We start from the raw sequence: 135,418 nt of genomic DNA on the forward strand, positions 1-135,418 counted from the left end.
GTATTTAACACATATCTCAGGGGAGATGCCTGAAATGACGTAATCTGTTTGTCTCACAACTCTGCCCGCTAATCTCAGCGTCCATCAGGAGCAGCCAACAGTTGCTTGCGACTGTTTTTCACGTGGGTAGAAACGAGGCCGATTTTCCCTCGTTTCTACTGCGTCTGCCGGCCGGCGAGTTCCTGCAAGGGCCGCCCGCTCCCCGCGCGCACTTCTCCTGTCCCTGCATCGCTCGGGCTCATGGGTGTCACGTTCCGGAAGGCGTAGCAACGGCAGTGTCGTCCGCTGTGCGGCGACCCTGTGCCAGCTCCGGCCCCGCCGGGCCCCTCCCCGCGGGCTCCCGGGCTCTCCGCCCCACTCGAGCCTGCAATCGGCACGTCCACGTCCGTCCGTCAGCGACCCGAGGACACGAGCGGGCCGCCCAGCGCCCGCCCGGGCTCGGCGAGGAGGGGCCGCGCGGCGACGGGGGGGCGGGGCGCCCCGGGACGCATTTGGGCGCAGGCGCCGCGCGCACGCGCAGGGCGGGGCGGGGCCTGGGGGCCTGGCCGGCGGACGGAGCGCAGCCGCGCGGCGCGACTCCCTCGGGCCGTCCGGCCTCGCCGCGAACCCCGGGGCGGCGCCTCACGCCCCTCGCGCCGGCGCCGCCGGGCGTCTTCTGCGCATGCCCGCCAGAGCCGCGCCGGCGCCCCGATTGGCAGAGCTCGGGTCACGTGGCCGCGCCCGAGCCGCAAGGGCGGCTGGGAAGCGGCGGCCGTTTCCTGGAAGTGGACGCGCCTCGGCCCCTGGCCACGGACGCTTCGGGCGGCGGCTGGGCGAAGACGTAGAGGCCGTGCTGGAGCGCGGTCGCCGGAAGGGGGCGGAGCCAGCCGAAGACAGGTGCCGGCGACGCTCCCGAGGGCACTGGTCAGTGCTCGCACAGTCACACTCTTCTATGCCCGTAGGAGGGCGTCCGTCCAACGTACGGAGAGAGGCCAGACACTGCGACATGCTGGCAAGAAGGGAGCAGCCGGGGCAGGGACCTCTGGCCGGCTCAGCCAAAGGAGGCATGGCCTGCAGGGAGCCCCAGGAGACCTATAAGCGCCTGTGGGAGTCCCCAGCGGCCGGAGCAGGTGTGCGTCATTTCAGGACACCAAGGGGCACTGGGGCATCAGGACTGTGGAGAGAAGTGAGCTGTGGACTCAGATTCAGAAACACTCACTGTGCTGTCTGTAATAAGATAGAATTTTCTCCTGTAGAAAGCTTATACTCCAAATTAGCAATTCCTAATCTTGGTTTAGCCATCAGATGTCAGGAACGGTTTCAAGTTGTCTGTGAAATGTTCGCAGGACTTCCTGACATTGTTTCACGAATTAGAGAAAGAGATCCAGGCTAAAGCACTTTGACGAGAGGTGTTAGTTGCTGGAGCTGACATTCTACCACTAAGAGCAACGTCACTTCCCAAGGGCAGGTGGCATCTTCCCAGGAGGGTCATTTGCGGCAGCTTGTTCACCTGCCAGTCTTGGTCATCTACAGCTGTGTACGCAGCGAGATCGATGTGTGTACTTACATTAAGCCCCAAACACCTCCTGCATGGTCACAGACCCCAAAATGATCCTGACAGTGAAAATCTCAACTCAGATGCCTGTCATTAGGGGACCGAATAGAGGCTGCTGTCATGCACCAAACCCAGTCCCCCTACACGAGTTCAGAAGGCTACTGTTCTCTCCCCAGTTTACACTCGCTCTCGTCATCACCTCCTTTCCTCTCAATCTTAGCCAAAACTTCAGCCTCAGCATTTTGAAGAATGGAGATGTAAAGAAACTAACAAAGTCCGAGAGTATAAAAGTGTCAGCAGAGGCTTAGCAGGGTCGGACCAGGTTAGTACTTGGATGGGAGACCAGCTAGGAAGACCAGGTGCTGTAGGCATTAAAAAAAAAAAAAAAAAAAAAAGCCAGCAGTTAGTCCAGGAAGAGAACACCTAGACTTCTAAATAGATTCTTTCGTCTACGATTACCATCTGTAGTCAGCCAGCAACACACACTGCCTTGTCTCTTCAAATTACACTTTTCAAGAGATTAAGAAAACCTTCCTGCGTTGGCGAGGATGTAAAGAATCCCCGTGCACTGTTAGTGGACTGCAAATTGGTGCAAACGTTGAAAAACAGTATGGAGGGTCCTCAAAAAATTAAAAATGGATATACCATATGACCCAGCCATTCCCCTTCTGGGCATTTATCCGAAGAAAACAAAAACACTAATTTGAAAAGACACATGCACCCCTATGGTCATCGTAGCATTATTTACACTAGCCAAGATACGGAAGCAGTGCAGGTGTTCATCAGATGACTGGATGAAGAAGAGCTGGTACAAATTTGCAGTGGAGTATTACTCAGATGTAAAAAAGAATGAAGTCCCGCCATTCGTGACAAAACGGATGGACCTAGAGTGTATCGTGCTAAGTGAAATAAGTCAGAGAAAGATAAATATACGATTTTGCTTATATGTGGAATCTAAAAAAACAAATGAATAAACAGGAACAGATCGTACAGAGAATGAGACAATGGTTGTCAAAGGGGAAGGGGCTGGGGAATGGGATAAAACAAAAAATTTATCTTGGGGGGAAAACCCCATAATATCCCTTTCCTGATAAAACTTATATTCTCGTGAAGTGAGAAAGTTCATAATAAAGAGGGAAAATGAAAAACTACGCAACACTGTGTATTAGAATAGGGCGAGCGCTACAGAGAGGGAGGGCTGAGGAGAGCGAGGAGCCTGGGCTGCGATACCAACCAGGGTGTGGTATCACCCGGGTGGGGTTTAACCAGGGTGCTTCCTGCAGGCTCAGGGAGGCAACTCGTTGGGTGAAAGGCAGGAGCCATGTGGATATGGGAGGCGGAAAGCACAACCAAAGAGAAAGGCCAAGTGAAAGAAGCAAGACGAGAATATTTTATAGGAATCTACAGATAATTCTAAAAAATGCCCAACCATCGTATAGTGACCCGGGCAGGCTGGTGTTGCCTGGGGGTGGGCGGGGCGGGCAGCAGAGTGCCCTGGCAGTGATGGGGGGCTCGCTGTCGTGTGGTTGTGGTTTCATGGGTGTAAACGCTCAAAACTTAGCAAATTGCCCACTTTCAACATGCGCAGTTAATTGTAGATCAAGGGCACTTCAAGACAGCAGTTAAAGTAGCAATAAATCGGTCTATCGGAGACGACGCCTACAGATCGAATGTGACCTCGGGATTCTGCTCCAAGGTGTCTGCCTAAGAGCGATGGGACATGCCCACGGATTTCACAGACGCCACAGCAGTTTATTCATAATAGCTGCCAACCGCACAGCCCAAGTGCCCATTGACAGGTGAACATGACAGTGATGTATTTGCGGCAGGGACTGTAGGGCCCTTCACAGAAAGCCCGCTGGCCCCGACCCAGCACATGGATGAACCGCCTTGGAAACTGCTGAGAGGAAAAAGCCACACTAGACACGTGGCTCCCTTTACATGGAAAATGGGGGACAGACAAAACTGGAGACAGAATCGGGTCACTGGTTGGCTGGAGCTGGGGACCAGGGTGGGGCCTGACTGCAAACGGGCTTGAGGGAATGCTTTAGGGTGACATGTGTTCCCAAATTGGGTGGTGGTGATGGGTGCACAGCTCTGTAAATATGCTAAAGCTCACCCAACTGCACATTCAGCATGTCTGAGTGTCACGGTGTGTAAATGCTACCTCGATAATGCTGTCACCCTCAAGGACCGCCTCCTGTCACCTAGAGGTTAGGCCGCATTGTTTGTTGGTCGAATCAAGTGAATAACATGAGTTTCAGAGAACTAAGTGCGGAAGGACGCGACGCGCTGGGGAGTTTAGGTCACTGAGCCTCTGCCGTCCGAGCGCGGTCCTTCTCCGCACACACACAGCTGCTGACACCGTGCCCGGCGTCCTGAGCCACGGTGACGCTCCTCTATCGCCCCGACAGACGAACGTGACAGACGCGCGTGAGTGCTCCGCCCGTGGACGCCAGCACCCGCCCCACGCGGGCTTGTTGAGGAGTGTCGTCCCCTCGGCCCAGCTCTCTGGCGGTTACTGCCGGTTCCTGTGGCACCTGAGGGCTGACCGAACACGGGAGATGGGCTCCGGCGGGACGTGAACATTCACGGTGCTCAGGGGGGCGGGCCCCACACTTCGGGGCATCACGGTCCCCCGGAGGGCTCAGTGGGCAGGCGTGGGCTGTGGCCAACGGCTGGCAGTTTTAACAGGTTTCAGGTGACGCTGAGGAGGGAACAGGCAGAGGGTACCGAGGGCGAAGGGCAGTTCGGGAACTATTGTGTGAGCAAGACCACACCTGAGGGTCTGCCTGTGCCCGCCGATCAGACTCAGGGCTCAGGAGCCTGACCTCAGGGTGATGGCAGTGCAGCGGGGGGATGTGGCCCTGGGGACCTGGGCAGCAGCGACCCCACTGTCTGGTGCCAGAGAGCTCTCCCCAACCCCACGGAGGCCTGGCCTGCGCCCTGGTGACCCTCTGTGCAGAGCTCCTGCCACCTGGTGGCCAGAGAGGGCACTGCAACGAGCTCAGGCCCACACTGCAGAGCCCACAGCATGCTGGAGGCTGGGTTCACCTTGGGGTTAAATCTTAGGAAAAAATGAGCAATTTCTAAAAGTGTCAATTATCAAAACACACAAAAACTGGCATGTGAAATAATAATAATAAATATTTTTAATTAATCTCAAATAGCAAAGCATAAATGTTAATATTTGATTGTTGAAAAATACATACAGCATTTCCCCTTATGTTAACATATGGAAATAATAACCACTTGAAAACTTTTAGGCACTTGGGTGTAGAAAGTTCTGGAGAATAAAATACAATTTTACTTCACTGCTACTTGTAAGATAACCAAAATTATATCTGATTAAATATTCTATTTTCAACTCTTAGCATTACTGACCTAAGAAAAAATACTGTGACCGACTGCAGCCATGTGACATTTTAAGTTCTAGTGTGTTTTAAATGGGAAAAATTTCACTGATGACCGTTCTTAAGATTTCAAACTCTTCTTCGTCTGTTCACTGAGACACTGAGTGTCCGTGGACAGAATCCAAAGAAAGAATGCAATTCCTTTCTAATCGCTTTGGCTTTTTTAGAAAGATGGTCGAGCACATTCTTGGGGGGCACCTGGAGCGTGAGTGGCCTGGCCGCCAGTGTGCATGGCGGATGTTCAGTTTTAATTTAAAGTAGCTGCAGATTTTTGGCAGACCTCCCGATGAACCGCATAGAAGGCCATAAGCATATAGAGCCACTTGGCGACTGTTACTTCAGAAACTGCTGGGTTTGAAACACCGCCCCTGGAGAACAGGGCATTTTTCTTGGGAAATACACCCTTGTGACTGTCAGAGTCTCCTTGTGCGCGCTCTAGGCCGCCGATGCAAAGGCGCCCGTTGTGACGTTGAGGGCCACAGCCACGGCGGGGAGCGGGGGGAGGGCCTGGTGTCCGCTCCCCCTCCGGCTGCAGCACCGAGGCCTCTGCTCCCGGCCCCGTCACTGAGCAGGCAGCGCGGCCCGCACGTGCTGCAGGAGCTGCTCGCAGTAGGCGGGGGAGCGATGCTTGTGGATGACAGCCTCCGTCTCCCTCAGCAGGGCGTCAGGGAACAGGGCGCTGCCTGCTTTGAGCACTCCTGCAAAACAGCAAGCGCCAGAAATGAACGTTCAACCCAAACAAGGTCACAGCAATCAAAGCGCACGGGGCTGGCCTCAGGACAGACACACGGAGAGCCCAGAAGCACACGCAGCCCGTGCAGCCGTTTCGTCTGCGACGAAGGAGCCAAGAGCACGCGACAGGGGAAGACGGCCTGGCCCAGAACTGTGCTGGGGAAACTGGGCAGACGCAGGCAAAACACCGGAACGGGGCCTTCTTGCATCGTAAGAATAAAGTACAAACGGACTGGACTTAGACGTGAGACCTGAAAGCATAAAACGCCCGGAAGAAATCGAGGGCGGTACACTTCTGGCATCGGTCTCGGCAGCACCTTTCTGGATGTCTCCTCGGGCGAAGGCGACAGAAGGAAAAAATGAGCAAGTGGGACTACCCCGAACGAGAAAGCTTTGCACAGTGAGGGAAACAAAACGAAAAGACAAGAAGATATTCACCAATGATACACCCGCTACGACCCGGCACCGAAAGCACAAACAAGCCAAAAAACGGGCCACGGGCCTGAACAGGCGTTTCTCCAGAGGACACGGAGATGGCCAAGGGACATGTGGAAAGATGCTCAAGGTCACTAATCATCAGAGAAATGCAAATTAAAACCACAAGGATGTCACCTCGCACCGGGCAGAACGGCCGTCGCGGATAAACCGTAAGACAAGTGCTGGCGAGGACGTGGGGACCTCGCGCACCGCCGCCGGGAACGCAAGTTCGTGCGGCCGCCACGGAAAGCAGCGTGGAGGCGCCTCAGAAAATCGATTCCGCTCTGGGCAGGTATCCACAGAAATCCGAAACACTCATTCAAAAAGATACACTCGCCCCCCGGTTCACGGCAGCGTATTCCCAGTAGCCGAGACATGGACGCAACGTAAGTGCCCGGCAGCCGACGGCTGGATCTAAGGGCTGTGACACACGTGTACAACGGAGTGTTACTCAGCCACAAAAACAGACGGAAACGTGCAATTTGCAACAACGGAGGTGGACCTAGAGGGTGTTAGACTAAGTGCAGTAAGTCAGGCGGAGAAAGACAAACGTCATATGATTTCACTTATGCGTGGAATCCAAAGAACAAAATAAGTAAGATGAAAACGGGTTTCCAAAGAGAACGAACTGGCGACTGCCGGCGGGGAGGGGGCTGGGGGCGAAAGGCGACGGGGTCCAGAAGGGCACAGTGGCAGGTACGGCACAGTCACGGGTGTGGAGTCCGGGGCAGGGAACGTGGTCGGTGAGGTGTGATAACTAGCTATGGCGCCAGGTGGGAACTGGGCTAACTGAGTCACGTAAACATCCATCCGCTCTGCTGCACGCCTGCCGCTAACGTAAATGGTGCTCGATGCCAACTGTAACTGAAACAAATCCACCACTCACCGGGCTGCTGCCAGCCGGACCTGTTTCTACCCTCCCTTCCTCCTTTCCTCTGGGTCATTTGAGTATTTTTAATATCCCACGCTCATCAAAAGCTGCTTATTGGCATTTCGTTGTGGCTCCTTGCATCACGCTTGCGGGGCCGCTGCAGGGACCGGTGGACGCCCCGGCCTCTCGGCGTCTCCTGAAGGACCTGACCCCATGTGGGGACGGGACGTAGGGCCTCGGGCGGCGGCGGAGCCAGCAGCTGCCCGGAAGCGCCACGTCTACTGGGGGGCACGACCACTGACCGGCGCCTGACAGACGTGGGTGCTCAGACTTGGGGACCAGGCCGGGCATTTTCTCGATAATAGGTGAAGCGACAGTATTTGTGGCCACTGAGAGAATTTAAGCTTTTAAGCAGAAATTACTATTACAGAAATTGTGTTTCTGCCACCACGGGCATGACAGGGTCCGGAAGCTTTTCCTCCCAAGACTCTCCTGAGCCTGAGGCTAACGCACGCGCCACACCAACATGCAGCAGACGCGCGATTCGGCGGTGTCCCGTTCCAAGTGGCCAGGCCGCGGCGTCCCCGACGCGCACCGCTGACGTGCGGGATGGACCGACGGGCCCGAGCGTCCCCAGCACGGGGACAGCTGGCACGGGTCTGCCTTCCAAGCAACGCTCAGACGACGGCCACGCGGCCGGTTCAGGTGCAGGGCCGGTGAAGGCCGGGCGCACCCGCAATGGCCGTAAAGCGCCCTCTCCCACCCGCACGTCTGCGTGAGGCGAGAGGTCGTCCTGTGTTCTGACCAGACCACTGGGACAACCGCCCAGCGCGGAAGGAGGTGAGGAAACCTAGTTCCCTTCTACCAAGCTAGACAGTAAAGAGAGCTGCAAACATGTAAAACGATGACACCCTTCTTGCTCATTATTTTGTTTTGGAGAATACGTCTCTCAAAAATACATCTCATTCATGTTACTACGGGATGGGCCTCTGTTAAACAAATTAATAAACGTCTTAGAATCTGCTCCACTTGAATTTCCACTACGGTAACTATCATGGGCCATAACCCAGGGAGACCATGGCCTTTGGGGTGCCGGGACTGGGCCCCAGGGGACCGCCACCCCCTGCTGGGAGGACTGTGCTAGCGCCCCCGAAACAGGGAAGGGAGTCAGGGACGGGTCTCCGCGACGCTCACCCAGGACGGCATCCTGCACGGTGCCCTCCGGGTCGTCCAGGTGCAGCAGGAGCTCCCTGTACAGGAACTGGACGTCGCTCTGGTAGAGAGTCTTCTCGTCCCTCCTCACACACTCCAGCCAGGTGGCCAAGGCGGAGGCGGCTGCGAGCCTCACGTCATTGGAAATGTCGTTGAGGCGCTTCAGGAGTTCTGGAAGAGGGGTGGAGGGGTTGGGGGTGGGGCGGGTGGCAAGGGCACCCCCCCCCTAAGGCTGATCGCGGCCCTTTAGCTCAGAACTCGGCCTCCCCACGCCCGGTCCAGTCCACCCAGTGCAACTGTCCTTCATTTCCAGGAATTTTCAAAACTATCTTCTGAAAATTACTAAATGTCTGTGGCAAACGGCACAGACGACGATGAAAACTCGTTTAAGAAAGCGAAACCACAGCCCCGCACCCCAACCTCTGACCTCTGTCCCGGGGGGGGGGCAGCTCCTGGGGTGGCGCAGCGGATTCCTGGGGACTCCTTTTCATGCGACCTGCTCTGCATTCCCACCTGCCTTTGGGATTCCCAACTTGCCTTTCCATGGATGTTACTTTTAGCTTTCTGTGGATGTTTAACACAATCTAGGAAGGGAGCTGAGGTGGCTGCGAGTCCCGGGGCTCTAGGGCGGGGGGTCTGCTGCGCCCCCCAGGTCTCAGGAGCCTGTCTGCAGGCCTCTGTGCTCACCACTCGCTCGCGGCTGCTTTGGTCTGGGGTTCGTCTGGGGCTCGGGGTCCAGAGGCAGTGGCACGGGGGTTTCAAGGGCGGTGGGCAAGCCACGCAGAGGCTGGCCGCAGCTCCTGCTCCGAGGGCGCCCCTGGCTGCCGCGGGAACCCACGTTTCTGCCCTGTGTTTGCTGGGTCCCCTGCACCCCACTCCTGGTCTACAGACGTGTCTTGTCCCTTGCGTTGTTAGCTGTTCACTGACATTTTACCTCTTAGGGCACCGACGTGACCATAGTCAAAGCAGCATTTTCTATTTTTCCTATCAAAGCAGCAGCTGTCAAACACACACACACACACACACACACGCTTTGGAAAAGAAAAATGTCCTACCAGGATAAATCTTGACGAATTTATCTGGGTCAATCACACCACCAGAGGTTTTCAAAAACACGTTAATGATCCGGCAGGAAGTTAGTCGAGTCATCTGAGAATCTTCTTCCAGGGTGCTCAGCACTTGGGGCATCAGTGTGTCCTGCAAGTCTAGGATCTGCGACAGTACAGACAGGAGACGGGCGCGCTCACTGCGCCTGCGCGGCACCCCGGCCCTGGTGCTGACGCACACACGACCGGGTCTGGGACGCGACCCTGGAATCTCTAGGCAAGAAGTGGACTTGAAGCTCGATTTTAAAACGTACATAATTTGAACAGTTTCTAACGTGGTCACTTGATTTTTAAAATCCGTTATTCGCAAAGTCTCGCCGTGGCACAAACCCTACACAGCCTGCTACTCACTAGCGTGACCGCGTGCCGTGCCCAAGGACACACCGGGGCATCTTTCCTTCGGCCGCCGGCCCGCCCAGCAGCGGCGGGGCGTCCCACGGCGCGGAGGCGCGAACACGGCACGAGCGCGTGCCTGCGAGTGAGTTCTTTGTCTTGAGAGTAACGTTTGATGTGCAAACCTAAAAAACCTCCCAGGTGACCGAAGGACACAAAACGCTTCCCAGCGAGGCCAGGGAGCCGCGGGCGGCCTCGCCCGCCTGCAGCGGCCCCGGACACGAGCCCCACCTGTGCGGCAGACAGCGCCTCGCAGCCGACCAGCGCCCAGACGCAGGACACGGCCGCCGTGCGGATGGCCGTGGCCGTCCTCCCCGCGTGCCACTGCAGATTGGGGGCCAAGATGTCCTTCACCACGGTGTCAAGGTAGCTGTGAAGCTGCCTGCAGGAGACAGGAGAAGGCGGTGAGGAGGGGGCAGACTCCGTGAGGAAGCGCCTGGGTTTGGGAAGGAACCCGGCAGAGAGGACAAGGCCAAACAGAAAAGCAGAAACGAAACGGGAAGTGGACCCCCCGCGAGAGCCCTCGGCTTCCCACAGCGGGTGGCCGGCGGGGGCCAGGCTGCAGCCCCCGGGGCTCCCGTGGGCCTCTCCTGGGACCAGCTATGGGTCTCGAGCTCCAGAGAACCCTCGGGGTACTTCCAGCCTCCGTCCCACCTTGCTGCGGAGGGGCTCACCTGTCCCCCAGCTCTGAGGAGGCGGTGGCGGGGCTACCCCTGAGCACACGTCTCCAGGAGCATCGACCAGGCCAGCAGAGCCGGGCTGATGCGTCGTCATGACAGAAAGAAACCAAACACAGCGGGACCCCGGCCTGCCACCCTGGTGGGTGGCTCAGTACTGCAGGGCCCCGTGGCGGGCACCCCACCAGCCCGAGACAAGCCCCAGCACTGCCGCCAGGTCCTACTGCACTCACAGACCTCTGCCCTCAGATCGACGTGTGTGGCTGAATGAGTAAGTCATTAATTTATTTCCCAGAGTAATTGCAAAGTGCATTCTGAAGGCATGTTCCCTGTCGCAAACTGCAGCTGCTTCAGAAGGCGGCCGGGGCGGGGGGCGTGGGCACCGGCGTTCTCCGCTGCTTCCAGCAGGGGGCACTCCAGAGCCAGCCAGGACGCTACGGGCACAGTGCACTGGCGCTCGGGGTTCCTGCGACTCAGTCGGTTCGACCAGGTTTTCAACGAGCTTTAATTCTTAAGCAGAGTGGCTTACAAGAGGACCCGCTGGAAGGACTTCACCCTGCCTGCCGTCCTCCGAGGTGGCGGGGAGAGCCTGAGGGCCACGCACAGTGTCTGGCTGCAGTCTGGACCGCCCTCCGAGGCGTCGGCTCGCCGGGGAGTAAGAGCGCACGGCTCGAACGTGCATGGGGGGACGCAGCCCATGCGGGGAGGCCCCCAGAGGAGGGAGGCCGTGCACATCCGGCGGCCAGGCCTGCTCCCGTGGGCTCGCGCCCGCGGTGCGAGCTGGACAAGTGTGCCTGCACGGAGCAACCGCAGAAGACGGGCCAGGTGGCCTCCAGGGCGGCCCTCACAGCAAGACAAGAGCCCTTGGAGACACCGCCTCATTCTGGGGCGCTCTGTGCAGAAGCACCCCGTTCACAAAGGGAACCGCTCTCCAACCTAAGGGGCGGTCCTCCAGAAGGGGGTGTCCTCCAACTAGGACCCCAATGTCCCTGCCTTTCCCTCAGAACTTCTGTCACACATTAACGAGGCTCATGGAAGCCTTTTCGACCGGTGTGTCCCAGGCAGAACGTCCTGGTGCCAGAAGCCAGCCTCTCCCCAGGCGCCTGCCCTCTGTCCACCCTCAGAGCAGGACCCACGAGCCACACGGGTGCCCGAAAATGCTGATCCGACGAGCGGACGCTCTGACGGGTGAGTCTGACGGTGTCAGCAGAGTCATTGTTTCTGCCCTACCACTCCACGATCCTAAAGGTCAGAACCAGATACTTGTCACCTTCCCTGTTTGTAAAGCTGCTAATGCTTCACCTAAATAAATGCAAACCGAGCACCTTTCTTCTCCCAGCCCTGCTTTCCTCCCATGAGGTCTTCTAGCAGTTTCTTTCGAGAGCGTGGTCCAAACTCGGAGGCGGTACTCTGCGGGTTAAGTGCCCGCAGGGCCACGGCCAGGTGCAGCTTCCGAGGGGATGGGCCTGGACGGTGTGCACGGGGCCTCGCAGGTCACCCGGGTGAAGATCTGTCCACTGACGGGACGGCTGCCAGCGCTCCACGCAATGGCTACATGGTCCCTCCTAAGCCTTGACGCTTTTGCAGACAAGCAGGAAATCAAATTTCCTGCAGCAGGGTGTCTGGCTGGAGGCCCGACAGAGAGACCAGAGTGGCAGGCACTTGGCGACGTCTCACTGGCCCGGCCATTTCCATGGGGAATGATCGCTGTGCGTCAGCAGCAAAGCAGGCCTCTGGGTAGATCTGCTCTCTCTCGGGGACGGCCACCCCCAGACGCCTCGTAGCATCTTGCCCAAGAACAAGGCCCGTGAGCCCGCACGCCCCACCGACCCACCCAGCTCTGCCGATTTAACGAAGGGGACCCACGGGGCCCACAGCGAGGCCTGTGTCCTATCTGGGTGTCCCGGGGACCTGGGCGGCGCTGCCCCAGGCCGCCTGGACCCGTGAGTCCCTCCTCTGGCTGCCTACTCCTCCTCCTTCACTTCGAAGCCATAGTCGGAATGCAGCCTAGAGGGCCAATCCCTCCACGCTTAACCATCGGCAGCGATTCGATCAATTTTCTAAGGTTGGAAAGGCACTGGCGTCTTTTAAAACTGAGAACAGCTAACACATGAGCCATTAATAGTTAACGTTCCCTAAAACCTTCTCGTTCAATGGCATTTTAACGGCCGCACTACAGCGACTTTGACTTAGCATCTCTGTGGTGTGCTCACACCGTGACCTAGTGCATCCGGGGCACACGAGCCGCAGGCGGCAGGGACCACTCCGTCTCCCACCCGAGAGCTCCGTCAGGGCCGTGGGGGGTCCCGGCGCAGAGCGGGGTGGGGTGCGGCAGCGTGGGCGGGGCACCTACCCTCGCGAGTCCACGGTCCCCCTCGCGCCCAGCAGCAGCCGGGACAGGGCGGAGAGCAGCTTCAGGCGCATCTGCGGGTCTCTGGCTGGCTGGAGGCAGCTCCGGAGCAGGGGCACGAGGCGCGGCAGGGCCTCCCCGAGGGCCGGGCCTGCAACACAGAGCGGCTGGTGGGGCTGGGCCCCCCACCCTGCCCCCGACTCCCCGCAGCGCAGGCGCAGCCCTGGGCGCCCGCCCTCACCCCCGGGTCCCCGGACGTGCTCGTTGTGAAAAGTCGCCGAAACACGCAACCCCCACGTCACTCTAATTGTTCAGTACGTGAACTTCCTATTTTCTTGTTTTTCCAAATTCTTAAAAAAAATTAGTCGAGCAACGAAGGGTCAGGCGAAACCAGCTCCTCGGAACAGCGGAGTTGTTTGCTGTCCGCCCCTGAACCGGTGGCAGAGCCCCGTCTCCAGCCCGGCCGCTCGATGGGGGACGACGCGCTTCTCCCGCCATGGAGGCTTCGAGCTCGGCCAGCGGTGCGCGGCCTGGACACACGCCGCGTCGGGGCTGGGGGCGCCCCGCCAGGCCGTGCCCACAGCTGGGGCTGCACTCTCCACACCGGGCCGGTCACTCTGAGCCCACCTGGGACACAGCACAGTGGCTGGTTTGCAGGAGCCCGGAGCAGGCAGACCGGCCTCCAGCCGGAGCCCTGGCCGCGGGGCAGGCCGGAGGGAGCCAGCTCGTCCACCCGGAGCTTCTGGGGGCCTGCGGAGGGAGGGGCCACGGCCTGGTGGGACACCGCCCCCCGGGATGGCGGATGGCGGGCGAGCAGGACACGGCCAGGCGGGAGCGCCCGCGTGCGCTCAGACCTCTGTGGCTTCTCTTCCACGCTGCGCCGGGGATGAGACCCCGGTTCAGTGAGCACCTGGTCCCCTCCCGCGCCGGGCTGACTTCCGCAGGCTGCCAGCCCTCTCCCGACCGGCGCCGAGCACACCGTCCGACACCCCTGTCTGTCAGACGCTCCCGGGAGCCGTCAGAAGCCTCCGCACGGCCGTGGGGCATTTGTCAACACCTGCGGTACGGGGAGGGGCATCGAGTGTACAGCACGTGCACACGACACCAAGCGCCGGGCAAGGGTTCCAGTCCTCGGTGCAGCCGAGCAGGTGCCGAGCGCAGCGGGTCCGATGGCCGCGTGGGCCCCGGCAACAGTGCCCGGTGGGCAGACCGAAGGCCCGCGGTGCGTGCGACGGGCGCATCACGAGAAGGCTCCGCCTGCCACCCTCCCACGATGGCCCTCGCGGGCTCCTGCAGTGGGCCTCTTGGTGTTCCGGAAGCTAAAAGCACCAAAACCGCAAACTGACTCTTGATTGCACGGTGCTTCCCAGTGCTAACCGTCCACGTGCCGTAGGGTGGCTGCCGGGCCCTTCTGTGCAACACGCTTACGCGGTGACTTCCCGTGAGCAGCCAGGCCACTTCCAGCTTCTGCCGAGTTCTGCCCACTGATCGTCTGGTGTGCCTGGCTCTCTGCGACGAGCGCCGGGCCCTGAGGACAAGGCCACTGGTGTGCCCGCCGGACGAGGGGTCCGAGCACGGTGAGGGCTCCGGAGGCACAGACGCAGGCTGCTCCCCATGCTGCCTGTGCCCTGGGGGTTCGGATCGCCAGCTGTGTGGCCCTGGGCCAGCCACTGACGCTGTGCCCTCAGCTTCTCCTCTGTGAAACGGGGGTGACGGCTCCTCCGACAGGGCGGCAGCGAGGACGCGATGGGCCGGGGTCGTGAAGCCGTCACACGGCGTCTGCTGGGGGGTGACAGCTCCCCCGACAGGGCGGCAGCGAGGACCCGACGGGCCGGGGTCGTGAGGTCGTCACACGGCGTCTGCTGGGGGGTGACAGCTCCCCCGACAGGGCGGCAGCGAGGACGCGACGGGCCGGGGTCGTGAAGCCGTCACATGGCGTCTGCTGGTGGCCAGCGGGGTTTTTTTCTTCTCAGGTGTGGAAACGTGGCTTTGCAAACAACTTCCGGCTTTCCAGGTGTCATGACACTGGGGTCCTGACAGCGGCGAACTCTCCAGGGACAATGACCAATCGCGGTGACACAGTCAGACGCAGCAGGGACCCTGCGGATCCAGGGCCGTCACGGAGCCTCCCGGCCCGGGAGACGAGGGGCAGGGCGCCAGGAGACAGCATGTGCCGGTCCCTGTGCCGGGCCGCGGCTCGCAGGAAGTGGGCCTGTCGCCAGCCATCAGTGCGGGAAAGGAGCCCACCGCCCCGGGAAGCACAGGCATGAATGGGGTCGCCGTGGTTTCCCAGATGAAGACAGTTAAAGTGCCCAAGTCTGCGCCCTACAACACAACACCGTCCGCCTCGGGGAGCGGCTGATTTAGGACAGAGACCGGGAGCCAAGCTGGTCTCGGGAGGTGGGCGAAGTGCTCCTGTGGCCGTGTGGGGCCACACGCGCCCTGAGGACGTGCAGGCCGAAGCCGCGTGGCAGCCTCCAGCACAGCCCCCTGCGCCCTAAAAGGCAGACTGCTCCTTAAGGTGCTGCGCTCCTTAAGCCGCACAGCTCAGTCTGCGGCACCCTGGCTCACGCCGAAAACCTCTGCACGTCGGGGGGCTGGGGGGTCCAAACCCGGCTGGGGCGTGTTTCGGGGGACTCACCTGCGTGGGTGACCAGCACGTTAAATTGCTGGAGCTCTGCAGAGTGGACGGTCCAGTCGTGCTGGGATGCGGCCAGCCGCTCTAGCAGAGGGCCCGTGTGATCTCGGTAGAGGTCCTGGCTGTCGCCCCCGCTGTCCACCGCGGCCAGCGCGTCCATGGTCTGCTGAACCTGAAAGGCCAGTCGCGGGCTGGGGCGGCCTCACGCTGGGCCCCCGGGGACCCTGAGGGGCTCAGGCGCATGGCCTGCTGGGACACGCGGGCTGCGGGCCGCCCCCGGTGAGGGAGGGACAGGGCGGGGGCCCTCGGCGGCGCGCACGGGGCCAGGAGCAGGTGCTGGCGCGGCGACTTCCGTTCGTGCCCTGCCAGCGTCCACTGCGCCACAGGCCAAAAAGCAGCCCACGTGCGTCCTGGCGGAAGCGCCGTCCCAGCCCCCGGAGGGCGCTCCCCGTGGCCTCGCGCCCTGCAGCGGGGAGCTGGGGCGCCGGCAGCTCGGCCCACAGGGAGACCAAACTGGGCAGACCAGCTCTGTCCACGGAGACCCTCCCGCGCCCCCTCTGCTCAGCTCTCACTTTGACCAGACCTGCAGGTGACAGCCACACGTGGCTCTGGGGACTGAGGGGGGAGGGGAAGACAAGACCCGCCTGTGCTTCCCCGCAGGGCCCGCCTGGCCCGCAGCGCTGTGTGCCGGTGGCGGCCGCTCGGGTATCGGCCCCGCCAGCGAGCGCCGCCTGCTGAGACACGGCTCTCGGAAGGGAGGCCTTCGAAGAGAGGCCGGGAGGGCAGGTGGGGTGCTGAGACGCCTCCTGCCCCGCAGGCCTGGCCTCAGGAGGACACGTGGGCCCGTGGGGGTGCGCGCCGCAGGGCGCTGGCGGGTGGGACCGGTGCCACGTCTTCTGTCCAGACCCCGGGCACACGTGTGCGCCCTTCCACATTCAGCCGCTCAGGGCTGAGCGAGGATGCCTCACGCCCCGGGCCCCTCTGCAGCGGACCAAGTCGCCGTCTTCACTCTGGGGCACCGTAACACACTGGCGGCTGGGGGGACCAAGGTGTGTGCGGCGAGGGCCGGCCTCGCCAGGCAGCCCGAGGCCTGGGGAGCCAGAGCAGAGCTGCAGAGACGGGCGCCATCGCCCACGCCCACCAGGCTCACCTTGTCGCCCAGGTTCGTGGCTCCCGCGAGGGCCATGACGGTCACCAGCACTTCCATGAGCGGTAGGCCGGCCGCCCTGCAGTCCTCACGGCACACTGCCACCAGGGCCTGCACGCACAGCAGCAAGCTCTCGCCGTACAGGTGCTGGGGACGGAGCAGCCATGTCAGCCACGCTCCAGGGCTGCCGCCCACTGCCCACCCTGGCCCAGGGCCAGCCTGAGGCCACCGCCACTGCCGCCACCCTGGACAGCCACAGAGCCTGGTTCGAACGCGTCAGCCATCGGGCACTTTTTCAGACATCGGGGAGCTGAACACGGACTGGGAGCTCAGGGATGTGTGTAAATTCTGTTAACTGCTTACTGGTCCTTTAGCTACGTTTCAAGAAGCCGTTACGTGTTAGCAACACTAACTAGTAATGTAGAATTTACAAGTGAAATGACTGCATGTCTTAGACTTGTTTCAAACACCCAGCTCTCCCCACCCCACAAGGGCACAAGGCAAGGGCGGGAACCTGCGCAGCCCGGTGACGGGCACGCCGAACCCGCCTGCCTTCCCCCTGCCATGGTGCACCGCCAACATTCCTGCGCTGCTCACGTTTAACGACAAATGAAATCCCATGGTTCAAAAGTGCTTCCTGATGGGCAAGGGACAAACCGACCGCTCCCCTCCGGGTTCAGCTGGGCCATGTATAAAACGGGGCCGGGGTGGGCGGGGCCAGACCGAACCCTTCTTGGCGTCACCGGAGAAGCCCCTGCATGTCCGTGCCTCGTGTCCTCCGTAAAGGACGGGACGGGGTCACGAACGTAACTTACAGACACGATTCGTGAGCAAACGAGTGCGGCCCATGAAGGGTGAATGCTCACGCTTTTACTAGACGGGGCGTACAGAAAGGTTTCCTGGTCACTTGGCTAGAGAGCAGACGGGTTCCACGCCCCGAATGGGCTCCGGAACCCCCGAGAACCCCCCGACGCATCCACGAGAGCTCTGCCCGGCACTGCTGTGCACGGCGCCCCGGCCACGCGGGGCACCAGGCCCGCGGCCCGCGTGGCTGGAGAGCGCATCCTCATGCTGGTGGCCTCCGTGCTGGACGAGGCGGAACGAGACGGGGGCGAGGGGGCCCCAAGCAGGACGGGGTCAGCGCGGCAGCCGGGCCCCAGGCTGCATTCACTAGTAATGGCGCCTGGCCGGGAGCACCCCCGCCGTCCAGCGTGACGCATCCTCTGCCTCGCACCCGCCCCCACGCACTCACGCTCTCAGACCCTTGACGGACGTGGGCGTGGGCCAGCTCCGTGGCGATGGCGTTCACGTGGGGCTGGAGGGCTTCCCTCGGGCAGCCCCGGATGATGGCAGCGAGGACCAGGAGGCCGGCGGGGGAAGGAGACTTCTTCAGCATCGGCCAGATCAACCTCAGAAACACGTCCGGGCTGACGAAGGCCCCGATCAGCTCCGCGGACCTCGTGCACTGCGGGGGAGGGGGAGGGACAGCTGGGGGCGCCGCCTGGGCCAGCGCTGCCGCTCGGCAGGCAGTCCTGTGCCGTGAACACGGGGGACCGGAGGCCCCCGGAGCCTCCCTGGGAGAGGCTGGCGGGAGGGCCGCGTCCGGGCGGGTTGCCCAGCCCCGTCTCTCAGCTCCCCGCGGCCGACACTCGGTGCAGGGCGCTCGGTGCTGAGGTGGGGCTGTGGACGCGCCACTGGGTGGGCCTCGGCCGTCAGGGCGCATGGAAGCACCCACCCCCAGGGACCCAGTTCCACGTGTACACCACCCTCAAGGTGACAGGTTACGGGGCCAAGAGCAGACTGCGGGTGGCAGGGGCTGGGCGTGGGGCGGGTGTCCTTGGGGTGACGGAAGCACTGCGGGCCTCAGCGTGGAGGTGGCCCCACGCAGCTCGGGGTTGTCGGGACCCGCAGGCCCGGGAAGGGCGACTCACGCTGCTGACCACGGCCGCCTCCTCGTCGGCACAGGCCCGGAGCAGCGTCCGCAGCAGGACCTCGAGGTGCTGCGTGATGTGGTCCTCGGCGTGGAGCAGCAGCACCGCCAGCAGCTGCGCGGACTTCACCCGGGTCCCCGCCACCCAGTCGGTGATGTCGTGACAGATGGCGGGAAGCACCTTGGAGAGGTTTCTGAAGACCAGCTCCCGACAGCCCAGGGCTGGGCGGCTCTCTGCACGGGGAAGACGAGGGGCGAACCGTGCCGCTCACAACCCGCCCGGCGACGCCGCGGCACGTGTCGTGGACACTCCCCGTCCCCGGCGCACCCGCCAGCCCCGCGCTGAGGTCTGAAAGTTCAAGCCGCTCTCAAGCCAGGAGCGGGGACAGCATCACGGCTCCCACCGCCACGCGGTGCGGAGGTGCCCGCGACACACGACGGACGCACACGCGGCGCACGCACCTGGCCACGCTCTGGCACCCGGACCCTCCTGCGGCCACCCCCGCGGTCGGAGCCGGCGCGCCCATCGCCCCGAAGTCCCCCGCGCCCGGGTGCCGCCCCCACCCGGCGACCGCGGGTCTGCTTCCCGTCACGGCGGACGAACCGTGTTCTAGAATTTCCCGTAGGTGGAGCTGCACAGCATATGCTTTTTGTCTGGCTTCTTTCACTCTGCGAGGTCGTCTGTGACCCCGGCCCCGCGAGCTGCTGCGCACTGAGCCCTCGCTGCTGGGCGGTGTCCCGGGGCGGGCAGAGCGAGGGGGCCGGCCACCCGCTGACGCCGCCGAGCTGCCTGCGGCGCCGACGGCGCGGCGAGCGTGCGTGCACGCGCCGGGTGGACGCTGCTTCCACGTCCGGGCCGGCTCCCAGCAGCGCCGCCTGGGCCGCGGGCGGGCGCACGTCGCACGCGCCGCCCCGGCTCTCCAGACCCGCACGCCTCGCGCCCCCGGGAGCCGGCCAGAGCTCGGGGTGGCCGGCCACACGGCCCGGGGCGGGGGCACGGCGGCCTCCCTGTGTGGCTCCCACGCCCGTCCTCGCGGACGACGAGCACATCTTCCCATGGGCTCGTCTGCCCGCTGTGCCTCTTCTTTACTGGTCTCTCTTCGCCTTCTTTCTGCCTGTTAAAAAGCTAGATTGTTTTCCCTCGTCGTTTTTAATGTCCTTTCTGCAGCCTGAGCACGAGATCCTACATATACACGATTTGGAAACACCTTCGCAGGCCCATGGTGTTTTTGCTCGCTTCACGTCTTTGCGAGAGCAGCACTTTGATTTTGACAGGTCCGATCAGCCGATCCGCCCCTTCCCAGGTGTGCTTCTGACCAGAGCCTGAGCCTGTGAGCGCTTTGCCCAGCCCGGGGCACAAAGGCCTTGTCCTGGAGGGTGCAGGTGTGCGTCTTCCCTGAGTCCGTGACATGTCTGGGGTAAATGCTTGTGCAGCGTGTGAGGGACGGGTCCAGGTTCGCTCTCTGCAGATGCAACCATTCCATCCCCGCTGCTGAAGACCGGCCCTCTCGCCGCACGGTCTCTGAACCCTCTCAGCAATCAGCTGCCCACACGATGGCCCGCCCGCCCCCGCCCCTCCCGCCCCACATGAGCTGAAACCACACGGAGCGTTCCCGGTCTTCCAGGCACGGCCCCAGCTGGCAGGAAGTCCGGCCGGAGGGCACGTGCATTTTCCTTATTGGCACTCGGTGCTTTCAACCATTATTTGCCCAATGGGAGCCCCGCACCCGCCCGGGGACGGCGGGTCGGCTTTCTGTGCCTCCAGCTGTCTTTTCTGGACGTCTCCCGCAAACGAGCATGGCGTCTGAGGTTCGCCCACGCTGCGGCCTCCTTGCTATGGCTGAATTACATTCCACTGCCTGGACGTACCGCAGCCTGTCCATCCCGTCCCCAGCTGAGGGATGCCTGGGCTGTCCCCATGTGGGGCTGGCGTGCACGTGCGCACGCCCCCGGCCTGGGTGTGGCTGGGTCGCATGGGGGGTGCGTGTTCCACTCTCGAGGGCTGCCCAGAGGGCCCCGCAGCAGCCACACCACGCCGGGTGTCCAAACCCCTCTGCAGGACAGCACAGGGTCCCGGTCACGCACGGGGGCAGCAGGGGAGTCCGGGAACACCCTGAGGTCGGGACGACAATGTCCTAGGTGCAGTCCGGGAACACCCTGAGGTCGGGACGACAATGTCCTAGGTGCAGAGAGCAGCTCAGCCACCACTCACGAGAATGTAATTACAGCACGTTCACCAGCGAGAAGCTTTTACAAACCTGAGTGGACAAGCCGGCCAAGGGTGGACGGACGACTCGCCGCTGGCCTCGCCTCCCCAGAACACGGGCGACGGCGGCAGCTGCGGGACGAGGTACAGGGCTCCGTAAGGCCCGTTTGCTTCGCAGTGAACACGACAGCCTCGCACCTCACCACGCGGTCTGCCTCACTCCGTGCCTCGCCGCCCCCTCTGTCCTTGCCGGCAGGCCCCGGCCTGTCACTCCAAAGGCATGTGACCCACTACGACCGGAAGACACTCGGTCCCCACGCGAGAAAGTGGTTTCTGGGACAGGAACACGAGGGTGTGCGGCTGCGGGCTCAGCCCCGACGCGGGCGCTGGGAGGCGTGGGGCCGCGAACACGCCCCGGCACGCATGTGCACATGGCAGGGACCGTGACGAGCGGGAGGACGGCGAAGCGGGGACCAGCACGGGCGTCTGAGCACGGGAGTCACGCCCCACGGGGCTCACGCCTTCCCCGGACCCTGTGTTTGCTTCTTCAGGGGATGCTTACAGAAGAGATTGTTTTTGTAGCACGACAAAGCTCTGCCCGTCTCTGAAATCTCTGCCACCAGCAGCCTGCGCCCTGTGCCACGGCCCGCACACGCGGCCTCCCGGGGCAGGTTCCCGGGTCACTCACACACCCGCAGAAGCCATCCCGCTTGCACCAGCGCTGGCCCCACCCAGGACGGAGGGGGCCCCCCCCGCACCCCCCGCGGTGCCGCCCTCCGTGGCAGGCTGGCTCACCTGGAGCGGGGTGGTGGGCGGGAGGCGGCTGGGCGAAGTCGAGCTTGTCCTTGAGGTCGTCCTCGTTCTCCTGCTGCCACTGCAGGCCGGCCCTCTCCCAGAGCCCGGCAGCCGTGCACCTGAGGACAGAGACGCGGGTGGGGAGGGGACCCACGGGTAGCGGGCGGCCCTGTGGCTCTGCTGACTGGTTTCCAGGCCCCAAGTGTTAAAAAGGCAAAATTATATTTTAAATGCCACAGAGACGCTTCTGGGCCACAACCTCCCAGCACAGGCGGACGGGCGGGCACAGGGCGGGCTTCTGCGGCAGACCCTGAAGCAGAGGGAACAGCCGCTCCTGCCAACGACGTCCGGAAGGCCAGGGCGGCCGCGCTGCTGCGGGCGGGCTGTGGGGGAGGCCGCCGGGGCACTTACACGATCTCTGGCATCTCGTCGCTCAGGCTGCTGAGCAGCAGTGGGATGAGCTTGGGGAAGAAGGAGTAGCGGTCCCGCAGGTCCAGCAGCCAGCCCCCCACCACGCACGTCACCGCCCGGCGGACCTGTGTGCGAAGGGGGCACAGTGGGTGTGTGGGCAGCGCTGGCGCCCGGGGGGCGTGTCACAGGAGCGCTCTGGCCCGGGGTCAGCCACTCTGCCCTGGCCCCAGGCCAGCTCTGGGTGCTGGGCTCGGCCGCCCGCACCTCAGGCCTGCGGCCTCCAGCCCGGCAAGCCTCAGGCACGAGGCTGCATGGCGTGTGTGCGACGTCCTGTGTGGGGACCCCCGCCAGGCTGGGCGATGGCAGCGTGCTGGGGCCACACCACCCCGGGGCACCCCTGCTGCGGGCTGCCTGAGAAGGTGATGCCCACAGCTCTGTCCACCACAGGGAAGGAACGCGCTCTGAACACTCCAAGCGCCTGACGTCCAGCCCTGGGGTACAGCCTGAGACTGGACCCTGGACGATGGATGGAGGGACGGGTGCTGAGGGGGAGGGCTGGAGCCGGGCAGAGGCGTGGCCTGGCTCAAGCCCCACCCCACCTGACCCCTCAGCGGATCCAGAGGGGGATGGCCCCACAGGGCTGTCCCACCAAGGAAGGCGCCAGTGGCTGTGCGTCTGACGCTGGCCGGGGTGTCAGTGGGAGGCACTGGACGTTTCGGGCGAGGTGGCCCCAGCTGCCACAGGCCCTCACACCACCACTGCTCACGGGGCTGAATGCCCCAGCAGCACCCACGAGGATTCGGGGTGGGCTGCTCGGCCATGGGCCCCACAAAGCTTAGAAACCAGAGGAGCCCACCTGGCCTGGCCCTGAGGCTCTGGGACCCGGGGCCAGAGGCCCAGCCTCTCTGAAGCTCACCCTCCCACCGGGGGAAGAGAGGGAACAAACGTCAGGACACACGTCGCCTGCTTCTTCCTGCTTCTTCGGTGACAGAGCAGGAACGGCTCAGCTGCTCCAGGCTCGCACCCCCCACTCAGGGAAACAGGGGAAGGGCCCATGCTGGGCCACTGTTGCAATTAGCAACAACATTAGGTACTGAGCTACTATAACAAGCTACAATGTTAAAAACGGGATGGTTGTTAACGCCAGTTAACATGTTATTGACAGCCAAAGACACAAATAGACCCCTGCGGAGAGACAGCTCCACAACAGTGTGAAAACGCGCAGGATTAGAGTCCAAGTGCCTACACGACAATCTCAGAAGTCCAGTCAGCCCCGCACTGCCTCCACCACGGGGACAGTCAGACAGACTGATGTCACCTTTATGCAGAGCATTAAGGGCCTCGGGGGCTGCCGAGTTTAGCGTTGCTAAAAGGCCTCCATGTAGGGTCACAGTTGTCACGAAACAGTGGTAAGAGGCAAACTCGAAGTGCAGCCAATACCATGAGCTGGGGACACTCGGAAACTGGCTAGCAGGGGCCACATACTAGAGAGGCCCACGCTTCAGGGCCTGGGAGAGGCAACGCACGGGCGTCCTGCTGTGGCTGGACATGCCGGCCGCAGCTCAGGGGGCGTGGGCTTCTGCAAGGCCCTACACCCCGCGCTCAGGTGTCCCCGCAGATCGGGGCTCTTGTAGGAGACCTCAGGCTTCTCACCTCGTGAGCAAACCTCTCAAGGGGTGGCCCTGGGCCGCCCCCAGTCCCTGACTGGCCTCTCCCACCAGCTCAAGCCGGTGCCACTAGACACCTGCAAGCTCCCGTCAGCACGAGACCAACCAGCCTCTTCTCTCGGTTCAGAAACAGCACTGGACAGGGCTGCCAAGTGACAGATTAAACGGGAACATTCAATTAAAAACAGCCAACAATGCCACTTGAGTCAGACTCCTCCGGAGTCAGGTTGCGGGCCCAGGGTGCTGGGCTGGGACCTGCCTGCACCAGGCTAAGTCGGGGGACCCACAGTCCAACGGAGCGAGTTACCCCAGCACGGCCCCTTGCCCCCAACCATCGCGGCTTGCCCTGAAGTCGGCCTCGATGGGGGGGTGGCGGGCACACTGGAGACGCTTCTGCCAGTGGTGACGGCACACAGCACTGACATTTCTCCTGTGAGGAAACGGTCCCCCTCCACAGTCCTCGGAACTGAGAATGACAGGTGTCCTGAGACAACGCAGCGCACCCCAGCTTCTCAGGGTGAAACAGGGACACCTGTGACTGGGACTGACGGCGGGCCGTTCAGTGTGACACACCAGCACGCGTCTGGCTGGGAATAGGCACTGCCTGGAGGGCCCCCGCTACCTGGGGGACGTCGTCGAAGAGCCGCTGAGCAAAGTGCGGAAGCACGTTGTCCACGGGCTTCCCGCTGCCGAACTGGACCACGGTGCCCGTGGCCTCGATGACGGCCACCCGGACCTTCCAGTGCTGGTGGGAGATGGTCTGCATCAGTGGCCCGATGAGAGACTCCGACTGCATGTGGAAGTGGTCTGTGGGGCGGAAAGCCAGCGGTTCCCACGGCTGCTCCTGCTGTGCCCGGCCCCGCCCGGGCCCTCCTCCCCACCGAGGTCCCTGCCGCAGGCGGGCGCGTGGCCCAGGCCTACCAAGCACCCGGCACCGGGAGAGGTGCAGAGACAGGAGTGTGACCCAAAGGGTGGCTCTACAACTCAGCCCTGGGGGGCCGAAGAGACTGGGGCCTGGAGCCCATCTCCACTGGAGACGGGGCCATGAGTGGGGAGCCTGGGGGCTGCTGACCAAAAGGCAACCGAGCCAAGAGGACACTGTCCCAGTGCCACGTCCAGCTGTGCCTGGGGCCAGATGCCACTGCAGGGAGCTGGACCAGCACCGCTCGCTCTCAGCAAGGCCACTGCACTCCCCGTCTGTGAAGTCCCCACAGAGCCAGAACCAGAGGGACTTCAGGACAACCAGGCTGACCCCCTGGTTCTGGCGTCCTGGCCTCGGCTCTGCCGCTGGCTAGTGCAGCGACAGTTCGGGCGAGTTCTTGATCTGCTGCTGCCTGTGTGGCGGGATCCTGTGAGGGATCCAGGGGACAGCCCCTCACCCAGCATGGGCGGGGCAGTGAGGAACCGGGGAGCTACTTCAAGCAGAGGAAACAGTCCTTCACTCTGCGGTCACGGAGCACCGCCTCCTGGCAGGCACCGTGCTATGTGCCGGGGACACACGGAGGCACAGCCCTGCCCTCCAGGAACTGACAATGCAGTGAGGACAGCCAGGAAGCATGAGAAGCTGTCCACCCGCCGGGGCACAGGCCAGGGAGAGGCGGCTGAGGGCCGGCGAGAACATCGTCAACAGCTTCTAACTCCCAACGGCCATCTCCGGCCCAAGCTCTTCCCCAGCTCCACTAGAAAGCTGCGCAATTTGAATCCAAACTTTGCATGACCCGGAACGGAAACGCTGGCATGGCCTTAGGCCCTGTTCCTCCGTGGTCTCCTGTCCACTCACCTCCTTCTCTGTCACCCCCACCAAATTCAACAGGAAACCCTGCTAGCTGTACCTCCAGCACATCCCGACCGTTTTCCTCCATCTCTACTGGCAGAGTGCCCCGCCCAAGTCCTAGTCAGTGGCATCTAACTGTGGCTTAATTATGGCCCCCCACCAGCTTCCTCATCTCCTCTACAGTGATGGCCGCAAGCCATTCTCCAGAATCTTTTACATACCGGACTCTCGGCCTATCAGGCCCCTTCGCACCCTCGCTGGGCTCCCCACTAAATACTAGACTCAGACCCCCACCGCGCCCTTCCTAGCTTCTCCTTCCCTCCAGTCGCCTTGGCCTGCTGTCTGCTCCTCAGATCTGCCGAGCTTATTCCTCAAGGCTTGCTCTCTCCTGACCACCCATCACCTTCAGCTTCTCCAGAAAGCCTTCCTGGTGGGACTCACTAGGCCACTCCAGCCCGAGACAGAAAGGAGAGGTAAGGGGGCAAGATGCTGCGGACAGGGCTACTCAGCCGAAGGGAATGTCCTCCCTGATCAGACTGGCGTTTCCAATAATGAAGAACAGATCAAAGGGAAGCAAGACGGAAGCACCCCTCCACCCCCCGCACCGCGGACAGCGAAACCCAGGGAGAAGACAGGTGGACTCCGTGAAGCGAAAGCCGGGAGTGGTGTTTCTTAAAGTGTTCCCGGAACGAGCTGGGTAGCAGTCGCTCCGGCGAGGGGCAGCTATCAGAACGCGCCCCATCCCACACCCGGCACATTTTGGCGGTGGTTTCCAGGAAGCCATTTTGAGAGCTGCGGGATGGAAAAGGGTCCGAGGCGACCCCGGCTCGGGGCAGGTGTGGGAGCGGGGACGCGCCTCTCCCCTCTCACCCCCCGCCGGGCGCCCCCAGCTCGGCACCTGGCGTGGCGCGTGCCAAGGCCGCGGCGCACTCGCAGCTCTCGCGGCGCACGGCGGCGAAGGGGTCGAGCAGCGTGCAGCGCAGCGTGCGCACCGCGTCGTCCAGGTGCGGCGCGAGCGCAGCGCCGCCCAGGTCCACGGCCAGGCGCAGCAGCTGCACGAGCGCCAGGCGCAGCTCCTCGCACGCCTCGGGCGGCGGGCGGCGCGCGGGCTCCGGGCCGGCCAGGCGCGCGCAGAGCGCGGGCAGCAGGTGCGGCAGGGCGTCGCGGGGCCGCGCGGCGCGCCGCAGGCCCAGGTCCAGCAGGTGTGCGGCCAGCGCGCGGCAGCGCTCGGCCGGGTCGGCCAGGCAGCGCAGCAGGCGCGGCAGCAGCAGACGCGCCCAGGGGCCCTGGAAGGCGGCGGCCGCGGCGGCGGGGTCGGCGGCCAGCGCCTCGGGCCGCGCCGCCTCCAGCGCGCGCTCCAGCGCCTCCAGCGCGCGCCGCCGGCCCAGCTTGCTGTCCGCCTCCAGCCCGGGCAGCAGGCGGCTCAGCGCGCGGCTCAGCTCCGCCGTCTCCGCTGTCTCGGCCGCCTCGGCCAGGCCCCGGGGCGCTGCGGCCTCCGCCGCCACCAGCGCCGCCATCTTCCCCGCGTTGCCCGTCTCCAGGGGAGACCGGCACTTTTACGACGGCCGCGGCGCGGATTACGGCTCGTTTTCCGGTCGGCCCCGAACGCACGTTGATTGGCGGCTGAGCGCGGCGGGGCGGGGCCTGTGACCCTGCGCGCGGGGCCCCGGGGCAGCGCGGCTTCCTGGGCGCTGCATCTGTGCCGGCGCCGTCCGCCTGGCGCGGGCGGTTGTCGCCGTCGCACGGCTGGGCGTCCCCGCGCTCCGCAGCCGCACGTCCCGAGCCCTGGGAAGTCTGTCGGAGAAGGGCGGTCCAGCTGGTGCTGCGGTTTGGGGCGCCCGGTGGCCGCAGGACGGGCGGCGTCCGGGACTCCGGGGGTCGGGGCGCCGCAGCCCTGCCCTCCAGCTGAGCCCAGGCGTCGGAACGCGCGGCGAACAACCTGGACGAAGTCGCGCACCGGTGGGTAGGTTGGAACGCGCACCTGACAGCCCGCTGCGGCCGGCGATCCCGCATCCGGTCAGCCAGGCAGCTCCCGTCTGACAGCGCGCTTAATGAGGTTCCAGAGAGCGAAAGGCCCTTACTTTTAAGAACCAAATTTTATTTTGAACTTGATCCCTCTTTTTGTTGTTGACACCTGTTTGGTAAAGTGGCGATGTTTGAAGACAGTTCTGCCTTTTAAATGTCAGGTGGCGTTCGGAAGCCCTCAATCAGTCTTTCCACCCGTAGGCATGTGTTGGGCCACTGTGTCTGGGGCACCTGGGGTGTGATGATACACAAACGCCACACGGTCCCTGCCGTCACAGGTCTTACAGGCTACTGGCAGGGAATGGTCTCATTAGCGTAGAATGATGGAAGGAGTGGCCAGGGAATTTGAGCTCGGCTAGTGAGGCTCTCTGGGGGTGGGGGAGGGGGTGGGGAGCGGTAAGACAGGAATGGTGAGGAAGAGCTGACCAGGCAAAGGCGGTGGGCGGGGAGAGGTCCCTCTCTGGAGGGATGTCCACCTCATGGACGAGCCTGTGGTGGGAGGGGCGTGTGCCGAATTGTGTTCGCATATTGGAGTCTTAGCTCCCAGGACCTCAGAGGTGACCTCGTTTAGAGACAGGGCCTTTACGGAGATGGCGAAGTAAAAATGAGGTCACCAGGGTGGCCCCTGCCCCAGGAGGACTGGTGTCCCGGGAGGGGGAAGTTTGGAGGTAGACGCAGCACACGGGTGAGCATGTGGGGTGGACGTGTATAGTGACCGAGATGACTCTGGGTTTCTGTCTTAACTGTAGACTGTGACATCTCTCCGTGTGAACCAGAAGGTGACGAGCTGTCAAACGTACTCCCAGGGGTGGAGGAAGGATTTCCTCTGCTGAATAAGTGTAAGCCAGAGAGAGGTATGGAAAGAGTGACTTCTCAGTCTATTCCGGGTTCATTGTTCCGTGTCCCGGTGATCTGGAGTATGAAGTGTGTCATCTAAACAGCAATAAACCAATTTTAGCAAATAACACTCCATCGACTCATTCATTCATTAATTCGTCCAGCAAACATCCCCAGGACTTGAGGCGTTTCCGGACACTGTCCGCGGTGCTGGAACACCGCGGTGCGTCAAAGCAAACACGGTTCCTTCTGGGACTGAGGTGCGGGCGGGGCAGCTAATCAGGTGTCGAGCAAACAGATGCAGTTGTGGCATGAGTGACCCCCGAGCTGAGGGCCGGCTTCTCGGGGCTCCGAGGACTGAGGTCCTGGGAGCGGGTTGTGGCCGTGAGGGGAGGAGGCGGGGTGTGCGCAGGTTGCAAGACAGGCAGGTTGCAAGACAGGCAGGTTGCAAAGGCAAGTGACCCAAGAGTGAGAAAGGTGGGCAAACAGTGTCACCGTTTCAGACCAGTCTGAAAAAGCATGCCTTTCACTCCCTCCACGGGCGTCACGTGCCCACCCCGGGGACCAAGGAGACGGGCGCCAGCGTGGGAAAGGAAGCCGTCCCTGCGCCTGGCCGTGGGTGAGCTGCTCAGGCAGACAGGCTCTGCAGAGGGGCGCGTACCCTGGGGGGAGGACGGGGGTTGCGGAGGGTCCCCAGGTGGGGGTGAGGGGCTCGGTGCAGCGTCTGGTGTGCACACCTCCCCCGCGTACCTGTTTCCAGTGTGGCTCCCCCGCCCCTAGCCTGTCCCCCAGTCCGGAGAATGGCTCACTCTGAAGAGAACCAGTGACCCTGAGGCATGAAACCTCCCCGCCCCGTTCGCTCTCATTTCCGGGATATCTGGAGGGTTCTGGTAGGACACGGACGCCCCCCTCCGCCAGCTTGCAGTCCAGCCTCCACCGTTCGGTCTCCGTGACAGTCCGTCCGTGTTCAGGCCTGCACACTCCTTAGGGTCTTCTCCGGGACTCCCTGTCCTCGGGGTTTCGGCCTTTAAAAACATAATCCCTTTATTGTGGTTTCAGTGTGATTCAGGGAGAGACGGAAAATAATGAGTGTTTTGAATTCTCCATCTTCATTAGGAAGATTTAAAAATTCTACGTAAAGCGGTTATTTTCGAATAGGTGATCGACGCATAAGGAATGCAGAGGCGCCCAGGGACCCCGTCGGTGGCCGGTCTCCCGCGCTCCCTCCCCCTCCCTCAGACAGGCAGCTCCCTCCCAGAGGCACCCTAGTCACTGGTGTCTTCCGGAGGGCGTCCACGCCACGCCGTAAGGGACACACACTGACATGTGATCGGGGCTCTTACTTGGCGCCCGCCATGCCAGGTTCGCGCCAGGAGTTTTCCCACGTAGCGTACGTGGAGATCACTCACGGTTAGTTCACGAAGAGCTGCCAAGTCCTCTCAGCTGCACAATAGGCCATCACCTGGATGTGCCGTTAAATATTTCATCGGACCCCTGTCGATGGATATTTGGTCCCCTCTAATCTTTTATCATGCATTTTTGTGCACTTTAATATTTTTTTTTTTGTGCAGAGAAACGCATGAATAAGAATGGTCACTGCAGTATTATCAAATTATTGACAAACACAGCCACACCCAATTGTTAGAATAGATGTATGTGTTTAAAGGTTGGAGTTTTTCCAAACTGGTCCCCACAGAGGCCAGGGTACCCCCCGCCCCAGCACACGAGGGAGCCCATTTCCCACGCCCCTACAAAAACCGCCTCATGTTGCAGACTCTGGACTTTTTGCTAATCGGCTAGGGGGAAAATAGTATTTCTGTGTAGTTTTTTTCCGCATTGTTTTTATTTTGAGTGACGTTGGGTCTCCTCATGCTAAGGAAGTTAGCCCTTTGTATGTGTGTTATAAATATGTTTGTTTTGTTTGTCTTTTGAATTTTTTAATGCAAAAATTTTCATTTTTACATAGTCGAATGTATCGATTTTTATATTTATTGCTCTTGGGTTTTTGTGTTATGCGTAGAAAGGTGGCCTCTGCCCCAAGATTGTAGCATAGTTTTTTCCTTCTATTTTATAGTTTCAATTTTTGTGTTAACATCTTTGATGCACTTCACATTTATCTGTGTAAAGAGTAACATAGAGGTCCAGCTTAACTTCTCTCCTGGTTGGCTTTTCAGTTCTTTCCAAACTATTGAATTATTGGTTTTTTTCCTCTTTTATCACAAAATCCCTACGAGTATCTGGGTGTACCTGTGGACGCCTCGTTCTGATCCCTTAGTGTTTGTTCGTTCCGTGCCAGGTTCGTAACCGTTTTTTTATCCTTATGATGATGGCGTTTCGTGTAGGTGCCGCTCGATGCCACCTGCTTCCCGCTGCTGTAGTTTGCTCGGGGCTGCTGCAGCGGAATTACTCAGACAGACGGCGGACGGTTATCGCTCACGGTCTAGAGGCCGGACGCGCAGGACGAAGGCCGCGGCCGGTCTGGCGTCCGACGTGGCCCCTTCCCGGCCCAGAGCTGGCATCTCCGTGCTGTGTTACCCCGTGGCGGGGTGGGGCGGGGGACGAGAGGGCTCCCTGGGGTCTCTTTTATGAGGACGCAGACCTCATGAGGGCCCCACCCCACGACCTAAGCACCCCCCAAATCCCCGCCTCCCAGAGCCATCGTGCCATTTCCATGTGGGAGTTTGGGGGGCACCCACCAGCCTGTAGCACCCCTGAAGCTAGCCCCCTAACTTGCACCAAGCCAGACGTAAAGGCGGGCCTCTTTTCCTTGATTCCCCGGGATTTATTGTCAGCGGCTGCCACGGGAGCCACCACAGACGTAGTGGTTTGAGACCCCGTGCACCAGCCGTCTCCCCGTGTGCACGGGTCGGGGGTCCAGTCGCGGCTCGTCAGCTGCTGAAGGGGGCTCTCCGGGCCCTGCCGCGCCCTCACCTGCAGCTGGGCTGGGAGCATCTGCTTCCAAGTGCCTGTGAGCGCCCTGATTTCTTGCAGGCTGCCGCTGGGGCACACCCCAAAACCATACCGCGGAATGCCTAAATCAAACTTCAACACCTGCGGCTAAATCCATGTGAACTTCGCACCCCGGCCCTGCGCTGCGAAGATCTGGGACTCTGAGCCGCCTGCAGAGAGCGCAGCTTTTAGAGTCCTTGGGTGGGCTTCTCACAGGTGCCGCTTCCCTGAGCACCCCTCTCTCTCTTCTCCTCCCCCGTGGCCTCACCTGCTGCCTCCTGCAGGCAGCTGACGGGCCCTGCGGACACACACAAGGGCGCCCAGGCTGCCCAGAGGTGCCTGGCCTCATCCGGAGGCGTGCATGCCCTGGGGAACTCCCTGCAGGGTGACATTCACGTGCTTCTTGGCTGGTGAATTGGAGTTGAGGAAAGAGTGTGAATTGGAAGTGGGATCCTTGCAAGATTTGGTCACCCAGGTTCCAGGGGTAAAGTGAGGACGCCCACAACCGGGAAAGTGAACCCCTTCTGTCAGGCAGGGGACGGGGCGGAGCGCCGTCCTGCGCCTGGTGTTTAGGCTGTTCTGGGGCCCCCCCACTGCCTGACGTGACGTTTCTGCCACCACGTTGGCGGGAACATGAGAACAATCCCCTTCTCCACCAGCCCTCGCCAAGAGAAGGGCGTCGGCTCACGTGTCCTGGGCTGGCCTGGGCGGCCTCTGGCCCTGAGCTGGAGGTGGCCCCTGCAGGATGGGTGCCCTGTGCCGTGCACACCTGGAGATGGGGTGCCCCAGGTGTGAACGGTTGGCCCTGGCTGTAGCCTTCAGGCCCCATGGGCTGCCACCAGCCAGGTGGGCCACCTCAGGGCCCGGGGGAGGGGCGTGCGGGGTGGTGGTCCCCGCCCTGCAGAGGTATCTGTGGGCCTGTCCTCCAACACCAGCCTGTCCAGGCTCCTAGTGTGTCCCCTGAATGCCAAGAAGAACATGGGGGGATGGGCGTCAGCAAGGAGGCTGGGGCGGGGGAGGGGAACACGGGCAGGCTAGGGGTGCCCGGAAACCTGGGGGAGGGGGGAGAAGCCGGTTCTTGGGGAGACGTGGGGGGAGCCGAGTGAGAGGCGGAGGGGTCGGGGCTGGAGGGGGGGGCAAGGGTCGCCGCGGGGGCCGGCGCGGGAAGCCGCGGGCGCGGGGGCGGGTGGAGGGCGGCGCCGCTGCAGTGCGGGCCGCTCGCTCGCGTCGCCCTGTCCCTGCGTCCCCGCGTCCGGCGCAGCTGCCTCCGGCCTGGGGCACCGCGCAGCCAGGTACGGGGCTGGGGCGGGGTCTGCGCCGAGCCCCCGGGGCTGCCCCTCTGCCGGCGGGGGGAGCCCCGGAGCCCGCGGCTGCACGCGCCGGGGCCCCGCGTGCGGTGGCCGGCTGCGGTGCGCGCCGGTGCGCGGCGGGCGCCCACGGCGGGTTCTCGGCCTGCCATTGTGACGGGGCTGGAAGCGGGGGCTGAGGACACGGCCTGCCATTGTTCTCCGGGTTCTCTCCTTCCAGAAGACCCCCCGGGGGGTGGTTCAGTTCTTCTTTTCCCCTTTCCCAGAGACGCGGCCCCGCCCCCACCCCGCCCCCACCTTGCACCGGCCGGGACCTGTCCATCCCCGGTCCCCTGAGACCTCCCAGCGCCCTCCCGCTGGGCCGGTGGCGGGACGGCGTTCACCTTTCAGGGGGTCATCCTTCCCCGGGAGGGATGGGCACAGGGGGGGCCATGTAGCCCGCGGCTGCTCAGGGCCCACCCCACTGGTGCGGCTGCTCCCTCAGAGACAAGGGGGCTCTCAAACTCGAGCACCATGCTGGGTCCCCAGCTGTACCCACGACAGCCTGTCAGAGGTGAGGCTTTTGCTGTCGCCCTTAACTCAGCCGCGTCTTTGGCGAGGAGTGTGGGATATCGCCCCACACCACGTAGCTCTGTCACGGAGGCCACCGGCTGGGTCACAGCCATACGCCTCGGGGCCGGGAAGGGGGTGTTCCCAGACGCGGGCTCCCCCCGGGCTCCCCCCCACAGCCAGGCTGAGGCCCTGCGGTTTGTGTTCCCTGCAGGGAGCCGGAAGCTGGTCGCCATGGCCGCGCCCTCCCACCTGGACGACGCCGAGGGCCTGAAGGGCTGTGAGCTGTACGTCCAGAAGCACGGTGTCCAGCGGGTGCTCAAGGACTGCGTGGTGCACCTGTGCGTGGCCAAGCCCGAGCGCCCCATGCGGTTCCTGCGGGAGCACTTCGAGAGGCTGGAGAAGGTCAGTGCTCCGCCTGGCTCCCCCCTCGACCCCCCACGCCCCGCAAGTGCCCTGGGCGGGGCTCCCATCACACTGTCGCACGGCCACCGCCTGCTGCTCCGGAGCGCATTGGGTGTCCCCAAGAGTGACATCCTGTGGCTTTTTCCCGGTCGGGCAGGGGAGCTGGGGACTGTCCTGGGCCACAGAAGCCCCCACTTCTTCCCTGGTTGGGTCAGTATTCTGAGGCCTCATGGGCTGTGACGATCACTTGTAGGACTCACTGGTGGCTTTCACCTCTAGGACAGAGGTGGGAGAGGTCCCAGGCGTTTGGGGCAAAAGAGGATAGCAGAGCTATGTGGTGGGGGGTGTTCGACTTTGGACCCCGCGCCCTGGGACACGGAGGCCCCCTGTGGTGGCAGTGACCCCTCCTCCGTGGGCGGCCTCTCTCAGCGCCCCCCCACCCCCGGCTGCACCTCTGCAGGACGGGCTGGAGAGCGGGGCTGGGACCTGAGCTGCTGGTCATCCGTCCCAGAGTGGCTCCCCCCTCCCACACTCAGGCTCGCCAGCCTGCGCCCTCTCTGGGAGCTGCCGTTCCTCCCCTCGGCCCTTCGTCGTGACGTAGCTGTCCCTGTCCCAGTCTCTCATGGGGACTGAATGGGCCCCGTTTAGGCTCAGCCTGGTTTTCAGCCCTGTTGACAAGGATCCCTAACCTAGCTGGAGGAAGTTGGTCCTTCTCTTTAAAGCAGTTCATTCAAAAACATTTTAAACTAACGCGTGCTTTTTAAAGAAAATTTGGAAAGTTCTGAAATAGAAAAAAATAAAAATCATTTGGGAAGGAGCAGGGTTGGGTGGAAGAATTAAGAGCCTGCTTTGTTCACGCAGGTCTCAGCCATCAGGGCGGCTGTGCGTGGGGGGCTTGGGGCCAGGCCGGGCGAGGACCGCGGTTTGGGAAGCTGATCCATCCTCCTTGCCCTGGGAGGGGGCTCGTCATCTGCCTGTGGCAGGTCAGGACCGAGGTCCAGGAGAGGCGGTGGCCCGTGCCCAGCCCGGGGAGGCGGGGGGCCCCGGGTTCAGCCTGGGTGCTGAATCGCGCACTTCCTGTCACCTAACGATACGGGAGTGACACGTGCTGAAAGGGCCCCGAAAGGCAACGGGAACCCGTCGTCTCCGGTCGGAGGCCGACGTCCAGGTCCCGCGTCATCGCAGGGCTGCGCCTCCCGGGGGCTCGGGGAGGGGCTGGCCCCGCCGGTCCCCTCGCCGCTGTGCCCTGTGCGCCCCGGGCTGGTCGACACGTCGCCCACCTCTGCCTCCGTCACGCGGCCTTCGCCTTTCTGTAAGGACACGGCCGTACTGGATTGGGGCCACCCCGCGGACCTCACCTTAGCGCGACGCGGTCGTCTGCGGACTCCCTCCTGACGCAGCCGCGTGCCGGGGCGCGGGGGCCTGGGACTTGTTTTGGGGACACAGCTCAGCCCACGCAGGGCCTTCCTGGGCGAGGGCAGGGGCTGTGCTCAGACCTGCGTGGACCGCAGCTGCCGCTTGCGGTTGCGTGACGTGTCTGGGCACGGACGGAAGCCCGCGGCCGGGGCAGGCGGCTCTGATGCTCCTTTTCGTAATAGCCAATACACACAGGCTTCGGGGTGAGTGCGCAAATTCTCCGAAACCGCACGCACGCTTCTGTCGGTGGGCGCGTTTTATGGGGAGGAAAATCCTCAGTTTGCGGTGGGTTCTCGGACGGCTTGAGATCCCCAAATGCGAGGAGCCCGAGTCCTACAACCCCATGTCCGTCTTGTCCCCACCACGATTGCCTGACCAGTGGCCGGCGTGCCGCGTGTGTTATCAGGGCCAGTCCATGCTGTTTCCTGTGGGAGGCCGGAGCAGGGGCTCGGCCCAGTGCACGGGTGGGGAGCCGCGGGCGGAAGCCTGTGTCGCAGGCAGGAAGCGCGTCCGGAGGCCTTGCTGGCCACCGGCAGGGCGAGGCGGGGCTGCCGTGCAGACCGGCGGGATGGCCAGCTCTCGGGGTGCTGCCCGGGCCTGGGTGAGTGAGTGAGTCCTGCGTCCTGGGCCGTCCAAGCAGGTCCAGCTCCTCCGGGTGGAGACTTAGGGGTGAGCGCTCCTCTCGGCACTGGGGCTGCCGTGGGACGCCGCCGTGACAGAGCCGTCCCCCTTCATCGGCGAATGTTAGATGCCCGAGGGAAGGCCACTGGTGGACATACACCGTCCCCCCCCCCGGTCCCCGCCCTACATGTCGCTGAGGGCTTGTCTCGCTTTGCAACATACGCACACGGTGTGGGTGTGCGTGATTGTAGCCTATGTTCGTTTTTTGTTTGGTTTTTCTTTTTAGCGGCCGTATTTCATTGTGGTAGATATACATAACCTGAAACTTACCGTTTTGACCATTTTTAAGTGTCTATTTCAGCAGCATTAGTGGATCACGTCACTTGGCATCCTTTCAGCAGCTTTTTAATAAGATCCGGTGGCCATGAAATGCTCCGTCCCGTGCATGTGCCATAGTTGTTACTTTGTATCCGATGGCTTTGTATCTGATGGCTTTCAGCCTCTTTTCTCTCAGAAAACGCCTTTCTGGCGAGGGGAGGATTTAAAAGGAAAGAGGCTAGACGCGCCGTACCCTCGTGCGCGTGGATGCAAGCTCCTCGTCCCCGGAGCACGTCCTCTCGTTCCCGGATGGTGCCCGTCACGTGGCGGAAGGTTACTTCTAAGTTCCGCTTCGTGAGACGTTTTCATGAGACTGTGCTTTTGCGTTTAAGATGGCACGTAGGAACTGCCTGCTGGACTGGGAGTGTGCCTCTGCCGTATGAGCTGGCCGCACGTCTGCGGGTCCGTCTGGACGCCCGCGCTGGTCGGCGCAGGTCCGCGTGTGGCGGCCGCCGGCCGTGTGCACTGCTGTGACCCGTAGTAACTGTTGGAGTCGGGGGCGTGCCTTCCGACTGCATCCTTGTTCAAAACTGTTCTGTCTACTCTAGTTCCTTTGAATTTCCAGGGATAGTTTAGTCCGATCCTGGTGACATTGGCCAAAAAATTCTCTAGGGATTTCATTTATTTATTGTTTGTTTGTTTGTTTGTTTAGGCGAGGCAACTCTTGGATGACCTCACAGATGGCAAGGACCTTGTCAGCTTACAATCCCTTATTTTTTATTTTTTACGCCTACAGCCCCTGGTCTCCCCAGGCGGTCTCCCATCCAAGTACTAACCAGGCCCGACCCTGCCGAGCTTCCGAGATCAGCCGGCACCGGGCTCGTTCGGGGTGGCGCGGCCGCAGACCCTCCTGGGATTTTGACTGGGCTGACGCTGAAGACGTAGGTCGATCTGTAGAGCAGATTCCGTGACACGGACTCCTCCGATCCGGGAATCAGGACGCGTCTCCGTTCCGTCCGGGCCCGCGGTTCCCTTCGTCGGTGAAAGAAGAACGTCTATCGTTTCCGCTCCCAGCTCCTCCGCGTGCGTTGTCGGTATACTCCCGTTTCGCTCTTTATTCTATTCCGTGTTTTTAAAGTCGGTCGCCCCTACTTGTTAGAGCAGTTCCAGGAGGACAGAGACAGAGAGAGGGGGCGTGAGGCGGAGCGAGGCCCCGTAAGCGCCTGTCCTCCCGCGCGGTGGCCCCGGCGCGCCTTGGTGTTACCGTGGCGCAGTTGCCGCGGCCGCCGCCGCCGCGTCTCCGTCCCCTGGAGGCTGCCGTTTGCGTCAGGGCCCTCGAGTCCCGCGCTTCCCCGGGTTTCGGCACTTACGGGGTGTCACGCACCTGTCGTTCGGGGTCGCGCGGGTCGGTTCTGCTGCCCCGGCAGCCCCCTGCGCTCCGCCTGCCCGTCCCCTCCGCTCCTCCCACGTCCTGGCACCCCGGTCTTCCTCTGACCCCGAGTTTCGCCTCTCCCAGAATGCCGGATGCAGTATGCGTAGCCTTTAAGGTCGGCGTCCTTCGCTTAGGAACCTGCGTTTAAAGTTCTTTCGTGTTTCTTTATGGCTCGCTAGATCACTTTTGAAAAGTCCCCGCGTGCCGTTCCGTCGCATGGATGGGCAGACTGTCTGCGGGCTTGCTGGCCCGCGGGCGGGGTGGCGGCTAGGGCGGGGTGGGGCGTCCCCTTGGCACAGGGCTCCGGCCACACGGGCCTGCTGGCAGGCTCACGGTGCCCTTCACACCACTGCGTCTCCTGCCGCCTCCCCCGGGACCCCCGCCGTCCCCTGACGCCCGGGACCGGCCGGACTGTGCCCGGGTCTCTGCGCGGGGCCCCCACTGCCGGCCCCTTCTCAGGCAGAGCGGTGCCGCCAGCGCCAAGGCCACCAGGCACTTCCAGGACAGGGGCCTGTCGACTTTCCTACGTTTGTGTTTATCGCCAGAATGATTTTCTAACCAGTGTCAATAACGGAGAGTAGTGTGAAGCAGCCCCCGCCCGCCGGGCGCCGTGCAGATCCGCGGTCCTCCCCTCCCCCGCCCGCCGTGCTCGGGAGTTCCGCGTGAGCTCGGACCCGCGTCCCCTCCCGCCCGACACCGCACACGCGGCCGCCGTCTGCGCAGAGGGGTCAGAGTGGCGGCCCACGCCGTGTCCTGCAGCTGCCGCCCAGCGGTCCAGCGGCCGTCCCCGGCTCGGCGCTCAGCCTGTCCCCGCTCACTCAGCGACGCGGCAGGTGTCTTTGTGCTGAGCGCAGCTGCGCGGATCTGTCCAGACCCGCGTCTCCGGCTCAAAGCCACAGAAAGGGCAGCTGTTCCTACGTTTGATGGAAGCGTTTTAATGCCGTGAGACGCGGCTGGCAGAAGGGGATGGAGAGCGATTAAAGCGTTTTTCGAAAAGGGGCTTAGAGCTTTCAGGAGTCACCGCATAACGGGCAGAAGGACGGATCCCACAAAACCATGGAGAATAAAAGTACAGAAAAGGGTAAAGAAACGAGCCGCCTCCAGTCTCCCGTGACCTTCCGCGTCTGGCATGTCCCTGGAGCCGTGTTTCGGTGGCCCCCCCCGCCCCGTCCCACACCCGCGATGCAGTTTCTGACCCTCCGTGTGTGCTTTTCGGCGCGGCTGGCTGTTTTTCCGAGAGGTCGTAGGTCTGCAGAATACCCGAGCAGCCGTGCGTAGGTGTGGGACATCGCTCAAGCCAACAGACACACCTGCCACGTCACCGTCACCTAAAGTCCACAGCGTCCCTGAGGTCCCCCTGTGCCTTTTCAGGGCTCGATGGCTCACCTCTCTTGATCACTAATAGTCTGTCATCGGGATGGACCACGGCTTAGCCTCCCGAAGGGCAGTCACCCACCGCACGAAGGGCGTCTTGGCTGCCTCCGCGTTCTGGCGACCGTGAACAAAGCCGACAGGACAGCCGTGTGCAGGTTTTTGTGTGGACGGGAGTTCGCGCATCTTCGGGGTAAAACACCAAGGAACGTGGTTACCGGGTCGTGTGGCAAGACTAAGTTTGGTTTTGTAAGAAGCCGCCGAGCCGCCTTCCACCGTGGCCGCACCGCGCTGCGCCCCCACCCATCTCCCCAGCGCCGGGTGCCGTCGGGGCCCGGGTCTCGGCCGTCCGGAGGGGTCCGTACTGGTGCCTCGTCGTCGTGGTTTGCACTGTCCTGATGGCGCACGACGCGGAGCGTGTTTCGCGCGCTCATTTGCCATCTTATTCGTGTCTCTTCTTCGGAGAGGGGTCTGTTCAGGCTCCCGCCTGTCTTCCTGCTGGATCCGTCTCCGTCCTGGCGAGTTTGGGGGCGCCGCGCATTTCGCAACAGGCCTTTCATCGCCACCTTTCGCAAACGTTTTCTCCCCATCTGCAGCTTGTCTTTTCATTTTCTTCACTACGTATGATTCTGAATCCTGCTTTTCGTTATTGTTATCGTTATTTTTTGATTTATAGACAACAGAAATTTGTTCATCACAGTTGTGATGGCGGGAAGTTTGAGAATGAGGCACGGACAGGTTCACTGGTGAATTTTTGCTTCCGGTTCATGGACAGCTGTCCTCTCGCTGTGCCCTCGCGGGGCTGAGGACAGGACAAGGGTGCTTCCAGGGGCATTGAAAAAAATTTTTTTTTAAATATTGTAATATGTTTAGTATATGTTTAATGATTAAATACGTTTTTTAAGTCTAATAGTGGGCAGTCTACATTTATTTTTCCTGGAGAACGTCATCCCGAACATCCTGCTAGTTCGGGCATTTATCTCTTTACGGCGACCCTGGCGACTCCGGAGTTCCAGCCAGACACTGCAGCGGCCGGACACGTGTGTGTTCCACTGTGCTCACCTCCCCTTCGGGTTCTTAAGCCCGACTTTCTGGGTCATTCGCGTGGCGCGGGGGCTATCGGAGACGTGGCTTCCCGGCGCAGGGGCGTTTCCTTCCAGACAGAGATGTTTCCAAGTCGATCGATGTGCTCTCTTATCATTGCCGGCTGGATTAAAAACAGACGTTTAAACTCCGCGGAGAACGTTCTGGCACAGGTGTGTTCGGACACCTGTCATTCCCTCCGGGGATGTGTTTCATGGGGCTCAGAGGCGTCCATTGATACGCAACACCGGTGGCCCGCCAAAAGCCTCCATTCATGCAACCCTTCAGTGAACAGGAATGGGACACCTACTACGCGCCGGGCGCTGTCCCAGGTGCTGAGCAGTGAGCACCCTGGGAGGCGGGTGTTCCAGCCGCACCCCCTGGGGCACAGCAGGGCTGTCGCTGGTGAGGGCCTGGGGTGGGGACACCCCTCTGTCCCACGTCGTTGCTGAGCTCGGTTTCCTTTTTTGGTCCCTTCGAGTGTGATCAGGGAACACAGGAAACCGTGGAAGGTGTGCGAATCCAGATTTTAGAATTTTAGAATCGAGCGTATGCAGTGGGACCCGTGTAAACGGGACCCAGAATGGGTCAAAACCTTTTTCTTTCTCAGGAACCACGTTCTTTCAATGCAGTGTTCAAGTAGCATGTGACCGAATGGCACGCTTGAAACCTACGTAATTTTATTAACCGATGTCATCTCGATAAACTTAACAAAAAACCCACCTTCTTTGACTATAATTCAGGAACGTTAAAAATCATTAATTAAAAAAGAGAGAGAGAGAGAGCGCGCGCGCCAGGCCCTCCATGTGTGGACACCAGCAGTGAGCGTGTGCATTACTTACCAGCTAAAGATCGTCGCAGGAAAAAATTATTAGATGTTTAGACTTGAGTGACAGTGAAAGCATTCCATGCCAAATCTGTGGGATGCAGCACAGCTGGTAGTTAGACAGCGAGGTGGGGGACGAACACGGTGTCCTGGGGCGCCGTGGCAAACCACACGGATCGGAGGGCTTACGACAACAGAAACGTGGCGTCTCCCGAGGCCCCAGGCCGGGGCCGTGTCGGGCGGCCCCTTCTGCAGCTCCAGCAGAGGACGGGCGTCTGGGCGGTGGCTGCGTCGCCCCGACTTCCCCTCCGCCGTCACGCGGCGTCCCGCCCGTGTGTCTGTCCTCATCCTCCTCCTCTCACGAGGACGGCAGTCTCCGGCGTAGCCCCGGACGCCCCCGGCACCGCCGCTGCCCCGGCCGGCATCCCACCCCCCGGTGTTCGGCCCCCTCCGGTGTGCAGCCCGAGAAGCCAGAGACGGGAATGGAGCCTGGAGAGCAAAAACGAGAAAGAGTCGTGAGGATCCAAGCGGCAGTTAATGAAACAAAAGTTTAAAAGAGAGCGGCACACGCCCAAACCTGAGAGACGAACGGGATAGGCGAGCATCTGGGGAGAGAGGCCGCGGACGCACCCCGCCCCGGGTCAGGGAGGAGGGGGCTTTTCTGAGCACCGGGTGCTGGGGTGGTGGCGAGGAGTCCCCCGGGTCCACCTCTTCCCATCTGTTGGCTCAGAAGACACCTCCTCCAGGAGGCCCTCCTCGACTCTTCCCTCCCACGGCTGGCCCAGGAGCCCCCCTTGCTTGCACAGCGCCTCGTACCCAGATCGGTGCTCACCCCAGCCTCTCCCACGGTCTGTCTCTGCTGTAAGAGCGAAGCCCCCTTCGTGAGAGAACCAAGCCCTTTTCTCTGCTGCGTCCTCTGCACGAGGCCTGGTCTGCAGGAGGCGCTCAAAGCCACTGGAGCTGTTTCTCTCCCCGCCCCGCCGCCCGCCGCCCGCCGCGTGGTGGCTGTGCCCTGGGCAGGCCCGTTGCCCTTCCCGCCCCGGTCCCCGCCTCAGAGGCGGGGCTGACCGCCCTGCCTTCCTCTCAGAGATGCTGCAGAGGAGGCCTGAGGCTCCTGGCCAGGGCTGGCGACTGTCCACCCCTCTGGAGGCCCCAGGTCCTCGCCTCCCACAGCTCCCCCTGGACCGAGAAGTTCGTGGAGGGGCCGCCAGCAGCAAGCGGTCCTCGGCGGTGCAGACTCCCCCTCCTGGGGTCCTTGCCACACCGCGGCCCTGGGCCGCCTCCCGCCCGCAGGGTGAGCCGCTGCCGGCCCGGACCGCTGCGTCTCGACCGGTGGCACGGGTGACGGTTTCCGTAAGAAAGTGTCTCTCAGTGACGGACCCCCACCGTCGGACGAAGTTAACGCACAGACGCCCACGTTCCCAGCGCGAGGCGCCCCGTCTCTCGCCCAGCGCTGGGGACGGAGATGAAAGGGTGACGCCTGGCAGCAGGGGGACGGCCGTGCCTTTCGGAGCTTGCGGGGCGACCCGTTGTCATGGCAACGGAAGAGTGGGCAGGTGGAGGGAAGTCCTGGACCAACCCGCTGGGTCTGGTGTCTGCGAGCGGGTCGGCAGGGACGCCCCTCCCGCCTCCCGCCCCCGCCCCCGCCGCCACGGCCACCGCTGTCACCGCCGCCACCGTTGCCGCCGCCCGCAGACGCCCGTCGGGCTCCCCGAACCTCCACAGAGACGCTCAGTCTCTGGTGGTCCCGGCCGAGGGCCAAGGGCCAGGTGCCGGCGGGGGCTTCGGGCTGCTCCGTGGCGTCCTGCAGTGGAGGGGCATGAGGGGTGGACCGGCCGGTGCGGGGACTGTCCTGGACCAGGTGGCCGTGGCCTTGGCTTCCTCCGGGCAGGGACGCGCTCCTGGCCCAGGACGCCCCGCCCGGCACGCCGCCCGGAGGAGGGTGTCTGCTGTCGGAGCTCCCGGTCCACACCCGCCTCGGCCAGGCCCCGTGTGCACGTCCACCGCCCCGGGCGAGGCCTGTTTCCACTTACCGGAGCCGGATGGCCGGGCCCCGCAGGTCGGGTTCGCCGGGCCGGGCGGAGGGCCGTCGGCGAGGCTGTGGTGGACAGTGCACGTCCCCGTCTGGGCGTCGACGGCCCTCGTTGTGCGCGATCGTGGCGTCTCCTGTCTGGTCTTCCCGGCCACACCGATTTTCAGAGTTACAATATTTTTTTTAATTGCGGAAAGGGTATTCATCCATTTAATGAGAACCCGTGAGCGCTGAGCACGGGGCGGGGGGTGGGGCTGTCCGAGGCGCCGGGGCCAGCGGAGAGGCTCCCGTGTGCCAGGGAGGGACGCGGACAGCGACCCCGATAGACCCGCGGGGCGCGAGGACCGTGGGGGCGGGAGCAGGGGCGGCGAGGCCGGCTCGCGGGCGGCGCCTCCTCCACACCGAGGTGGTGACGTTTTCTTCCTCCCATTTCGGGGGACGGTTCACACTGTCTTGCATTAGTTTCAGGTGAGACGCTCGTACACCCCGCGAGGCGATTCCCCGGCCCACTACCCACCTGGCCCCGTACGTGCCTGTCGCAGTGTTACCGACTGTCTTCCCCGGGCTGTACTTCACGTCCTGTGACTCGTTTCCTCACTTCTTCGTGTGAGATGGTGGCCCTTGGACAGAGGCCGGAGGCCGCGAGGGAGCGGTCCCGGCAGAGGCGACGGCGGGGGCTGGTGCCGCATTCAGGGCTGTGGCCTCGGCCGCCGATGAAAGGCGCCTGCTTCAGCTGGGGCCGGAGGCCACCGAGGGCCGTGGGCAGCGACGTGGCGGTCCGTTTCGTGGGGCCAGCACCGTGCGGCCACCATTTCCGATTCCTCTGCATCTTAGACGTCCTAACTCCTCAGTTTACGAGTCTGACTCTAGCCGCGGCCCGCGACGCCCCACTGTGCCAGGTGCAGGTCGGGCGCGGCTGCCCGGTCGGCGTCCTCGCCAGACCCCTTCTGCACATGGACGGTTCTTTAAAAGCAGAAATGAAAATGGAGGAGAGAAAACAAAGCGGTTTGCTCGCCGCTCACGCAGCCTCCCGGCGCACCCCGTGTGTCGGCCCCGAGCGGGGGACGAACGGGCAGGGGGACCGAGGGCTCTAGAGGGTGCACCTAGGGGTGCCGCCCAGAGTGTGGCCGAACGGACGCATCCGCGCCCGGCTCTGTGGCCCGCGGTGTCCGGCAGTGTCCGCGCAGGCGGCCGCTGGCCTCACCCCCCGCCCCCCGCTGTCGCCCGCAGGAGGAGAGCCGGCAGCTCTCGGCTCAGAAGTCGGCCTCCCAGGCTGACTCTCGCGATGAGGAGGTATCGCCCACGCTGCCGAACCCCATGGTGACGGCCCGCAGCCGCCGCGGAGGCGTCAGCGCCGAGGTCTACACGGAGGAGGACGCCGTGTCCTACGTCAGGAAGGTGGGCCCGGCGGGCGGCTCTGGGCGGCCGAGCGAGCAGCGGGGACCCCCGCTCAGGGTCTTGCGGAGGGAGCATGGCGTTGGAGAGGCTCGTAGTTTGAGGCGCGAGTTCTTTCCATCATTCTGTGGTGGACGCGGTGGACATGCATGAGACCGCGCACCAGGCCGCCCCGCGTGGGCGCCAGCCTGGCCAGCGGACGTCCCCGGCCGGCGGCCCAGCCCCGCGATGGCCTCGCGCAGCGGTCCCCAGCCTCGCGGTCCCCTCCACGGGGGGCGGCACAGCTCTGAGGGTGGCCCAGGTGCAGTCCAGTTGCCTTTTTCTTGTTTAGTTCTCTAATATTTAAACACGTATTTATTACCTTAAGAACAAATAGTGAAATAAAGAAATCAGCAAAGACGTAATAATCCAAGGGACGAGGGGTCTCCTGGAACCTCGTAGCGTCTCCCAGGAGGCTCCGAGCACGTCAGCCGGGCCACCGAGACCCCACTTCTTGGGTCACCCTGGGTTTCTCACTTTTTTTTCTTTATTTTTTAATTAAAAAAAAAAAATAATGACGCACGTGACATTGCAGGGCGCCCGCAGCGTCTCCTGGTCGCAGGGTCCAGCAGCTTGGTCCGGAGCCTCAGGCAGCTGCCCGGAGAGGCTGGCTCTCGCACCAGCCCCCCTCTGCCTGCTGGGGACCCCCGCAGGTCTCACTTTGTTTGGCTTCTCCTGCAGGTCATCCCCAAGGACTACAAGACCATGACGGCGCTGGCCAGAGCCATCTCCAAGAACGTGCTGTTTGCTCACCTGGACGACAACGAGAGAAGGTAGGAAGCGGGGGTTGGGGGCCGGGCGGGTCGGGCCCCCACCCCCAGACCTGCCGCAGGAGGACGCCTGTGGCCTCCTCGGCCAGGGTCACCGTGGGCCTAAGTTTCCAGCATCTTCTACGCGCCCAGATGCCCCTTGTCTGCACCGAGGTCACTGCCTCGTGGGGCCGGGGCTGGATGCTTGTCCAGCTGCCCCCGGTGAGCTCAGCGTCCTGGGGAAGGGTGACTGAGCCCACAGGTGACAGTCACGTGGTCTAGAAGGGCTTCTTCTAGAAGTGGGCCTGGGACGAAGGCTCTTGCTGGGCAGGGCCCGTGTGCTGTGAAGGGGCGCGGAGGCCGCGCTCGGGGACGGTGGTCACACATGTAATTGGAGAAACTGGAAAATTTTCCTCAACTGAAAGCACAACTGCCGCCGGCCGCGTCCCAGATGGCCGTGGGGTGTCCCGGGCCAGAGTGCTCGTGGGCTCACGTCACGTGCGTGCCCTGACCTGCCGTCACAGGCGGGGGGACGTCGTACGGCTCCGTCAGGCCGACGGGGGTGCGAGCATCTCCTGGCCGGAGAAGCCGCTCGGGGGGTTCGTGGTTGCTGCTTCTGCGGTGATGCTGCTCGTCTCGGTGTTTTCAAATGGCCAGCGGTGCCTCGGGGACGCCGCCGTCCTGCCCGCTTGTCTCCGAGGCCATGTTTCTTCCGTCAAGACGAATTCCTGGTGTGGGTCGCGGGGCGTGTTGCATTTAAAAAGGTTCTCTCTCCACTTTTGGGACGTTGTACTTCTCCGTTAGGTTAACCGAGCGCGTTGTGGTAACGTGCGTCACGAAAGCCGCGAGGCGGACGTTCGGAGTCGGAGCAGCAGGTCTCTGTGTCCTCGTCCCCGGGAGACGGGCGCCAGCCCGGTCCTGTGCCCTTGGCGCCCGGTTTCCAGCCCCCCGGCGCCCTCCGCCTCGTCTGGGTCTGCGGGCTGGTGGACAAGAAGTGGGGGAGCGGGTGGCCGGATGGAACTCCGCTCTGCGAGGCGTGCGGGGCGCGTCTGCATTTCGGGTCTTTTGTTTCGTACGCAGGAAAAGTCACTCTCCACCTCGAAGCCCGGACAGGTCCCTCGGTGGGGGCCGACGGTGGGGGGGCCGGGTGCTGCAGGGCGCGGGCCCCTCGCAGACCGTCTCCCCTGGGCGGCGCCCGGCTTCCCCCGGCCGCTGGGCTGAGTGGCCGCGTCCCGACCGGCCGTGGTTTGGCCAGTGCAGCGCCCGGGCGCACCTGGAATCGGGGGGGGGGCTTCCCCCCACCCCCCGCCCCCCGCCAGGCTCTCTCTTCGCAAATGAATCCGCTCGTGGGCCGTGTGGACCTTTCTGCTGAACTCAGGCTTAGCACAAATAACTGTCGTCGGAGGCCGGGCGGTTTGCCCTGGTCGGTTTGTGGAGGTGTCGTTTCCTTCGGGGTGTTTCCGGTTTGTGTGGAGAGACGGCAAAGTCCTTCTCCTCGGCACGAGGTGCTGCGGCAGAGCCGTGGCGCCCACCGCCCCTCCGGACGCCGTGTGCTCCCTCCCAGCACCACGCGGCTGTGAGGCCAGCCTCGCGCGACCTTGACGGGACGGACGGCGGGAGCGTGGGTCATCCAGGACTCGTGGAGGGGCGTGGCGGGCCCGGCTGTCCTGGGACAGTGGGGACTGGCTCCGGCTCGCTGGGTCTTGGGGACGAGAGGACCAGGAGAACCCTGAACACACAGCGTCAGGCCAGGGCAACCTTCAACACGCGCGCACACACGCACACGCACACACACGCACGCACACGCACTCACACGCATGCACTCGCACTCATGCACACGCACCCACACGCATGCACACGCACTCACACACTTGTGCACACATGCACGTGCACGCACACTCTCACCACAGAACTCAAGGCGTGTTAAAATGTCTTTTGGAAAGAGCCGGTCACATGATGTTATTTATTGGTTGTATAATGATGTTCCCTGGGCCTCAGTTTCCTCAAGTGTCAAGTGAGAATAATAAAACCTACTTTAAGAATTGCTGTAAGGATGGAATGCAGTAACACTCATGGCTGTATCAGCACCACCACCACCGCCACCACCACCACCACCACCACCACCATCATCACCACCATCACCATCATCACCATCACCACCATCAGCATCACCACCATCATCACCATCATCACCATCATCGCCATCATCACCATCATCACCATCACCATCATCATCATCACCACCATCATCGTCACCATCACCGTCATCTTGGCTGTCTGGAGGGCAGGCTGAGTCAGTGGGCTTCTCCCTTGAAGCTGCTGCTCCCTCTGACGCTGCCCCGACCTCCCCAAGCACCCAGTGGCCAAGCCTCCATGCTCAGTCTGAGGAAGGGGCTGGCGTGGGGCTGAGGCCTCTCTACAGAGTCATTTTCTGCTCCCGCCTGGGCCCGAGGGAGGTCAGCGAGCTGCTCTGGGCCCCTGGCACCGCAGCAAAGACTCCGGGTGCAGGCGCGTCCTGCCGCCGTGTGCAGAGGAGGCTCCGCGGGCCCAGCGAAGGGAGCCCCTTGGCCCCTGGCCGCAGGCGAGGCAGCACGCGCCCCCGCTGGGGCCGGCATGGGTGTCCTCATGCCCAGGCTGGTGCCCCTCCCCCCACACCGCTCTGCAAAGCCGGGCCCAACAGGTGAGGGCCTGGGAGGCTGCAGGTGCAGTGAGCAAAGCAGACCCTGTGTCCTTCCCGAGACGCGGGTCCGTTACTCTCCTGCTGGGGGCCGGAGGAGGTGGCTCTGGGACTGGCGGGTCCTGGCCTGGCCCCAGGGGTGCGTCCGGGCCTGGGCGAGGAGGTGGGGGGCCCGAGGCGCGTGGTCATTAGGAGGTGCTGCGTGTGGAGCCGGCACTCCCGGCAGCCGCACTGTGCGTGGGGCCCTCAGCCGGGGCCGCGATCGGGAGCCGCCAGACGGCGGGCGGGCGGGCGAGGGCACCTCCCCCGTCCCGGGGCGGCCTCCCTGGCAGCGGCTCCCGCGCTCTGCAGCTCTAATTAACGCAGGCCCCTGGCTGGAGCGCCCGCCGGCCGCACAGCTGCGTCCTGTTATCTGTCGCTCCCTCTTCCTCCACCCGCGTCTTCTGAAGTCTGTTTTTCCACACACTGGCTCGGGTCCCCAGGTGATGGGGAAAACACACAGACTCAGGCCGCCTCGGGGCCCTCCAGGCTTCCTCCCGCCCCCCCCAGAGCCTGGCTCTAGCTCAGGACCTGCCGCTTCCCCTTTGGGCAGCACTGAAAAACAAAATTAGCATCTTGGAAAACGCAGGGCCTCGTCCGAATCCGAAGAGATACTTAATGGCTGGAACATGCAAAGAATTCGTTTTTCATTTTGCACAAAGCCAGGCTCCTCTGGGCAGAGACCTCGCGTTGAGCAAATTGCGGCCACGTGAACCCAGCAGGATTCAGACGCCGCCCGCCGTGGGAGGCTGGGGTCTGGGCCTCTGTGGCGTGGATCGCGCGGTGTGTTCCGAGCCAGGGCCGGCCTCACGCGCATCCCGGGGGCACGGCGCAGGCTGGCGTGCCAGATGGGGCACGGGGGCATGGAGAGGCTGCCGAGCGAGGGCAGGACCGAGCCCCGGCTCGGGCAAGGCTGCTGTGCGGGGCTGGCCGGCGTTCCGCCTTGGTTACTGTGCCCAGGGAAAGGCCACGACCTTCTAAAGAGAATAAAAATTTACCACGTGCCCAGAATTTTCCAGTTAATAAAACGTCCCAAGGTGCCTGGTGGAGTCTGTTTGAGAGAGCCTCCAGGACTCACGTCACACAGGCTTGTGTCACAGGCCACTCATGGCCATCCGACTGTGGCTTCAGGAGGAGAACCTGCCCCCCCCCCCGGGCGGCCATCTGCCGCTCCCTCTGACACTGGCCCTGACTTCCACATGGGGCTGGGCCACCTGGGCTTGGGCCTGGCCTTGCTGCTGGTTGGCCGTGGACTCTGCGGGCTGCATGACACACCCCCTGCCCTGAGAAGCAGGGGCTCCCTCTGGGGTGCTCATCTGTCCATCTGGGGACCCTGCCGTCCCGGGCGACAGGCTATGTGGGGAACGCACCAGAAGCGGACTGGGCGACGTCTCTGCTGGACAGAGCAGCCTGGAGGGCCTCCTGGGGGAGGAGGTGTTTCCATGGTGACTGGGGAATCATGAAGAGCAGGGAGGCAGGATTCTCCCAGAGGGACCAGCAGGTGTCAGTCTGAGGGCAGAAAGCCCCAGTGGAGGGAAGTGACCGGCCAGAGGGTCTGGCCTGAGGGAGCAGGTCCTGGCGGGCGGGGGACGCAGGGCTGTAGCCGGGCCCGGCGGCAGCCGGCCACGTGGCCCCTTGGGACCGAGCTCCCTCAGTCGCCCACGCCGCGTCCACATTCCCCGCAAGGGGCCGGCCCCAGGCCCCACCGCCTCCTGCCCGCCGTCCGCCATGGGGCGGGCACGCGGTGGCGTGTGCAGGGCAGGGGCCAGGCGGGGCCCGCGGCACGCCGGGGCCAGCGCTGTAGACTGTCACTGTCGCGTGCAGCTCGATGGCCCAGAGGAGCCGCTGGGCGTGGCACGGGGCGTCGAAGCCGAAGCCCCGATTCGCTCCTTCCTCTCATGCAGCGGGAGAGCCGAGGGCTTCCGAGGCGGGTGCCGGGCTCACTCGCCGGCCGAGCCTCCGCCGTGCACCAGGCGCAGCGCGAGCCCCTCCGCGCGACCCCGGCACACGCGGCCCCGTCCTGCCCGCACCCGGCTGCGTCTCTGGGATCCACCTGTTCAAACACGCAGACACGCGGGGCGCCGTGACGGGCGAGGGCAGGACCTCCTCCGGGTGTGCGTGGGGCTGCGAGGCGCACAGATGCACGGGGGCCACGGGGTCGCCGGGGTCACGGGGTCGCCGGGGTCACGGGGTCGCCGGGGGCCGCGCTCACCGACCCGCGGGCTGGACTGGCCGTGGTGGGCCTCGCGCATCCTGGCGCTCTGCTCTGGCCACGGTGTGGCTTTGAGCCGTGACGCCCGCCCGTCGGCGCCAGGCCCGAGGCTGGGAGCAGTGCCTCCTGGCAGAGGTGGCCGCGTCTGCGTCGAGCCGCGGCCTGTTCCGTTTGACCAACAGGTGCTCTCAAAACTGGAGCTGGCCGTCACCGTCCCGCGGACGCCGGAGGGGAGGAAGCTCGTGCGTCTCCCTCCTGTCCTGAGCCCTGGGCTGTTGGCCGTCCTGGGCCCTCGTCCATGCCGGGGCGGGTGCAGACGGGGTGCGCCCCTTGCACCCCAGCCTGGCCTGTGGGTTCTCGGTGTGTGGGCCCTGTCCGCGTCCAGCCCAAGGGCACCTGCGGCGGGCCCTCCGGTGGCGTGCCGGGCCTGTGGCCCGTGCCGTGTCCCCAGTGCCTTTAACATACAGTCCTGGGGAGGAGGGGGAGGAGCGTCTGCCCCTTGGGACAGCCTCTCAAAAGCTGTGCGTTTCCACTCAGGGTGAAAGTCCCGAGCAACTCGGCAGCAACAAAACCAAATGTGCTGAGCTGGCCGCGTGTCCCGTGCAGGAGCTGGGGCCCGGCGGCATGCATGGGGACCACCCCCCAGGTTCCCCTGGTGCAAATGCAAGCCAGCTGGACGTCCCCGCTGGGACCCCCAGACAGGACGGGGCCCCCGCCCTGGGGGCTTTGTTTCCCCAGCTCTGCACATGAAGGCCGCCTGACCGGGTCCCCGCAGGTGCCCCCGTGTGGAGCGGGGCCCGCCCTCACATGGCGGGGCTGTCGCGCCCTGGCCCACCCTCCGGCCCCCGCCCCCCGAAGCAGGCCTGCAGCCCCCCCCCCCCCCCCGAGCCGCTGATCCATTTAGCAGCCTAGGAGGAAACGCCCACGTCCCCAGGACCCCGGGCGCGGTGCCTCCAGCATACCCGCCCACATGCCGGCGTGGTCTGGTGGCCGGGACCGCACCACTGCCCGGTCGCGTGATTGTGCCGTGGGCTGGCCGGGCCAGGGCCCACACGGGGGGCCTCGCGCTATCGGCTCGGACACGGGGTCCTGCCTGCCCTGTGACATCACGACGGCGGCCGTAGGGGCCGGACGCAGCTGAGCTTTCCCAGACGTGTCCATCGGGGAGCAGCGCTGGCCCCGGCTGCAGCACAGCCCTTCCCCGAGGATCTAAACTCTCACTTCCTACAAACAGCCAGGACCAAGGAGCCTTGGTTGGTGGCAGTGGGGGAGAAATCCTGGAGGGTTTCCTGGAGGAGGAGGACAAGGTGGTCTGGGTGGGAGGGATGGCGGGGGCGGGCGCTCTGCTACCTCTGTGCTGGGCAGGCGAGGGCGCCCCATTCTGCACCCGAGGAATCGGGGCCTGGGGAGTGAACGGGCTGCATGCTGTCTCCCGCTGGTCAGTGACGGGGCTGGACTGACCCAGGCTTGAGTCTCAGGCTGGTCTGCAGGGGGCTGGCTTGCTCAGGCCGCCCACGTTGGCCGTCCCCCAGCCTGGCCCGGGAGCTGGCCGCAGGCAGCCCGGTTTGACGGCAGGCAACTGTGTCTTCTCTTCCTCCGAGCACGAAGTCCCCGAAGCAAGGTCTGGACTCCAGGTGTCGGGAGAGGAGACCCCTGACCTCTGCTGAACCCGGCCAGCAGGGCTCCCCAGCTCCCGGCACCGTCCCCAGCCCAGCGGTGCTGAGGCCGTGATGAGGTTTCCAGCCTCCAGCGTGGGTGGCGCGGCCTCAGCAGGCGCCCTCCACGCCTGTACCCTGTCCCCGGCTGACCGACCGTCTGCAAAAGCCGTTTGCTCCCGCCGGGGTCTCCTCCCTGCCCGGCCCGGGCTGAGAAAGCCACGTCAGGGCAGGCGGCCGTCCCGGAGGCGGCCCTGGTCCTTGTCACATGGTCTCCTCCCTGTGGCAGGGAGGGAAGGGTTTTTTCACACTCACTCTGACTGCGGCTGCTGCCCACGGTGGACGGCGGCCAGGAGTTGGTTGGCCCAACGTCAGCCTCCGTGTGTTTGTCGAGTGACTAAATGACAGCCAGAAGGGTGTCCGCCCCGTCTGCGTTGACTCCTGAGGCAGGGCGTGTGTGTGCCCTGGTGCCCGTGGTCTCCGGCTGCTGTCCCGTGCTGCTCGCCCCCAGTCCTGCCGCCCGGCGGGCGTGAGCGGGGTCGGAGCTCTTGGTCGAGCGGCTTCCGGAGCCTCCGCGCCCCCTGGGAGGGGTCGGTGCCCTCCTAAGGGCACTGGAGGGGTCCCCTGTGGTGGAGCCGGGTCCCATCCTAGAGGTGCCCCAGCCAGCGAGATGCTCGTCCTTATCCCCCAACATTGAGGGGGACCCCGCGGGACATGGGTGGACTTGGGCTCTGCAGCCTGACCCACCAGGGTGCAAACCCAGGCTCTGCCGTCCCCTGAGGGACATCCGGGTGGCCCCCAGGTTCTGGCCATCATGAAGGAAGCTGCCGGCAGCGTCCGCACGCAGGTGTTGTGTGGACGTGAGCGCTTGTTTCATCGGGGCCAATTCCAGGGAGCCTGCTGGCTGGCTCACGGGGTCAGAGTAGCTTGAGTTCCGCAAGAGGCCGCCAGGCCGTCCTGCACCGTGGCCGCGCCACGTTGCACCCGCCGCGCCGAGCGTTCCTGCCGCCCCGTCTCTCCAGCGCTGGGTGTCGCCGGCGTCCGGCTTTGGGCCGTTCGGAGAGGTCTGTAGTGGTGTCTCGTTGTCGTTTTGGTTTGCATTTTCCCGATGACGTACGACGTGGAGCATCTTCTCATGTGATCGTTTGCGAACTGTGGATCTTCCGTGGTGAAGCGTCTGTTCGGGTCTTTTGCCCATTTTGAAATCGGGTTGTTTGTCTTCCTGCTGCTGAGTTTAAGAGCTTTTTTTTTTTGCCTATTTTGGATACAAGTCCTTTATCAGATGCGTGTTTCACAGATGTGTTTTCCTGGTTTGATTATCTTAACAGAGCTCCGCCGAGCTTTTTAGTTTTAATGAAGTCCATGTGCTGTCGGCGTTGTAGCTAAAAGTCACAATCGAACTCCTTCTGGAAGTTTTGCTGTGCTTTGCAATCAGACGTATGGCCTGTTTCGAGTTACTTTTGTGAACGGCGTGAGGTCCGTGTCCAGTGGGTGAGAACACCCCCGCCCCTTCGTCAGAGACGGCGTCCGTGCAGGCCTCGCTCCGGGCCCGGTTCCGGTCCGTTGACCCGCTTGTCTCCTGTCCCGGTAACCCTCCGTCCCGACCGCTCGGCGGTAACCCGGTCCTTCCCCTTCGCTCCTCTTCAGTCCTGCTCGGCCGTTCTGGGCCTTTCGCCTGCAGATGAACGTTAGAATCGGTTTGTCAATATCAACAACACATTTGCTGCGATTTTGGCAAGAATCGCATTGAATCTGTGACCAAGTGGGAAAGAACCAGTATCTCAATGGTACCGAGCACTCCTTTCCACGAACACGAAACGTCTGGCCGTTCGCTCGGTCCTTTGATTTTATTCGTCAGGGTTTTATTTTCTTCTTCATATAGGTCTCGTGCGTACTCTGTCAGATTTATACGTAAATATTTAATTTTGGGGGGTTCCGACGTCAGTGGTATTGTGTTTTTAATTTCAAACTCCACTTGTCTGTTGCTGGTAGGTAGGAAACCGATTGACGGGTGGATATTAACCTTGTATCCTGCGATCTTGCTATAACCACTTATTCCGGTAGGTTTTATTGTTGCTGTTGACTCTAATCTTTTACACAATCATGTCATCTGCAAACAGCGACTATTTCATTTCTTCTCTTCCAATCCGTATGCCTTTTATCTCCTTTTCTTGTCTTATTGCATTGGCAAGGACTTCGGTACAGGTCGAAAAAGAGAGGTGATGGGATTATTTGGTGTGCTCCCAGACGTAGGGGGAAACGATCTACTTTTTTGCCAGTGAGTATGATGTTAACTGTAGGTTTTTGGAGATGTGTATCGAGTTGAGGAAGTTCTCCTATATTTCTGTTTTTCTGAGAGAGCGTTTTCTTTTTATCACGAATGGGTGTTAGATGATTTCAAATGTTTGATACGATCATATGATTTATCTTCTTCGGCCTGTTAATGTGATGGATTACACTGATTTTTGAATGTTGAATTACTCTCGCGTACCTGCAATGGATCCTTGGAGTGATATTTAATTCTTTCTATACGTTGCCAGATTTGATTCGCTAACATTTTCTTCAGGATTTTTACACCTATGTTCGTGAGCTACTGGCCCGCCGTTTTCCTTTCCCGCGACGTGTGTGTTTGGTTTTGGAGTTAGTGTAATACGACCCTTGTAGGTTGAGCTAGAATGTTCCGCCCACTTCTGTTTTCTGAACGAGAGTGCAGAGAAGCAACTTGACTTCTCCCTTAAAAGTTTGGTGAGCTTCGCCGGTGAGCCCATTCGGGGCTGCTCTTTTCCGTTTTAGAAGGTGGTTAATCATCGATTCCGTTTCTTTAATAGGATGTGTTGCCCGCTCCACCTCGTGTCAGATTTGGAACCTCGTGTTTTCCAAAGAACTCATCCCTTAATCACCCCCCCGCCCCCCAGCGTCTGCGGGATCTGGGGCGAGGTCGCTCCCTCTTCCCTGTCTGACCTCAGGGTGACATCGTGTCCTCTCTCTGCTTCTGGTTGACCTCTTTTCAAAGAGCCAGCTTTGGCTTCGTGGATTTTTCCCTATTAATTTCCTATTTTAAATTCCATCACTTTCTGCTTGTAATTTTTATGATCTCTTTTCTTCTGCTCGCTGCGGATTTAATTTGTTCTGCTTTTTCTAGTTTTGCAAGGCGGGAGCATAGGCGATGGATTTTAGATCTTTTTCCTTTAGGATGCAGACATCCAATGCTATAAATTTCTTTTCTAAGCCTTGTTTTTGCTGCAGCTCAAGAGTTTTGGTAAGCTGCGCTTTCATGTTCATGTAGTTTAAAATATTTTCAGTGTCTCTTGACCCTTCTTTGACTCAGGAATTATTTAGATGTGAGTTGCCCGATCTGCAGATACTCTGAGCTCGTCAAGCTAACCGTCTGCTGTTGGTGTCTAGTCGATTCCGTCGCATGCGGAGAGCAGACGCTGCGTTATCTGAGTTCGTTCAGATGTGTTCTATGGCCCAGAACGTGGTCTGTCCTGGGAAGTGTCTCGTGCGAGCTTGAGAAGGATGCGTCGTCGCCCGGTGCCGGGAGACGTGGTCCACAGCTGCCCACGGCCTGCCGTCGGTGGACGGCCGGTTCGGCCCCACCGCGTCCTGCCGGGTCCGTGGGCAGCGGGCAGGGGCGCGGACGTCTCCGGCTGTGGGGCGGGTTTGTCCACTTCCCCTCGCGGTTCTCCGGGGTTTGCCTCGTGACCTGCTCTAGGTTTCATCGGCCGTGATGACCATCATCTGGTCCCCACGGCGCCATCTCTGCAGCGCCAGTTCATGATGCCACCCGCGGCCCGTTCCGTCACTGAACGACCCGCCCCAGCCATCGGGTATTTCCGATATCCACGGCTGCGGGCCGCGCTGGCCGCATCTTGTCTCTGTTTAAACCCGTGAAAACGCTCCTGGTTCAAGGTCGGGGTCATTCTCGAGAGGAAGGCTCGCTGTCGCCAGCCTCCACCTGCAGGGGCTACCCCGACCCAGGCGGACCTCGCGCGGCAGCTCGGGGCTGGAGGGGGCGTCCGGGGCGCGGGGGCCACGGGGGCCCGAGCGTGCCCTGGCGGTTCTGGGTCGAGCCCGTTCCCCAGATGCGCAGGCAGAGTCGGGGCTCCGTGCGCTCCCCGCCTGGCCCCCGGCGTCGGGTTGCTTCTCTCCCCATGGCCGGGCTCTGGAGGCTGAGGAGCCTCCGCAGACGGGGTGACACCGGGTCCCTGTTCCAGACGGGCTCAGAGAACGCAGGCGGGAGACGAGTTGCAGGCGGTCCCTTTGCACGAGTGGTAAAGACTCCGCACGACGACAAACCTTCCTGTGGACGGGTGTCCGTGAGGTGCAGACCCGAGCGCGCACGGGGGTGGGCAGCAACTGCCCCCCTTGCCTGGGGTCCGCGCCGTCCTGGGAGGCCCGCGGCTTTCCAGAGAGGGCCACACGAAGCAGAGAGCAGGGGCCATGTGGGTCCGGGCCGGGCGCCGGGTGCTCAGGGGTCTGTTGGTCGCTTACAGTATTTGGGAAATGTCTTACCATCATGAGTTCAGGTTTTTAAAAATATGATGGAGAAATTGCAAAATCATTTCTTAAAGACCTGCTCTTTGATGTTGTGGTTTTAAAGAAATGCAGCTTGCAAAGCAGTGGCCAGACGTGGCTGCGGACACTTCCTGGGGTGTGTGGCCAGGAGCACGGCCCAGGCCCAAGGCCAGAGGCCAGGACGCGGTGGGAGGAGGCTGGGTGAGGAGGGGCCAGGGTGCGGCTCTCACAAGCCCCTGGAGCCTCTGCCAGCCGTCCGCCCCCTGGGGCGCTGAGAGAGACAGAGACGGGGGGACAGAAGGTGGGGAAGGAGGGGGTGGGGAGGGAGAGATCGATCTTATTTTAAGCATGACTCGTTTACGTTTTCCAGGCTCTAGAAATGGGGTCAGGGCATGCAGGACGTTTGGTTCTGAGTTTGCTTCTTGGGGGCCCAGGCTGACCAGAGGCTTCCAAGCACCCCATTTTAACTAGCCAGGCGGCGGGGAGCCCACCACCCCGAGCTCGCGGGACGCGGTCCTGCCTGCTGCCGGCTTCGCGCTTCTCCTTTGGGGAACTTCACGCCCGTGGGTGGCCGGGGCATTTCGGGAGCCGGACGCTGACCTCTGACACCGCGTCCTGGCCGCAGGCCACAGTCCTGCAGAGACGAAGGGCCCTGGACGGTGCACACCCCGCCTCCCCGCGTGCCGGCTCGCCCCCTTGCACACCCCGCCGCGGAGGTCGAATGGCCGGGCTGGAGCGTCGGCTGGCTCCGTGGCGCGTGCGGTCAGCAGGTCAGAGTCCAGGTGCTAATGCAGAGGCCGCGACCTCGAATCGCTTCTGCGTCACCACCCTTCTCAGAAAGCGCTTCCCCAGGAAGGCGCAGCGAGCAGGGCCTCGGGCCTCGGGCCAGCGGCTGCCAGCAGAGTCACACCTGCCCACGGGAGACGCGCTCACCGTCTCCTGTCGCTGTTCCCAGGTGGCGTCCAGAGCAGCGTGTACGCGGTGACCCCGTTCCTCTGGAAACCCACACAGTGATCGCGGCGCGGGCGCGGGCGCTGTGTGCGAGGGCTCGGCCCGCCGTCCGGGCAGCGGGCCGGGGTTTCATCCCTGAGTTTCACTTCTTGGTCTGTTCGTCCCCGGTGAACGGGCTGAGTTTCCGGTGCGGTGAAGCAGGCAGGCATGGCCGCCACGGCCACGGCCACGGCCACACGCGCTGTGTCTTCTTTTCCAGTGACATCTTCGACGCCATGTTCCCCATCACGCACATCGCCGGGGAGACCGTCATACAGCAAGGTACGTGTCCCTTCGTCTCCGAGCCGAAATCCACGGGGACACAGGGCGGTTCGCTTAGATCAGTAACGCAGAACTCTCATGGCCTGAGTTGGGAAGACTCACTGGTGAAACTCGGGAGCGGTTTGCTTAACGGGGTAATCCAGTGGTCTCGCCACTGAAACACGGGCGACCTGAGTACCAGGAGTGCCCGCCAAAGGTGGGACCGCGGTGGCCACCCCGCAGACCGCGGCCACCACGCGACAAGAGGGCACGGCCGGTAGCTGGACCGAAGCCACTGCGTCACTGTGTGCACACGTGTAAAGCTGTCCCGTTTACACCTTGAGCGCAGAGTTTTTATTTAAAGAATTTTAAAGCGTAGAGGAGACCCAGCGCTGCTGGGCTCTGGTTTGTGAAACAATGTCGCAAAGACCGTTTTCAAAGGAACAAGCTGTAACTGTGTCCCTTGCGTGATGCCTGCCCTGTCTTCTCTGCAACAGGCAATGAGGGCGACAACTTCTACGTCATCGACCAAGGAGAAGTAGATGTAAGTACCTCCTAGCCGCTTTTCGGCGGGGCATCTGGGTGCTCGCGGGTCTCGACGACCTTTTTGGCGTAATGCTGTGTCACGGGCAAGCTCGGGCCTAGAAAAGCCTTTTGAGGGGCACGTTTCTAGTGTTTGAATCCAGAAAAGTAAGTAGTCCCTGTCATGTAAACACTAGCGGCCGCGTGGAAGCATGGGCGGAGGGGGCGCCGGCGGGCACGCCGCTGCCCATCCCTGCCAGGCTGCCGGCCGCCCGGCGCCGGCCGCTGACCCGGCCGCCGGACTCAGCGGCCGTGATGTGATGTGTCAGCCTCCTCGGCCGCACGGGCTATTTATGCTTTCTGTAAAGCAGTCAGGGTTCAGGGCGCGCATCCCGCAGACCTGGCTTCGCTGGAGCTGACCGTGGCCTCGGCGTCCAGCGCCAGCCCGTCCCAGGCCTGGCTTCGCTGGAGCTGACCGTGGCCTCGGCGTCCAGCGCCAGCCCGTCCCAGGCCTGGCTTCGCTGGGGCTGACCGTGGCCTCGGCGTCCAGCGCCAGCCTGTCCCTCGCGGGACGTTGTTCGCTCCTGTTTTCACGCCGCTCGCTCACCCTCACCCGTCTCGAGGGTCAGGGACCCACACTCCGATGGGGCTGCTCCCGATGGCAGCCGTTGGGGAGGGGCCAGCGCCTCATCCTCCACCTGCCCCCGGCTCGGGCGCGTCCCACCCCCGGCGCACGGCCGGCCCTGCTTCTCCTGGCCCGGGGCGTCGGCATGTCCACCTCGGCCCTGGTTTGTCAGTGGCCCTGAGGGCCTCCCTCGTGGCGCTCGGCTCGGCGTGACCGCCTGTTCGAGGACAGTCCCCTGCGGACTGCCAGCCCCTGAGGGCAGGGACCGAGGCCACCCTGGCGCTGTGGGTGTCAGCAGGGCTGACACCACATGGCAGCGTCCAGGCCGGGCCCTGAGTCACGCCCGGGCCTCAGACGCCAGCACCAGGAACCAGACGTTTGGTGCGCTCCGCGCCCACCCCCTCACCGCGGACCCCGCCCCGGGGCGGCCCTGCCCCCGCTGCCGCGGACGTCCGTGGGGCCGCCCCGAGTTGCTGAGCTATTTCAGGGCCTGGCCTCCGGGTCACTCGAGCTATTGCAGGGGTCACGGGCTGGCTCATCTCTCCACGGCCTGTCCACATCCACTGTCGCCATGTTCTGGGAACTGGGCAGGCGGCTCCGGCTTCCGGAGTGGGCGGCACAGGAAATGAGTCACTGTGGGGCTCGCAAAGTGAGGCCACGCGATGGTCGAGGGCCCACAACTCCTCGGGCGGAGAGTGGGGGTTCCGTCTGTCCTGAGCCGGGCCCTGGACCACACCCCTGGGCAGATGTCTGTGTCCAGGGCGGGGGGAGGAAACTGAGGCAGCAGCTGGAGGCCCGGGGCCGCCCACGGCCGCAGAGGAAGTGTGTGGGGCGGGGAGGTCAGAGCGGCTCAGGCTCTGACCTGGGCTCAGACTGCCAGGCCAGGGTCGACTCCTGCTGGCTTCACTTTGGGTTAAAAAAAAATGCCAGCCCAGGAAATGGAGAAGACAGGCCCGGCCGGGGCCGGCATCCCAGCTGGGCAGTGCCCGCGGCCTCCCTGCCGGCCCCGCCCCCTCGCGGGCACTGCCGCCCTGCTGCCCCGCCCCCCACGTCACTGGGCGCTTGCTCCGCTGGGCCCCTGCAGCCCTGAGGAGGCCCGGGGTGCAGGCGCGGGGGCCGTGGCCGCTGGGCCGGAAGTCCACAGAGCAGCCTCCTCCCTGCGGGTCTTCCTGCCTCCTGCCCCCGCTCCCGGCCCCTCCTGCTGCCTCGGCGACCCCCCCCCCCGGGGGCCAGACCCCCCCTCGGACAGAGCCCCAGTGCGTCTCCTGCCTCTGCCCTGGAGCGTGCGCCCTCCTCCACATTCTGGGAGTCACGGGCTGCCCCGGCCCCACGCCCAAGGCGTGTTCAAGGTGCCGAGGGTGGCCTGCGTCCCCCGAGCCTCGTAAGGAGTGACGCTGAGCTCGGGCTGCTTGCCGTGTGCCCACCGTGCCTGGGGCGGGGCCGGGGCAGGCTCTGGACGCGGTCCGCCTGCCTCCGTCCCCCTTAACTCAGTCGTCACCGCCTCCTGCCTGCCCTCAGCAGCCCCAACTCCTGACTCGGTGTGTCCACACATGCACTGCGAGGACGCCCCCCGGGTGCAGGAGGGGAGCCCCAAGCCTGTCCCAGCCACAGGTGCTGGTGGCCGCCTCTGCCCCCCCACCCCCCACCCCCCCTCCCGCATGGGCTGCCTGTCCTGTAGCTCTTGGCCCAGGGATGGCACCGCCCGAGGGACACCGCCCAGGAATGCCCCGGCACTGAGGTGTGGCCGGCGGGCAGTCCGGGCCGTCCCCGTGACACAGGCCCCTGTCCCCGATGCGCGGTGTCTCCGCGCGGGCCGTCTCTCCCGCTCCACGCCCAGCTCACGCCTGTCTGGGCTCACTCAGGTCCAGCGGGATGGCCTCGTCCTTGCACACTGTGAAGCCCACATCGTCTTGCCCTCCTGACCGCTGGCACCAAGATCGAGGGACTGGCCTGGCCTGCTCATCGGGGAGGTCACGGGGCCAGGCTGACGCCGAGTCGAGGGTGGGTCCCGGCCTCTCCGCCAGTCCGCTCTCTGCCCCCACGGTCTTGTGACATGCCGAGTGTCACGGTGGCTTCTCCCTAGACCGGGGGACACACAGAGGCCGTTTCGTGAGGGGAAGAAGGTCACCGTCTCATTACTCGGAGACCCTCAACTGTACTGTCCTGGCGTGTCCAGGGCCCCAGTCCAGGCACAAAAGGAGCTTTGAGGTGCTCGCCGGACCCCAGCCCATCGGAGCTGGGTGTCTGGGCACCGCGGGACACCCCGCTTTCTGGCTGTGGTCTGGAACCTGGGACAGCGTGTCTCTGATGGGGCGAGGTGACGACTCGTGGGGCCACCCCGCGATGCGCGTGAAGGCCGCACACCTTCTCCCGGGCCGTCAGGTTCTCCTGCCAGGGCTGAGCGGGGGTGGGGGCTGCAGGGGTGAGGGTGGGCGGCAGGGCTCGTGACGGGGAGGCCGTCGTGCGCAGGGCAGAAGCGCGGGCCAGGCCGCAGGGCTGAGGCCACGTTTACAGGAATCACAAGATGCTCAGTCAGGACTCTGGAGTGAGCGGGTGGCCTGTGGCCCTTGGAGGTGAGCCGTGGGGTGCGTGTGACCACACTCGCTGTCACTGCCACCCGGGGTGGTGTAGCGGCAGCTTCCGGGGCCACGTTTGCTTGCTCCTGTCAACCGCCTTCCAGGGCGGGGGAGCACCCTGGCCAGGCACAAAGCGGCCGGGCACAGGGCGGCCAGGCACAGGGCTGGACGTCTGAGGGTGGCTTCGAGACTGGAGTGATCCCAGTCTCCTCAGGCTGGGGGGACCCCCGGCGTCTGAGCCCCGCAGGAGGCAGCCTCCCCTCCCTGGCCTTTGAAAGGGCGGGGCTCGGGGTGGGCACCCTGAGGACCCCTCCCTTCTGTGGGACGGATGCGGCCCTCTGACCCGTGGTGCCCGAGGGGGACAGCCAGGTGACCGAACGCCAAAAGCACCCGTCTGGGTTCACACTGTGGTTTCACAGAGACGGCGTGAGCTGCCAAGAGCTGTAATCCGTTTTCCTCAGTGCAAAAATACCTCCCAATTTGTTTTATTCGTGGAACGTGGCATTTCCGTGTCCGGGCCCAGGGGGCAGTTCTGCTGGCCGCCGCCCGGTTCCTGCCCAGGCCCGGGGGCCTGCGCTATTTGGGGCCATCCTCCGTGCAGGGGCCACCCCACCCCAGGCTCCCCGCCCCCAGAGTCCCCCGGTTCCGCCCAAGACTTCCAGACTCCAGAGGTGGGAGGGAGCGAGGCCCCCCGAGCAGGCCGGGGACGGGACGCCCCAGGACGCGGCCATCTGGCTGCGTGGTCAGTCGTTACTCAGGGTTTGGCGTTCTGGGATTTTTTTTCCCCTCCATCGGTAAAACACACGAGATAAAATCAACCACGTTCGCGGTTGTTAGGCACCCAGTTCGGGGCAGAGGCACGGTGACATTGCTGTGCGGCCGTCACCACCGCCGTCCCCAGAGCTTCCCCGCGTCCCAAACGAGACTCTGTCCCCAAGAAACACTGGCCCCCCAGCCCCGGGCACCCTCCCCGGGGTCCCTGGGGAGCGGGGGCGGCAGGCGGGCTTGGCGGGTGTCCTCCAGGGCCGTGGGGAGGCCGGCTCGCCCGCACAGACCCTCCCTCCTGTGGCCGGGGCCTGGGCGGCGGGGGGAGCTGCCCGTCAGCTGCCTCTCGCCACCCATGAACGCAGAGGCGGCAGCCCGGTGACATGCTTGGTGGCTTTTACGCCGAGGCCGGGACAAGGGGGCCCCGGGTTGCAGGAGGGGCAGAGGCTGCAGGGCCGCGTCTGTCTCCGGTCAGTGGGTGACCCCGGTGGCCGTCCACTCGCCCGGACAGTTATTTCAACTCCATTTCCTTTTTCTATGGAGTCTCGTGTTCCACTGAAGTGCTCCGTGTTTGGGGGCAGGTGGCAGAGCGAGCCAAGGTTCCGGCCCCCACCTTGGGCACCCCAGCCTATCCTGGGAGCCTCCCTGGCCCCTGGCAGCCCAGGCCCCCGGTCCCCCAGTAACCCAGCCCCCAGTCCCCCAGGCCCCTGGCTCCCCAGCTCCCCAGCCCCCAGCCCCCTGGCCCCCCGGCTGCCCAGCGGCCTGGCTGTGCGTCCGGCTGGGCTTCGGCAGGGGGCATGGCCAGCGGGGCCGCGCGCTCAGCTCTGCTCTGCGTGGGGAGCCCGTGCCCACGAAGCCCCGCGCTGTCCGCGGTCCGACCTCCGGGGTTTCATCGAGCGGGTTCCTGTGCCTTCCGGCCGCCATCGGCCCCACCTCCGCCCTCCGTCCAGCCAGCGCTTGTCCAGTCTGAGCCTGCGACCGAATCACCTGTTACCACACGGGTCCCTGGGTCTGATGTCCACGCGCTCCGGGTGCCGCTGGCCGCAGATGGCCCGTGGCGTGACCTGGGCGGACGCCACGTATCCGGGCACCTCTCGCTCCTTCCTGCTCCCCGCAGGCCGCCCCGGCTGCCCTGCACCGGGCCCAGAGGGAGCATCACAGGTGTGCACCCCGGAGCTCGGCCCCACGGGCCGTCTGTGGCTTCCTCTGGCTCCTGGGAGAACCCCAAGCCCTTCCCTCCTCCCGCCCCCCGGCCCCCCCATGCTGTGGCCTCGCAGCATCCCAGACCCTCCAGACTCAGCCCTGCCTCGGGGCCTTTGCTCACTCTGCCCGCGCTCGGCCTCAGACGCCGCTCCCGCCGGTCGCCACGTGGCCGCCCCTCCTGCGGCCCTTCCGAAGCCCTGGGGGCCGTGTTCTCACCGCCCGCACGTCCGCGTCGAGTGCGCGTGTGGTTATCTGCCTGCGGCCTGCCTCCCGGCTGCTCCGACGTCCCCGGGAACGGCTGCGCGTGAGCAGTGGGAACACGCCGGGCTTCGAGGGGTCCTGGCCACACCCGGGGTGCGGGCCAAACTCAGAATGGCAGGGAGAGAGCTCTGGGCTCAGCCAGAGAAACGGCCCGTGGCGGGGTCACAAACGTAGCCCAGTGGGGCCTCCCACCATTTTTCTTTAAAAAGAAGAAAAAAACAAAAAAATGAAACAGAGCAAGAAGGGGCTCCTGTGCGTGCCAGCTGGGGGGGCCCCGCGCCGCTGCGGCCGGGGAGACAGAGGCCAGTGTGTGCAGAAGGATGGCCCTTTGTGCTCTGTGGGCCGAGTGCGGCGCACACAATGGCTTTCTCTGACACCCGGGGGGAGCTCGGATGCCTGGGCTTCTGGGGGGAAGGGGGTCCGAGCGGCCTCGGGCTCTCCGCACCCTCGGGCGCGGGTCCTGTCCGTCCCACCCTGCAGCACTGGCTGCCCTGCCCCCATTTAGGGGTGTATCTGGGATAGTTGTCGGGGTGCAGCCACCACCACTGGCTCTGCTAGGACACCTTCTCTGCTCCCTGGGTCCCCGTGGTCTTCGGAGAGTGTTGGGTCGTCCTGGCCCCACCTGACAGTTCAAGGCGGTAGCTTCCTCGGTCCCCTGAGGCCTGCTCTCCCCAGACACCCCACGTCACTCAAAGCTGCCGCAGCCGCAGCTCCACCGGCCCCTGGGCCCGTCGCAAGGCCTCCACGGGAGCAGTGTGGCGGGTGCCGGCGGGAGGGCCGATCGGTGCAGCCCTTGGGACGTGGTCCAGACGACCTCGGTGCGGCCACCCAGGCATTTCCCCGTGAGGGGTGAGGGCGTCACAGCCTGAAACCAGAAGCCACATGTCACCCACGCGTTGGGCCACCGCTGTGAGCTGCGAAAATGGACGGACTGGACGCGGCCGCCCGCGGACGCACACGTGGCTAGATGCACGCGGGCCCTCGGGCCCCGTCCCTCGGCAGGATCCCCGGAGTTCCCAGGGCCTGGGAACCTCGATCTGGGTGGGGGGAAGTCTCACCGAGCTGCACGCGACGTTTGCGAGGTGAAGCTTTGGTCAGATTTGAGGGAACGTGAGCGGAGGCAGCCGGGACGCAGGCCGCGGGGCCCGGGTCACCGAGACGGGCGAGGAGCCATCTCCGCCCTCCCCACGGGCTGCGGGTCCCCTTCGGGAAACCGAGTCCGAGGTTCCGGGTGTTCTCGGCCATCCCTTTCCCCCCGAAGTCCCGGGACGGCTGGCTCTGTCCCCATGCGTCCCTCCGTCCCTGGCAAAGCTGGGCGGGCACTGCCACCCCACCCGGGGAGGCCAGGACAGTGTCTTCTGGTGTCTCAAGGGCCTCGTCGAATGGACGCTGGTGTTTCCTCTGCCCTTGTACCCAGCTGCCCGGCGTGGTGAGGCTGGCGGGGCTGGGAGCAGAGGGTCCTGGGGCTCTACACTCACCTGGGCACGGCGTTCGGCAGGCTCCCTGGGCCGGCGGGGGCTCTCGTGGGCGCATGCGCCCCCAGGTGGCTCTGCCTTTGCCCACGGTCACCTGCGTTTCCCTCGGAACTCCCGGGCGTCTGGCCCTCCCCGACCGCCGCCCCCACGGGCCCTGGAGCCGCCTGCGCCTCGTTTCCTGCACGTGGCTGTCCTGTGCGGCAGTCGTTTCCTGGACAACGAGCCCCTGACCGCATGGAGCGCGGCTTCCGTGACTCGGCGCGATCCGTCCTTTCCTTTCCCGCGTGCGCTCGCTTTGCCGACGAGAGCCATTCCTGACCGTCGCGATGCGGAGGGAATAGGGCGCCTTGTGCCAGTTCGCGGCGACCGGCTCGCACGATTAACAGTCTGCACTGTTCTCGCCCAGACGGGGGCCCCGCACGGTCCGCGCACACTGGTGTCACTGTGCGGGCCGCCGCCCGCGCCGCTGAAAGGGAATCTTGTCCTGGCCTTGGCGGTGGGGCCCGGCCTTCCGTCCCGTTGACCGCAGGTGGGGCCCGGTGCTGCGTGGGGAGGGCGGGCCCGGCAGAGGCACGGCTCTGGGCACGGCGCGGGCATGCTGGTGGTGGGCATGGTGGCGGGCCTGCCCGCGGGGCAGCGGGGCCTCAGCGCGGGGCACCCCGTGTGGGTCCCCGAGTCCCAGGCGGTGCATGACCAGGGAGGCCGAGGCCCGGGCTGGCCCGGGGGGTGGCGGGACCTGCTTGCCTGCGGCCCAGGGCCCCCTGCGGTGCTCCCGACCCCCCACTGCCCCGGCCTGACAACCGAGGGCCCCCCTGCTCCCACACTCAGGGAGCCGCGCCCTCCGGCCGTGGCTCTGGGCGGGGCTGGGCGGGGCGCCTGCCGGGCCTGGCCGGGGGAGCTCACCGTGGCGCCCACCGGCCAGGGCCCCAGGTGGCAGTGGCGTCGTCCCCACCTGGCAAGGCCCCTTCTGGCCCGACCCCCGGCACCCCCCCTGATGTTTCTGCCCCTGAAGGTGTACGTGAACGGAGAGTGGGTGACCAGCATCAGCGAGGGGGGCAGCTTCGGGGAGCTCGCGCTCATCTACGGCACCCCCAGGGCGGCGACCGTGAAAGCCAAGACGGACCTCAAGCTCTGGGGCATCGACCGGGACAGCTACCGGCGCATTCTCATGGTGAGTGGCGCCCCGTGTGGGCTGCGGCAGGCGGGGGCCCGACGCCACCGCCCCGAGGGGCAGGGCTGCGGGGTGGCCGCGAGCGTCGGGAGGGATCCTGGGACGCTCCTGAAAAGGAGGCAGCTGGCCGGGGAGCCCCTTTGCCTCCTCGCCTCTCACCTAGCTGTCTGGACTGTGTCACGATGGCTGGAGCTCCAACTGCCATCTTGGGCCGTGAGGCGATTTTGAGACTGAACGTCACCCCCCACAGTCAGGGAGCAGGGATGGCGGGGGGGGGGGGCTGGCCTCCCGGGGGCACACACCGCGGGGCCCCTGTGCCAGCCGGACTCCTGGCGTGGGGCTGACCCTTGGGTTTTTAGTCACCATCGCTAGCATCTGCTCTCACGCGGCTGGTGCAGTGTGAGTGTGCACACACCTGCGGAGGGACCGACTTGGGTCAGGTGCTCCCAGGAGGTGAGCCCTCCCCAGGGCGCGGGGCGGGGTCTTCCTGTGCCCACTCGGCACTTGCCCTGCACACGCACGGCCTGCCAGGTGCTGGGGCCCGTCAGGGGACGTCACAGGAGCCACGCCTGCCCTTGTGGAGCTGGCGTGCTGGTGGAAGGGACAGCCAGCGAGTGAATCCGATGGTGACAAGTCCCGGAGGAGAGAGAAGGCAGAGGAGAGGGGTGACGGCGGGCGGGAGGCAGGGAGGGGCTGCTGTGTGTGGAATGACCGCGGAGGCGCCTCCTGTGGCCGTGGCATTTGAGCAGAGGCCTCGGAGCCGGGAGCCTGCAGCCGTGGGCTGTCCGGCCGCGTGGCCGGGCAGCAGGAGCAGCGGAGGCCCTGGGTGCGAGCCTGGTGCTCGTGGGCCAGTGGGGAGACTGGCGTGGGTGGGGGTGCGGGGTCCTGTCTGGGAGGGGTGCTGGGGTGGCTGTGTCCGTGCACTGGGAGCCCCTCGGGAGTCGGAGCAGGGCGGTGACGGAGCCGGCTCACACCCAGCTGTCCGTGGGCCGTCCTGGTGAGGGAGGCGGCCGCAGGGCCTGGGCAGCCGCGCTGAGCTGGGGGGTCCCCTGTGGCCGCAGGTCTCCGGTCCCTCCCCTCCCATCACTGGGCACAGGCTGCCCAGAGCTGATCGCCCCGTCCTTCAGGAAGTCACACTTCTCGGCTACCTGTGTTCACCCAGGTGACCGCAGGGCCACGTGCTTTTCTGAACTGCTCGGGCAGTCTGGGTGCGCCTGGCAGGTCCCCGGGCTCGCGAGGTGCTGAGGGCGTCTGCTCAGAGCCCGCTTCTGGGGGGCCTGGGCTCGAGGGGTCCGCGCCGGCCAGGAGGGAGGGGACCGAGGTGAGCTCGTTGCCGGGAGACCTGAGGCCTCTCCCCCTGGCCCTCCCAGGGGCTGGAGGTGCCTGCACTGGCTGCCACACGCCCTCTGGGGCTTGATTGTTCCCCCAGAGGCCAGCAGGGGAGTGCCGTGTCCAGAGAGGGGATTCGGGGATGGAGAGGCCACCACAGCAGTGGGGGACCAGCCCTGGGAGCCGAGTGGGTACCAGCCAGAGGAGTCCTGCCCCCCGCTGCCCCTGCTGGGAGCGTCCCGGCGGGAACAAGGGGCCAGCTACCTGCCTTCTGGCCTGTCCTGGTGCCGCTGGAGTGGCCTGTCTCACGATGCAGGGAGGGGTCAGCCCTGGGCCAGGGCCACTCTTTATCAGGTCCCCGCGAGAGGAGCTCCGTTCCCTGCACCTGACAAGCACCGCTGAGCCCACCGTGGACACGGCGGGAATGTCCCCCGCAGGGTGGCGCGGGGGAGGCTGTCCTCCCTGTGTGCCCCCAACCTGCAGGCCCCGTGCCCGCCCTCCCCGCACGCGGGCTGGGTGCCCCGCGGTGCCGGCCCCACCCCCCTCCAGCAGAGGACCAGCTCCTGTCCCCTGTGGACGCAGCTGGCCCCTGCTGCATGAGCCATTGTCTCCCGCCCCCGTGGGCCCTTCTGGCTGTGGGATTTTTGTGGCTGGAATCTTATATTCGGAGAACTTCCCAAGCCACTGGGGCAGCTGGCACTTCCTCCGCGCTAATTCTGGGCCCCGAGTACTAAGAATAGGCGGCCGTGCCCGAGCCCCGGGCGTCCGGGCCGCCCCCGCACAGGGCGTGTGCTGCGGGACCCGGACGGGGACGGCCGCTCTGCGTCAGGCTGGGGCTCTGGGGTGCCGCGGGGAGGGGGCTGCCGCGCTTCCTCGATGGCCGGGGGGGCGTGGGGCGCGGCGTGGGGCGCGGCGTGGGGCCCCTCACGCACCTCGGCTCCACCGCGGAGGGGAAGGCGCTCGGGGCTGCGGGGCCCTTTGTGGGAGGTGCCGGTCCGCATTCCGGCCTGGTCCCAGGACAGAAGCTCCTCTGAGCCGCGGGCTCCCAGCCTGGCATGGAGCCATGTGCCAGCACTTGTGGCGGGGGCGGGGGCCGGGCCCGTCCAGCTGTGCACCAGAGGACGGCAGTGTCTGCTCTGCGGGCGGCGGGGTGGGGTCAGGAAGTCCTGTCTCGGCCTCGCCCTACCCACTCAGGGGCCGAGAGGCTGTCGCTCTGCCCTGTGGGAGCCGCAGCCTTATCTCAGGGCCGTGTCGAGACCCCCGAGGGTTGGGTGTCCTGGGCTCCCGGATCTAGGATGGAGTGGGGGGAACCCGTCTGCTCTCCCTGTGGGGGAGGGGCGCGTGACGAACCAGCAGCTGGAGAAGTAGGGGAGCCGCCGGGAGCGGGTGTGCCCCTGGGTGGGGTGCACGGTGACGCCCTGTTTCCTGGGGTCGGCTGTCCAACACCTCGTGGAACCTGGTCAGCTGCAGGTACCAAGAAGCAGCTGAGCCGGAACCAGGCGCGGTCCCTTGGTCCCCCGACCAGCGTAGGTCAGGGGGTGGGTTCCGGGCCTGCGCCGGCCTCTTCCCGCACCGTGGCCTGGGGCAGGCCCTGTGCCTGTGAGACAGTCTTAGCATCAGCCTCACCTGGCCCAGAGGCCACCTCGGGCTGCCGGCAGACAGGTGCAGAGCCCCTGAGATGATGGGCCGGCCTGGACGCCCGCTCGGCGCCCGCACACGTGGCCGGGCCCCGGCCCGCCTTCCCGCTGTGCCCGTCACACAGGAGACCACCACAGGAGGAGGGCACCCAGGTCAGCCTTCGAGGCCTGTCCCTCTCCCGGCCCGAGCTGCCCTCGGCTGCCACTCTGCAGCAGGAGACGGGCGGGCCTGCCATCGCGGGCTTTCACGCGTAAGGGCCGTGGGCACGCGAGCCTGCGTCCCCCCGCGTGGGCGTAGCTGCTGGAGGTCAGCGCGGACTATAAATCATTGTCTGGAAGAAATGCCCCTTTCATGGCTGGCGGGGATCCGGGGCAGCTCGGGCTGGGCAGCTGGGCTGGGCGTCCTGCTGCCGGGGCGTCCAGACCTGCCCGATGGCGGGGCATGGTGCTGGAGAGACCTCAGGCTCTGCCACTGGCCGCTGACCGTGACGTCCCACCGGGGCCGCCAGCAGCGCAGAAGCACCTTCCAGGCCGCCTCGGTCCAGCGACGAGGTGGCTCTCGACTCACTGGGCAGAGCCCGCTGCCCGTCCTCTTTGCTGGATGGAGGGGCTTACGGGGTTTTCAGTCCCGGTCTGGCTCAGAGCCATGGAGAGCTGATGGGGAAACTGAGGCCGGGGGCAGAGGAGGGTGGAGGACCCCTCACCCTGTTACTTGACTGACATTAGCTTACATAACTGTCATGGGATTCTTTGGGGCAGGAACTAAGATACCCCATTATCCAGACAGGAAACCGAGGCTTGGGGAGGGAGAGTGCCTGCTCGCGACACATGGACACTGGGGGGCGGAGACCTGAACCCAGGGCTGTCTGAGCCGCCCCAGATTCAGGACATCCCAGCCGTGTGTGTCTGGGAAGGTCACGAGTCCCGGGCACACTCCGAGCTTTGGAAAATGTGAGGTGCAGCCTCGATCTGCTCCCAGCCTCGCGGCCTGTCTCCACAACCCCGTCCGCCCCGTGCACCCCGTCCGCCCCGTCCACCCCCTCCACCCCATCCGCCCCGTGCACCCCATCCGCCCTCATGCACCCCGTCTGCCCCGTCCACCCCCTCCACCCCATCCGGCCTGTGCACCCCGTGCTCCCCGTGCCCCCCGTGCGCCCCGTGCGCCGCCTTCCCCGCCCTGGTGTGGGTGTCCGTTCCTGTCCCGCACTTCCTGTGTCTGTTGGGACTTGAGGATAAGAGGCCGTCTTCTCCCTAGATACTGAACCTCAAGCGCTGGCCTCTTGGAGCACCCCAAGACCCCGGTCCCTGTGGTCTCATGGACTGGGCCCTGGCGAGGTCCTCATGTCGAGGCAGGGAGGGGCCCGGATCAAAGACACGGAGAAGCGGGGCCAGACGGGGGCCTCGAAAGAGCGAGACGGGTCTGGGAGCGAGGGTCCCTGGGAGATCCGGGGCGGAAGTGAGACCGTGCTGGCCTTCCGTTCGGGCCTCTTCCACTGCTCTTGGTGAGGAGTCCACTGCCGAAACCACGGCCACCACCACTGCCACCACCACCATCACTGCCACCAACACCGTCACCGTCACCACCAACACCGCCTTTATTGCCATCAGCAGCGTAAAGAACAGTCCTGAGACCCTGTCCCCACAACCACCCATTGAAGCCGGGATGTTTACAGTCTCCATTTCACTGCGGCTCCGAGACGTGGGTGGCGCGCCCGAACCCACACTTGTGCAGCTCGACGAGGGCCCTTCCCTCTGAGGCTGCCGCCTGAGTATCCTCGAGGCCCTGGAATGCGGCGGGGCTTCCCTAGGGCTTGAGTGGCCCTCTGGGCTCGGCCGGTGTTTCTGGGTGTTGCAGGAGACTTGGGGTTGAGTGGGGAGGCTGCACTCACGCCCAGCGGCTTGAGACGCGTGGGCAGGGCCAGCCGCCCCCCCCCCCCCGGGCCAGCACAGACAGACAGCGCGGAGAGCCGGTCAGGGACCAGCTCTCCCCGCCCTTTGCCGCCATTGCAGCCTCTCCCCTGCTCCTGTCTCCGGTCTCTCCTGCCCTCCCTCCGGCCTGGGAGACCAGACCGGGGGTGTCCGGGGGTGTCCCGGCCCGCAAGCTGTGCGTCCCTCCCACCCCAGCAGAGGGCTGGGTCGGGGGTCATGCATCGCCGTGGCCCCCCCTGCCCACCAGGCTGCTTCTCCGTCCCTCCCTGCCCCTCGGAGGGGCCTCTGCTGTCCCCCGTTTTCTCATGCGTCAAAGGTGCCCTAAGCAGACTTCCTAGTCAACTGAATCTGCTTTTGGGGTTTAGAGCACGGCCCCAAGCGTGAATCTGACAGCGGTGCTGGGGGGGGGCCGGGGGGCCGCGGCCTGGAGACAGGCAGGGCCAGGTGGGTCCCTGCCACACCTCACCCCCGGGAGGGCTGTGACTGGGCCGTGGCCCTCCAAGACGCCCCCTTCTCCGCTCCCACCCCCCTTGGCTGGCCACGGGGAGAACCGAGCGAGGGGACCACGATGCCGCCCCTGCGTGAGAGCGCCGAGCTGAGTGGGGCGCCGGGTAAGCGCGGGGCAGGGCGGCTGGGCGTGGGAACTCTCCTGGGCTGTCGTCCGCAGGCTTGTGGGGCTGGGGGTCGTTCCCGGGGGCCCCCACAGGGAGCTGGCCACTGCTCCGGTGCAGGCCTCCCCGAGGCTGAGACGTCGCAGGGAGCGAGGCCAAAGCCACAATGTCCTTTACAGTGCGGAAGTCGCCAAGTGTCATGGGTTGACGAGCTCTTAGTTAGCTACTCGGCCCTGACCACACGAACGTGCCTACCACGACGTGGGGACGGGGGGGCCGTCACAGAGGTCGGCTGCCGCGCTGGGTGCAGCAGGCACTCCAAACCCCAGTGGCTCACGCACCCCGGAAGCTCCGTGCAGGGCCGAGCCGGTCCCTGGGGCCGGGGCACCCGCTGCCCCATCCCGGCCCGGGCTGCCGGAGCCCCAGCCGTGACCTCTGAGTCCCGGCCACCGGAAGGACTGAGCAGAGCGCTTTCTCCGTTTGAGGGAGTGTCCCGGTGGCCCACACGATGGCCGTTTGTGTCCCACTGGTCGGAACGTGGTCCCTGGTCCCGCAGGAGCAGGTGGAAGGTCCCGGGACTCCCGTGTCCCTCGTGGTTTTGTGTCTTGGGGAGGAGGTGCCAGGCGCGGTGGCAGCTCACTCGCCCGGGGCCATCGAGGGACTCTGGGGACACCGAGTGCTCCCAGCGTCTCCTTCGAAGAGTCCAGAGGCGTCGGGCACCTTCGGAAGCGTCTGCCGAGAGGCGCAGGCGCGAACACCCACCGTCTCCCATTTGCTTCCTCACACAGGGCAGCACGCTGCGGAAGCGCAAGATGTACGAGGAGTTCCTCAGCAAAGTCTCCATCCTGGGTCAGTGGCTCCCGCCGCGTCCGCCCGGCTGCCCCCCTGTCCGCACGCCCTGTGGGGCTGCGGGCCCGGGTCCTTCCCAAGAGTCAGCACAGCCCCTCCGGCAAGGCCGTGCGGCGCGGCAGCTCCCGTCGCGAGGCGGGCGGGCGTCCGGGCCGGCCCTGCGCAGCGGCCCGCGGGCGCCGACGGCCGAGCTCCGTGTCCATGCCGGGCACGTGGCGCCTGGGCAGCAGCTCCCGTCCTGCATGGGGCTGCTCAAGACCCCGGAAGCGTCCTACTCAGGCGACAAGTGCACGTCCCGGCTGGGGGAACCCCTGGGGACCGCCACGCCACAGGGTGCCTGCAGCAGTGGCCACAGCCTTGGATGCCCCAGGCCAGACTTGAGGGGGCAGGGGGCGGGCGGGGTGTAGCCTCCTCTTCTAATAACCTGATGGAATGAGAGAGAATAAGAGTCGTCGGGTGTGGGCACCAGGGACCGTCCACGCCTGGGCAGGCGCAGGTGGAGGCTCGGGACTGGGCAGCCCCCTGGGTCCCGCGCGGCTCCCCGCGGAGCGGCGTGGGCCCTGCCCGCGTGCGGTGGGCCACACGCACACTCGCCGCTCCCCGGTACTGTGGGTGCTGAGCTCTGCCTGTCCCTACTGCCCACCACTGGGTCCCAGACCTGTGGAGGGCTCACCGCCCGCCGTTCAGACTGAAGACCAGAGTGGAGGACCATCCCCCAGACCCCACGCACAGCTTGGACAGGCTAGAAAGAAACAGAAGCCAGTGTCAGACCCACCGGGGCCTCGAGAGCTACGGGCGGAAAAGAGCCCATGGGAAGAAGGGGACCAGAAAAGGGACGGTCCCCAACGCCGGGCTTGTCAGGAGCACGGACCCCACGAACCGGGCGGTCCAGCGGAGGAGGGCGGTGGAGCTGGGCGGGGGTGGGAGAGCGGGGAGACAGGTCAGGGAGCAGGGGAGGCCCGGAAGCCCGGCCGGCGGGTCAGGGCCGAAGGGACGGCTCGGGCACAGCTGCTGCTCCGGGTTCTCCAGTCAGCGAGCGTCACCTTCAAGGGCGTCGGGGGACACGGACGAAGATGTTCACCTCAGCGGTTCTTACAGTGACAACCAAGGGGAAGGGATGTAAAGCCTGCCACTTCGGGACGGGACGTCCCCTGTGTGTTTGCAATGAGTTTTGTATGGCCAGGAACACGCGTGAACGAGACCCGCTCGTGCCGAACGGGACGCGGCCCAGCCCGGCGCTCTGCCTGTGGGGAATTTCGCCATCGCAGCGTAGGACGAGACTGAGAATGGGACCAGTGACAGGGCAGGATGGTGCGAGGTGCCCGGGGAAGCAGGGGCACCAGGCCCTCGGAGGACACGGCCGTCCGCCCGGCCACGGAGGGATAGCTGCCAGCCGACCCCGCCGAGGAGGGGCACCCCGTCCCGGGGGCCGTGGAGGCGGAGCAGAACGCGGCCTCGCTCCACAGAGAAGCGGAGGGTCTCGGCCCCGCGGGGAAAAGCGCGTGTCCCCCTGGGCCTGCTGACGTCGGGGGGGGGGGGCAGGGAGGCTCCGGCCCCCGAGAGCGCCGGCCACGGCTGGCCCTGGATTGCAGTTCAGGGGACCGGCACGCGACAGGGAGGTCAGCGCACGACTTTCCCGAGGAATCTGGGAGAGAGGCTGGATGCACGCGTGGGACCTGGTGACAGGTGGCTGCTTCGTCACCTGCGGCGGGGCCGGCGGTGCTGAGAAGTGTGTCGAAACAGACCTCGCCGGAAGGAAGCGGAGACGCCCGGCCCTCGGTCCACACGGGGAGCGGCTGACCTGAAATCCGGGGTGTTAAATCAAGCCGCCCATTTTGTACTCCTTCTGACCTAGAAAGCTGGCATTCCATGCAGCGCAAAACCCAGTGACCAAGACGGCGTCTTTTACACCGTCTTTCGGAGACATCTTTTAGAAAAGACTGTTCGCGTTGAAAAAAAAATTCACCAAAAATTCAGTTTCCCTTCGTTTCTTTTTCTCTGTTAAAGTCAGGCAAGATAAAACACGAGCCTTTACGTTGAAAGCGGCTTGCCCGGTGCCACCTCAAGGAGGTCTCTCCGCCTGTCTCCCCGTCTACCGCCCGTCAGGACCTGTGACCGGCTGGCGCACGCGGGGTGTCCGCCCCGCTCTCCCGGGGGTGTCGTAGCGTCACGGTCCTTGTGCTAAGCTGTGTTTCTCCAGTTCTTCGTGATGATGAAAACGGCAAGCAGGCATTCGGATACAGGGAATGAAGACAAGATCGCCCCCTGCGCCCGAGAACTTCGCAGAGGGCCGGGGCCAAGGGCAGGTGGCCCTCGCAGGAGCGGTACAGCAGAGAAGCCCCGACCCGCACCTGGGTCTGAAAGGCTTTGCTTTGTATTTTTAGCCGCTGGCCTTCAAAGCAGCAGCACATGACTCTAGGCCGGGAAAGTTTCTTTTGCCAAAAAGGAATTAATTGGGCAATCATGGTTTTCCTATAAAATTAGTGTTTCTTCCGTAAGGAGGGTTAAGGATGGGTGACGGGAAGCGAGGCGGGAGGGGGCTGCGAAGGCGCGCAGTTTGCGAGCGTCTGGGGCGCCCTGGGCGCCCTGGCCTTGGCTGCGCATGGTCAGGTCAGGTCGCAGCTGCAGCCCCTGAGCCGCGCCCACGACGCTGCCTCTGGGCGGGAGGGCGTCTGCGCCGCTGAATCGTTTAGAGCCTGCGCGTTGCCCTAGGGGTTCTGAACAGGCAGCCCCGCTCCTCTGAAGGCGGCGAGGTGTTTCTGCAGCGTCAGACCCTGTTCTGCTGCCACGGCGCCCGGCCCCCAGGCCAGGGCATGGTGGCTGTGTCCGACATGCCCCCCGTCCCCGACATGCCCTCCGTCCCCGACATGCCCCCCCGTCCCCATTGCAGCCACTGGGCAGGGCGGGTGCTTCCCGAGGGAACTCTCTGGGGCACCCGGCACGGGCCCGCGCCCGCCGGGTGACATCCTCCTCGTCCCCGCTCTAGAGTCCCTGGAGAAGTGGGAGCGCCTGACGGTGGCTGACGCCCTGGAGACCGTCCGGTTTGAGGATGGAGAGAAGATTGTCATTCAGGGGGAGCCAGGGGACGACTTCTTCATCATCACAGAGGTGAGCCCCGCCCACGCGCCATTGGGGGTAAGCCTCGCCCAGGAACCCCAGCGAGCCCCGCCCACACCCAGGTGAGCCCCGCCCATGCGCCGGAGGAGGTGAGCCCCGCCCAGGCACCCCGGCAAGCCCCGCCCACATCCCGGGGCAGTTCCCGCCCACGTGGCCCCCGCCAGGAGAGCCCCCCCACTGCGCATGCCATGGGGGGCGGGGGCATGCCGCCGCGAGCGCCGCTGGCTCCGCGGCATACGGGCGCCCGTATGTGCCCCAGCGCCTGGCCCGCCCCCCCTGGTCGTGACCGGGCGCCCGCGCCCTCATTCTCCAGCCTCCGCCTGCGGGCGGGCCCCACACACCCGCCCGTGCGGCTTCCTGAGCGCCACAGGGTCTCTACTCTAGGAAGACGGTGTCCCCAAGCCCACACGTGTGGTGCCACGCCCCGGTGCCGGAGACGCCGTCACGGTGGCACCCGCGCGCGAGCGCGGCAGGGCCGTTTGCAGGTCCGCGGCGGCCGCGGAGACCGTGGGGTGATGCGTGGCTTCAGGGCAGGGGTCGCGCGGTGTGGTGACCTACAACCTCCCGAAGCTACCGCGATCTCAGACAAGAGGGTTCGCTTAAAAAATGGCACCAGGCTTCTCAAGGGGACACACGAGAGTCACATTTCCCATCCCTGCGCCCCCTCCCGGGCCCGCGACAGCTGGCTCGGGGCTGTCGTCTGCGGAGCCGCTCCGAGCCCGCCCGCCGCTGACGGGGTGAGCGGCGGTGTGGCCAGGGCGGCCCCCAGCCGGGCGGAGCCCAGGAGCCCAGGAGCCAGCGGGTGGTCGCGGTGCCTGGCGCGTGTGGCTCTGGGGTGGGTTTCCTGCGACCCTGGTCCTCACCTGCGGGAGGAGCTGAGTGCCACACACTTGTTAAAGCACACTCGCCAGCGCACACTCGCCAGCGCACACTCGCCAGCCGCCCGTCCAGGCCCAGGCCTGCGGGAAACGGGGGACACATGGCCGTGTCCTCTCCTTAAGACATGAGCCACACAGACAAAGCCTTGTGGACAGGAAACTTTTTGTCCCCACTTCCTTTTGGGCTCCCGCGGCGGTGTCTCCTCCCCCTGCTGCCCGCAGGCCGCGCCCCTGTAGAGGTCTGGCCAAAGGGGTGTTCGTCTGGTCACCTCTATGTGTCCCAGCGCTGAGCCCGGAACAGAAGACTGAGTGAGGGTGAATGGACGAATGGGAGTGTGCGCGTGGGTGAGTGACGGGGGTGGTCCCCAAGCTGGCCGCCTGTGAGGGGGCACGTGCCGGGAGGCACCGTCCTGCCAGGGGGCCCGTCTCGGGCAGCAGCACGTCTTTGAGGAGGGACGGGCTCGGCCGGCACCAAGCTTGCTTGCGAGGAGAACGGGGAAGAGGGCATGAAACGGCAGCAGCCGAGGGACGGGCGATGGCCCTGTGGGCGACGACGAGGTCCCCACCCGGCATCCGCCGTGACCTCGGGGCCGGCCATCCCCAAGGCCGGAGCCGGCCCGCCCGCTGCCCGGACGGCCGGCGGGGGACGGGGTGAGCGACACCTGACCCGGGCTGTGGCTGCAGACCCCCATCCGAGCCCGCGCCTTCCCCTCGGGTCCTGCGGCTTTCGGAGGACGTTTGGAGCAAGTCACTGGTACCCTCCAAGTGCCACCGAGGCCGCATGGGACGAGAGGGCGGGAGGGTCACGTCCGCGCCTGTGCAGACGGGCGCGGCCACACGGAACCCCGTGCAGGCTGACCCGGGGACCCTCGGCCACAGGCCTCAGAGTCCCGCCCTCCAGGGGCCCGGTCACCGCCTCTGACCCCTCCACTGTCTGTGTCACACCCTGGATGTGACCCCCTCCCCGCCTCGCAGTCCCGCGTGGCTGCGGCCTGTGCACCACGGGGAGCCTGTGTGGGCAGGCCGCGCAGGGCCCCCCACCGGCCCGGTGCCCGCTCGCCCACCGGCCCTGACGCAAGTTTGTACTGGCCGGCACGGTGGTTTTTCAAACGTTTGACTAAATTGGCAATAGTTAAAATTCCGGGCATTTCACATCAAAATCTGGATCTCTTCTCTTTGAAAAGGTGGCATGCGGCCGCCTCGGGCCTGTGTCCTGGCACGGCCCGCCCCGCCCTCGCCGGCCGTGGGCTCTGCAGGCACTTGTCGGCAGCCCGGGCCAAGGGAACAGGAGGCGGGCCCACGAAGACAATTGTCCCTTATTCCCCGGGGACCAAGGCCGCCTCCCAGCTGGGTCCAAGGCCACGGCAGAAAAATTGTAAAAATGTGTGCAAAAGGCACAGCTCAGGGAGGGTCCTCGTAGGGCGCACAGGAGGGGAGAGGGGCCACGCCACCGCCACAGGGCCCCCGCGACGGTGGCCGCGTCCTCGGGGCGCAGGGCTGGGAGCCGCTGTCTGAACCCCGACGTCCGTGCCGCCCCACTGCACCCCAGGAGGGAGGCTCGCTCAGCATTCCTCCCCCCTCGGGGAGCGCGTGGCGAGGGCTGTTCCTCCGCCGAGGTCACTGTCGGCCAGCGAGGGACGGGCCGGGCCCAGAGGCCGCCGCCACTTGCTCCTGCATCCCGGGGGCCGGGGCCTGTGCTCCTCGCTGCTGGGTGTGGCCCGCGCACGCGTGTGCGCGCCCGTGCGTGTGTGGGCATCTCACTCCGTCCCAGGGCAGCGTGCAGCGTGTGCGTGCTGCCGCCTGTGTTCGGGGCTCCCCCCGCCGCTCCCCGGGGTGACGGCTGGCTCCGCATGGGGCCCCGCACCTCTGGGGCCTGGCGCTGCGGTTGCTCGCCCCTGACAGGCTGCTGGGGGCCGCGTCACGGTCTCTTCGAGGGCGTCCCCGGCGCCAAGGCCACGTGGGGCTTTTCTTTTTCTTTCTTTCCTTTTAGAATTTTGCAGTGGGACACCAGCTTCAGGTGCCAGGTGGACAGCCTGGTGCTTAGACATGCACACCACTTAGGAGGTGACCCCTCGGTTAGTAGTGCCCCTGGCACCGTAGGCGGACATTAAGGCCACGCGGGTTTGGGCTCCGAGCGGCTGCCCCTCAGGTTACACCGGCCGCCCGGCAGGGTCACCGGGAGGTGCTGCTGGCCTGGGCCGCTGGCCGCCCACCTCTCCGGGAGCTGCTGGCGCCGCCGCCCGCACGGAGAGGTGGCCGGGCTCGGGCCTCGAGGCGATCCGGGATGGTGCACCCCCGCCCCCCCGGCCTCTGCGGACAGATCTGAGCTCTGTGGCAGGCATGCCCGCCCGCTGCGACTCGGGGTGGGGGTGGGGCCCCCGCACAAGCCGCGTGCTGTGCAGCCTCTGGAATGCAACCCGGCCTCGCGGAAGGTGTAGTTTGCACAACGCTGTAAAATGCGTTTGAAGTGGTCTCCCTGGCAACTTGGATTTTTTCCTTCTTTTCATCTGTGATCAACCAAATTTGGTAAGTCGGCGAGACCTAGGGTTCACGGGACTCAGACGCTCAGAACTGAACCACGACTTAGCCGGCCTTTGCAGCCTCAAGCTGCGGCTTTCCACGTGGCCAGACGCGTCCACGGGCCCCCTCCACGGCAGACATGTCAGCCCCCCGGCCGCCCTGCTCTCCCCGGTGCTGGGGCTGGGCACGTGACCCACGAGGCGCCCGCTGGTGTGGGTGGCGCTATCGGAGTGGAGAGGCCCGGTCAGCCCGGGAAGGGTCAGCGGAGCACGTCCCGGGCGGGCAGGGGACCGGGCCTCGGCACGTGTGTCGTGGGGCTGGCGGTGTCCCCCAGGGGCCACGCGTGTTTGCCTCGGTGACGACCCGAGTGGCGATGTTTCAGCAGAGGGCGCGCCTCACGCGTGGGGCTGCCGTGACGACGGCCCCCCCGACGAGATGCGGGCCGCTCCGGTTTGTCGCTCCCGGCACTGGGCGACTCGTGCATCTGCCCGTCACACACGGCTCTGCAGGTTTCTGTGACGCCCGTGAGCTCGGCTGCCCCAGGAGCCCTGGGGTACGGTCAGCCTGGCCAGCCCACGCGGCCAGCGGCCGGCCACACGCGGCCTGGGTGTGGCTGTGATGGTGTTTCTGGGTGCGGTTTGTGTGCACTTGCCTGGCTTTGAGTGACACAGGCGTCCCCCGCAGTGTGGGAGCCTTGCCCCATCAGTTGGAGGCGGTTTTTAATGGAGAGGACACTGGGGCCCCCGGGAAGTGGGGATCCCGCCTGCAGACGGAGCCGCCCGCAGGGTTCGGACCTGCGGCCCACGTCCGAGCTGTGTGCCGAGGTCAGCGCCGTGAGGATGGGCGTCCGGCCGGGAAGCCCTAACAGATGTGCGGTTCCGGGTGAATCGATTTGCGGGGCTGTGGGCCCCACCCCCACCCCACCACCGCCCACGGCTCGGGGTGGCTCTGGCCTGGCGGGACTGGAGGTCACGCCCCTGCTTGGGGGTCCAGCACATGTCACAGGAGCCAGACCAGGGTCGGTGTTGGCTCCTGGCTTCCAGACCGGTCTGTTGTTGTGGACGCCCAGCTGACCCCCGTGGGACCCCCAGGGCTCACTCAGCGGCTCCAGGTCACGACAGAGCGGCCGAAAGGGCGTGCGGCGGTGTCTGGGGCCTGATGACGGGTGGGTCTGCCACACGACATCGCACCACTGAGACCGACTGCCAGCCTCGGCGGCCTTCGGCACCTCGAGCTGGGTTTCCTGTGGTTTGGGGCTCGGAGCACCTGAGCCGATACCTGCAGCCTGCAGTGTCTGTGAGTGACTGTGAACCACAGCCCTGCAGCTCCAAGCGTCACGAGGAGTCACGTGACGCATCGTAGATTAGAAAGGAGTGTGTCCGAGCGAGGTCAGTGCCGCGGCGTCGAGACGTCACACCTGTCACCACACCTGTCACCGCCGCTGTCCTTCCCGAGGCCCCCGCGGGGCCCCCCTCTGGGAACCGCGCGGCCAAGCGGCCACTGTCCCCACCATGGCTGCGAGGCCTGAGCGGTGCCTGGACCTGGCCTGTGTGGGGCCAGAACGAGGCCGGGGGTCTGGCGGGCGGGCGCCCAGGACTCCCTTCCCCTCTGGGGCTCAGGCAGGGACGACGCGCCCGCCGGCCGAGTCTGTGGGTGCCGCGTTTACCCTCCCTGCTCTCCCGTCGGCTGGCTTCGTAAGCGCCCAGCGGCCCCAGCAGGGGGTGGGAGCCCAGGAGGGCGAGCCGGCAGCGTCTCCTGACCCGCTGTCTCCCAGACCGTGGCGCGGTCGGCGGGCGTCACACATTAACCCGGCAGGGCCAGGCGGCGTGCGGGGGCTGGGCTGGGTGAGCCGAGCCCCCCCGAAACGAGACCACGCTTGGCGGCCAGGACGTGGCCGAGCTCAGCGGCTGCAGGCAGAGAGTGCCTGAGGGGCGGGCGCATCTGGGCCTCGGGCCCCTCAGCTGTGCGGGGACGCGGCGCAGCACCCCCGGAAGGCAAGGTGCCGGAGCTGTGACCACGAGTGGCTCAGAGCTCACCCCGGAGGCGTGTGAGACCAGCCACGTGACCGCGGTTGTCCACACCAGGGCGGGGCGTGGCTGGGCCGCTTATAAAGCCCGGCTCCTGATCCTCGCGAGGCCCTGTGGTCACAGGAGGGGTCCCAGTCGGGGATGGCGCCCCGGCCCCAGGATTTGTTCCCCAAATGTGGTTCCCACTGGCATGCAGACGAGGGGCCCGGGGCCGGAGCCCGTGGCCACCCGTGTTCCCACGGGGACGCTCTGCCCGGGCGGCTGGGCTGGCCCCCCGGGCCCAGGGGCGGAGGCGTCTTGTGTCACGCGCTCTGGGCCCTGTCTGGTCCCCACAGCCTCCGGTTAATCATCGAGCCAGGCCAGGCCCTCGGACGGCCCCTGTCGGGGTCGGGAGGGGCCGCGGTGCCCGCGGGTGCGTGACCCCGAGACCAGGCCGTCGGCGCGCTCCCCGGCCTTGCGGGCCGGCCAGGGTCAGCCGGGAGCCGGGTGCAGATTCTCCCGTCACTGCTCACCGCCGCCCGCATGTCCCCAGCTCCCTCCACGGGCTCTGGAGCGGGCCGGGCGGCGGCGGGCCCCCACACCCCACGGCCTCCGTCCACTAGCGGGAAGACGGGGACTTCGCTTCAGGGGGCCGCATGAGGGGGTCCGGGCAGGGCCCCTCGCGGGGGCCCCCTCACGCGTCCGCCCGGCGTCCACAGGGCTCGGCGTCCGTCCTGCAGCGCCGGTCCCTGAGCGAGGAGTACGTGGAGGTGGGCCGCCTCGGGCCCTCCGACTACTTCGGTGAGTGGGGTCCCCTCCCGCGGGAGGCGGGCTGTGCCCCGGGGCTCCCGGGAATGGGCCCGAGGGAGGGGCGTCCACTGACCGCCTGTCCTGGCTGCAGGCAGGCTCCCACGGTGCGGCCCGGACGGGACGCTGCACCGAACGTCCAAGTAACTCGAGCCCGAGTGAGCACGTCCCCCCCGCCCCCCCGACACTCCGGGGACGGACTCAGCCGAGCGCCCGCGCGTGGGCTGCGGCCCCCTCTGACCAGCCCCGCGGTCAGCCGGGTGGCTTTGTGAAGCCGCGGCCCTGACCCGCACCCTCGCCCCCAGGGGAGATCGCGCTGCTGCTGAACCGGCCCCGGGCGGCCACCGTGGTGGCCCGGGGGCCCCTCAAGTGCGTCAAGCTGGACCGGCCCCGCTTCGAGCGCGTGCTGGGCCCCGTCTCCGAGATCCTCAAGAGGAACATCCAGCGCTACAACAGCTTCATCTCGCTGACTGTCTGAGCCCGCCGCCCGCCGCCCGCCGCCCCAGCCCCGCTTCCCGTGACGGCGTGGTCGTCCGTGCCGGGGAGGCCGCGGCATGGGCCGGCGGCCCGGCGGCTTGGGGACTGTCTCCCTCCAGACTCACGTTTGGAATAAAATTGTCACCTGGGCATTTCAGAAACGAAGGGCGGACGGGACGCTCCCGGCCACGGCCACGGGGCAGCCGCACCCCCTCCCCACACCCCTCCCTTCTCTCCGCCCCGTGCGCTCGTCTTAGGGGACCCCCTTCATCCTTCCCCACGCCCTTCGGGGGCCATAGGAGCATGCCCACCCTCGTGGCTGTCAGAGTCCAGGGGGCCCTGTCGGGTGGGCTGGCTGGGTCCTCCTGGAGCTGACGGGAGGGTGAGGGCCACTCGTCACCCTCCCGTCCAGAGGCGGGTCAGGCGGTGGCCAGGGTCGCAGGGCTCTGTGATGTCAGGTCACCAGGTCTGGAGTGTGATGGGGCAGCGATGTCCGAGGGAGTACCCCAGAGGTTAGGGAGAAGGGGCCCCCCGCCCACTGTCCTGCCGAAGATGCCAAAGTTGGGAGAACCTCTGTGTGACAAGCCGGTCCCAGCCTCAGAGAGGAGGGAGGCCCCAGTCAGGTTCCGGCCCGCGGCGGGGGACCCCACACAGACGGCTAAAGTCCCTGTCGGGTGGTCTGGGAACGCTGGCCAGTTTGCCAGGCAGTCAGATCCCGCTGTCGGCCTCACTGGGCCAAGACAGGCAGGAAGCGCCCTGTGAGCCTGGGACTCCCCGGGACCCGCGAGCACCGTCCCCTCGGAGTCGGGGTACCCCGAGCAGCATCTCTTTACTTGTCCCGCAGGTTCTGGGCGACCTTGCGAGGGAGAGGAGGTGTTTTCCTCACACGTACTCTGGGTACCGTCGTCAGAACCAGAGTGCCCGTGAGTCTCTCTCCAGCAGGCCGGCCACCCTGCACAGGTCTGAGGTCTGAGCTCGGGTCTTCCGAACCAGCCTCGGGCCCCACACACCCGTCGCTGATCTGCTGAACTCGCCTTTAAATGCATCCTGATCCAGCGCCACCCGGAGCCAGCTGGGCCTGGAGGGGCGGGGCCGGTGCCGAGAGCCGCGTGGTACCTTCCGGTGGCCTGAGGTACCGTCACAATTGTGCCGTCCTCCCAATTCTGCTCCTGCCCACGCACGCCTGGGGCCTGTCAGTGCGAGGACCCCAGGCGCCCCGTGGCAGCCAGGGGCTGCCCGTGACGCGGGACCGGCCCGCGTGTCGCGACCTTCTCAGTGCTGCATGTGCCATTAAACCTGCTGTGACCCTCCTCCGCCCGACTCGGCCTCCTGTGTGCTGTCATTGTGGTAGGCGCAGCGCGGCGGGCAGCCGGCCGTCTCAGCCGGGCCGGGCTCCGGCTCGGGGCGCTCGGCACTCACGCCCGACCCCCGTCCCCGCGACTTCTCCCCTCGTCCCAAACGGAAAGTCCGTCCCCACTAAACTCACTCCCCGCCCTGCCATCCGCCCTCCAGCGGAAACTCATTTTGATCATATACTTTGTTTCACCCGATCTATCCAAAATAGTATCATTTCAACGTGTCATCAACACAAAATTTGTTAGAGACTTTATGCTTTTCTCGGTACTGAGTCTTTGAAACCACATGCATTTCAAGTCACGTGCACGCCTCGGTGCGCACCTTTGCGGTGCTCGGTGGCCACGTGAGGCTGGTGGCCCCCCGGGTGACGCGTGGCTCCAGGCGAGGCGCTGACGCTCAGGGCTGGGCCAGGGTCAGCGGCTCCGGCGGCGAGTCCGCGGGCCGCTGCTGTCACAGCCTCCGGTGCACGCGGGGCTCCCTGACGAGGGAGCCGTCAGTGGGGTGCCCAGCAGCCCGGGACCGGGGAGGGCCCGGCCGGCGCCGTGGGCGCCTGGTGTGTGTGCTGAGCTGTGGTGCGGCGGGAGGTGCGGGCGGACGACCCTGGTGGAGCGTCAGGCGGGGCGCGAGGACATGCTTCAGGGACTCCGCACTGGGCCTGCAGCACCCCCCTCATCCCGCTCAGGCCGCTGCCCAGCCTCCACGGGCGGGGCCGGGCACCACGCGCCCCTGGCCCTTGGCGGGGAGTCTCCACAGCTCCCCGTGGCCTCTCCCGGGGCTTCCTGCTTCCCCAAAAGCAAGGGGCCAAGAGCGCGGGGCAGCTGCCGTGACCTCATGACCTAGTCCGAGAGTCCACAACCATCTCTCCTGCCTGTCTTCTTCATCGCAAGCAGGGCCCCAAGTGCAGCCCACCTCGGGAGGGCACTGGGCCGTGTCCTCTGCAGGGAGCGGTCAGAGAACGGGACGGCCCTGCGGCGGGCGCTGCTGCCGCCAGATCTCGCTGTCCTGCCGGGTAGCCCTGGGCTGCGGTGGGGGAGGGGCTGCATCCAGCCGCCTCCCGGGCCGGGCTGCGGTGGGCGGCAGCAGCCACAGGCGAAGGGGCGTGTCAGGCCACGAGGGCCCCTTTCACAGGTGGACAGCTGAGGCTGGAGAGGGTGTCTGTCCCCTGCTGGCTCCCGTCCACTGTCCAGCCCACCCTCTCGCCCTGGTCTGCGGGCCTGTGCCCACCAGCGCCTTCCCGCCGGCCTGGGCAGCTGGGGCCTGGGCCACAGGAGAGACGCAGCCCTGCGGGCACACTTGAGACTCCGACCTCCAGAGTTGGAGCCACCGAGGCCACAGAGGACGCACACAGAGGCCCAGATGGAATCTGAAGCCAGCTCGGCCTATCTCGGTGCCAGGCTCGACCACCAGCCCGTGCGGAAGCCCGCGGGCCTGGGTGCTCCTGGACCAGGTGGGCTGGGGGGGCAGGGCACCCTCCCTGGAGGGCAGGCTCTGGTCCCCGCTGCCGGCCTGGCTGGGCGGGGCGGGGCCGTGGCCGTGGGCAGCAGGAAGCCCCTGCGCTGCGCGCCGGGGCCGCCGTGGGCCGGAGTGGCACCCTCCCCAGCCGGGCACCAGGCGGGCACAGGCCCGGGCTTGTGGGGCTCGTGAAAGCACGCTTGTGTGCGCCCGCGACGACAAGCTGCGTGATTGTTCCTGCCCCACCGCGGCCCCTGGGCCAGTGCCAGGGCGCCGTGCAGGCCGGGTGCCGGAGGGCCCTGGCCCCTCGGCCGCCCTGTGCCGGCCGGGGCGCCCTCTGGGAGGGGTCGGGTGTGGCGGCAACCCCGGGAGGGCGGGGGGCAGGGCCTGCTTGCTCCCCTCGCAGGCCCCGGGCACTGAGTCGGCCCCAGTAAGTATGTGAGTACATGAGACAGTGAATGACCGGGCGGGTGGAGGGGGGCATTTTGGGAAATCCCGGCTCGGGCTCGCACGGGCCAGGGAGAGAGACCTGGGCCGAAGGCTCACACCGCACAGAGCCGGCTGGGCGGGCTCGCGGCCCAGCTGCCGTCAGAGGCCGCGCCCAGAGCACCCCTCGCGAGGGGAGAAGCGGGCGCGTTGGAACCCCTGAGAAGTGAGAACGTCGCCCGGCAAAGGGCCCTGGGAGAAGGTGGCGACCGTGGGGACGTCGTCGGCCGCGCGTCCCGCGAAGGCACGTGACGCTTGGAGAGGCCTCAGAGCCTGGCGAGGACACGGCCGGGCCGGCGCGGGGGCCGCTTGGTGCCGGGGACGTGCGCGTCCTCAGCCGCGAGGGGACGCGCACCCCGCCAGGGTGACGCCGGCCGCGCCCGCGAGGGCGGCTGTGCGACCAACGGTGCCAGCGCTCAGTGCTGGCGAGGGCGTGGCCCGGGCCGGGCCGGGGCGGGGGGACAGCAGCCCCGGGAAGGCAGCGGTCACCGGACCAGTACAGCTGAGCAGAGCATGCGGCCAGCCTCGCACCGGCTGCCGCGGGCCGGCGCTCGGCCCAGGGCTGTGGGGACGCGCTCCCACGGTGCCGTGCAGACACAGCCGCGAGCGAGCGTGGGGCCACATGCGCACAAGGGGCCGCCTGTCACCCGGCTGGGCGGCAGGGTCCGCGGGCGGCAGGGCCTCGCCCTGAGCTCAGGCATTTCCCCGCCGGCCCCGGGCAGCCAGGCCCCACTGCATGGGTCTGAGGAAGGGCGGCGCCTTGTCCGGGAGCCCCTCAGCGGTGGCCTGCGGGTTGGGCGGGCTTGAGGGTCCTGGGCCCCGCCGTCCAGAGCCTCCCCATGGCCACCGCCGGCCACAGGGACTCTGTCCTTGAGACTCAGCTCCAGACCGGCCCCGAGGGGTGCCCCGGCCTCGGCAGACGGCGCTCATCCCACGCTTCCAGGCAGCCTCTCCTGCTGCCACCAACCTCGCTGACCCCTGGGCCTCTCCTGTCTCCCAGGCTCCGAGCGACTTGGGAAGCTGGTGACGGACCTGTAGTCAGGCAGGGCGGCTCCAAGGTCAGGGATGCTTCCTCCTAGTCTCCTAGACCCCAGACTCTTCTAGAGCCTCTCTTGGGCCTGGAGACGCAGGACCCGGGGCACGCCTGGGGGCCGCCGAGGTGCTCAGAGCCCTTTCATGGGCGCTGCTAGCCCAAGGCGGAGCTCGCGTGTGTGTGTGCCGCGGGTTTCTCAGTCCACGTGTGGGACCGGCAGCTGTGGAGAAGGCCACTGGGCCTGCCCCCAGGCCAGAGCCCTGTGTCGGCCCTCCGGAGACAGCCCTGTTGGCCCCCGCGGTCACACTTTCCTTGCCTTCCGCAGCCGGTGAACGCCGCTGGCGTGTGCCAAGACGCCCCGGACAACGGGCCCGGCAGACCCTGCACCCCCGTGCCGTGACCGGCCGGGGTGGGGTCGGCATCTGGCGGGCTGGCCGAGGCACGGCCCCAGGCTCGGTAACCTAGTCCTCGTGAGCGCTGGGCCACCACAAGCCCCTGCTCTTCTCTGGGCCTCGATGGCGCGTCCGAGGAGTGGGACCAGTGACATGGTGTGGGGCCGGGAGCTGTCGCAGGTGCGGCCCCGACTGCGCCAGCACGCGCGAGGACAGCCCGCCCGCCCCGGGCCCGCGAGACTCAGGCCCATGCGTCCGCGTCCTTTCCTGCAGGTGGCCCGGCCTCTGGGCCGCAGGGTGGCCCCGTCCCCGCCCCCCACCCGGGACGCTCCCCTCCCCGCCCCCGCCCCCCCCCCCCGAACGCTCCCCTCCCCGCCCCCGCCCTTCCTGCTGTGCACTGGGCCGAGCGGCACCCTGGCGCTGGCCTCTGAGCCAACGAGGGGCGCCCGGGTGCTGCCGGGGACCCCCGTTCTGCGGAGGGGACACGTACGTCCTTGGTCCCTGCAGCGTGCCCTCGCTGTGGTTTGCAGTCGCCTGTAATGTCACCGTGAAACCTCGAGGCATAAAGAGCCAGCTGTGTCCTGCGGGTAAGGACCGTGACGGGCCCACGGGGTCTGGCGGGGGGGACTCCGCAGCTGGAGCGGCCCCGTCCTTTGTCCTGGACCCGTGCGTGCCTGGCGGTGTGCGGCCAGCAGTCAGACTTCACACTTGGTCTGGGTTTGAGGGCCAGCTCTTCCCGCAGCCAGGGCCAAGCTGCCCGCTCGCGGGGTCCGGTCCCAGTGGTCCCGCCATGTCGCTGCCACCAGGGGCTCCGCGGTCCCGGCCCACCTGGACTCAGGGAGGGGACACGGACCCCACCTCTTCATGGGAGAAGTGGCAGAGAATTCGCAGTCGTGGTTTAAAATTGCCACTCGGCTGTTTCCGGGGACATGGTTGTGACCCGAACGGGCTTTGCTCGGGGTCGGCAAGCACATTGTGCTGTCCTTACGCGTCTCGAGGTCCTGGGGATGGAGACCCCGCCTACAGTGGTCCTGCCGTGGACACGGGCCAGCTCCCCGGCCCGCGCCAGGACGTGTCTCCCCAGCACAGGGACCTCGTCGGCTTGTGCACAGCTGTCCCCCAGCTCCACACGCACAGTCGGGACCCAGACGTTTGTGGAATGAATGCATGATGGACTCTCAGCCCACAGAAAGCCTCGTGGGGACATTTTGGATCAGAGCACCTTGACCTGCTGTGTCGAGGAGCCCCAGGCTCCTTAGCCGAGGTGTGGAAATTGGGAGCGGGGTCCGGGGCTGTCACCAGGTTGCCGTGGGGACACGGGAGCCGAGGCCGGAGCGCCGCCTGGGTCCCTGGCCCCACATGGGTCTCCCGAGCCATCGGCGTCAGGGTCCGTCACGCTGTCTCAGTGAGACCACCGTCGCTGCCAAACACCCCCGCGACTTACACGCTTCGAGGGGGACCCTGAACCCCAAACCCTGGGAACACCTGCGCTTCACTTTTCCTGTAGACCAGACCGGGCGCCCCACAATCCAGACGTCCCAGTGTAAGCTCTCCACGTGGTGTGCACGGGCCGTTCTCCCAGTGGCTGTGGAGGGGGTGGGGCAGCTGCAGCCATCCTGCCCAGGGGAGGTGAACCTCGGGCGCCCCCCGCCCGGCTGTGGCCGCGCCCCAGGCACTGGGCTTCAGATGCTTCCGTCTGGGGAAGCCTGAGGGCCAGTTGGGAGGTGGGGCCAGTGGGCAGTGGCCAGACCCAGTCCCCCCCCCTCCCCGAGCTGGAGAAGGGCTCTGCCCAAGGTCACTTCCTCTCCCAGCTGCGGGCATCTCGCCCAGAGCAGCTGCCCAAGCGCTCAGTGCCTGCCACCCCCACACCTTCCGGTCCAGGGCTGGCTGCCTCTGGCTTCCTTCTGGTCACCTCCACGGCCAGCCCCAGCGCAGGCCCCTGGCATCTGCCACCGCTCCCACTGGCTCCCACGCCCATCTTCTCTCCTCGAAGTCCGGCCCCAGACGGCCGAGAGCCACACACTGCCGAGAGCCACATTCGGCCGAGAGCCACATTCGGCCCAGAGCCACACTGGGCCGGCTGGCCGAGAGCCTCAGACACACCAGCCAGGCCCTTCCGGGCCCCGCCCGCCCGCCCACCTCACACCTCCCTCTCCCTGCAGCACTGACCCCCAGGTCTGATCACCCTGACCCCCACCCTGCCCGGACCCGCCCTCATTCTCCTGTGCTTGCCCCCGCCTCCCTGAGCCCCACCTGTGACCCCACTCTGCCCAGGACTGAGGGGCGCCTGGCATAGCAAGAAGCCACAGAGGCGCCTCGGGCCAGAGTGCAGCTCGGCCCTGCGGGGGAGGGGGCTGCTGGGCTGCTGGGGATCAGACTCCAGGGCAGCTGTGGGAGGCCAGGAACCTTCCAGAATGGAATGCAACCCGCCTGCTGGGCGGAAGCACTTCTGTCCCTCGGGTGGGCAGTGCTCGGGAAATAGGGTCGTAACTGCTGGAGCCCCGAAGAGTGCTGGGGTGCCGGGGGTGGGAAGGGCAGCGCTGCTCTGGTCCTGACCAAGGGGTGACCAGGACAGGGCTGCTTCCGCTCCAGACCCCACACTGTCCCTGTGACCTAGGGAGCAGGGTGGGGCAGGCACCCCGTGTTCGGGACCCCTGGTTTCTGGAGGAGCAGGAGGGGTGTGGTCACTGCCCTGGGGAGGGGACGTGGCTAGGCCGTGGCTCCAGGCCCTCAGGGGCCCCCAACACCTGTGTCTGCATCCTGGCCAGGAAGCCCCTCGGAGCCCGGGCTGGTGGGTTCCGCTGACCCTCAGACCCTGCCTCGCAGGAGGCCATCAGGGCGTGTGCCTGGGGCCTTCACTGCTTGGTCCCTCACTCAGCAGACCTCAGCAGCCCCAAGTGCCCGGCTGGATCTGAGAGGGGCTCCGGGGACCCCTCCCCAGCCCCACCGCCCTGCTCCAGGCCCCACTGGTGCCGGACTCGTGACCACCCAGAGGAGCCTCCTCAGGGAGGGCCCGGCCCCAGCGTGGCAGGGTGGGGGCGCGGAGCGGCCACCCGCATGCAGCCTCCTGGTGTGGAGGTGGAGTGCGTGCCGGGCCTGCGCAGGTGCTGTCGGGCCCGGGCACTCAGACCCCGCATGGCGGCTGCTGGGACCCAAGTTCTAGACAAGGCGAAGGAGCTCAGAGGAGGGACGAGAGCTGCCAGGATCGGACGCTCAGGCCTGGGCCGGGCCATGGGGTTCTCATTGTGCCCCCCCCCGCCCCCTCCCCCGCCACAGGCGAGCACCTCCCTCTTCCCGCCCAGGTGTGGTCTCTCTGCCCAGAAACTGGGCTGGGACCCGGGCCCGCCCCTGCCAGCATGGCCTGTCACTGCTCATAAAACCTCTTGTTTATGGGTCGGGCCACCACCCCAGGAGGGCCAGCCAGGTGGCCCTCAGGGGGCGCCCCCACACCGCGCTGACCGGGGCGGAGGGCTTGGGGGGCAGTGTGGTGCAGTGGGCAGTCACCCCGTTGCTGGTGGCGGGCTGGACCACACCCGCCTAGGTGAGCTTGGACAGTGGCTGGACCTCAGGCCGCTGTCCCTCCAGTGCCAGCCCCTGCTGGCTTGGGAGGCCTGGGCAGAGCTGATCAGCCCCTCATCTAGGCCTCCGCGGTCCCCGCACGGCCCTCGGCCCAGCGGAGACCTGTCCCTGAGGCCACCAGCCGTCCGCTGCCCCTTCTAGGCTGGGAAGGAGGGAGAGCAGAGTGTGGCCCAGGCAGGTGGCTTTGGCTTCCGGCACATTCCACCGAACATGCTCGTGGCGTGGCGTGCCAGCCCCCCGCTGTGCCCGGGGACTGTGGTCTCAGTGGTAAGTGGGTGGACAGGCCCTGAGTGGCTGAGGCCGCTGGGCAGGGCGGTGAGACCACACACACGGCAGCGGGTCCCAGACGTCTGGCTCCCACGGGCGTGAGGGTGGGCAGGGGTCCCGGCTGGGGTAGCTGGAAGGGGCGAGGGGCCAGCGCAACAGCGGGCGTGGGGCCCAGCAGGGGGCGTCCCACCGGGGCGCTCTGTGAGCCCCTCAGCCCAGGCTGCAGCAGCTCCAGCTGGGAGGGCCTTCCAGGGCCTGTGGGCACCCCGGTGCGTGAGGGGGTGCGGGCAGGGGTGCAGGGCCCGCCGACTGGAGGGAAGTACGGCGCCCCGCCTGCTGTCTGCTCCCCGTGGGTGGGGCGGCTCTCCTGTGGGACGTTGTCCACCTCGGCACAGCTCCTGGGCTGGGGGCACCGGCTCTGGGGGTGGCAGGCAAAGGACATGGGGCTGCACAGGGGGTGCCTGGGAAGCGGGTGGGAAGGGCAGGGCGCACGGTGGCGCAGGAGGCCGCCTCATGTGGACTCTGGCCCGCTCTCCACACCTGTGGGCCACACCCTGTCCAGTCCCCTGCTGGGGCCACAGCCAGGGACAGGGAGACTGTGCAAGCTGCGCGGTGGGGGGGCTCGGGTGGGCAGGATGAGGGACCTGGGCCGCCACAGAACATCGCCCCAGGGGGGTCCTGCCACCGGCAGAGACACGAGTGAGTGTGTGCCTGGGGGAGGTGGGCCCCCTCCTCCAGGAAGGCCACCAGGAGAGCATGAGGCCTTCTTTCAGTCCCTTGCTGAACGGGAGCCCCAGGAAAACACTTGAGGTGCCGAGGAGGGGGGGTTCGCTTCCCCTCCCCAGGGGCCCCTGGCTCAGAGGGGGTGCTGAGAGCTTGCCTTTCTCAGGCTGGGAGGGTTTGGGGAGGCTCTTGAGGAACCCCTCCCCCTGGCTCAAAGGCACTGCCTCCCTCCTGGCCCGGCCTCCTGGGTGACAGGGAGCCCTGCAGATCCGCAGGCCAGGCTGGCCGGGCACAGCTGGGTGGGGGAGCTGTGGGCTGGCAGTGGGAGAGCAGGGAGGGGAGGGGGGAGGGGCGGCGGGGGAGGAGGGAGGAGGCGGGAGGGCGGCTGGGGAATTGAAAGTGCATTCCCGACAGATGACGTAGCTCGCAGCCTGGGGGGGGCTGCCCTTCCCTGGAAGGTCCCTGGGATCCCTCCCTCAGCTCCCCCCGACAGGGGGGTGGGCGGGGCCCGCTGGAAGGAAGGAAGAGTCCCGGCCTGGGCCCCCCACTGCTGGCTCCGCTCAGATGCCAACCTCCTCCTGGAAGCCGCCTTCCTTCCATCCCTCCCGGGGGACGTGGGGTGCCCTTGAGGAGCCTGGCTTCGTTCCATCCGACGTGGGCTGGCCTGGGAACTCGTGGGCAGGGCCTAGGGGGCCCAGCAAACACCTGCTGCGTGCCAGAGCGCCGAGGCAGGGCCCCTGGGCTGTCGGCTGTTGCTGGCTGGCGTCGGGGCCCTGGGGCGGCACGGCGGGGTGGGGTTCCCCAGCACCCCCACACCCTGGGCTGCCAGGGCCTCTGAGGGGACTCGGCCGGGCCGAGGCAGGCGCTGGATGTCTCCTCCAGGCTCCTTGTGCACCAGGCGTTTTTCTAGGTGCTTCTGTGACTCCCCATTCACGCCTCCGACCCCCTTCTGTGGGACCGTCACCCCGTTTCTCAGCTGAGGCTCAGTGGGCGTGCCGCCCCCTCCCCGCTCGGTGCTGAGGCCTGGTGTGCAGGGCGCTGCCGGGCGAGCCGGTTGTAGGGGCAGGGGCGGTGGCTGTGGGGGGCCGTCAGGAAGCTGATAAGCCAGGCCTCTGTCCCCACGTCCACCACCAGAAAGATGAGCCCCCTTCAGCGAGCAAGGCCCTGCCCAGGCCCGAGTCAGCTTCCTCCCCAGCCTGGAGGACGCGGCCACTCAGGGGAGGCCGTGCGGCTCCCGGCCCCGGGACTCGTCCTCAGAGGCCGAGGAGACGCTGTGCGTCCCCGTACGCCCTCGCTGGGGCACCTCGGTGGGGGAGCTCGCGTACCCCTGGCAAACACCCTCGAGTCAAGGGGCAGCGGGCTCCAAGGGTGCCCGTCAGGCCTCGGCGGCCCCACCGACACAGCCACCGGCTGAGCCGCTTCCGGCTTCCGGACAGAAACAGCTCGTCGGCCTTCCTGGCCGTCTTCGTCTCTCAGTGTCGGGGTGACCTGTCCCGCAGCAGTCGAGAACCACGGCAAGTGTCATCCCCTCCAGAAACGAGGCCCAGAGCAGTCACGTGACTCGCCACGGACCATGCCGGAAAGAGGCGGAGCCCAGGACGGGACCCAGTCACCCGGGCACTGAGCTGGTCTCGTGCAGGTCCCGCTGCCGGGCTGGGGTTCTGGGGTCTTCGTTAGGCACCTTGCAGCCCCAAGGCCTCGGCCTGACCACGCCGGCTGCTTCCCGAGGGTGTGCAGGGGCAGGAGCTGCAGAGGCCACGTGGCTCTGTGGGCCTCCCACTCCCAGGCCCTCGTGGGAGGCAGGGCGGGGCAGGCCTGGGCCCTGGCCGACCCCGGGCCTTGCCGGCAGAAGCGTCTACACCTCCGATGGCTGCATCTGCTTCTGCCCGCGTCGGCTTTGCCGGAGGAGGCTGGTGCGCAGTGCGGGATTATTTATAACCTGTTATCTGCCAGGGACGGTGCTTTGTAACTCAGGTGGGCACAGACGTCGCTGCGGGCAGCCGTGTCCCTAACAGGACGGGCAAGCACTGCCCGCCCTCGGGCTGCACCTGGCTCTGTTCCGAGCATCTTGGGCGTCACTTGGAGCAGCCCCGCGGGCAGCCGCCCCCGCCCTGCCCATCCCCTGTGGCTTCTAGGCTCGGAGAGGTGAGGCAGCTGGCCAAGGGCTGCACGGCCAGCAGGTGGTGGCGCTGTCCCCACCCCGGGACTGGTTCCCCTGGGCCTCGGCCTGCCCTCCTCGTAAGCACCCCTGTGACACCCGGGGTGGGTGCACAGGAGGTGCTCAGGCACCCGAGGCCCTTGTGCTGTCCCCAGGGGAAAGCACCTGGCCGCAGAGAGGCTGCGGGCCTCCCCGACACGCCCAGAGATGGCCCTCGGGTCACAGCGGGACAAGGATAAGGTTATCTGACAGTACTTTGTTCTCCCCTGTTGAGAAAAACACTTCTCCAGAGTCACAAGCAAGGAGGTTTTTCAAGTTCACTCTCTGCTTGGCCCGAACCCTCCCCACTCCCTGCCCCGCACCTGTCGAAAGGGCAGATCGCGTGTCCCCTGGAAGGAAGGGGCTGTCAGGGTCCCTCAGAGCAGGAGAGACCGCACTGCAGTGCCCACCCCTGCTCTGACTGGCCAGGGTCACGGCGAGGGGCCGAGGGCCACCCGACAAGTCCTGGACTTGTGGTCCCGCCTGGCCAATCGGAGCTCCACGCCCCGCCACCTTGGGCCCGGGACATGTAGCCCTGATGCTCTGGGAAGTGTGGGGCCGGATGGGAGTGAGGGGTCCGCCGTACGTCCCCTGTGGAGAGAGCAGAGGCGAAGGCTGAGGGCCGAGGTCCTGACCCCGCCTCGCCTGAGGCCGCTCACCCTGGAGCCCGCCCTGCCCTGCATCCTTGGGCCCTGCGTCCTTGGGCCACTTTGCGCTGGGCCCTTGTCACAGCAGCCACAAGTCCTGATGCCTACAGAACCGCAAGGTGGAGGTGGCTCTGCCGGTGGTCCGCGTGACGGGGCCTGCGGGTCCCCCTGCCCGGCTTCCTCCGCCTGACCCTCTGAGCCCATGGACATGGGCAGTTGGGGGCTTTCTGAGGTCAGGGGCAGTCCTGGTCTGGCGGTCAAGCAGGATGGTGTCTTCACGTCCCCACACGCTTTGCTCGCTGCTACTCGCACAGGACATGCATCTGTCCAAGGGCCACTGAGCCGTGAGGTCACCGGAGGGGGCGGGCCCCAGCTCCGTTCTGCTCGGGATCCCCGAAGGGGAGCAGTCATGGCCACAAACGTGGGCACACTGGGGGCATCACTCTGCCTCTCCCGCTTATCTCCCCCGCCCCCCGCGCTGCCCCCCAGGCTCTGCCCCCCATCCCCCACTCTGCCCCCCCACCCCCTGCTCTGCCCCCAACCCCCTACTCTGCCCCCCTAGGCTCTGCCCCCCCGCCCCCCTGCGCTGCGCCCCCAGGCTCTGCCCCCCTGCCCCCACTCTGCCCCCCTAGGCTCTGCCCCCCGCCCCCCGCTCTGCCCCCCTAGGCTCTGCCCCCCGCCCCCCGCGCTGCCCCCTTCTCCTCTCACGCCTCTCTCCCGTTCAGCATCTCCCCACCCTCTTCCTTTTCCAGTCTCTTGCCCGCCCCCCCCAAGCGTCCTGGCCTGGCCTCAGGGAGCCACGCTCCATCCCCAGAAGCTGGTGGCTGCCCCGGGCGGGGCCCTCTGAAGCCCAGCTGTCCGCCTGCGCCCTGCCGGCCCCCGGGGTCGGGCAGCCCGGGGCCCCAAGCCGGCTGGGGCTTTAACGTCTGCATTGTCCACGGCCACCCAGGAGCAGAACGGTCCCCATCCCTGTTTTCCCAGATGGGGAGACCGAGGCTTGGCACTGTCACGGTCAGTGAGAGGCGGCGTCTGAGGCCAGCGTGCCCTCAGACCGGGGAGGACAGCGGCCTGCACCGCCCGCCTCTCCCCGGGGCGTGGGGCACCTGGGCATCAGATCACGGACTCCCGGACGCCGGGTGAGAAGCGGCTGGCCCAGCAGCCACGCTCTGACCGCTGCGGACAGCGCTTGGAGGAGGCGAGAGCCCGGGGCCGCCGGCGTGAGCGTGCGGAGCAACGCCGCCGTCCACGCTACGCACGGTCTTCCCAGCCGTCGCCCGAGTGGACACGGGGCCCGAGCACGGAGAGGGGTAGAGGGGCGTGTCTGCTCACGGTGGGTGTAGGTCGTTTCCAGTGTTTGCTGTTCCAAGTCGCCCTGGACCCTTCCTTGGCTGTTCTGTGTGTGGGCCACTCACTCAGCCAGGTCCCCAGCCACAGGGGCACAGGGCAGGGCCACGGCCACCTGACCGGCTCCCAGCAGCTGCCACGGCACCAGCCCTGGGAGGTCGGGGGTGTCCCCGGCCCCCCTTGCAGCTTAGATTGTCTTTCCCAGAGACACTTCTGTCCCCGTAGGACACAAGTCTACATTCTTGCGGTCCCAGGGCCTACGTGACCTGTCGGGCTGCCTGCTTCTCCCAGCCCCCGACAGCCGGCGGGCTCCTGCCCCAGGGCCTTTGCGCATGCCGTTACTGCCACCTGGACAGCTACATTCAGGCCTTGCCCAAATCTGCCCCTCGCCACAGAGGCCTTCCTGAGCACCCCGATGCCCCAGCTGAGAGTGCCTGCCCGCATTCGTCCCTCGCTCACTGTCTCCCGAGGCCGCGAGCACCATCCCGAGCTGAACCCCGTGCTCTGCGAGTGCCCGGCACGTGTGTGTGCTCAGCGCACACGTGACGACCTCTTAAAGCGCCCTCTGCGCTGGCCGTTCCCCCGGGAAGGTGGCCCGGTACGAAACGGCCTGCTTGCGGTCACGCAGCGGGGAGGGAGGCCGGGCGTTCGGGGGTGGGACCTGGCCCCCGGCCCACCCGCGGGTCTCCAGGGCGCTGCTGCCTTCTGGACTCACCGGGTGAGGCCCCCCACGCGGACGTGAACGCCGGGCGTCTATACCGGCCTCGTCCGGCAGAAACACAATTGGCACATGTGTCATTTAAGGTTTTCTGGTGGCCGCATTTAACAAAGGAACAGCAAACAGGTGAAGTGAGTTATCATCACAGTTTAATCAACATATCAAATGCGGTCATTTCGACATGATTAATTGATATAAAAATTACTAATGAGAAATTTTACGCTCTTTACTTCCACACAAAGTCCTCTGAGACTGTGTGTGACTTCACCATGTAGCATGTCCCAGTTCCGACCGGCCACATTTCCAATGCCCGATGGCCACCCGTGGCCGGCGGCTCCTGGGCTGAACGGCCCAGGTCTAGCCTTCATTTCTTGAAGCTACCCACGGTCCCATGATGTAGGTCTTCACACAGAAAATATTTAAAAATTGATTGTGGGCTCACATGCTGTTTTAAACTTCATTTCCAGCTGTATATTTATAAAAGAAAATAATTTGATAGGGAGTTAAAAAAAAAATGCTGAGCTTGACCTCCTTGCCTCTTGGCGGGCTTCTCCCTTTCTGGGGAGCCTGAACTGGAAAGGCTTGATCCCCAGCTACTGGGAGCCTGGGGCGCCCTAAGATAATGACTTAATTAGGCCCTGCCTGGGCACTTTTGATCTTCAGCGCCCACTTGGCTGAGGCTGCTCCTGGGTTAATTGCCCTGATCCAAGAAAGCCTTGCCCAGAGATAAAGGACTGCAGGGTTCCATCATGACAAATTGTTTTGCGATCTGCTCTGGCACCGGTGGAGGCCCAGGTGTGGACGCTCAGCTGGCCCGCACCCCCTGGCGTGCGCAGACGGGCAGCAGGCTCTGCAGGTGTGTGTGCGTGTGTGCAAACACGTGTGCACGCTGCCTCTCCTGGGCGGGACAGAGACTCTCTGTTGGGGGGTGGGTGATTCACCCCCATTTTCCAGATGAGAGAACTGAGACTTGGAGCAGTCTAGGGACAAACCACACCAACAAGGCCAAGGTCGAGGGGCACATGGCAGCCAGGCCTGGGGTGCCCCTCCCTGTCCCTCTGCACCTTGGGACTGGGGATCGGGTGGGTGTGGGCTCCAATCCTGCCGCCTTTATCGCCGGTGGCCACATCATCCTCACACATTTGTCTGTGACCGCAGGACGAATGCCACCTGATTCCATCCTGTGCGTCAACAGAGCATGTGCGCAGCGGCCCTAATCCGCCTTCGCTGCTGGGTCTGAGGGCACCCCAATGCTCCGTCTGAGAAATGGGGGCGGGACATGTCTTCGCTGCCCGGGGGCTGTGAGTGCCGTGAAGCTGCAGGAGGCCAGATGACTCCCACCGCGCAGCAACAGGGCTGGAGTGCCAGCTGGTGCCGAGCCCCGGGCGGAGTTTGGCCGGGGTGAGCTGGGGTGTAGGGTGATTGCTGGCTGCACACCACACAGGGCGCTGGGCTCTTTGGCAGGCCCTTGATCCAGGCCCGACGCCCCCTCCTGCCTCCGAGGGAAGGTCGAGGCCCTTCCTGCTCCTCCCCAGGCCGGAGGGAAGCAGTCACCTCAGCTGCGCCTATTTGGAGCACCTGACTCACGTAATTACGGGCCTGCGGGCACGTGGGGGCGCCCGGGTCGCCGGAGATGGCCCGGAAGCACCAGCTCCAGCTCTGGGGGCGACTGGACGCCCCTCTGCCAGGTGCACCTTCACCTCCCACCAGCACTTCTTGAGAAGGGAGATTCCCCTGCGCCCCCTTCTTCCTCCGGGGCCTCTGGGGATCGTGCTCGCCGCCTGAGGTCTCCTTAACGCACAGAGCCGGAGTGGGCGTGGCCGCCGGGGTCCGGCTGCGAGCCCTGAGCGCGGAGCCCCGAACGCTGTGCCCGCGCCTCCTGACTCAAGTATATTTAGCCTCATTATCGAATGTTTGCAGTGAACCGTGTGAACCTAATAGCGGCTGGAAGTGAAACTCGATTCCCAGGCAGAAAGCAGCACGTGACCGCGCCTGACCAGGGGGATCGCCCCGCGGGCCGGACGTGGCGGTGCCCCCAGGGGCCTGGCCCTCGCTTGGGTGCAAGGGCCGCTCTTGCGCGGAGCATCCTGCACCCACCTCCTCCCACTGCCCCTTCCCTGGAGGCCGAAATGAGGGCGGTGCTGAGAGGGACCAGGGCCCGGGAGGGGTCCCCGCAGGAGCGGTTCTCATCCCAGCTGGTGACCTCCTGGTCAAGTCTGTCCCACGGTCTCCCTTCCCAGATCTCGGAAGCAGAGCTTCTGCCATTTTTTTCCGAGGACGGGGAAGAGTGGGCTCAGCTGGGTTAGGGGGGTCCCTGTCCCACCCCGGGTGGGCCCGGGTGCTCCGACGCGGGTGGTGCGCCCAGTTCCCCGACGCGGCTCCGCGCCCTTGCAGAAGTTTTTGCCACCCTCGCGCGGCCGCTGTTGTCGTGGTCGCTATGACGACGCGCCGAGGTTTTATTTTTAATAGCGGGCCAGCGATTAGAGGGAGGCCTGCGCGCTCCCCGGCGCTCTCCAGTCCTGGGGCGGGGATGTGCTCGAGCTGCCCCTGCTCCCTGCCCTTGCTCTGGCCTGAGACTCCCGTCCGAGGCCCCCCTTTCGCATCCCCTGATCTTTCCCGGCCTCAAACTCGAATTGGGCGGCCCTAAAGTGCCAGGCTGAGAAGGGGTGCAGTTGGAAGCACCCATCCAGGCTGCTCAGGGGTGGCAGGGACCCCCAGGAGCCGGGAATCTTCAGTGCAGAGCTTGGAGCTAGAAGGGCCCCACCTCCTCTGAAATTCGAGCGACCTTTCCTCCTTCATTCCCACACCTGCTATCAAATTGAGTTCTTTAACCCCAAAAAGGTGTCCTTGCATCCCCTCTGCCCGAGAGGAATCCGAGGCTCGACGGGGTGATTCAGTCAACTCTAGGATAAGTAGGGGACAGCTTGGACTGAGTCCAGAGTGCTGGCAGTGAGCAGTCGGGCTGCCTTCCAGAAACTACCAGTGGTCCGTCTCGGAAGCAATAGAAGGTTCCACCTGGACGGACAAGGCCTGGCTTTCAGGGCTTCCCAACGTCTTCCCGCTTTTCCTGGTTCCTTGTGCCTCGGCCCTCCACCCTGAGCTTCCCGCGCGGCGCGTGCGTGTGCGAGCCGTGGTGCCGTGGTGGTCGCAGCGGTGTGGGGAGGGTGCGGGTGTGGAGGCCTGCGGAAAGGCGGGGCAGACCTGGGCCTCTGGGGACCGCATGAGAAGGCCCCCCCCACGCCTACCTCCAGGTATTTGGGGGAGGGCGAGTGCCCCGAGGCCCCCGCCAGGGATGAAAGGCTGCCCGCGGGGCTGCGCCTGTACCGCGGGGCCAGTGGGGGCGGTGGGCGCAGGCGGGCGTTATTCTCTGCGCCCCCCCCCACACACCGGGGGGCCTCCTAGCCTCCAGGGGCCTCGGCCGGCTAACCTCGGGGTCCCTGGCCCGCCACGCCCCTAGCTCTGGTACCAGAACTCGTCCGCCCCCTCGAGGCACCGACGCCGGCAGCGGGGCGACAGGGCCCTAAGCCGGGGTCCTATGCCACCTGGCCTAGGAGGGCGGAATCCACCCAGCCCGGCGCGCCCGCCCCTGGGTGGCGAGGGAGCCGTCCCGCTGAGCTCAGGCCTCCCGCTCCCCGCGCGTCCTGCCCCCGCATCATCGCGCTCTGTGCCGCGCCTCGGCCGCAGGCGGCGCTCTGTGCGCCCGGCGGACCGCGACACCGCGGGCTCCCACTCCGAGCGCCTCAGGGGCGGCTCCTCTGTCTCTTCCTTCCAAACCCTTAGCGTTCCCGGCTCAGGCCGCAGCCCGGCCTTCCACGAGGGAGCGGGGACGCGGGGGACGCGGGGTCCCAGGGTGGGGACGAGGCACGCTGCAGCCCCCTCCTCCGATCTGGGCGCTCTCCCATCGGAATGTGGGTGGAGGTTCCAAATTCAGACGCCCCAGGCATCGGATTGTGGGCGGGGGCGCGTGGCAGCCGCCAGGTGAGTGCCCCAGACGCGCCCCTAAACCCGCCCCACCTCTCACCAGAGACTCACTCCCCCTCCTTTTATGGAGAGGGGGAGGCAGGGGCCCTGAAGCCCGACCGCGGAAAGAGGCCCAAGCGCCGCGGCGGGGGGCGGGGGCGGCCTGCTTTTGCCCTTTTTGGCGTCTCAGCTCTGGGCGCTGCCCTCTGCTGCCGCTGGGGCCCGAGAGAGGCGAGGCGAGGCGAGCCGGCGACCGCGGCGGCCTCCTCCCCTCCCCGTCCGGTGCCGCAGGACTGCAGCTGCCGCCGGAGGGTGGGCAAGCCCGAGGGAGGGGCGCGCCGAGCCGCGGCGGCCGTGCTCGGAGCGGGGCGCGGGGCTTGGATGGATTTCACTGCCTGCGTGAGCGCGTGTGTGTGCTCACTGCGGCGGCGGCGGCGGCGGCCGGGCCTTGCCCGGCCGGTGCGGCCCCCGCGCGCTTCCGAGGTGCGGGTCCCGAGCCCGGAATCCGGGGGAGGCGAGAGGGAGGGGGCGGGGGAGGGGCGCGGCGGCGGCGGCGCTATAACCCCCTCCCCGCGGCCGGCCGGCTCCACACGCGCGCCCCTGAGGAGCCCGCACAACTCCGGCACGCCGGGCCTGCCCGCGCCTCCTGCTCTCCCGGCGGCGCCGGCTCAGTCCTGCGGCCGCCTCAGGCCCGCGCGGCGAGGCCCCGGGCGGGCGGGCGGCGGCTGCCAAGCGGCGCGGCCGCGGGCGCTGCCCGGCTCGGGCCGGCGGAGGGCGGAGCGCGGCGCCGGAGCCGAGGGCGCGCCGCGGAGGGGCGCACGCAGGCCGCCGGGCCGCGCCGTGCTGGGCCGCGCCGTGCCCGGCCTGGTGGCGGCGGTGGCGAGAGCAGGCCGGAGGCGAGCTCGGGGCCGGCGGTGGGCGCGCAGGGCCGTCCGCAGCCCGCAGGGAGTGCGCGAGCCGGAGGCTGGGCCTGGCGGGGCGTCCAGACAGGTGATGGGCGGCGTGGCGGCGGCGGCTCCAGCCTCGCTCCGGGCTCCTTCTCGGGGCTGACGCCCGCAAACATGCAGAATTACCGGCCAGGTCGCTCGTGAGCCGGCGCCGGGGAGCGAGCGCGGCGGCAGCTAGCACCGGGGACGCACCAAGGAAGAGGCCCAGCCCCCGCCCTCCGCCCCTTCCGTCCCCACCCCCTACCCGGCGGCCCCGGAGGCTCCCCGCGCGGCGGGCGCGGCGAGCGCGCACTCCCTGCTCCTCCTCCTCGCTGGCGCTGCCTGCCTCTCTGCACTCGCTTGCTCGCGCCGGGCGCGCTCCGTCGGCTTCCTGCTCCGGGCCGCGCTCCCTGAGGGATGGTACTGAATTTCGCCGCCACAGGAGCCCGGCTGGAGCGCCCGCCCCGCGGCCTCGCCTCCTCGCCGAGCCGCCAGCACCTCGGGACGCGATGAGGACCTGGGCTTGCCTGCTGCTGCTCGGCTGCGGATACCTCGCCCATGCCCTGGCCGAGGTGGGTGCCACCTCCGCGCACGCCCCCTGCGGCCGCCCGCGGGCCGGGGCGCCCCGTGCTCGGGGTCTGCAGAGCGCGTTTTGATTTCTGTTCGGGTGGTCGATTTTTAAATCTTCCCGACTGGGTTCTATTTTCTGCCATGCCTAAGTGTGTCTGGTGAGTTTCCAGCGTGCTGCGTCGCGCTGCCGGCAGGGACGGAGTGGCGGCGGGTGGACGAGTGGGGAGAAACTTCGGGGGGCGCGGGCTCCTCCCCGGGGAGGGAACCCGGGGCGCGGCGGGCAGTGCAGTATCGGGGCGCGGGGAGCGCGGAAGGGGGTGTGTGTGTGAGCCAGCGGAGTCCAGGAAGGGGGAAGAGCGGCCGATAAACAGGTAGGGGCCTCCCAGGTGGGCTGCGCGGAGCCGCAGCCGCGGGTCCCCGGTCCCTAAGCCCGCCGGGGCCTGCTTACAGGTGGCTGAGCGAGGCGAGTCCGGGCCGGGCCGGGCGCCCGCGCCCTCCCACCGCTGGCGCCCCCCTTCTCGAATCCTGAATTCCCGAGAGCTCGGCTGTGATGAATGACTTTTCTCCAGCCCTCGGCGTGGGAACTTAGTGCTTGAGACCCCCCCAGCGACCCCCAACTCTCTTTAAAAATCCGGAAGGAGTACGGGGAGGCAGAGTGGGGGGAGGCGGTCCGGGCCGGGACCGGGGAGCCTCGGGAGGTGGGTCTTTAACCCTCACGCTACCTGCAGCCTCTCCCAGCCGCCCGCTGGGTTGGGGCGCCCCAGTCGGCGCTAGGGCCGCGGCTCCGAGGGAGCGGGTGGGGCGAGTGTGCGTGGGTGTGAGTGTGTGTGCACGCGCATTTGTGAGACCGAGAGACCCTCTTCCCCGCAGGTTCGCCCGGGATTCCGGGTGTGAAATTTAAGCTCCTGGCTAGATTAAAGTGCTAGGGCCGCCGTGACTTTCCTCGCCGATCCGTGACGCATTTCAACTTGATGTTTCTAAATGTTGATTTCACTACTAAATCAGAAACTCCCCAGGCCCCCGGCTGCTCGCAGACCGCCTGTAACTGACACTCTGGGGCGGAGTGGGGGGGCTTTTGTTTGAAAATTTAGAAGTGGGGCGAGTTTTTTTTTTTTTTTTTTAAAGGACAGACATGGATGGGGGACGGAGAATTTGGGGTTTCACTGAGCACCATCCCCAGCCTCCGGCTCCCGGGCCCGGGCAGGGGTCGGGCGGCCTTGCTTGCGAGGTGCCCGCGTGGGGCGGGGCGGGGCAGGGCCGGGGGGCCACCTCACGCCGGGGACCACGCGCTCTCGGCGGGAGGAGCCGCCGGCGGGGTCGGGGCCGGGGCCGCGGGCGCTGACCGTGTGTCTGCTTGCAGGAAGCCGAGATCCCCCGCGAGGTAATTGAGAGGCTGGCGCACAGTCAGATCCATAGCATCCGGGACCTCCAGCGACTCCTGGAGATAGACTCCGTAGGTAAATCGCGCCCCTTCCCTCGCGCGCGGGGAGGGCGCGGGCGGGCGGTGTGTGCGCCCCGCGGCGCCTCCCGACTTCGGGCCGGGCTGGGCGCCGCGCAGGAGCGCACCGAAAGGTCAGAATCCAATCCCGGGCCATAAAAGCCCAGGCGGATGAGTCAGGAGTTTCTCTTCCAATCACCACTTTCTCTCCAGGCAGCGGCTGAGGGCTCGTCCGCCCGCCCAGAGATTGTTTTTGCATTAAGGGAACCCGCCGCGTGTGGCACTGAGAATTCAACCGCGTAGGGGGCGCCGGCGCGCCGGCCAGGTGTGCCTGCCCGCCGCCGGCCCTCCGGCCCGGGCGAGGGCGCGAGCCGGTCCTGGCCCTGGGCGCCGAGCCCTGGCGCGTGCGTGGGGTGGGCGCACGCGAGGGGCGGGGCCCTCGGTCAGGCCACCTTGGCTTCGCGGAGAACGCGCCTGGCTCCTGCCGCCCCGCGGGAGGCCCGTGTCGTCTCTTCTCATGAGCACTGGTCAGAGGCGCGCCCCGGACACGTCTGTGGTTTGGGAGACTATTTGGGTGCTCGCCCTCCCGCCCAGGGCGGTGCCACTTTAGCAAGGAGTGTATTTGTGAAGTGGGGTGTGGAGGCTCGCCAGTGTCCCTCGGGGAGCTGCGCGGGACCCGGAGTGAAAGGCCGCGGTGGGCGGAAGCAGGTGGTGGCGGTGGCTTTGCTGGAAGACTCGGGCTCTGGCCCACGTGTTTGCAGAAGGAACAATGTCAGTACTAACTCGGAAGACAGGCCGTTGACTAAAAGGCCCCAAACGAACTTGTCAGACACTGCGAGGGAAGGCGGCAGGCGTGGCCGGAGGGTCGACCGTTAGGGACTTGAGGATTTGCCGCGAACCACTCTGAACAGGGGCTGGGGCTGGAAAATCACGGAGAATCACAAGGCCTGGCCATTGGGAAATTTGTCCCTAATTAAGGTGCTGGCGAGCCCTGAACCTTTTTCATTTCATGCCAAAATCATCCTCCAGCGAGGCCCGGCTTCTGTAGTTTCTTGACCCAGGAAATCCTTTGGCTGATCCTTATCGGCGAGGGGTCGGGTTTCACTTGGAGATCAGCGTTGGGCCAGGGGGGACTGGATCTGCCCCTTGGAGTTGGGGGGGGGGGCTTGTTTCTGGTGAGCCGAGGGCAGCTCAGGCCTGCATTCTGCCGGCCCCCCTGGAACTGGGGAGCCTGCTCGCCTCCCAGGGAAGGAAAGGCCTAGGGTGTTTTTCTGGCTCGCTGAAGGGAGGTCTGTGAAGAGCTGGGCCTCCTTCCTGGACTGCTTCGGGATGCCACCGGGAAATGGGCCATTGACTTTCTCCTGGGACCATTCTTATTCTGGGCGCTGCAGCCCCGCCTCCCCCACCCCCCACCATTGACGCCTCTGCACGGTGGCTCTGGGGTGGTGCATTCCTGACCTGGGGGCTTCTGCGCCCAGAGCCTCTTTGGGTGGGTGGGTGGGGGGTGTCCAAACAGAAAAAGCCAGGAGGCTGCAGCCTGTTCTCAGCTGGTTTCAAATTGCCCCCTTATAAAAAGCTGCCGGAGCTCAGCTCCCGCCTGCCCTGGGGAGTGGGGAGTGCAGCTCTCAGCCACCCCCCTCCCTTCTACCCGTCAGACCTTTAGGGAGCTGATGCCCTGGAACTTCTGGGAACTTCGGGTGAGAACAGAGGGCCTGTGGGACCTCCCTTGCTCACTAGCTTTGCCCCTCGGGGTCCTTTGTAACACAAACAGCCTAAGTGGGTCTCCTTGGCCCTGGGCCGCCCCCAGGCTCCCCCTTCACAGACGTGGAAGCTGAGAAGAGCCTCTGGCCTGAGCGCAGGAGTTGCACCTGTTGCTTTTAGAGCTTGTCTGGGGGGTCTCCCCCCCAACCCGGTTCCCACCGAAGTGGGGCCTGGGAGCAGAGGACTGCTGGCAAGCTTGCGAACAGCTGTGGAGGATTAAGCCGCCCTGCAGGCCCCGGACCCCCTGCTGGGTCCCGCCAGGGGTCCGTCTGGGATCACGGAGCAAGGGGCTGGGGTGTGGAGAAACCCCCCTGGACAGTCTCCCTTTCAGACTCCTGGGGTGGCCCTGCCAGGTCAACCTGAGCTATGACTAGTGCCCAGCAAGCTGAAGAGGCTTTTGAAAGTGGCCCCTCCCCTGTGGGGTGGAGCTTTGTGATTGGCAGGTGGGATCCTGACTCCTCCCACTGGTGGGGCTGCAGTCCCATTTCACAGGTGAGAAGCTGAGCTTGCAACTCTGGTCAGGGTGGCTCGTAGCCCTGAGGGGTGGGATTCCTGTACCAGCCCCTCCCGGGGTGTAGGGACTGAAGAGGTAGGTGGTCCTTCACCTGAGGCTTTGGGTGGAGACCCACATGTGGTCTTTCAGTGACCAGGAGGGTGGAGCTTGGGGTCTGTTTGTCCAGTGACCAGAACACATCCTTCAGCTCGGTGGCAGCGGGGGCTTTGTTCCCGCAGCGGCTGGCCGAGCGCCTGCAGGTCATCGAGTGACGATACATAAATGTCTGTCGCATCGAGGCCATTAACTCTCCACTTCTCCTCATCCAGTTGTCACGCAGACATCTGTGCATCAAAGACAAAAGGCAAACCGCTTGATTAACTGTCCCCAGAGCAGTGGTAGGGCGGCAGCCCCGGGGCCCTCCTCGTGGAAGTCGCCGCTGGGCCCCTTCTCCACCGGCATGAATCAGGGGGCATCGCGTGCCTCGTGGGCCACCCGTCTTGACGGGGGCTGGCAGAGGGTGGGCTTGTTTGACCAGGAGCTGTTTCTGCCGTCTCTTGTCTCCAGGGCCAGTCGACGAACTGGGCGGGGGCATCGTCGCCCGTGGCGGTCAGGCCCGGGGCTACCGGGCCGTCAGCCCGGACACGGGCGCCCGCCGGCCAGGTGCCTCTGCTCGTCATCCACACGTCGGGCCCGTCTGAGGTGCAGAGAGGGGTCAGTGCCCGCTGCCCACGCGGAAGGGTCAGGTTGAGCGTGGAGCAGCGGTGCCAGGCTGTAGTCAGGCCTCGAAGGCGAGAAGGGGCCAGCTGCTCTTCGGTTTGGTGATGGCAAGATGGCCACCACCAGCACATGACTCATAAATGTCACTTTTTCTGTGTGAAAAAAGGCTTCTTGTAGCAGTTGGCGGATGGGAAATTCTTCGGGCATGAGTAGCTCTGTTCTGATCTTATTTTGGGTCTCGGCAAAAGCAGCGGTGGCGGAACGCTGAGTCACTTTCCGCGAGAGTCGGGCTCCGCTCGGGCTCCGGGAGGAGTGCGTCTTGGCGCGTCTTTCTCCGGCTGCTCGAGGGCCGCGGTGTTCGCTTCTCGCCCTCGGCGCTGCTGGTCTGTGGGCCCTCTCGGCGCCTCTGTGGGCCGGGCATCGGGGAGGGGCCAGGTCACCCCGGGAGGGGGAGGCGGCGGACGGGACCTGGGCACAGCTCTTGGAGCCCCTGGCTCCTGGAACCCGCCTTCTCGGGACCGTGCCCCTCGCCGTCTGTGGGGAGGCGGACGTGGAGGGGAGCAGTGGAAAGGGACGGCCCCAGGTGGGTCGGGGGGCAAAGGCAGCGAGGTCAGGCGACCCGCATCCTGCAGGTGCAGGCAGTGTCGGGGGGCCGGGTTTGGCCCAGCGGCTGGTGTCAGGGCTGAGTGTCCCGCCCACCCACCCGCCCACCCACCTAGTCCATCGCGTGGGGACCTGGGCCTCCCTTGCCCGTCTGGAGGCTGGTGGACGAGGGTCCAGTCCGATGTCAGCTCCCTGGCCGCTCGCCTCGGCGATGGTGGCTCTCGGCACCTGGGGGGCGGAGCACTTTGCTTCTGCAAGCCGTGTGCCCTTCCAGCCTCCTGGACTCCTGTCCCTGGCCTGCAGCCGCTCCCTGCCTCACACCGAGCGGGAGGCTGTGTGGGCTGACCCCACAGACAGGTGGGGTTCTGCTGTCAGCCGGCTGCTCCTGGGGGTGGGCTGAGGGAGAGGGTGGCCAGGCCTCTGCTGGTCCTTTGGGTCAGCCCACTGTTTGTGGTGCCTGGCGGGGAGGCGGGCCTGCTGGTTCTGGCCCTTACGCATGGGGGCTGGCCTTGGGCTTCCTTACCCAGTTGGCCCTCACCTAGGCCTCCTCGGAGAAGACGCCACCGGGGAGAACCCCCCGCAGCCCCTCCCCCGCGGGTCACGTGGCTGCAGGGTGCCGTGGGGCGCCACATGTGGGCGTCAGAGTGGGCTTTGCAGAGGGTGGTGGGGTACTTTTGGAGTCTTTATTCCTTACACATCTGGGAGCTCCCCATGTGGGAGTGGGGGGGCCTCCAAGGGGACCCCTGCTTCCTGCATAGGGGCAGGGGCTGGGGCTGAGCCGCAGGAAGTACTGCGGAGGGCCGGGCTGGGGGGGCAGCTGGTCACCGACTCCTCCTCCCACCCGTAGGGGCCGAGGACGCTCTGGGAAGCAGCCCGAGAGCCCACGGCGGCCGCGCCAGCAAGCACACACCCGAGAAGCGGCTCGGGCCCGTTCGGAGGAAGAGAAGCATCGGTGAGCTCGGCCGCGGGGGGCTGGTGGGCGCCCCCTCCCGTGGAGCCGAGGCCCGGCCCGCTCAGGGCGCGCCCTCCTGCAGGGCGCCTCCCACCTGGAGGAGAGCCCCGTGCATTCCTTGAGTGCCGCTCCTGTCGGGGCCTGCTCCCCGGGAGGCCTCGCGGGAGCCGGGGCCGCGTCTCCTTTCCAGCTCGGCGCTGGGCCCGCTGGGTGCTCCCGGCTGCAGACGGGGGCTGCGTGCTTAGCCTGGCGGGCCGCTCGCGGGCACCCCCTCCCTGTGCCCCCACCCCTCTGGCGCTCGGCTCCTGGGCCCCACCTGGGTGCGGGGCGGGGGAACGTCGGGCCCCGGCCTCTGGCGGCAGAGCACCCCTGTCTGGTGGGAGGTGGGGCTGTGCGGGGCAGTCGGGGCCTGTGCTTTCTTGTCCTGGGGAGGCAGCTGGGGGTGTGGCCCAGCCACCTGTGCCATCCAGGGGTCCCGCCTGCTGAGGAGCCCGCTGTGTTTGGGGCCTGACTGCTGTGCATTCCCTGTGCGACCTTGGGTGACTTTGGGCAGGTGACTCCTGTCCGGCTCTGGTTCCCTCCAAGAAGATGGACTTTATAGCTTGTTCCTTTGAGTGTGGGGTACCGTGGATGAGCCTGGGTTAGGCAGGCAGGCCCTTCCCAGGTGCCATCTACTGTCCCGACCAGGGTGCCCAGGCCCCTCCTGCCTGGCGGGTGCCGGGCACCCAGGGCTGGGTGCCGTGAGCGCAGCCCCTGCCCCACTGGGGCAGCCGGACTTCCTGCTTATGGGCTTGTTCTCAGGCACTGGGCATGGAGGGGCCGATGGAGCTGACGCCCCTCCCTGTCCCTGTCCCTGGCACGTGGCCCTTCGGCATTCCGGCCGCCCCCTGACTGCAGCGGCACCGCCCCCCGCGCCGGCCGCTGGGCCTGCGTGAGCCCAGTGCGTGCGTGGCCATCACTGTCCAGCCGTGGAGTCGGGGCCCTGCGGTGCTGCTGGGGCGGCAGCTTTCATGGGTGGTCCTGGACCCTGCCCCAGGATGGTGCCTCGCCCGCCCGTGGGTCACGCCCCGGTGCCTGCGGGAGCTCGGGGCTTTGGGCTGGACGGGCATCCTGTGCTGAGGAGCATGGAGCAGAGGGGCGCCAGCTCCTCCCTGGAGGGGCCCTGGCAGCTGGCAGGGGGCCCCGCAGTGACCTTCGCTGAGTGGACCTCTGGCCTGGGGGCTGTGGTGTTTGGGCGGGTCCCCCACCTGCTGTGCAGGCGGCTTTGACACTCCTTGCCCAGCCAGCCTTGATGGCCATGGGGGAGCCTGAGCGCTGGAGGCAGCGCCCGGCTCTTACGTGGTTCAGGCCCTGCCCGGGGTGCAGCCTGGCCCTGGGGGCTCAGTGGCACACCAGGCCGTGTCTTGGTCTGTCTGCCCGGCTCTCTCGGGGGCTTTCAGACTTGGTTTCCCTGCTTCTCCCTGTCTCTGCCAGCCCCAGTGGCCCTGAGTTGATGGTAGGACACTGGGCTCCGCCGGCTGCAGGCCGGTCAGCCTCAGGCCCCGCCCCGCCCCCGGCCGCACGCCCCTCGCCGCCGTGGCCACCGCCGGCCCCCCCCCCCCCGCCTTAGCCCCGGTGTCACACGGTCCAGTTCTGGCTGCACCTTTCCTCTGGGGTGTCCCCCAGTGGGCCTTTGAGTCCCCGCTCGTCCTTGAGCCAGCTCGGCTGCACCCTGTGGGACACGGGGGCCCTGGGGCTGCGTGACATGAGACGTGCAGGCGGGAGCAGCTTGGCACCCCCGGGCCCTCGGAGCTGCTGCAGCGGGGAGGAAGGGGTTGCGGGGGGCAGTGGACATGGGGCCCGTGGGACAGCGTGGCCCCCCCGCTCACCGGGCCCCTTCCCCGCAGAGGAGGCCGTCCCCGCCGTCTGCAAGACCAGGACGGTCATCTACGAGATACCTCGGAGCCAGGTCGACCCCACGTCGGCCAACTTCCTGATCTGGCCCCCGTGCGTGGAGGTGAGACGCTGCACCGGCTGCTGCACCACCAGCAGCGTCAAGTGCCAGCCCTCACGCGTGCACCACCGGAGCGTCAAGGTGAGCCGCCCCCCGCCGCGTGCCCGGCCCCAGCCCAGGCGGAGGCGCAGGCCCCCCGGCCGGGCTCGGGCTGTGGGGGAGGGCGGCGGGGGCGTCTCCCCTGCACCGCACACAGCCTCGCGGGAAGCGCACTCGGGAAGGGAGGGCACTGTGAGGGAGGACTCTTGGGGCACGGGGTCGGAGCCGCCGGCCCCTGCTGGCGGGGTCACGGCTGTGGCAGCCCCGAGGGGCGCGGCCAGGTGGCCGTCAGACGCTGGGAGTCAAGGCCGGCTCGCAGGGGGTGTGGCAGGGCGGCCTAGGTCCCCTCAGCCTGCACGGCCCCGGGGCCCCTGCCCGGTCCCAGGAGGCAGGGAAGGGGCGCTGGTGGGGGTCCTGGGCACATCGCCTCACGAGTCGGGGAGGGACCCCCGTTCTGCTGGGAGTGCTTCTCTGGGAGGGTCCATCTGGGGGTGTCGAGGTCCTCCCCGTGTGTCAGGTAGGACCGGTGGCTCGGCTGACTGCCTTCCCCACTCCCCTGCGGTCACTGGGAGCCTGCGCACAGCCGGTCACTTGCCGCCGAGCCCTCCCCCGGGCAGGGGCTGGCCGCAGTGACCGGCTGGAGCGGCATGGGGGACATGGGAGGTGGCGCTCGAACTGCTCGTTGAGTCCCGGGTGACGTTCTGCCGCTCAGGTCACTCTGGGCAGCCAGATCAGGGTCTGGCGCTCGGCCGATGGCAGGAGGCTGGGCAGGGCCTGGGTCTGCTGCCGGCCTCGACGGGGAGGCCCAAGGTGCGTCTCCCGAGCTTGGCCTTCCTGTTTGTGGGTGGGATTCTGAATCCTTTCCTGGACAGTCCTGGGGTGTCTCCTGGCCCCCGAACTGCGGCCGAGGCAGGAGAGGCCGCCCCTGGGCACTGGTCGTGGGTGCGTCGGGCCCTGCGTGTGGGTCTGGGTGGCGGGGCGCCTTTGGCACGGAGCGGCCTGTTTTCTTGGGGCGAGGATGTTGGGTCTGGGGTGTGTTAGAACTCACTCTTGACTAGGAGCTGTCTCACCCTCCCTGCCATGGCCGGTCCAGGCCCCTTGACGTTGGTCCCTGGTCCCCCCGCGAGGTGCAGGGGAGAAAGCCGCTTAGTGACGGACCACACAGCTGGCCCGGCTCCGTGTCCCGTGAGAAGGCTCGTTAGGCCCACCCCTGAGACCTGACTGCGGGGGATGGGGTCCTGCCGGCCTGGGTGCCAAGTAAGCACGTCCCCGGGCTCGGGGTCCCCGGCCCCTGACAGCTGACACCCCTGGATGCCGAGGGGCTCCCGGTGCCCGGCCAGGCACTGAGGCCCACTCCATCCCCCGGTGCCCCCCACGGCTGTCTCTTTGTGAAGGAGGAAACAGGCCCGAGGACAGGTCCCGTGTGTGCGTCCTGCTCCGGCCTCGCCCGCGGGGTCCCCGCTGGGCACAACCCCGGTCTGTGTCCTCACTCGGGGTACGGTCGGGGGCGTCAGAGCCCATGAGTCCGGGTCCCCGCAGTTGTGTTCTCTTGGGCACAGGTGGGCGCTGTGTGAGCTGGGCCCACCCCAGGCGTCGGAGGCGGCTCAAGGGTGGGCACCTGGCGGGGGGCGGTCCACCAGGGGCGTGACGGGCCTGGGCGTCTGCCTCTGTCTGCCGGCTCCCCGCCTTCGGCGGACGGGGTCCTCGCAGCCCGCATGGGGTGCAGGCCTGTGGGCCCAGCACAGGGTGGGACTGGGCCAGGCCGACCCCACGGGCCTTCGTCTGCGGGGTCAGGCTCGTGGTCAGCCCAAGGGGACGGGTGGGTCGTGCGTCACGCCCGTGTGGCCTGGTCCTGCACCCTGCCCTGCTCGGACCCGGGCCCTTCCTCCTCCCGGCCCACCCGGCACGGCGTTGTCAGGAAAACATCCGGCCCCAGACACTGGGGGTTCTGGCAGAGAGGGGACAAGAGGTCAGTGGGAACAGGAGGCCCATTGTGGAGGCCAGCGCGCCTGGCCGGGAGGCCGTTCCCGCTCCCTTCGGGACCGAGGCAGAGCCGGCCTCCGGAACCCCGGGGCACGCCCGTGTGGTGGGTGCAGGGCAGGCGGTGGGTGCGGCAGGCCCCCCGGCCCTTCCCGAGGTGCCACCCCCACGGGTTTCTGGGTTCATGGCCTTTCGAGTCACAGCCGAAGGCCTCTTACAACAGGAGAAACAGCCAGGCCGGGCATAGCACCTGCTGAGGCCTGGGCGGGTGAGCTGCCCAGTTTGTCCAGCGGAAGGCTGCCCAGTGGCCCCCAGGCAGCAGGGGCCCCAGCACCCCCACAGGTCCCTCAGGGGACGTCTGCCGTCAGACCTGGGGTGCAGGTGGGGTGGGCCCCAGGGGGCCAGCGTCCCCGGCCTGGGCTTGCTGTGGTCAGCACTTGGCGTCCGCACCCAAGGTCCAGCTCCCTGTGTGCCCGAGGAGCATGTCTTTCCTCCACCCCAGTGTGGGCTGACGTGGGCTTCGCGGAGGGGCAGAGTCGGGCGTGGACAGTGGTGGCCGTGACTCCGGGGCCGGCCGGGCCGCTGCAGGGTCCGGGGCAGCCCCGGGCAGCCGTGGCCCGTGGGGCACTGGGTCTGGCTCTCGTTTCGTTTCGGGGCAGTGGTGGCATGATCTGCCGTCCCTCGGCGATGCAACCCTGTCAGCCCCAGGCCTCCGCCCTGGCCGCGTCCGGGGAACGGACCCTTTGTCAGGGCTTCCTGGGACAGGCCTCTGCACCCTGTAAACGGAGCCTGGAGGGGCCCCTGGGGTGCGAGCTCTAGCTGTTGCCCTGTGGGGTCCAGTCGATGGGCCCGGGGGAGAATGAGGTGGCTCTGGGGGCCCTGGTCGGGGCCTCTGAGTCCCTCCCCCGTGGGCAGGGATGGCTGGGATGGTCAGGGAGCCCAGCACCCTGGGCCTTGGGAAGCCGGACGTGGCCCCAGGGGCCGACGTACGCACCAGGCTTCAGGCCCTGGACCCAGCGGCACCGTGGGCTCTAGCTGGATGGGGAGACCCCCCGACCCCCGCCCTTTAAACCAGCCAGAACCCTGGGGGTCACCTTCCGTTCTAAGTGGGTGGGGGCTGGGAGGGGACGAGGAAGCCGTGCCCCGCGAGGTGCCTGTCCTCCACTCGGGGGGTGCCCTGGGTGGGGGTCACGCTCAGGTCCTCCCGCAGCGGGAGGAGCCCTGTCTGCTGCCTCGGTTTCCCCACCTGTCACGTGGGCTCAGTGCGTGCTGCTGTGCGTCACGCTGGCACGTGGCCGCTCGCCGGGCCGTCCCCTGCCCGCCTGGGGGGCGTCTTCCTGCGGCGACCCAGCCCGGGGCGGGTGCTGCGGGCGGCAGGGGGGCGAGCCTTCCGTGCGCGGCATCCCTGTCCCGTCTCTAGGGGTGACGGCACCGCAGTGCTACACTCTTGGGGGGACTTGCCCGTGGTGTGACAGGCACCCTCAGTAGTGAGGGGTCCCCGTATCCAGCTTGTGAGGTGCTGCCTGGACCCCGAGATGCAGATGGAGGGGGAGGGAAGGGAGGGACGTGGGACTCTGCTTGGGCCCTGCTGTGGGTCTGGGGGCCGAGGGGGCGGGGTGGGGGCCCGAGGGACGTCTGTGTCTCCTCCTGCGGACGTGGCCGGTGTGGAGAGCGCTGGAGAGTTTAATATTCACAGCACGCTCTCGGGGGTGGGGGGGTAGCCATTTCCTGGCCAGACAGAGGTGGCGGGCAGCCTGGAATGCCTGTGTCCTCAGACCCAGAAGCAGGTGCGATTGTAAATCAGTGTTTGTTTTTCGTTGATAAAAACGGGCTGTCTGAGGAGAAAGTGGGCTCCAGGCTGAGGTGGCCGGTGCCGTGTGCGCTTTGCCGAGGGGACCGGGCGGGGCTGCGTGTCTGGCATGTCCGCCTCCCCACAGCACCGGCCTGTTCTGGGCGGAGAACGGGGCTGCCCCCCTCTGCCCAGGAGTCGGGGGGGCTCGGCCAAGCTGGGTTTCAGCCCCTGCCCCCTGGAGGAAATTGATGAGGCGCTTGTTGACCCAAGAAGGCCGAGCCGAGAGCGGGACCACGGCCCGCCTGCCCCGTGCCCCTGGCAGAGGCACCCAGAGGGAGCGGTGGCGGGGCTGGCCCGGTACCCCCAGCGTGGGCCCCGGGGATGGGGGGTGCAGGGAGCTGGAGCCACTGGTCCAGGCGGGGTTCCGGGGGCCTGCTGAGGCACACCCCACCCAACACCTCACGGGGTCCCTCGGGCATCAGGCTGGCCTGCTGAGACTCGGGGAGCGGCAGGCTGACTGCAGCACGGGGCCCATGGGGTCGAGACACCCCGTCAGCGAGAGCCGACAGCGAGGTCACGCGCGCCGGGCCGTGGCCCAGTCCGCAGTCCCAGGTGCTCGTTCTGCACTGTGACCCTGCGACCCGTGACCTGTGCTGCAGGTGGGAGGCAGAGGCTCTGCCCACAGGGCCGCCTCCTCCGCAGCCTCCACTCACGGGGCCTCCCGGCCTGGCCGGGCTCCTGACCGCAGCTCACACCTGGCCGCTGCGTTCACACCCAGGCCAGCACTTCACACGGCCGCCGGGCGCCTGGCACCCTCTGCCCCGCGGGTTAACCATTAATGCAGCCAGGGCTGGAGTCCGGGCCAGCCGGCCTGTGGGGCGGCGCCCGGTTGCCAGGGTGCAGGGCCCGCTACACGGCCCAGGGTTCCCTGACTCTGGGACTCCGGGCCTCTGCAAAGCCCCCGCCCCCAGGCTGGGGGCTTCTGCTCGGGCCTGGGTCCCTCTTGGCCCTGCTGGCTTGGGTGGCCCTTCACCTGCTTAGGCAGCAGCCTGTGGGCTCTGCTCCTGTCCACCTCGGTGCCCGCAGACGAACAGCGAGGTCTCTGAGGGCTGGCCCCGGCCCCAGGTGTTGGCACAGGCAGGCATCTGCCGTGGGCCTGGCTCTGTGTGGAGGCCTTGGGGCCAGCAGGAAGGCCGCAGTCGTTCCTCGCTGGGGACCAGAGCACGGGCTGTGGGCCTTCGGGGGTGGGGACCCCACTGGGGCTGCCGGTGGGGGGGGAGGGGGTGGGGGGAGGATCTCTGTCGGTCGCCCATGTCCTTGTCCCTGAACTGGGATGAAGTGAGGGAGCAGGGCTGGGCGCGTGTGTGCGTGCGTGTGCACATGTGTGTGCATGCATGTGTGTATGTGCATGCATGTGCGTGTGTGCATGTGTGTGCATGCGTGTGCGTATGTATGTGCGTGTGTGTGCATGTGCATGTGCGCATACATGTACCTGTGGGGTGGGGTGGAGCCCTGGTCCAGGGCAGAGAAGCCAGTTCCCCGGAGTCCGTGGGGTTAAGACACCCCACCCTGCTTCCTCGACTGCCTGATGGTGCGTCGGGCCCTCTGGCTGGGTGGACTTGGGGCCGTGTCCTCCTGCAGTGCCCAGGCAGGGGTGTGGAGGTGGCCCGCGGACGGTTCTGTGCTCAGGCTGACGGCCTGCCTACGAGTGGTGGAGGCTTTACCCCACTGAAGAGGAAGTGCCAGCTGAGTCCGCGTCCCCTGCCACCTCCTCCGGGGCGGCCTGGGGTCTCCGCCCACACTTCTGGGATAGGCCAGCTTCCTGGGGGCCACGAGAAGGCCTTGTGTCTGGGCCGGGCTGTCAGCCGGCCTTGCTGGCCTGTGGCCTGGAGCCCACGCCGCCCAGGCCCGGCGGCCTCCTTGTGGGCTGGGGGGCGTGCTGGCTCCCCGTGCTGACGTCTGGGCCAGCAGCAGCTGCAGCCGCCAGTGTCCCAGCCTGTCCCCTTGCACTGCTAATCACACGTCTGGAAACCTCCATCAGCCCGGCCGCCCCTGGAACACAGAAGCAGACGGCACCCCATCCTGCCCACCTCGCCGTACATCCCCAGACATCCTGGCTGCATGTTGGGTTCATTTTAAGCCAAAATGGGACCAAACCACAAATGCGCAGCTGAGCCGTTTCGTCATGTGGCGCTGCAGCCCTGCCCACCGGGAGGAGGTCAGAGGTCGGGCCCCTCGCCTGGTGGGGCGAGGGCTCATGGCCGGGCCTTCCGTGTGCCGTCTCTGCAGGTGGCCAAGGTGGAGTACGTCAGGAAGAAGCCAAAGTTAAAAGAGGTGCAGGTGAGGCTGGAGGAGCACCTGGAGTGCACGTGCGCGGCCGGCAGCCCGAGCCCGGACCACCGCGAGGAGGAGACGGGTGAGTGGCCGGGCGGGCGGCGCGGGGCGGGGCGGGGCGGCGGGGCTGCTCACTGCCTGCACCAGGCGCCCTGGGGGCGCGCTCCGGCGCCGGCCCACGCACGTGACAGTGGCGTGCGATTAAGTCTCCCGGCTCGGTGGCCAGCAGTGGTCACGAGGGGGACGCGCTGGGGGACGGTCCCCCCCAGGAAGGCGGAGTCACACGGCGGCTGGCGGCCCCCCCCCCTCCCGCCGTGGGACAGACTTTGCACACGGCGTGGCACCCGCCAGGGCCGAGGACAGCAGGCGTGGTCCCGCCAGCGCTCACGGAGTTTTCCTGCAGAAAGAGACGGCTCAGGTGGCTCTGCCTCAGCTCCCAGCGGGCGCCTCCCTTAGGCCCACCCACCTCCCGCCCTCTGTTAACAGGAAGGCGTAGGGAGGCAGGTAAAAAGCGGAAAAGGAAAAGGTTAAAGCCCACCTGACAGCCGGCCAGGTAGGAGAGGACCGCGGGCGAGCCCCGCGGGAGGGCGCGGTGGCCGATCAGGGCGAATCTCCCCCCACCCCCGGCGAGGATGTGGCCGTGATTGGCCTGATCGCGCTGCGAGCTTCTGGTGTCTGGCTGGACCCCGGGTCTCCCGTCCCCGGCCTCCCCCTCCCCCCACCCCTGCCGCCGCTGCACGGGAAGCCCCGAGCCCCTGCCCTGGCTTTGGTCTTTTCGTTGATTCGGGGGGCAGAGGTGTCACAGAGCTGTAGTGATTGGGGTCTCCTGAGCAGGGTGGGGGGTGCCTCTGACGTCTACCAGCTGGGGTCAGCCCACCCCACGTGACAGAAAGCTGAGGGCCGCAGAGACTGCAGGTAAGGGCATTTGAAGATGCGTGGGTCCTGCCGGGACATGCTTTGTAAACGTAGAGACTGCCCTGTGGGGAACTGTCCTGGCTGCTAGGAGCACCCCGAAACAGTGAGGTTAGAGGTTAGGTAGATGTTCCCGGCTCTTGTGCAGACGGCGAGACCAGAGCAGGTATGGCACTCTCAAGGTGACAGGGACCCTGTTCCACCCAGGACTGGGGCTCCCCATCCTCAGGGGGCCTCACAGCCCAGAGTGGCTGCTGTTGCTCCGGAAGTCACGTCCACACTCCAGACTGAAAGAAAGAGGAAGGTGGGGAGAAGGGCGACACGACCCTTTTAGAGAAGTCCCACCCGGTGACTTCCGCGCTGACCTCCCTGGCCATCCCTTGGCTGTCAGGGACTCTCACCGAGCCGTGCTGCTCCCGGGACAGATTGGGATTTGGGCACCCGCCACCAGCACTAGGAGGCAGCTCTGAGCCTTCCTGACCCCTGGTGTCGGCCTGCCTGGCTCTGGGCACGGGGGTGCCCATGGCACCCAAACGCCCAGCGTGAGAGGAGCCCTTAGCGGCAGGTGTCTGAGAGCCGGGGCTGCGGCCGGCTGCAGGGGGCTGCCAGCTCAGCAGTTTCCACGGCCTGTGGGTCAAGAGCTCTCGCGAGGACCCTGCGAGGAGGCAAGGCCCACGGGGGCGGGTCCCGGAACAGCCCCAGACGGCTGCTCAGCCTTGGCCTCTGCTGGCCCAAGGGTGTGGTGTGCGGTGGCTCTGTGCTCTGTGAGTCCAGTTTACAGAGCCAGCTGGTGACAGAGACCCCCAAAGTGAGAGGGGGGGCGTCCCCGCTAGCGCTCTGGCTCCGGGCACATGGGTGGTACGAGTGTTAGGACGAGCAGTGGACAGGTGACTTAGGATGGGGACAAGCTGCTCTCAGCTCAGAGCTCAGTGAGGATCTGCCTGGTCAGAGACCCCGGCTGGCTGGCTGGCTGGCTGGCGGCGCCCCTCCGCAGGGCCGCCTCATGGCCCAGGATGGCTGCCAGAGCTCCAGCAGTCACATCCAGCTCCAGGCTGGAAGAGAGCGGAAGGCGAGGAGAAGGAGAAGACCTTTCTGGGCCTCGGTCCGTCCGGCGGGAGAACGGGGCCCGCTCGCAAGCCGTCTTTTGTGAGCGCCGAGAGCCTCGCCCCAGTTCTGGGCGGGACGGCGCAGAAAGGGTCACGAGCATCTTCGGTTCGAAAAGCCTCGCGGCAACGTCGAACCTCAAGGCGGCGGCGGCGGCGGCGGCGGCGGGCGCCCTGGTGGGCGGGCGCCGCCTCAGCGTGTGTCTCTCGCCCCTCCCCCCGCAGATGTGAGGTGAGGACGAGCGGGCCGCCCTCTCCCGGGACACGGACGTGTGTGGCGTGTTACATTCCTGAACCTACTATGTACGGTGCTTACTGCCGGCGTGCGGTCTTTGTTCTCCTCTGTGGAAAACTGTCCCCGTGAGCACTCTGGAGAACAAAGAGACGGCACACGTCGTTCGGTGGGACCTCGGAGCGCGTGCCGCGGCCTCGGCGGGACGGCGACAGGCTTCCTGGCCGGGGAGGGCCACGCCGACGCGGACGCCGGAGCGGCTGCGGGAGTGGAGGGCGCCCGTGGGATGGAGGCGACGGACCCCCCCGCCGCCTGGATTTCTGCCCGGGTGGTCGCAGGTGCTGGGCCCGGGCCCCGGGGCCTGCCGCTGCTGGAAGGCGAGCCACGCGGACGGGCCCGGGGGTGTCGGAAACCGCCCCGGGACGCGGGAGCCACGGCTCCTTCCGAAGTGTCTCAGTCCACACAGAACCTTCCTGAGAGCCTTAAGTGCGTTTTTTTTTTTTTTTTTTTACACCATAAAGTGATTATTAAGCTTTTCTTTTTACTCTTTGCCTAGCTTTTTTTTTTTTTTTTTTTTTAATTATCTCTTGGATGACATTTACACCAGTAACACCAGGCTGCTGTGGCAGGACAGCGGCGGCATTCCTCCCGGCAGGGTGCGAACCGATGAGATGTATTGAAATAAACATGGTATACCCACCTCCGCATCCTTTCCTCACTGCCGGCGGCTCTCCGTGTTTCTCTCCTGACCCATTTTACGCTACTGTTTAATTTAAGCCATTTCGAGAACTGTGCGTGAACCAATCACTGCGGCTCCCGGCCCCCAGCCCCCGGCCCCCGGAGCCTCCGCCGTCCTCCGCGGCCGCCGGTGTTCGGGCAGAGCCGGAACGCTTTGTTTTTGGTCAGGTGCCACATTTCACGTGTCCTCAACAGAAATGTGTGTGTGCGTGCTTTGTTTTTGTTTTGTAAAGGTGAAGTTTGTATTTTTTTCTAATATTACCAGTTTTGTATACCTGAGAGCTTGCTATGTTTTTTTTTTTTTTTTGAACCGAAAGGAAACAACAAAAAAAAAAACCTACCAGCCAAACCCACACGCATGTAGCATGCCCTGTTTTTCCAGTGGCCTGGCCGAGCTCTGTCTCTGGTCACAGCCTGTGGTACGGCGGCCGGGGTTCCTGGGTGGTGACTGGGAGGTGACAGCCTTCTGGGCCAGTAGTGCCCCTGGGACTGACCGGCCTGGGGACTCGAACGTGATGGGTCGGAGAAGCCACCTGCCCGGGTGCGTGGCCGAGCCGAGATGGAGGCCGTACAGCTGTCCGAGCCACCGGGGGGTGACGGTTCCAGTCCAGAGGCGGGCACCCTCGCCGCGCGGTTTCGGCTGCGGCATGGCGCCTCGGGGCGTCATGGGAGTGGGCCCGGCAGCCGCCTCCCCTGGTTCTCGGCGGACCCCTGCAGTGGAGCGTGGTGGCCCACGGCTCCGCGTGAGGTGCCACCGAGGCCCTGCCCCGGGCCCCGTGCGGCTGCCGCGGGCTGTGCCATCAGGACGCTGTGCTGTGAACACCTGTCTGACATGGGATTTATAAACGTGTAGTTTACGTGTTTATGTTTGCGAGGTGCCGAGACCTCCGCTCCATTTTCTTTCACATGAAACTGGCTGGAGCGTGATCTGCCCATTAAAGTGGCACAGCAGAGCAGCCCGGCCGGCCTTCAGGGCCGAGGACGTGCTGCCCGAGGTCCAGGTGCCCGCGGGGCTGCTGCAGGGAGGGGACGGGGCGCGGCTCGGACAGCTGGCTGCCTTCCTCCATCACCCACCCAAAGGCCTGCACGGCTGGACGGAGCTGGGGCCACAGGGGTACACAGTGCATCCTGCCCCGAGCAGGGACCCCCAGCCCTGAGAGGCTGCAGCCCCGGAGGCTGGGGTCTGGGCCGGGGCTCTGCCCCGCATCCTGCTCCTCCCAGGCCCCCTCCCGCCCCGTGGCCCTGGTGCAGCTGAGAGGCAGCCTCCGCCCAGGGCTGGCTCTCTGCCCTCGTGACCCCTCTGCCTTTGAGCCCCGGGCCCCGGGCCTCGATACGCGTCAGTGGGAGCTGCAGCTCGGCGCGCGAGGGTCGTGATGCCGCACCAGAGCAGGTGGGGGCACCTGGGGTCCCGGAGCCCTGGCAGGGGTCCCGGGCGGGGCCGTCTGCATCATCGTGCGGAAGCAAGTGTCACCTGCCCAGCCTGTCCCCATTTTCCTGGTTCTGGCCCCACGTTGCTGAGGAGCAAAGCTCCAGGCGGGGCCTCCACCTGTGGTCCTCTGGTCACGGCTGCCCTCGCCTCGCATTGGGGTTCCAGGACTGGTCGGGGTTCCAGGTGGTGGGGGCCTCCTGCTGAGTGGGCACCCCCTCCACCCGGGCCTTGGGCTCCGGTCTGAAGTGGGGGGGCCTGGCTGGAGGGCTCTGTGTCCACGTGGCTGGCCAGGGTCCTATTGTCTCATCCTCCAGCTGGCCGGCCCAGGCTATGCTCAGACCACCTCTGGGTGACAGGCCTCTTGGCCTCCGCTTTCCCATCTGGCACACAAAGCCCCGTGTGGACCCAGGGACGTGTCCCGCTGTGACCCCACACCTTGGCCTCGGGCCCCTCCCACCCTGTTGCAGAGACAGGGAGCTGTACCTACGGCATGTCCCCAACTGTCTCGGAGGGACCCTGAGTTCCCGGGGGGGAGGGGCAGCAGGAGGTTGTCCCGGGAGGCCAGCTGTGTCTGAGGGCTCCCTGTCTTCTGGGGCCTCAGCCTTTCTATGGAGGCCGAGGCGCTGGCCCTTTGGTCTGGGGTGGCTGAGCCCGGGGCAAGGGCCTCCACATGCACTGAGTAGTCAGATGTGCCCCCCATGAGGGGGCTCACCTCGCGGGAGAATCAGGTGCTAGAGGTCAGGAGAGGACGCCTCGCCTGCTTCCTTGAGGGGGACCCAGGGCGCTGACCTTTGACCTCCCGCCGGAGCTCATTCCCCGGGCCCTTCCCCGGGGTGGGCCGTGCCACAGTGGTATTGACCTGTCCACGTCTCCCTGTCGTGGAGTCACACAGGCCTGAGGCGCCGTCCCGGGGGGTCCTCAGGCTTCTGCCCAGGCGCTCGGAGCCTGAGCCGGAGGCCCGAGGTGGACGGAGCAGAGGGGCCGCGCCTCGCGCCAGTGCGGGACCCGGTCCGCGGCCAGCGCCCGCCCGCACCGCCGCCGGAGCCATGGCGGCCAGCGACGTCACGGCCGCTCGGCGGGGCGTGCAGCGGAGCCCGAGGCGCGATGTTGGGGCTGGTCCCCGCGGCCGCAGCCCTTAGGTGCTTGCGTCCCAGGTCCTCGGGGTCCCAGGCAGCAGCCCCCTGGAAAGCCGGCCGCCGTCCCCCTAGTCGGCCACCCCGCGTTTCCCACACGGTCCCCGGTCCGGGCCGCGGGCAGCAGGGCTGTGGTAGGTGCGCGGGCCCCGCCTGCTTCCTGGCCACCCTGCAGCACGGCGGCCGGGCCTGTGTCCCCGGAGCCCGCCGGCCCCGCCCACCCCCGGCGGTGGCAGCAGTGGCCGCGGACGCCCGTGCGCGGGGTCGCCCGGGGGCCGAGTCGTGCCACGGCCCGAGTGCCGGGCGCGTCCCTGTCTCCACGCCGTGGCCTCACCGGTGCCTTCCGGCACCCCCACCTCCGCACTGTCCTCGGCCCCGCCTGCCGTCCCGTGCCCCCCGGCCCCGCACCGCCTGGAAGCCCAGCACGAATGAAGCTCGGAGCCAGGGGGCCCTGCGCCCGGCCTGGCGGGGCCCACGCGCCCTGCAGACACGGCCCCGCGGCCTCGCTGTGTCCGGTGGGTGCAGGTCGAGGCCGGCAGCAGCCATGTCCCTGGGGCCCGGCCCGGGAGCAGGCCCAGTGTCCCCACCCCACCTGGGCGGGGGAGGGCTGTTTATAAGGACACCGCGCACTGACCGTTCGGCCACTTGGGGACGGCCGAGGCGGGGGTCAGCCCCGGCTCTGCTGGGCTGCCCCTGCCCCGACCACCCAGAGTGTGGCCCGGGAGTGTCACCACATGCCCTTGGGCATCCCACACGACCTTGGGCGCCCTCGCCATGTGGTCGTGGCCGGTGGGTCACTTCTCCACTCTCGGAGACTACCGCCGGGTGGCCGTGGCCGCCACAGACCCTCCGGAAGGGGTTCTGGGGCCCCCCACCCCCACCTACAGCCCAGAGCTGAGGAGGGGCTGCTCCATAGATGGAGGGGGTGTGAGCCATGGGTTGAAGCCAGGCCCCGGGACTGCCGGATCCAAACCCAGCCTCCCAGCCACCCCTGACTTCACGCCATGCCGCGTGCCTGTAAGGGGCCATGTGTGAGGCCGGGGCACCTCCCCGCCCTGCAGGCTGAGCTCCCCGGGGACGTTGGGCCCCTGGCCCTGCCCGCGCCTGCTCCGGTCGAGTGTCTTCCTGGGCCCCTGTTTTCTCCTGGCTGGCCTGCATGCAGCCTGGAGGCACGGCTGCCCGGGGCTCCTCTCGGTCCCTCTGCGGTTTCTGAAGTCCTGTGGGGGCGAGCTCAGAGCCGGGGAACTTGCAGTACCGGGGACCTCAGGGGATCTCGGTCTCAGACTGCCGTGACTGCACTGACAAGGACCCACCAAGTTGCCCTTGGGCTGGGGGCTGGGACCCAGCCTGGCCTCGGGGGTGCCAGCAGGGTGCAGGGGCTGGCCTGTCTCCCCAACACCTTCAGAGCTAGAGCCCGCCCAGTCCCCAGAGGCCCTCAGCGGTTCTGGTGTGCAGACAGACAGACAGACAGGCAGGCAGGCAGGAGCACTCCCCTCCACTCCAAGGTCCTCCCCGGCGGGGAAAGCACAGCAGGCTCCAGGCCTGGGCAGGAGAGCAGCATGGGGGCCGCACCCCCTCCACACCCAGCCCTCGGCCACGGGGCGCGGGCTCTGAGTCCCCGTCACTCTTCTGTGGGGACCTCTAGGCCCTCAAGACCACCTTCTCACACCTCACGTCACCCCGACTGTCAGGGACAGGGAGCCCTGGGCAGGACCCCGAGCCCCAGCCTGGCCACCGAGTCCTGCCCCGCCACCGCTCCTGGGCTCTGGGCAGGCTGGGTCCTGTGCCAAGCCTGAGGGCTCCGGTGCTGGGCCGGGGCGGGGCTGTGCCCGGGTCTGGCTATGGCACAGTGGGCACCCTCTCCGGGCGCTTGGGGGTGGCCTTCTGTTGGGCTGGCCGGGAACAGGGCCTGGGCCTGGCTCAGCTCTGCAGGCCCTCCGGGCGCGTAGGCAGGTGTCACCTGGAGTGCAGGCCTCCCCCGCCTGCCCCCGCCTGTCCTCTGAGGTCCCCTTGGACTCAGGGGGCCCCGGGCCTTTCCCCACAGCTGCGTTTCCGGACAGAAGCCGGCTGCGGCAGGCTTGCCGGGGCCTGTGCGCCTGCCGCGGCTGCCGCCTGGGGCTGGAGCTGCGCGTACCTTGTCCAGACGGAGCCCCACAGCTCAGCACGTCAGGCGCCCGTGAACTTTGCCTGACCCCAGAGCCACCGTCCCATTTTCTGCAGCTCCTCCCTGTCCCCTGTCACGGCCGGGCAGTGCCAACTCCCCACTGTCTTCTCTGCTGGGACCGGGAGCCAGGGTCACCCAAACGCACTTCCTCCGGGGCCAGCAGATGGGCGAGCGGGCAGGAGGCTGCAGCGGCCAGGTCTCCAGAGAGTCGTGTGTTGTTCATTCATTCATTCATTCGTTCATTCTCGTCTCAGAGCGCACACCAAGATGCGGCCTCCGTGCAGCCTGGCGGTGGAGAGGGAGGGCAGGGCGCTCGGTGGCCGTCGGGGGCCTCACACGGCCGCCCCCCCTTACCCGACCTTGGCCTCCTCGTCCACAGGGTGACTAACCAGTGGGGTTAGACCACGGGAGGCCCGAGTGCCCCAAATTTTGCGCACAAGGTGATTTTAGGTGGTGCAGTGATAAACATTTATGACCATGTTTTTCTTTCCTTTTATTTTTTTAAAGAGTTTTATGCTTTCAGCTCTTGTATCTGTGTCTTCGATTTATTCTGCGTCGACTTCGCATCCGGTGTGGCAGGGCCGTCCTGTCTTCTGTGGCATGTGGACGTCCACTTGTCCACTTGGTGAAAGACCGTCCCCTGTTGCAGGCCTGGGCGCCCTTGTCGATAACCACCTAACCGACGGTAATGTGAGGGTCTCAGCCCTGCTCCGCCCGCCCCGTGCCTGGGCCACCCAGGCCTTAGTGCTGTAGCTTGTGGTGAGCTCGAAATCAGGGCGCCTTCCAGCACTGCTCGCCCTCGCCAGCGTCTTCTCGGTCCTTTGGGGTGCGTTGTCTTTCTATTTGAATTTTGGGATTAGCTTGAGATTTTCTACAAGGAAGGCGGCTGGGATTTCGACAAGGAATGTGGCTCAGTTTGCGGGGTTACCACCTCAGTATTACGCCTTCCAATCCATGAACACAGGATATCTTTCCATCCATTTAAGGTCTTCAGTTTCTTTCAATGACATTTTTTGTGATTTTTCTTTAGGCGAGACAACCCTTGGCTGACCTCAGAGTACAAGGACCTTGTCATCTTCCAATCCCTTATTTTTTTATTTTTTACGCCTACAGCACCTGGTCTTCCCAGGCGGTCTCCCATCCCAGTACTAGCCAAGCCCGACCCTGCTTAGCTTCTGAGATCAGACGGGATCGGGTTTGTTCAGGGTGGCGTGGCCATAGATTTATTTTTTGTAATTTTTAATGTATGAGCCTTACGCTTCTTTTACTAATTTTTTTCCTACGGAGTCTGTTCATTGCGATGCTATCATAAGTGAATTATTTTCTTCATTTGATTTTCGGGTTGTCCGTCGGTCGTGCACATGGATCAACGTGCGGCTGGCCTCTGCGGGTCGATCTGGCGCCCGGCAACCTCGCCGCCCCGTTTCTCAGCGCTTGGATTCCTGGTTCTCCACGCACGAGCTTGTGTCCGCTTCCAGCAGGAGTCGTGACCTTCCTCCTTTCCTGTCTGGATGGGTTTTCTTTGTTTTTCCTGCCCGGGGGGTCAAGCCCCAAGTCTCCACCATTAGGGTGATAGCTGTGGTTCTGCGTCGCGCCTTTTGTCAGAGCGAGGGACTTCTCTTCTGTTTCAAGATTGTTGAGTGTTTGTTTTGTTTTGTTTTATCAAAAGGGAGTTGGATTTTTGTTAAATGCTTTTTTTTTTTTTTTTTACCTCAACAGATCATGTTTTTTTTATTTTTTTCTCTTAAGGTGGTATGTATTACTTAGATTGATTTTTTTCTGTTGACCCAACCTTGCATTCCCGGGGTAACTCCCACCTGGTTCGGGATGTAATCGTTACCTTTATGTGTTGCTGGGTTTCGTTTGCTAATATTTTGTTGAAGATTTTTACGTCTATACGTGAAGGATAGTGGTCTGTGGTTTTCTTTTCTTGCGATGTGTTTGGTTTTGGTATCAGCGCATAAAAATAGTGCTTCCCCGAGAGTAAGCTCCTTCCTCCCCCATTTTTTGGAAGAGTTTGGGAAGCGCTGGTGTTATTGTTAGTATCGTTATTATTGTCTGATGTGTGGTAGGATTCACCAGTGAACCCGTCTGGTCCTGAACTTTTCCACGTAGGAAGTTTTTTGATTATGAATTCAACCTCTTTGCTTGTTATATAGTTTGTTATTTTTCTTGGAGTCATTTTGTTTTTGTCAGTTTCAGTAGTTTTTGTGTTTCTGGAAGTTTGTCCATTCCATCGAAGTTATCCGATACCGTGACATACCGTTGCTGAGAGTATTTCCTTACGATCCTTTTTATTTCTGTAAGATTGGCAGTTTCCTTCTTTCATTTTAGCTTTCAGTAATTTGAGTCTTCTCTCTTTTTCCTCAGTCCGTGTAGCAAAAGATTGGTCAATTCCGTTGGTCTTTTCAAAGAAACGACTTTGGCTTAGTTAATATTCTCTATTTTTTTCACCTCTTTTTAATGTGTTTTCCTCTGATCTGCATTAGTTCCTTCCTACACGTGTTTGGAGCTGAGTTTGCTGTCCTTGATCCATTTTCTTAAGATGGAAGATTAAGTGATCGATTTGAGATCTTTTCTTTTTAATACCGTAGGAGTTTGCAGCTATCAATTTCCCTCTAAGCACTGCTTTTGCCTCACCCCATGGTGTTGGTCGGTTTTCGTTTTCATTTGGTTTCTAGTTTCTCGTGAGTGTTTGTCGAGTGCACGTCTGTGTTTCTTTCCTGCTTGCAAGCAGAGCTCCTTCCTGGGCTGTGAGGCACCGTTCAAAGCCAGGATTCCTCTGGCTTCTAGGAGTCCCCCTGGCGGAGCCGCATGTGGCCGTGGCCATGCGGATGACCGGCCCCTCGTCCCCTGCTCCCTGCGGGATCTGGCCGAGTCCCTGGGTGCACACTTTCCAGAGGCGGACGCCCCGTCACGTCCTGCCACGCACCCCAGCAGTGGGCGATTCTGCCCAGGCCGGGCAGTGCGCACACACCCGTGTCCTTCTCGTGGTGGCGTGTGGGCCGCGTGAGTGCGTGGAAACAGAACCCTGCTGCGGAGAAAGAAGGGGGCGCCGAGGCTGGCGGCCAGCATCGGGGAGATGCCACGTGAGCACCGGAAGGTCACGGCCACCAGGATGGCGCCCGCTTGGCCTCGGGGGCGGCGAAGGGCCCCGGCGGACGGGGAGGCGGTGTCATCCGGCAGCTCCTCACGCGGCCTCCTCTGGTGTCGTCCTCGCGGAGGGGTCGGCATGCACAGTGGCGCAGTTCGTCAGGAGGCAAAGAGCCCCAGGCTGAGGCGGGTCTGGGGGTGCCGGAGGGGCAGGGTGCAGCCTTAGCCCCTGGGCCTGAGCTGATGTCCCGGCAGTGGTCAGGGGCCCTGGTTTGCAGATATTTGCAGGTCAAGGAGAGGATTTTCGGGGACCTCCTGGGGGGCATCTCAAGGCCTACTTGGCTGGGTGTTCTCGCTGCAAGGTGGCCCTTCCCAGGGGGACGAGCAGGGGCGGGGCCCAGCCGAGGACTCAGACTCAGAGGGCATCACCCGCCAGAGACGACCCCTCCTCCTCTCCCCTCCCCTCCTCCCCTCCTCCCCTCCCCCCACTTTCCCACTCCCTTGCCCTCCGTCCCGCCCTCTTTCCTTCTCACCCCCTCGCCCTTCCCTGCCCCTCCCTCTTCCTTGTTTGGAGCCACCTTCCTGGGGACCCAGAGCTGCTCCATCCCAGACTGAGCCTCAGGGGGCAGCGGTCCAGCCTCTTCGCATAAGGATGGCGCCGGGGCCTGTGTGGGGGGCAGAGGACTAGAGGGCTCCATCTACCTCAGACCAGTGTGTGTGCGTGTGTGTGTGCACCTGCGCATGTGTGTGTACGTGCACGCGTGTGCGTGCTGGCTGTCGGCCTGAGCTGTCTGCCTGGGTGGCATCCAGGGGCCCCTGGGCTCTGGATATGTTACGCCTGCTTCCCCCGCTCCTCAGACACTGCCCTCAGGTGGCCTCGCACAAAGGGGACCCTGACAGCCGCTTCCTGGGGGCTGGCGGGAAGCGGCCCGGTGTGTGGGGCCGGGCAGGGCACCCGGACGTCGCGCCCGCCCCAAGCTCGTGGGAAACGCCGAGTTCCCTGGGCACGCCCGCCCTCAGGGGAGCCTTGAGGGAGGTGCCAGCTGAGCCAGCCGAGGCCGGAGAGACCGTGACGACACGTCGGGACACACCGCGGCACCGCGGGCTCTTCCCGTGGCCCGAGGGACACGTGGGAACTGCCCATCTTTGGTTCCCCCAGGTCTCACCCCAACGATGGAACCTGAATTCAGACACCGGGTCTCAGGGGTCCAGACCCCGACGGTGGCGGGGGGTGGGGTGGGGGAGATGCAGGAAGGACAGACCCACTTTCAGAGGCAGCCTGGGCTCCGGTGCCAAATTCATAGCAGCCTGAAAAACACCCTCCGGGAAAAAGCAGCCCAAATCATCATCTCGTGTGTTTCAAAAATTCTGGCATTTTCCCCCTCAAAATCTGTCCTAGTTATGCTTGAGATCTCCTGACCCCAGAATACTTTTATTTATGACAGAAAACTCGTCTCCATGGCAACGCCTTAGGAAGCTGCAGCCTCGAGATTATAACTCCCCAACAGTGAAGACAATAAATGGATTTTTCACAAAACAGTGTAGGGAGAGCTCCAGCGAGCACCAGCCCGCCAGGCGGTCTGGGGAGGGGATTCGGGTGAGGCGCAGAGCCCACCACAGCTGTGGGGTGAGGGGGGCCTCACGCCGGTCTCTGTCCTAGCCTTCCAGGAGCAGCCAGCACTGACCCCCGCCCTCCCCCCATCCTGAGCAAACGTGCCCAAGGCTGCACGGGGGCCCGAGGCAGATGCCGGGGCCTCGCCCACACCTGGCGCCAGGGTCGCCCAGCACCCCGCCCGAGCCACACCTGAGCTGCTCCCTCCCCTGGGAAATGGGCCTGAGAGCGGAAGTGCTCTGGCTGCCCCGAAACACGGCCGTTCTTGTGGGGAGCCCTGAGCTGCCCAAGGCTGGAAGCCCTACGAGGTATAGGTCAGTCCGGATGGCAGCGAGGGGCTTGGGCTGGGTGTCCCTGGTGGGAACCTCAGCTGGACAGCCGAGTGGAGCTGCCCCTTTGGGCCCATGAGTCTCAGCCACCCACCACCTACCCACCCATCCACCCACCTAAATACCTATCCACCCATCCACCCATCCACCCACCCACCCACCCGTCCATCCGTCCATCCGTCCATCCGTCCATCCACCCATTCATCCACCATCAGTCACCCATCCACTCACCTTCCCTTCCATCCATCAGCCATTCATCCAACAAACATTTTTCAGCATGGACCAGGACCCTGTCTCTGTGCCCGGCACACTGAACCTTTGCCCTCCGGCACCAGCCACCAAGGGGACCGTCCAGCGTCACCACGCCACTGTGGGCTGGGGCGGGGCCGGAAGGAGGAGGCAGCCCTGGCTCGCCATGCGACGTGGGGCGCTTCTCGCCTTAGTTCTCGCAGCCGCCCTGTGGGACAGGAGTGGGAAGTGAGGGGCAGGTCCAGGAAGGCATTCGCCCCACACCCTGTGAGTGGGGGACTCAGCATTCGAACCCGGGCTGAACTGGGTTTTCACCCCCAGGGTCTTCTGCCTCTCCGGGGCTGGGGTCGGCCTGCCGAGGGCGCCTGACCTGGTCTGGGGGGTCGGGGAAGACGGCCCACCTGACTGGGACTCAGGACGACCGGGGGTCGGGGAGCCCGGGGCAGGGTGTCCGGGAGGGAGGACCAGCTGCGGGCAGCCTTCCTGCAGCTCGCCGGGGCGGGAGGCGGTGCGGGAGGGGAGGGGAGGGGAGGGGAGGGGAGGGCTGCCCCCCCCCCCCCGCACCCCCTGCTTGCTGTGATGGTCCCACCCAGACCACCTGTTATCAGGCTGCTAATGAGCTGCCTGAGCGGAGAGGAGATAGAGCGATTAGGCGGGGTCAGCCCCGGGTTCCCACACACTGCGATGAGCTAGACAAAGCTCGCTTCAGAGACACCGCTGTCTGGAGCCAGACGCTCCTCCTCGGAGTGCTGGAAGCAGTCAGTTAGCGGGGCCGGGTGCTGGCTTCCTGCCACCGCCAGGCTCCCCGCCTCCCCGGAGGTGGGGGCCGCCCCCTCCTGGTCCAGGGGGAGAGAGGCTTGGCCCGGATGCCCCTGCAGCTCCTGGGGACCTGCCCCGGGCTTACCGTGGTGGCCCCGCCCCTTCCAGGGGTTGGCCTGGGTGACTTACGGGAGGCCGTGGCCGTCTCCCGTGGCCCGAGAACAGCAGGACAGTGGCCCCCGGTGCGGGTACTGCTCTTCCTGGGGTCCCTTCCTGGGCTCGCACCTTGGGCTGGGCCTGCCCGGCCTCCTTCCTTGAGGGGTGGGGCCCTTGCCCCTTTGGGTCTTGCACCCCCTGTGTACCTGCCCAGCAGCTGGAAGCGGGCCTCCCACTGTCCCCTGACCCTCCCGTCTGAGTGTCCGAAAGCGCTCCACGAACAGTGGCAGTCGAAGGCCGGGGGCAGAGGCTTCCGGGGGAGCCTCCCCTGCGAGGCCCACAGGGCACCCCTGCTTTCTGACTCACCCATTCGAGGCCAAGCCAGGGCGGGCCCTGGCATCGGAGCAGGGCCCAGGCAGCCTCAGCTGCTGCAGCTGGCAGGGGTGGGGGCGCTGCCCCCCGCCCCGCGTGGTGTTGACTGGTCTGCACCGGGCTGCTGGGCTGGGCCTCCCCTTGGGCACCTTGTTCCGGGCAGCCTCCCAAGACCAGCTGCGCAGCAGCAAGGGCCAGGGCGCGCGTGGCCAGGACGCGCGAGCGAGTTTTAAGCACCGCACGTCCCCGGCCCTCGGACCGAGCGACGGCACGGGGGGTGCCATTATCGTCCTCAGTCAACGAGGGAGGAGTCGGGGCTTGGGACACCTCAGGACCTGGTCAAGTCTCGGGACCGGGGAGGAAGCCCGGGCGGGAGGGAGGCCAGCCGCCCAAACGGGTCACATTTAAGGCGAACGCACAGGTACTCCGCCATGCGGGGAGCGGGGGCCCTGCGTTTGGGGGAGGGCGGGGCGACCCCCCCATGTTTGTGGGGGGAGGGCGGGGGCCCCCCGTGTTTATGGGGGGAGGGCGGGCGCCCCCATGTTTGTGGGGGGAGGGCGGACGCCCCCCGTGTTTGTGGCGGGTGTTCAGGGCCCCACGCAGACGTGCGGGGGCTGCCCGGGGTCCGTTCAGAGGACGTGTGGTGAGCAGCGGCCACGGGCCGTGAGGGAGACGCAGATGAGGGCCGCGGGGCTGGCCGCAGTGAAGGCCCCCGGGTCGGACCCGCCCTCCCCGCGCCTCCCTGCAGGGCTCTGGGACACCCGGTGCCGCCCGCAGTGCCGACGGGCGAGGCCCGGGCCGCGGGGGCTGTGCGCCTTGCGAGAGACACGCAGGCCGGGCCCAGGCGGCTCTGAGGGCCGGTGTCAGGGGCCCCGGCTTTCGTCACAGGGCGCGTGTGCCCCGGCGTGAGGAGCCCTCAGCCCCACCCGGTGCACAGACTCATTTGACAGACGAGAAGAGGGGGTGCCAGCGGGGGCGGGTGATGAGGCCGCAGAGCGGGTCACAGCTGGGGGGCCTGGGCCCCCCCACTCCCTCCGGACCATGTCCGCATGTCCCCCGCCTCTCTCTGCCCGGGGCAGGATGATCTCCCGAGACTCCGCGCCCAACAGCATTCGGCCACGTGGCTGCTCCGCCCCGAGCGCCCTGCCCTGCGGGGGGCTCCGTGGCCTCTGCCGGCTGGTCTCGCGGCCCAGTCTCATGGTTCAGCTCCTGGCCCCCAGGTGGCACAGCCCCGTCTTAGGAGGAAAACCCAGCTTATTTCTGAACGCGTTTGGGAGGACGGATTCCAAACACACGAGCAGTTCATCTCGCAGGCTTCTCGAGGTCGGGGGGAATGGCCGGGGTCGCTTTGTGTTTTAACGTGACAGGGACGGCAGGAGCGGGGCTTCCGTCCCCCGAGCCGTGAAGGCGCTGGACACAGAGGCTGTTTGCCGGCAGCCGTCGGGGCAGCTCCGGCCCCCGCCCGCCCCCGGCCCAGGAAGGGGCAGAGGTGCCATGGCGCCCGCGAGGGTGCTGGCCGGGCGGCCGGACACCACGCCGCGGCCCCCAGCCCCTCGGTCCCTGCGGAGGCCCCGGAGGCCTTGGTGCTCCCCGTGCGCCGGGCCCCGGGGGCCAGGCCCGCGATCCGCCCTCCACGTCTGTGGCCGAGCAAAACGGCGCCCTGCGCCGGAGTCCCGGGGGCGTCACGGGGACCTGGGCTCCTGTCCGGCCAGGCGACGATTCTTGCTTTTCGAAACAGTCACTGGGATGGCCCCGGAAGGACCGAGCCCACGTGTTGAAGCCCAGGCCCTACGCACCGCTCGCTGACAAGCGTGTTCTCTAGGGCGTCCCCGGGACCACCCTCCTGGCCCGCGGCGGGGCGCCGCTAGAGGTGGCTGGGTGAGGATGGGGTGCCCGGGGCCGGGGCCGCCGTCTCGCAGCCACAGGGGCGAGCCTCGAGCCCGAGGCCAAGCGAGGGCGGCAGAGCGGACCGGAGCACGGCTCCCCACACGGCGGCCAGCGCAGCAGCCCGCACCCCCGGGCGCAGGACAGGACATTTTCACGCCGTTTCACGTTGGTCCTGCCGGACGGGAGCCGACAGCATACAGCCGGCTTTGTGCGCACACACGCACGTGCTCGCGTGTCCGAATGCCCCCTCTTTACGTGAGAAGGGGCAACGGGGTGCCTCGTGCAGGAGGCTGGGGCCGTCCTCGGAGAGGAAGCGAGGGGGTGCGGGGCCCGAGAAGCGGTGACCGGAGCCGAACCCCACGGGGCAGACGCCCAGCAGGGGGCCCTGAGCGTGTCACCAGGGGACCGCGTGGGGGCTCGGGGTGTCCCCCGCTGCAGGCGCCCGCCCACCGCCCAGGGTTCGTCCTGCGCTTTCCCCACGGGCGGCCGGCGCGAGTTTGGGCGAGGCCGAGGGCAGCGGCTCTTCCCACGGAGGAGCTCGGGGCGGGACCGAGCGCGTGGAGCTATTTTTAACGTGTTCGGTCACCAGAGTCTCCGCTCCTTGGGAACGCGAGCCTGCGGGGCCCCTGGGAGCTGCTGGGACAGCGCCGCCTCCAGCCCGCTGGCCCCCGGCCCCCGAGGGAGGACGCGCGCCCCGGCTAGCGAGGAAGCCCGTGCGGCCCCGTGGGGCTGCCTTCCAGAGCGTCCCCTGGGGCCTTCCCGTCCCACCCAGGGCTCGTGGGCGCCGGCGGGGCAGCGAGTCCCCAGACCTCAGCACTTGCTCCCATGCCAGCCGCCATGATGGACCGATGGCTTTGCAGACTGGGCTCCGGGAACCCACCCTCCTCGGGGCCACCGGCCAGAGACGGCCCCTTCTTTGAGCTCCATCTTGGATGCTTGAGGGGCCCTCCATCAGCCCTGGCCATCAGCTTACCTGGCCCCCAGGTGGACCTGGAGAAGCGAGGCTCCCCCCCTTCTGAGCAGATTCGAGAACATGGGGCCTGGGCGGCCGGCGGCCGACCCAGCCGCCCAGCAGAGCCCGGCTCAGGCCCAGGCTGGTTCTGTCCCGAGTTGTTTCCATGCATCAGGGTGACCTAGACTCTCTAGGCCTGGGATCAGACCCGCCATGGCCCCCGTGCCATTCATTCACTCATTCATTCATTCATTCATTCGGCAACTGCTTGTCGAGTGTGTGTCACTGGCCAGGCTCTGGCCGTGCAGTGGGGACAAGGCCATGCGTGCGTCCACCCCAGGTGCTTGACCCAGAGGTGGCTACAGTCAACAAGCGAACACGCCGCAGAACAGCTCCGATGGCGGTCAGGGCACGAGGGAGCTGCAGGCGGTGGCGAGCGTCACGCTGCATCGAGCAGTGTCCCCTTGAAATCCAGGTCCCCTCGGAACCTGCGATGGTGGCCTTACTGGAAGTAGGAGCTTTGCAGAGACGATACAGGTGGGGTCACCCTGGAGCAGGGTGGCCCTGATCCACGACTGGTGTCCTTACGAGAAGAGGGGCCTGTGGCCTCCGACACAGGGAGGACCCCGTGGGGTCATGGGGGCGGGGGCGGTGGACGCGGCCACCAGGAGCCGGGGAGAAGCCTGGAGCAGACTCTGCCCGGGGCTCCCGTATTGGGTGGCCGCCCTGTCCCAGGGAGAGGGCGCAGTGGGGTCTGCTCAGACGGCCCGTTTTCTGTCACTGCTGCTGTGTGGGGCCCGCCCTCCACCGGTCAGGAGCCGACCGCGTCCGCGCCGGGGCCGGCGGCTTCCCAAACAGAGGAAGTCCTCGAAGAGCCTTGGCCAAGCGCCCGCTCGCTGTTCTGACATCCAGCGTGCTTTCCTCGCTTGACGATGCCCCGGGCTTTGCCGGGACCTGTCTGCGTTCTGCGAGCTGCCTGGACCCGAGCAGGCACCCGCCTCCCAGGTTAGCAGCACCGCTCCAAAGCCGGCTGCACTGCCGGCCCGAGAAACGTTTTAGGGGTGGGAGCCACTCTCGGGCGGAGCTGGTCTCCTGTCGGGCGTCAGCAAGGCTCACACCGACGCGAGTTTGGGGTTCCGGAACTGGGGCCGCCGCCGTGCTGGCTCCCGAGGGAGCCGGGGAGCTTCGCACAAGGCATGTAATTGCCGCAAATTTCACCGCTTCGCGTTCAGTACGAAGCACGAGGCGCGCACCGAGGCATGTGGTTTAGGTAGACAGAGCTTCGGAGCACAGTTTCGGGATGAGTTTTAGCTGGGCTCTCAGTGGACATGTCTCCGCTGGGCGGGGCTGCGGGACCCAGGGAAGGCGTCTGAAGATCCGTGTCGGAGTTTAGAGTCCGCTGTTTGCATGGGGACCCCAGATACTCGAGCACCTTATTAATGAAGGAAATAGGCTCAGAGGGGGTTGATGGTGATGATGCAGGTGGTGATGGTGATGGTGATGCAGGTGGTGGTGGTGATGCAGGTGGTGGTGGTGATGCAGGTGGTGATGGTGATGCTGGTGGTGGTGGTGGTGATGGTGATGCAGGTGGTGGTGGTGATGCTGGTGGTGGTGGTGATGGTGATGCAGGTGGTGATGGTGATGCAGGTGGTGGTGGTGATGCAGGTGGTGATGGTGATGGTGGTGGTGATGGTGATGGAGGTGGTGATGGTGATGGTGATGCAGGTGGTGGTGGTGATGGTGATGGTGATGGTGATGGAGGTGGTGATGAAGGTGGTGATGGTGATGGTGATGCAGGTGGTGGTGGTGATGGTGATGGTGGTGGTGATGGTGATGGTGATGGTGATGCAGGTGGTGGTGGTGATGGTGATGCAGGTGGTGGTGGTGATGCTGGTGGTGGTGGTGATGGTGATGCAGGTGGTGGTGGTGATGCAGGTGGTGGTGGTGATGCAGGTGGTGATGGTGATGCTGGTGGTGGTGGTGGTGATGGTGATGCAGGTGGTGATGGTGATGGTGATGCAGATGGTGATGGTGGTGGTGATGCAGGTGGTGATGCAGGTGGTGATGGTGATGGTGATGGTGATGGTGATGCAGGTGGTGATGCAAGTGGTGATGGTGATGGTGATGGTGATGGTGATGCAGGTGGTGATGATATTGGTGATGGTGATGGTGATGGTGATGGTGATGGTGGTGGTGATGGTGGTGGTGATGGTGATGGTGATGGTGATGGTGGTGGTGATGGTGGTGGTGATGATGGTGGTGGTGATGGTGATGGTGATGGTGATGGTGATGGTGATGCAGGTGGTGGTGGTGATGCAGGTGGTGATGGTGATGGTGATGCAGGTGGTGATGGTGATGGTGATGCAGATGGTGATGGTGGTGGTGATGCAGGTGGTGGTGGTGATCGAGGCAGCAGTGGAAGTGAGGACGGGGGTGATGGAGCGGTCACGGTGCGGTTGGTGGACATGGTGCTGGCCGCAGTGGCGGTGGACCTGGGGCAGTGCGGGGTGATGGTAATGAGCGAAGGAAGAGGTCGAGAGGAGATCACACGAGGTCCTCGGTGACGCTCCAGACTTCCCTAATTGGTTTCGGAGTCAGCGGGCTCCTGGGCGAAGCCTCCTGGTCGATGGCCTGACCCGGGGGACCCCCGCCCCCCACCATGGTGCTGCTTTCCTCAGTTTTGGTTACTCAAGGTCAGCTGTGGCCCCCAGATTTAATTTTAATTTTGAAAATTCCAAAAATAAAC

General features: G+C 65.7%; 3 protein-coding genes and 1 pseudogene across 11 annotated transcripts; 2 read left to right on the plus strand and 2 right to left on the minus strand.

Moving 5' to 3' along the window:
- Window positions 1–4,661: 4,661 nt before the first annotated feature.
- On the minus strand, window positions 4,662–26,860 carry DNAAF5 (dynein axonemal assembly factor 5). The gene is made up of 13 exons (XM_016119137.2): window positions 26,232–26,860; window positions 24,182–24,366; window positions 21,893–22,017; window positions 21,482–21,600; window positions 18,482–18,714; window positions 17,803–18,015; window positions 16,554–16,697; window positions 15,407–15,575; window positions 12,769–12,916; window positions 9,970–10,120; window positions 9,295–9,451; window positions 8,222–8,410; window positions 4,662–5,645 (listed from the first exon to the last, which is right to left on the minus strand). Exons 1-13 carry the CDS (start codon window positions 26,848–26,850, stop codon window positions 5,509–5,511), a joined length of 2,589 nt encoding a protein of 862 aa, XP_015974623.2. The 5' UTR covers window positions 26,851–26,860; the 3' UTR covers window positions 4,662–5,508.
- Window positions 26,861–26,995: 135 nt separating this feature from the next.
- On the plus strand, window positions 26,996–83,117 carry PRKAR1B (protein kinase cAMP-dependent type I regulatory subunit beta). Of its 7 annotated transcripts, none has more exons than XM_016119135.2 (12): window positions 26,996–27,296; window positions 28,108–28,212; window positions 33,215–33,405; window positions 43,735–43,902; window positions 44,620–44,711; window positions 56,999–57,060; window positions 57,537–57,583; window positions 65,479–65,637; window positions 71,932–71,992; window positions 74,979–75,100; window positions 81,233–81,314; window positions 81,626–83,117. In XM_016119135.2, the coding sequence occupies exons 3-12, from the start codon at window positions 33,235–33,237 to the stop codon at window positions 81,796–81,798; spliced, it is 1,137 nt and encodes a 378-aa protein (XP_015974621.2). In that variant the 5' UTR covers window positions 26,996–27,296; window positions 28,108–28,212; window positions 33,215–33,234; the 3' UTR covers window positions 81,799–83,117. The 7 variants fall into 7 exon arrangements, with proteins under 7 accessions (XP_015974621.2, XP_015974622.2, XP_015974616.2 ...); XM_016119136.2 differs by having other exon boundaries at window positions 26,996–27,292; XM_036224455.1 differs by lacking the exon at window positions 26,996–27,296 and adding an exon at window positions 31,187–31,345 and having other exon boundaries at window positions 28,104–28,212.
- A 17,188-nt stretch (window positions 83,118–100,305) lies between these two features.
- PDGFA (platelet derived growth factor subunit A) lies at window positions 100,306–118,816 on the plus strand. 3 transcript variants are annotated; one of them, XM_036224730.1, is made up of 7 exons: window positions 100,306–100,434; window positions 101,320–101,449; window positions 102,808–102,904; window positions 107,310–107,414; window positions 109,301–109,488; window positions 115,508–115,634; window positions 116,039–117,348. In XM_036224730.1, exons 2-7 carry the CDS (start codon window positions 101,387–101,389, stop codon window positions 116,092–116,094), a joined length of 636 nt encoding a protein of 211 aa, XP_036080623.1. In that variant the 5' UTR covers window positions 100,306–100,434; window positions 101,320–101,386; the 3' UTR covers window positions 116,095–117,348. The 3 variants fall into 3 exon arrangements, with proteins under 3 accessions (XP_036080623.1, XP_036080622.1, XP_015974630.1); XM_036224729.1 differs by lacking the exon at window positions 100,306–100,434 and having other exon boundaries at window positions 100,996–101,449; XM_016119144.2 differs by lacking the exons at window positions 100,306–100,434; window positions 116,039–117,348 and adding an exon at window positions 117,793–118,816 and having other exon boundaries at window positions 101,075–101,449.
- Window positions 118,817–124,367: 5,551 nt separating this feature from the next.
- Window positions 124,368–124,486, minus strand: LOC118606319 (annotated as a pseudogene).
- Between the last annotated feature and the right edge of the window lie 10,932 nt (window positions 124,487–135,418).

Source organism: Rousettus aegyptiacus, unplaced genomic scaffold, assembly GCF_014176215.1.
Source record: "Rousettus aegyptiacus isolate mRouAeg1 unplaced genomic scaffold, mRouAeg1.p scaffold_m13_p_7, whole genome shotgun sequence".
Taxonomy (NCBI): Eukaryota; Metazoa; Chordata; class Mammalia; order Chiroptera; family Pteropodidae; genus Rousettus; species Rousettus aegyptiacus.

Excerpts from the sequence above, each read along its gene's own strand:
- DNAAF5 (XM_016119137.2), bottom strand. The coding sequence starts at position 26,850 with ATGGCGGCGCTGGTGGCGGCGGAGGCCGCAGCGCCCCGGGGCCTGGCC. Across the intron at positions 22,018-24,181 it reads TCTTCGACGACGTCCCCCAG|GTCCGCCGGGCGGTGACGTG; the intron begins GTAGCGGGGGCC and ends CTTCGCACACAG. Across the intron at positions 12,917-15,406 it reads CGTGCTGGTCACCCACGCAG|GCCCGGCCCTCGGGGAGGCC; the intron begins GTGAGTCCCCCG and ends TCTGTGTTGCAG.
- PRKAR1B (XM_016119128.2), top strand. The coding sequence starts at position 32,965 with ATGCTGGGTCCCCAGCTGTACCCACGACAGCCTGTCAGAG. Across the intron at positions 65,638-71,931 it reads GCTACCGGCGCATTCTCATG|GGCAGCACGCTGCGGAAGCG; the intron begins GTGAGTGGCGCC and ends TTCCTCACACAG. Across the intron at positions 75,101-81,232 it reads ACTTCTTCATCATCACAGAG|GGCTCGGCGTCCGTCCTGCA; the intron begins GTGAGCCCCGCC and ends CGGCGTCCACAG.
- PDGFA (XM_036224730.1), top strand. The coding sequence starts at position 101,387 with ATGAGGACCTGGGCTTGCCTGCTGCTGCTCGGCTGCGGATACCTCGCC. Across the intron at positions 101,450-102,807 it reads TCGCCCATGCCCTGGCCGAG|GAAGCCGAGATCCCCCGCGA; the intron begins GTGGGTGCCACC and ends GTCTGCTTGCAG. Across the intron at positions 107,415-109,300 it reads TCGGAGGAAGAGAAGCATCG|AGGAGGCCGTCCCCGCCGTC; the intron begins GTGAGCTCGGCC and ends CCTTCCCCGCAG.